Source organism: Rattus norvegicus, chromosome 1, assembly GCF_021556685.1.
Source record: "Rattus norvegicus strain SHRSP/BbbUtx chromosome 1, alternate assembly SHRSP_T2T, whole genome shotgun sequence".
Taxonomy (NCBI): domain Eukaryota; kingdom Metazoa; phylum Chordata; class Mammalia; order Rodentia; family Muridae; genus Rattus; species Rattus norvegicus.
Genome location: NC_141534.1, coordinates 222922526 through 223066704, shown reverse-complemented (window position 1 = coordinate 223066704; position 144179 = coordinate 222922526). Strand labels below are relative to the sequence as shown.

General features: G+C 37.7%; 4 protein-coding genes and 6 pseudogenes across 4 annotated transcripts; 3 read left to right on the top strand and 7 right to left on the bottom strand.

Moving 5' to 3' along the window:
• Nucleotides 1–8705: 8705 nt before the first annotated feature.
• On the bottom strand, nucleotides 8706–9652 carry Or5b123b (olfactory receptor family 5 subfamily B member 123B). The gene is given in 2 exon segments (NM_001000257.1): nucleotides 8706–9181; nucleotides 9184–9652. Coding segments are annotated over 2 exon segments (945 nt in total).
• Nucleotides 23456–23650, bottom strand: Olr356-ps (olfactory receptor pseudogene 356; annotated as a pseudogene).
• On the bottom strand, nucleotides 29492–30376 carry Or5b128-ps1 (olfactory receptor family 5 subfamily B member 128, pseudogene 1; annotated as a pseudogene).
• Or5b116b (olfactory receptor family 5 subfamily B member 116B) lies at nucleotides 34240–35193 on the bottom strand. Its single transcript, NM_001001045.1, is given in 1 exon segment — nucleotides 34240–35193. A coding segment is annotated over 1 exon segment (954 nt).
• Or5aa4-ps1 (olfactory receptor family 5 subfamily AA member 4, pseudogene 1) lies at nucleotides 42732–43016 on the top strand (annotated as a pseudogene).
• On the bottom strand, nucleotides 53398–54321 carry Or5b105 (olfactory receptor family 5 subfamily B member 105). Its single transcript, NM_001000256.1, is given in 1 exon segment — nucleotides 53398–54321. A coding segment is annotated over 1 exon segment (924 nt).
• Nucleotides 73247–74211, bottom strand: Or5b107b-ps1 (olfactory receptor family 5 subfamily B member 107B, pseudogene 1; annotated as a pseudogene).
• Or5b126-ps1 (olfactory receptor family 5 subfamily B member 126, pseudogene 1) lies at nucleotides 96078–97009 on the top strand (annotated as a pseudogene).
• On the bottom strand, nucleotides 118361–120229 carry Cct7-ps1 (chaperonin containing Tcp1, subunit 7 (eta), pseudogene 1; annotated as a pseudogene).
• Or5b104 (olfactory receptor family 5 subfamily B member 104) lies at nucleotides 130200–131123 on the top strand. The gene has a single exon (NM_001001019.1). The coding sequence runs from the start codon at nucleotides 130200–130202 to the stop codon at nucleotides 131121–131123; it is 924 nt and encodes a 307-aa protein (NP_001001019.1).
• Nucleotides 131124–144179: the final 13056 nt, after the last annotated feature.

Sequence of the window (144179 nt, the reverse complement as noted above, 5' to 3'; positions counted from 1 at the left end):
TCTGCCAAGTTTCTTTGCATTAAAGAACTTCTATAGGTGAATTTTGGCAATATTGTATAGTGGATTTTATGACTTCAATATTTTTCAACATTGAATGTTCTTTGAATTCCCTAAAAATGATTTGCTTCTACTTGATGTATGCACTGAATTGAAAAAAGAAACTCATACAAAGACATAGATTCCCTGTATCCAATATGAATTACATGTAAACCAAATGTGACATTCAAAATTGTTTTTTATAAACACTGATGTGAGAGTAATCTATGAATACTATATTAATCATGGAGACTTCAGTAGTTTCTTTTATAAATCATGGTCCTGGTTCTTACTAAATGCAAAAAAATATATAAGCAAACTTATTTGTTATGTCTTTATGTTAGACATATCTTTTCTTTGCAGGGAAATTAAAATAGATAAAAATGAAAAATGTGGAATGAAACCGTATGAAGTTGAAAGAGATCAATTGAGTTATGAATTAATAAACTCCAAAGTACACTTTAAAGCTAGTTTAATCCCATGCTTAGTGTTAGGGACTAGATGAAGCTTTTAAATCTGGATCCTTTGCAAAGTTTCTAAGGTTTAAGAATTATATTTTTGATTTACATTAAAGAATAGTACTACTCAACACACTGACACACAGACACACAGACACACAGACACACAGAAAGACAGAGACAGAGAATGAGACAAATGGGAGAGATTTATACACAAATTCTTCATTGTTAGTTGGATCCAATGCTAAAATTTGTTATGTGTGTTAAAATTGGCATCCTGATATTTTCACAAGCAAGAAGCAGTGGAGCTTGCTAAAGATTGGTAGCAGGAATGGTAATCAGATATCATAAAGACCCTAAGAGAACACAAATGCCAGGCCAGGTTACAGTATCCAGCAAAACTCTCAATTAACATAGATGGTGAAACCAAGATATTTCATGACAAAACCAAACTTACACAATACTTTCTACAAATCCAGCCCTACAAAGGATAATAAATGGTAAAGCCCAACATAAGGAGGCAATCTACACCCTAGAAAAAACAAGAAACTAATTGTCCTGTAACAAAACAAAGACAAGAAAGGCACACAAACATAATCTCACATCGAAATATGAATATAAAAGGAGGCAACAATCACTATTCCTTAATATCTCTCAAAATCAATGGACTCAATTCCCCAATAAGAAGACACAGATTAACAAACTGGATATGAAAGGACACTGCATTCTGCTGCCTAAAGGAAACACACCACAGAGACAAAGACAGACACTACCTCAGAGTGAGAGGCTGGAAAACAACTTTCCAAGCAAATGATCTGAAGAAGCAAGCTGGAATAGCCATTCTAATATCCAATAAAATCGATTTTCAACCAAAAGTCATCAAAAAAGATAAGGAAGGACACTTCATATTCATCAAAGGAAAATTCCACCTAGATGAACTCTCAATCCTAAATATCTATGCTCCAAAAACAAAGACACCTACATACATAAAAGAAACCTTACTCATGCTCAAAGCACACATTGTACTTCACACTATAATAGTAGACACTAAATAGACACAAAATAGGGACACAGTGAAAATAAAGGAAATTGTGAACCAAATGGATCTATCAGATATCTATAAACATTTCATCCTAAAACAAAACAATATATCTCCTTCTTAGTACCTCATGGTGCCTTCTCCAAAACTGACCATTAATTGTTCACAAAACAGCCCTCAACAGATACAAGAACACTGAAATATTCTATGCATTCTATCAGGTCACCATGGACTAAGGCTGTTCTTTAAGAGCAACAAAAACAGAAAGCACACATATAAATGGAAACTGAACAATGATCTCCTCCAAGGTAACTTGGTTAAGAAAGAAATAAGACAGAAATTAAAGACTTTTTAGAATTTAGTGAAAATGAAGGCACAGCATATACAAACCTATGAGATATGATGAAAGCAGAGCTAAGAGGAAAATCCATAGCTCTGAGTGCCTCCAAAAACAAAACAAAACAAAATGAAACAAACAAAATGTAGGAAAGCAAACACTAGCAGCTTGATACGACACCTGAAAACTCTAAAAGAAAAAGAAGCAAATACAACCTCGAAGAGCAAACATCAGAAAATAATCAAGTCCAGGGCTAAAATCAATCAAGTAGAAACAAAATGTATACAAAGAATCAAAAAAAAACGAGGAACTGGTTCTTTGAGAAATCAACAAGAATGAAAAGTCTTAGCCAGACTAAATAGAGGGCACAGTAACGGTTTCCAAAATAAAATGCTCAGAAATGAAACAGGAGACAGAACAACAGAAACTGAGGAAATTCAAAATATTATCAGTTCCTACTACAGTAGGCTACATTCAACAAAACTGGAAAATCTGGAGGAAATGGACAATTTTCTACACACATTCCTATCACCAAATAAAATCTGTATCAGATAAATCATCTACACAGTCCCATAACCCCAAAGAAATAAATAAAAGCAATCATTAAAAGTCCCCCAAGAAAAAAAAGAAAGGAAAAGGAAAAGAAAGAAGAAAAAAAAGCCCAGGACCAGATTGGACTGCTGCAGAATGCTACCATACCTTCAATGTAGACCTATTACAAATACTCTTCAAACTATTCCACAAAATCGAAAGAGAAAAAAAAAGCTGCCCAATTCATTCTATGAAGCCACAATTATGCTTATACCTAAATCACACAAAAATGCAACAAATAACTTCAGAACAATTACCCATGTAAATATCAAGTCCAAAATACTCAATAAATTCTTGCAAATCAAATTCAAGAACACTTCAAAATGATCATCAATCATGATTAAGTATACTTCATTTCGGTCATGCAGGGATGGTTCAGTGTGCAGAAACCCATCAACCTAATCAACTATATGAATACACTCAAAGACAAAAAAATCACATGATCATCTCAGTGCATCCTGAGATGCATTTGACAAAATACATACCACTTCATGGTAAACGTCTTGCAAAAATCAGATATTCAAGTACCATACCTAAACATAGTAAAAACAATATATAGCAAACCAGTAGCCAATTTCAAACTAAATGGAAAGAAACTTGAAGCAATCCCACTGAAATCAGAAACTAGTCAAAACTGCTCACTCTCTCACCACATATTCAGTACTGTACTCTAAGTCCTATCTAGAGCAATTAGACAACAAAAATAGGTACAGAGGAAAGAAATCAAAATGGAAGAAGTCAAAATATCACTGTTTGTAGATGATATTGTAGTATATTTAAGTAACCCCTAAAATTCCTCCAGAAAACTCCTAAACCTGATAAAAAAAACTTCTACAAAATTCTAATTTTATGTTGGACATAAAATTAACTGAAACAAATAGGTAGCCTTCCACTACTCAAAGGATAAACAGGCTGAGAAAGAAATTAGGGAAATGATACCTTTCACAATAGTCACAAATAATATAAAATACCTTGGACTTACTCTAACCAAGCAATTGAAAAATCTGTATGACAAGATCTTCAAGTCTCTGTGGAAATATATCAGAGAAGGTCTCAGAAAACGGAAAGATCTGTCATGCTCAAGGATTGGAAGTATTAATACAATAAAAATGGCTGTCTTGCCAAAGCAATCTCAAGATTCAATGCAATTCCCATCAAAATTCCAACTCAATTCTTCATATAATTAGAAAGAGCAATATACAAATTCATTTGGAATAAAAAAAAATAGAATAGGAAAACTATTCTTGAAGGTAAAAGAACTGTTTAGGAAATCATCATCCCTAACCTCAAGCTACAGAGCAAACTGTATGGTATTGGTACAGAGAGGCAGGTAGATCAATGTAAAAGAATTGAAGACCCAGAAATGAACCTCCACATCTGTGGTCACTAGATCTTTGACAAAGGAGCTAAAACCATTCAGTGGATAAAAGACGGCTTCTTCGAAAAATGGTGCTGATTCAACTGGTGATACACATGTTGAGGAGTGAAAATTGATCCATAGACTTTCCCACCTGGGGATCCATCCCACATAAAGTCACCACACCTAGACATTATTGTAGATGCCAAGAAGTGCATTCTGACAGAAGTCTGATATAACTGTCAACTGAGTGGTTCTGCTAGAGCCCGACAAATACAGAGGCAGTTGCTAGCAGCCAATCATTGGACTGATCATGGGGCTCCCAATGGAGGCGTTAGAGCAAGGACTGAGGTAGCTGAACAGGTTTTTGACCACATAGGAAGAACAACAAAATTAACCAACCAGATACCCAAGAGCTCCTAGGGACTAAACCACCAAGAAACGAATATACATGAAGTGACACAAGGCTCCAGCCTCATATATACCATAGGATGACTTTCTGGATCATCAATAGGAGGAGAGGCCCTTGGACCTGTGAAGGCGCGATGCCACAGTGTAGAGAAACACCAAGTTGTGGTGGATGGATGGAGTAGGTGGGTGAGTGGGAGAGGATCCTCATGGAAGCAGGAAGAGGGGGTTGGATTTGGGGTTTGCCTGAGGGGAGACTAGTACAGGAAATAACATTTGAACTGTAAATAAAGAAAATATCCAATAAAAGAAAAAAACTTAACTGCAAATATTGGTTACACCAATTTTAAGATGCAAATATTTTTAGATATATGCACATGGTATATTACCCAAATTTGAGGAGAAAATTGAGGTTTCTATGTATTATTTAGCACCTTGTTATAAAAAGTAAATAATAGAAATTCCATTCACAAAACTCATTATATCTCATAAATTTAGAAAGTCATCAAGTTAAAATAATGAACACAAACTCAACTGAGTTTTATTAACAAATTATAATCACATAAAAATAGGAAAATAGTGTTAAAATAATAATGTTTTGAATAAACTTAAATCAGGAAGTGAGTCATATGAAGAATTTAAATTAAAAACATGGCTGATGTTGTTCTTCCTATGAAGTTGCAAACCCATTCAGATCCTTCAGTCTTTCCCTTTGTTCCACCACAAGTGTCTCCATGCTCAGTCTTATTGTTGGCTACAAGCATCAGCATCTGTACTGATAAGGCTCCCACAAATCCTCTCAGTAGACAGCTATTCCAGGCTTCTGTCAACAATCACTCCTTGACATCAGCAATAGTGTCTGGTTTTGGTGTCTGCAGATGAGATGGATCCCTAGGTGGGACAATCATTGCATGCCCTTTCCTTCAGTCTCTGCTCTACTCTTTATCCATTCACTTATTTTAGACAAGAGCAATTCTGGGTTAAAATTTTTGAGATGGGTTGGAACCATCACTAAACCAGTGGCCATGACTAATCTCTGGATATGTTCTCTATAGGTTCTCTCCTCTTTCTTGGGTATTTTAACTAATGTCATCCCCTTTGTGTCTTGGGACCCTCTTGCTTTCCTAGCATCTGAGACTTCCTAGTGGCTACTTCCATTTCCCCATCCCCCACTGCTACACACATCGCTTCAATTCCCTAGCCCTCTGTATATTTCACATTTCTCCTTCCATATCTGATCCTGCCCACAATTTCCCTCCCCTTCTTCTCTCCCTCTGAGATTCCTCCCTAGCTCTACACCCCATGATTATTTTTCCCCTTCTATGTAGGACTGAAGCATCCACATTTTGGTATTTTTTTCTTCTTTAGTTCCATATGGTTGGTGGGTTTTATCACATGAATTCTAAGATATTTGTCTAAAAGCCACTTATCAGTGAGTGCATATCATGTGTCTTCTTTTATGACTTGATTGCCTCACTCATGATGATATTTTGCAACTCCATGGGAAGAAGAGCAATATAAACCACAGAGCAGTCATGAACTAAACCACCGACAAAGAATTATACATAGAGGGACCCAGGGCTCCAGCTGTATATGTAGCAGAGGATTGCATTATCTGACACCAATGGGAGGGGAGGTCCTTGGTCCTGTGAAGACTCGATGGCCCAGTATCTGGGAATGCTAGGGCAGTGAGGTAGGAGTGATGGGTGAGAGGGTTCAGGCTCACCTTCACAGAAGCAGTGTGGAGAGGAATGGGGCGAAGATTTTGTTAAGGGGATATAGGGAAGGGAAATAACATTCGAAATGTAAATAAATTAATTAATTTAAAAAAACAAGTAAATAAATAAAATTATACATTTTATAGGTAAAAAACTTAAACATAGCCAAACTGAGAAAGAAAAACACAGGAAAGTTGTATTATCTCAAGGGACTCAATCATATCAAGAATTATGATACAACTAGAAGATTGTGACAAACTCTTTGCAGACATGCTATATGAAATATAAAGAATCTGGAGCGTTTATTGCTCTATTATAAATCTTATTACAGTAAGGTAAAGCTGAATTATTGATTACTAGTGAGCTAAAATATTTCAGTTTCTATTATTACATTAAATAAAATTTACAAATGGAAATTGCAGATGAGAGAAGAATAAACTTTCTTATGAGAAAAGCCACCAAATAGATTATCTAATCTCAAAATGTCAGGCTTATACATACATAAATAGAGGGGATACAACTGGACACAATAGTTCATATACACATATGTGTGTGTATTATGTACATAATATACATATATGAGTAGAAGTTGTGGAATTGTTGCATGGAAGAAACTGAATATGTTAGGGTGTGTGATATAAAGACAGTACTTATGCATGAATTTTTCAAAGAAATAAGTTAAAAATAAAATGTACTGATATTTGAAAAAAATTATTAGCCATTTCAAAAAAACTCAAGACATGGAACAGAATCAGGTATACTACTTTGCTTTCTCTCTCCCTTTCTCTTCTACTCCACTGTCCCTAGTACAGCAGCTGATTGCCATGGCATGTCTCCTTTGTTCAATCTGTTGGCACTCTTTTGAAACCTACATAATAAACTTGTTTACAGTGAAGCTATAGCCACATGTGTCCTTCTATTTTTTCTCCTTTCTTTTTCCACTTCACTTGCTTAACCATATTCATCCTACAATCCTTGGGCTGCTCCTATATTTGAGGTGTAGTCTGAGGAGTCTTCTTGATAACAGAAAGAATATCCAAATACATGCCTAGCCTTAGTTTCTTATCTGTATGCCTATATGACTTGTAAGTCTCTGTAACCTCACCTACTCATGCCATCCCAGCCTCCAAACAACACAGCAACACAGCCGCAGATCAGACAGAGCCAAAAAGGCAAGTCAATAGGTTTAGATCTCCTAACAGTCCCGCCTCTCCCTCTCTCTCTCTCTCTCTCTCTCTCTCTCTCTCTCTCTCTCTCACACACACACACACACACACACACACACACACTTATATAATATGAAAGGCCAAAATTGTACATTTCCCCTGAAATACAACATCCTAAAAATTGCCTAGATGCCTAGAAAATGATCTGGGTTAACCCAGGTGAACACAGAACTTGAAATAATCATCATTAACTTTATCAAAAGATTAAAGATGTTTGCATGAAACAATATCAAGTAGCTCAGAAAACTTCAGTTGTATAGCAGTGAGTACCTGAGTGATGCACAAGAAAACACAAATATATGGTTGTGTAAAATGAAAAAAAGTGAACATGGAATTTGAAAACTGTTTCTATATAGAGATGGACCTTTTGAAGGTAAGTGAAATGAAGATAAAGGTTTGACTTAAAAACTCAATAACAGAACTAGAAACCTCAGATAGTGTTGCGCATATACTCTTGCCACTATTAATAAAGATATTACCATTTTATAGCTGATGGAAGAAAGTGAAGCTTTTTTGTTTCTTTATTGTTTAGTAGTTTAATGTTGTTGCTGTTGTTGTTCTTGTTGTTCTTTTCTAACACTGTAGCTACTATTAGGTTGCCCATACTACTATAGGAGGCTACACATCAAAGCTTATTTAGGGATCATAAATTTGATCTTAGTCAGATAAAAAAATTGCATAAAATAGATGGGTATAAATGAAGGGAAGGTTAATTGACAAGGGTGAATATGGCAAAAACATTGTACAGAACATTCAAGGAACCAATACAACTTGTAAAAACGAGTCTATAAATCTGGTATCTATTGATCTATTTATCTACCTAGTCATGGTTTGCTATAAAAGTAACTGTTTTGTGACTGAGATGTAAAGATATGTCCAGTCAATCTAGAGAATTTGCCAATGGCATACAGATTAGATAATTCTGTGAAAGTCTATCTTGCTGAAACAATAAGTTTAGTCATATTTATACTTAACATGAATACCAGTAAGGAGTTTCCTGCAGGAAAATGAATGTATCTAATAGAGATACATTGTTAGAAAGTCCAACCATAATGGGTGACCATTCAGGAAAAATATGAATTGCTATATCTCATTAAGCAACTTTCAGGAAGTTTGGTTTGAAATTCTTCTATCTCTAGCATTACTGTATTGTTATGGTTCTATAGATGAGCCTTAATGATTCATTAATTTATAAGCTCAGAAACCTGGTAAGTTTCATTGACATCCTGAAACTTAAATTTTGTGACACATCTGAGCTTTGTAATATTATTTACTTCCTGAGTCTTATAATCTCCCTAATCTCTCAAGTACTCAGTGTTTCAATTCAGAGGAAATAATTGCACAGCAGCAGTTATCCCATGAAAAGTGGTACAGTGTTGACTATTCTAACATCTAGGATTATAATCTAAATTTTTAAATTAAAGAAACTAATTTTATAATAATATCAAAAACGAATTGTATATTGTTAGAATCCAAAAGGGATGAACAGAAAATACTTATAAACAATATACCCTGAACTTCAAGATACTTAACAACTAATTGACTAATCCCAATGAAGACAAAGCTTTTCTAGCAACCTTCTTGAATGCATTCTTGACTTCTTTATTTCTCAGACTGTATACAATAGGATTCAGCATGGGGATGACCATAGTGTAGAACACAGATGCCATTTTGTCAGTGTCCATGGAGTGACTGGAGCTGGGCTGTAAGTACATGAAGATAATTGTGCCATAGAAAATGGAAACTGTGGTAAGGTGGGAAGAACAGGTGGAAATGGCCTTCTTCCGGCTCTCAGCAGAGTTCATTCTCAGAATTGCAACAAAAATGAGTAAGTAAGAAGTCAAGATAACCAACAGAGTAAAACCAACATCGAATGCTGCCAACATGAACATTACAATTTCATTTGTGTAAATACTGGAGCAAGAAAGAGATAATAGTGGGGGAATATCACAGAAAAAGTGATTTACCACATTGGAATGACAGAAGGAAAGATGGAAAGTGAAAGCAACATGATGGAAGATTGTAAGACTCCACTGACATATGATCCAGCAAGAAGCAGGGAATATATCATAGTTGTCATGGTGGTGGAATAATGCAAGGGTTTGCACACTGCTGCATGACGGTCATATGCCATTGAGGCCAGGAGAAAACTCTCAATAATAGCAAAGACTCCAAAGAAGAACATTTGAGCAGCACATGCATTGTAGGATATGATCTTATCTTCTGTGAGAAACCCTTCTATTACCTTGGGAGTGACAGCTGAGGCATAAACACAGTCTGCAAAGGAGAGGTTACTGAGGAAAAAGTACATGGGAGTGTGGAGTCGGGAGTCCAAGATAATCAACAAAATCATCCCAAGATTCCAAACCAATGTGGTCAAATAAATGAGAGTGAAGATAATAAATAAAGGAACTTGCAGAAATTGAACATCTGTTAACCCAACAAGAATAAATTCAGTCAGTTCTGAATTATTCTGCATCATATAGGAATTACAATATGCTCCTAAGGTGAAAAAATATATCTGAATATCACCAAGCAATTTTAAGTATGTTCACATGCTCTTATTAATATGTCAGCTTCATTTCCAGTGTTAAATGGTTTAATCTGAATTCTTGGTAGGAATGACTGAAATGAAGTTACTTACCTGGTAGTGCTCAAATGGAAACTGTCACTTCATTGCTGCCAATAGTGTTCCCTATTATAAACCTATGTCACATTTCAGTTTTCTCATAAATGAAAATATGTTTTCAGTAACATACATAGGACTGATTTGTTTTTTGCAAAATCTTATAAGCATATTTTCTGAGTAGTGCATCAGAATCTTACTTAAAACTAGAGCCAATATAGGAACATCCAATTATTCTTTCCTTTTTGCTAGTAACAAAACCTGTCTTATGCACTTCCCATCTCTAATACTTCCAATTACTGTAACACACTAGTTGGGGCTATGCTGTAATTTTAAGTGCTGCTTCATGAGTACTCAGTTTTATAACTAAGTTCCTAAGGTCTTTCTTAAATTATTTTTTCTTAACATTGGACTAGATGATAACTCCCTGATGTATAGGGCATGTTCATTGTGAAGTTTAGATATACCACAGTAATACTTTGCTTGAAAATATGAGGTCCTAGGTTTTCAAAAAGTAGAAATATTTTTAAATGCTTTCATTATATCTTATGGGTTTTATTTTATTTTACATATGCTGCTATTTTCACCACCACACAAGTTTGTTATATTTGTGTTTGAGGGAGAATAGGGTAGAAACTAATGAATATCTACCTTTTGTCTCTCTACATAATGTGTAACCTCAAATACAGTATATTACAATGTATATCTTGTACCATTACCATGATAGATTGCACGGCACTTAAAAATGCAGCTATGATTTCATATGAGTTTCCTTAACTAGGGAGCAACTTTCAACTTGAAAATCTTAGACATACTTATTTCTCTTCATTAATAACCTCTTATATTCAAGGCATAGATAATATAATTTATTTTTTAAATGACCAGTATTCAAATAATCCTTTCTCTTATGGGATATACCTGTACTAATATTAAAACGGATGTGTAAATTTTTGAAAGTATAAAGCATAATATTTTAAATCATGTAAGTCAGAGCCATTACCCTCCATACCTTGATTATATTTAACTGTTATCTTCTCAATGGCAGCTCATAATATTTATGTCTAAAAGTTGATATTCTCAGGAAACAGAAACTTGTAACTGATATATGTAAATGGATGTTGAAAGTTCTACAGCCTTATTAAATTAAAAGTGAGCTGAGATTGTCTGATCCTGTAGTACATTTTAATTAGAAAATTAGAACATGGTTTCCCTCTGGAATGAAACCAGAGGGATCTAAAAGTCTTTAGAGTGGAATTCTGACTGTTCTAATGCAGCATCTTTGTAATAAGAACAATGGGACAAGTGTGAGAAGATTACAAATTATCATGGATCTCTGGACCTGTTGTTTTAACATCTTAGATATTAATTTCACTTATTTCTTTGTTATCTATAAATCAGAATGAAATAGCTTGGGATTCATAGTTATGCCTATCTATATTTACATGTTTTTATTACTTATTTAATACTTACTGTGGTGCTAGAAACAGAAAAATAGGAGTAAAAAGGAAGGCTGTGTGATATTTCGTATCCAGTGCATTGACCTAACAGACATAACTAGGAAAGTATCTTGCTATTCTTCTTTACTGGTAGAGCTCTGTTGTCAAGTAGAATCTTGTCTTATAATATTTCCAATATAATAATAACTAGAAGCTATATCTAGAAGCTGAATCTCATGGGGAATAGTACAGGTAAGTGTGTGACTCTAGAGACTAATGAACTTATATTGGTTTTTAATCTTGATGTAGATTGCAGAATATAGTGTTTGCATTTTGTCTAACAGCATATATGAAGATATTGGATAATATACACTCAGATGAAAAAAAACCAGTTATAAAACAAAGGTTTCGACACCCAGGTTGAACAGAGAAATGGCAAACAAACAAGAAACCAACTTTAAAGTCCATTAATTGTTTTCCTCCTCCCACAATCCTTCCCCCATTCCCTCTCCACTACTCTACTGAGCAAGTGGGTATTCCCAAACCCTGATATTTCAAATCTATGTGAAGGTCAGTGCTTCCTCTCCCACCAAGGCCGGACAATGAAGCCGAGCTAGAAGAATATATCCCATATATAGAGAGCAGATGTTTGGATAACACCTGTTCCAGTTGTTCAATACCCACATGAAATCCAAGCAGTACATACTCTAAATATGTGCATGGAGGCCTTGGAATAGCCCACTAAGTTCTTTGGTTATTGGTTCAGACTCTGAGAACCCTGCAGGTTCAGGTTATTTGATTCTGTCCATCTTCCCATGGAGTAACTGTACTCTTATGAGCAGCAATTCTTCCTCCTATTCTTCCATAAGAACCCCCAATATCCTTGAGACTTTCTACATTCTTCTCCATTGACTTTCCTTAACATACCTGTTCACATCTTCTCCACAAATCCCCAAACCTAGTTTGAGTACCACCCACATAGGGTCCTAGCCTTGTGTGGCTATCATCCCTCAACATGAAGGATCCTCCTATACCATATCCAAATTCCTCCAAACCATATCAAACCCTATACTTCAAGCATAGACAAGAAGGCAAGTCAAGAGCACCAACTCAATTCCTTCTGTCCATGTAACTTTGTTCCACCTAATCCATTTCTAATCACTAGTCTCAAGCTGTTAGATTCATCCTGCCCATTTCCTCTACTATATTCTCTGAGCCTCAAAAAGAGTATATGAGAGTACTATGCAAGTTGCTTGTTCTGAAGTACTTAACTGTTGTCCTTTAAAGTGACAGGGTGGAGGAAAGGCTGCAAACATGGTTATGGACCTGTAAAGCTTACACATCAACAGCACCCACATTTAGGGAAGAATTTCCTTATGGAGTTAATTTTCTTTCATATCTGTGGAACTCTGCTGTGAAATGGAATCAAGTCTTGTGTTTTGCATCCTAAATTTTAAGATGACATGATTTGTAAATATCTCATTGGGAGCAATGCCATGATCTCTAGAGTTTCATGATTCTACACTTCTCATCCAAACTAGCACTTCAGAAGCCAGTAATACATTATCTGTGAAGATTTATGAGTATATTGGGGGAGAGAATCTCAGGTATTAAAGCCTGTATCAAATTACTGGGCTAGACACAAGTTCGGAAGAATATGAATATTAAAATTAATCAAAATCTCTTAATATATGGTAGCATAATTTTTGTAGTTTTTATTATTATATGTTTTTGTATATTTTTTTTCTTTTTTTTCCCTGTGGAGTAAAGTATTTTGTTCATCGTTCTTTTCATTTCCTGAGAATATATAGATTTTTTTTATCTTTATTAACTTGAGTATTCTTATTTACATTTCAGCTGTTATTCCCCTTCCTGGTTTCCGGGCCAACATCCCCCTAACCCCTCCCTCTCCTCTTCTAAATGGACTTCCCCTCCCCATCCTCTCCCCATTACCACCCTCCCCCAACAGTCACGTTCACTTGGGGTTCAGTCTTGGCAGGACCAAGAGCTTCCCCTTCCACTGGTGCTCTTATTAGGCTATTCATTGCTACCTATGAGATTGGAGCCCAGGGTCAGTCCATGTATAGTCTTTGGGTAGTGGCTTAGTTGTATAAATTTTTCAATTTTAAATATATTTGATAATATTCTTCCTCTCTGTCAGTATATAGCTGTCACACAAGAGCCTTTGTATGATCTTAGCATAAAATTTTCTTTCATCCTTTTTGTTCAAGAAAATATCCACTTTTCTTTTTACCACCAAAAATATAATCTGCTTTAATTTTTTCTTATCAATTTTAATATTTAAAAGAGCTATACATTATGAATAGAGGTAAAGCACATAATTTGTGAATATAATATAGATACATATAATGAAATGAACATTTAATGTATAATTTGCATATTTATTACCTTATATATCTATAATTTTGGCTTTGAGAACATCATAAATATGACTTTGCAGTTTTTAAATAATACAATAGATCATGTCATAATAATGTATAGATCCTTTATTTCTTTGAAAAATCAAGAGAACTGATTGTTTATCTGATCTCGTGTTGCACTGTGAAACTTTCAGTAACATTAAAGACACAGCTCCTTAACACATTGGAGTCTGCGTGGGGAGTTTATTTTCAGAGATCTGTACATAAGCAAAACATGGATTTATAAATTTAATAGGGAATTAGTTTCATGAAGAGAAAAATGATGCAAAGTTAGTTTTCTTAAAGAGAGAAGGGATAGTAGTCTAAGAACCCTGAGTTAAGAAGCAGAGGACAGGAACCAAAATGGAGGAGGTAGAGAAAAGACTGAATAAGTTGAAGCAGTTGGCAACCCCATAGGAAGAACAACAATATCAACCAACCTAATTCCCCCAGAGCTCCCAGGGAATAAACCACCCAACCAATGAGTACATGTGGAGGCACCCATGAAGCCAACCACGTATATAGCTGAGGATAGCATTATCTGGCATCAGTAAGAGGAGAAGCCCTTGGTTCTGTGAGGACATGTTTCCCCCGTGTTGGGGAATGATAGGTGATTGATGTGGGAGTGGGTGGGTGGGAGTGGCAGCATCTTCATAGAAGTAGAGGGAGAATGGATGGGGTAAGGCAGAGGGCTGAAAGGGGATGACATTTGAAATATAAATAAATACAATACCCACTAAAAATAAAATCAAAAAATGAAGCATGGCTTCCAGTTTCTGCCGGCCCCCATAGCTGACCTGGTCCCACAATTCTCTGTACATAGATCCTGTGAAGAACAAAGCAGGACCTTCAGAAGTGTGGACAATCCTGAGAGCTCTGGGGAAACCACCACTATTGCTCACATTCCTGGATGAAGAAGACCCTGAGTGCAGCCTTGTGGACATAGGAACAGAAGAGAAGTCTGGGCAAGAATAATAGAGGTTTCCCTCTGAGCCTGAAGTTGACCCTGTAACACAGTTCTTTGTACCCAGATCCTACTGGTAGAAAGTCAGTCTCCAGAAGTGCTGACACACAGCTTACAGGAGGGTCAAGGCACTGTCAGAGACTACAAGACCAGCTGACACTAGAGATAACCAGATGGCAAGAGGCAAGTGCAGGAACCTAAGTAACAGAAAACAAGATGACTTAGCAGCATCAGAAACCAGGTTTCCCACCAAATCAAACACTGGATATAAAAACACAGTAGAAAAGCAAGATTTGGATTTAAATTCACATATCATGCTGATGATAGAGCACTTTAAGAAGGCCATAACTCCCTTAAAGATATACAAGACAGTACAGGAAAACACGTGGAAGCCCTTGAAGAGGAAACACAAAGATACCTTAAAGAATTACAGGAAAACACAAAGAAAGAGGTGAATGAATTGAACAAAACCATCCAGGATCTAAAAATGGAAATAGAATAAAATAAATAATTCACAAAGGGAGAAAACCTTGTTGATAGAAATCCTAGAAAGAGATCAGGACTCACATATGCAAGCATGACCAACAGAATAGAATAGCTGAAGAAAGAATATCAGAGGCAAAAGATACCATAGAAAATATTGACACAACCATCAAAGAAAATTTAAAACACAAAAAGCTCCTAACCTGAAACATCCAGGAATTCCAGGAAACAATAAGAAAGTCAAAGCTAAGGATAATAGGTATGGAAGAGACTGAAAACTCTCATCTTAAAGGGCCACTAAGTATCTTCAACAAAATTATAGAAGAAACCTTCTCTAACCTAAAGAAACAGATACCTGTAGTCATAGAAGAATCCTACAGAACTCAAAATAGATTGGACTAAAAAAAATTCCTCTAGTCATATAATAGTCAAAACACCAAATGCACAAAACAAAGAAGGAATATTAAAAGCAGTAAGGGAACAAGGTCAAGTAACATGTAAAGGCAGACCTATGAGAATTACACCAGACTTCTCACCAGAGACTGTGAAAGCAAGAAGATTCTAGGCACATGTCATACAGAGCCTAAGCAAACACAAATGCCAGCCTAGGCTACTATATCCAGTAAAACTCAATTAACATAGATAGAGAAAACAAGATATCTCATGACAAAACCAAATTCTTACAATATCTTTCCACAAATCCATCCCTACAAAGGAGAGTTGATGGGATGGAAAATTCCAACACAAGGAGGGTAACTACACCCTAGGAAAAGCAAAAGCATAATCTTCTTGCAAGAAACCCCCAAAACACACAAACATAATTCTACCTCTAACAATGAAAATAACAGGAAACAAAAATCACTATTAATTAATATCTCTTACCATAAAAGATTTCAATTTCCCAAGAAAAAGACATAGACTAACACACTGGATATGTACAGAGAGCCCATCATTTTGCTACACACAGGAAACACACCTCAATTTAAAAGACAGAAACTACCTCACAGTAAATGGCTGGATAGCAATTTTATAAGCAAATGGTCCCAAGAAACTAGATAGAGTAACCATTCTAATATAGAATAAAATTGACTTTCAGCCAAAGTTATAAAAAAAATATAAGGAACGACACTTCATATTCATCAAAGGAAAAATCCACCAAGATGAGTTCTTAATCCTGAATACCAATGCTCCAAATGCAAAGGAACCTACAATCATAAAAGTAACATTTTTAAAGCTCAAAGTACACATTGTATCTCATGCAATAATAGTGGAAGATTTCACCACCACTCTCTCACCAATGGACAGATCATTGAAATAAAAACAAAGTGGATGTAACCGATATTTGTAAAACAAATCATCCTAAATCAAAAGCATATACATTTTCAGCAGTTCATGGTACCTTCTCCAAAATTGATCATATAACCAGTCACAAAACAGGGCTCAACAGATACAAGAAGATAGAAATAATCCCACGCATTCTATCATATCAGCACAGACTAAGTCTGGTCTTAAATAACAACCAAAATGACAGAAATCCCACATAAACATGGAAGGATCAACTCAAGGATCTTGAACATTTCCTTAGGTGCTTCTCCATCACTTGATATTCCTCACTTGAGCTTACTTTGTTTAACTTGGTACTCCATTTTTAATAGGATTATTTGGTTCTCTAGAGTCTCACTTCTTGAGTTCTTTTTATATATTGGATATTTGCTATCAGATGTAAGATTGGTAAGCATCTGTTACCAATCTGTTGTTTGCTGTTTTATCCTGGCAGTGTGCTGCCTTACAAAACCTTTGCAATTTTATGAGGTCCCATTTGTCACTTTTTGATCTTAGAGCATAAGCAATTGGTTTTCAGTTCAGAAAATTTTCCATGACTTTGTTTTCGAGGCTATTTACCACTTTCTCGTCTATTAGTTTCTGTGCATCTAGTTTTATGTAGAGGTTCGTGATCCACTTGGACTTGATCTTTGTACAAGGAGATAAGAATGGATTGATTTGAATTCTTCTACATGTGGACTGCAACTTACTCCAGCACTATTTGTTGAAAATGCTGTTATTTTCCCACTGGATGGTTTTAGTTCCTTTGTCAAAGATCAAGTGATCATAGGTGTGTGCATTTTTTTTTACAGTACTATAGCTTTTATTATGCTTTTTAATTTTTACATAATTTTCAGTATTTTATTTTTCTTGGAGATTTTATGTATTTACATTTCAAATATTATCCTCTTTATGCCCTCTCCCATTCTCCACCCTCCATCCTCCTCCTCTGAGGATGCTTTCATTCCCACCCACTCACTTCAACCTCACTGGCCTGGTGTTCACCTGCACTGGGGAAACAACTCTTCTTGATGCAGGACAATGTTGCTGTCACATATGTGACTGGAGTCATGGATCCCTCCATGTGTACCCATTGGTTGGTGGTTTAGTTTCTGGAAGCTCTGGTGAGATCTGTTTAGTTGATATTGTTGTTTTTCCTGTAGGATTTTAAACCCCTTCAGCTTCTTCCATCTTTTCTTTAACTTTTCCTCTGGGGTCCCTTGTTCAGCCCAATGGTTAGCTGCAAGTATCCTCATCTGTATCAGTAGGACTCTGGCAGATTCTCTCAGGAGACAACCAAATCTAGCTCCTGTCAGCAAGCACTCTTAATATCAGCAATAGTAACTAGGTTTGGTGGCTGCATATGGGGTGGATCCCCAGTTGGGGCAGGCTCTGGATGACCTTTCTTTCAGTCCCTGTTCCACTATTTGTCCCTGTATTTCCTTCTATGAGTATTTTGTTCTTCCATCTAAGAAGGAATCCAGCATCCTCGTTTTTGCATTCCTTCTTGATCTTCACATGATCTGTGAATTTTTTCTTAGGTATTACAAACTTTTGGGATAATATCCATTATCCGTGTGTACACACCATGTGTGTTCTTTTGTGACCAGTTTACCTCACTCAGGATGATATTTTCTTCTCTTTCAGTCTCTCTCATCACTCTCAGGTGAGAACCACGACCCCATCTCATAGGCCTCTATGATTACAAAAGGTGGTGACAGGCACACTGTCTCCCACACAAGAATTGTGTGCTTTCTCTTGCCATGGATTCTTGACAGGACCAAGGGCTTCTCCTTCCTTTGGTGCCCAACAAGGCCATTCTCTGCTACATATGCAGCTGAAGACATGGGTCAGCACATGTATAGCCTTTGGGTAGTGGTTTAGTCCTTGGTAGCTCTTGTTGGGTGGCATTATTCTTCTTATGGGGTTGCAAGCCCCTTCAGCTCTTTCAATCCTTTCTCTAATACCTCCAATGGGGATCCTGTTCTTAGTTCTGTGGTTTGCTGCTAGCATTCACCTCTGTATTTGACATGCTCTGGCTCTGCTTCTCAGGAGGCATCTATATTCAACTCCTCTCAGCATTTACTTCTTATCTTCACCAAGCTTATCTAGTTTGCATAGCTGCATATATATGGACCACATGTGGTTTTGTTCCATTCATCAACTTGCTTTCTTCTGTACTAATACCTTGCAGTTTTTATCATGATTGTTCTCTAATAAATCTTGACCTTAGGCAAGGTAATTTCCCCAGAATTTCTTTTATTTTTGAGAATTGTTTTCAAAATCCTGGGTTTTTGGTTCTTCCAAATGAATTTGAAAATTGGTATTTCTAACTCTATGAAGAATTGATTTGGAATTATGATCAGTATGGTAATCAATCTGTAGATTCCTTTCAGCAAGAAGACACTTTTTACTACATTATTCATGTCAACCCAGGAGCATGGGAGACTTTTAAATCTTCTGAGATTTCTCTCCCCAGAGACTTGAAATTTTTTGTCATATAGATCTTTTGCTTCCTTCTTTAGAGTCAAACCAAGGTATTTTATATTATTTGTGACTATTGTGAAGCATGTTATTTTCTTAATTTTTTTCTCAGCCTGTTTGATCTTTGAGTAGAGGACGGCTATGGATTTATTTGAATTAATTTTATATCCACACACTTTGCTGAGGTTGATGATCATGTTTAGGAGTCCTCTTGGATAATTTCTAGGGTTATTTAATGATAGTAACATATCATTTCAAAGAGTGATATTTTGACTTTTTCCTTTCTAATTTTATCCCTTTCACCTTCTTTTGTTTTCTAATTGCTCTGACTAGCTCCAATGAAATTGAACTCCACATCATGCAGTTAAGAGTTGGTAGGTGGGAAGGCCTCTTTTCGAGTCCGCGCTTTTCGTCGCCGCCATGTCAGGAGGTGGTGTAATTTGTGGCCCGGCAGGGAACAACGACTGCCGCATCTACGTGGGTAACCTACCTCCAGACATCCGAACCAAGGACACAGCCAGAATACAGCAAATACAGAGGCGAATGCCAGCAGCAAAGCACTGAACTGAGAATAGGACCCCCATTGAAGGAATCAGAGAAAGAACTGGAAGAGCTTGAAGGGGCTCGAGACCCCATATGTACAACAATGCCAAGCAACCAGAGCTTCCAGGGACTAAGCCACTACCTAAAGACTATACATGGACTGATCCTGGACTCTGACCTCATAGGTAGCAATGAATAGCCTAGTAAGAGCACCAGTGGAAGGGGAAGCCCTGGGTCCTGCTAAGACTGAACCCCCAGTGAACTAGACTGTTGGGGGGAGGGCGGGAATGGGCGGAGGTTTGGGAGGGGAACACCCATAAGGAAGGGGAGGGGGGAGGGGGATGTTTGCCCGGAAACCGGGAAAGGGAATAACACTCGAAATGTATATAAGAAATACTCAAGTTAATAAAAAAAAAAGAGTTGGTAGGTGGGTGGTTGTGCCTTCACATAGAAGCAGGGGAAGGAGGAGAGCAGAAACTAGAACAGGGGAATTTGAAATGTAAATAAATAAAAAATTCTATAAAAATCTATTAAAAATAAGAGAAGTCTGATGAGACAATAAAAAGCTTTTCAAAGTAGAGTTATATTAAAGTGTGTGTGTGTGTGTGTGTGTGTGTGTGTGTGTGTGTGATTCAAAGGTCTTCCTCACGCCCCTCTCTTTCTTTTTCTCAATGCCATATTAAAATGTGTCTTACTGCAAGTGCAAATGTTCAAAATATCATTTTAGTAAAGACAGTTGCAAGGTGGATTTGATGTGAATATTATTCAGAAGAGTGTGGTATAGAGAATTTTAGGTTATATATCATATTAATTCTATGTATGCTCATTATAGTTACTGCCTTTAGCAGTCTTGATTGAAGTGTCTCTGTGATTGTATCTTTTTTGATATAAGTAAGTACAATTTACTTAATATCTTAGACAAGATACCTTTTTATCTGAGAGTCAGTGGTCCTTGTTAGGGGCTCATAAAGTTCTTTGTCTTTTTTTCCACAGCAAAAGCATTTCAGATAATGAGGTCAGAGCCTTCTACCTCATTCACACTTTCTCTACAAAATGAGTGGTATTAGTCACTTTTCTGTTGGTGTGATAAAATATCATGACTAAAAAGAACTTATAGAGAAAAGCTTTTTTTTTGAGTTTATAGTTCTAAGAGATTATATTCCAAACTGGTTGGGCAAATGCTGCTTCTAAATGTAAGCATGCACTTACAATCATATGTGCATAGCAAATAAATAAAGCATAATTTGAAAAAAATAAAATCAGTTATTTTAAATATTTGTAATTGAAAAGGTAATTGACATGTGGGATTAGCACATGTTTTGAAAACAAAACTTCATACCAATTGTTACAATTACAGAATTGAATTTCTTTTTATTTCTATAAAACACAAAAAAATCTACTTTGTTGCTTTTATCAAAAGAATGCAATTATCATGTGGAAAGGAATAAAAAATATAGCAAGAAGTAATTTAGGAAATCTTATTATGAGACAATAATTATTTAATGAAATTTTTATTGTTTAGAGCCAATTTATTAATTAATTTTCTTAGCTAAATTTTGACTTTAATTTTCCCATAGCCTTATTGAATACACTCTTGATATCTTGTTCTTTAGGCTCTAGACAAGCTAATTCAAGGTTACTATGAAGTAGTTTTGTCTGTGTTCATGAGATAACTTGAGTTTGGCTTAAGTGCATGATGATGATAGTTCCAAAAGAGATAGACACAATAGTAAGGCAGGATGCATACGAGAAGTAAGCCTTCTCTGCTCCTCAGCTAAGTGCATACTCAGGTTAGTAATAAACCTAAGCTTTAAATAGTTCGAGGTAATGAACATAGTGAAAACAACATCCAATAAAGTCAATATAAAAAGTATAACCCCACATCAAACCATATACATTCAAATTACTAGAAGAAAAAGTGGGGAAGAGTCTTGAACACATGAGCACTGGGGAAAATTCTCTGAACAAAACACCCATGGCTCATGCTCTAAGATCAAGAATCAACAAACAGGACCTCATAAAACTGCAAAGTATCTGTAAGGCAAAAGACATTGTCATTAGGACAAAACAGGAACCAACAGATTGGGAAATGATCTTTACCAATTCTACATCTGATTGAGGGCTAATATCCAAAATATACAAAGAACTCAAGGAGTTAGACTCCAGAGAGCCAAATAACCCTGTTAAAATGGGGTAAAGATCTAAACAAAACCTTCTCAGCTGAGGATTACTGAATGGTCAAAAATCACCTAAAGAAATGTTCAACATCCTTAGTCATCAGGGAAATGCAAATCAAAACAACCCTGAGATTCCACCTCACACCAGTCATAATAGTTAAGATAAAAAACTCAGGTGACAGCAGATGCTGGCAAGCATGTAGAGAAAGAGAAACTCTCCTCCATTGTTGGTGGGATTGTAAACTGGTACAACCACTCTGGAAATCAGTCTGGAGATTCCTCAGAAAACTAGACAATCCACTACCTGTGGGCCCAGCTATAAAAATCTTGGGCACATACCCAAAATATACATACATATATACAAACAACAAAGACATACAACATACAACAAAGGCACATGCTTCACTATGTTCAAAGCAGCCTTATTTATAAGAGCCAAAAGCTAGAAAGAACCCAGATGTCCTTCAACAGAGGAATGGACTCAAAAAATGTGGTACATCTACACAATGGATTACTACTCAGCTTTCAAAACAATGACTTCATGAAATTCATAGGCAAATGGAATGAACTAGAACATATCATCCTGAGTAAGGTAACACAATCACAAAGAAAACCACACTTGGTATGCACTCATTGGTAAGTAGATGTTAGCCAAAAATCTCGAATTACCCAAGATGCAATGCATAGACAACATGAAGTTCAAGAAGGAGGATAACCACAATGAGGGTGCTCCCACTCCTTCTTAAAAGGGAAAAAATTATCCATAGAAGGGGGGTATATGGAAACAAAGTTTACAGCAGCGACTGAAGGGATGGCCATTCAGAACCTGCCCCACAGGATCCCCTTTTGGGGAAAAATATTGAAATAATTGAAGGAGATTTCAAACCTATAAAAGCAATAATGCCAACCAATCAGAGCTTCCAGGGACAAAACCACTACCAAAAGACTATACATGGACTTATCTTTATTTACAGTCTAGATTTTATCCCCCCCGTGGTCCACCTTCTGAATGTTCCACATCCTAAATCTCTCCCCGTCTCCATGAGGATATCTGCAACACACCACGCCCATCTGATCAGACCTCCCCACTCTCTGGGGCCTCCAATCTCTTGAGGTGCATCTTCCCTGACTGAGTCCAGACCCGGCAGTCTTCTGCTGTAAATGTGTTGGGAGCCTCATATAAGCTGGTATATGTTACTTGGTTACTGGTCTAGTGTCGGAGAGATCTCGAGGTTCCAGGTTAATGGAGATTGCTGGCTCTCCTTTAGGGCTGCCCTCATCCTATGCTTCTTCCAGCTCATCCCTAATTCAACAACAGGGGTCAGCAGCTTCTGTCCATTGATTGGATGTAAATATCTTCAGCTGACTCTTTCAATTGCTTGTTGGTTCTTCAGAGGGCAGTGATGATAGGCCCATTTTGTGAGCACACTATAACCTCAGTAATAATATCAAGTCCTCGTGTCTCCCCTTGAGCTGGGTCCCAATTTGGTCCTTTTGCTGGACTTCCTTTTTCTCAGGCTCTTCCCTGCTTTGGTCCCTTCAGTTTTTTCAGAACAATTGTGGGTCATAGTTTTTGACTGAAGAGTGTCAACCCTGTCCCTCACATAATGCCCTGTCTTTCTGCTGGAGGTGGGCTCTACAAGTTCCCTCTCTCACTGTAGGGCATTTCATCTAAGGTCCCTCCCTTTGAATCCAGAGAGTCTCTCACCTCCTAGATCTCGGATAAATTCTAGAATGTCCCTCCACCACCTACTTCCCAAGCTTACCTGTTTCAATTCTTTCTGCTGGCCCTCAGATCTTCAGTCCCTCCTCCCCAAATACCTGATCATAACAATAATAAATGTTATAAAGAAGAACAGGTAGGAACCATATGCTTTGTAGGATATAATGTCATTTCTTGTTAAAAGCCTGTCCATTACCTTGGGAGTGACTACTGAGGTTATTGAGAAAAAATATATGGGTTTATGAAGTTGGGAATCTAGTAGAACTGCCACAATCATCCCATGGTTCTCTAGCATGATCATATATAGTATATTAAAATGATTAAGGGACCTGAAGCTCAGGGCTATTTGATAACCCCAAAAGGTTTAACCCAACTGCTTCAAAAAGGGCTCTATCAATGTCATTTCAGAATTGCTGTGAAATGTAACTCTAATAAGACAAATAAAAGACAAACTAGTCAAGCCTTACCAGGTGACTTGAAGTTTGAGCCATATCTTGTACACAGATTTCAACTTTCTGTCTAATACAGAGTTGTATGTAGGAAGATGTTCTAGGTGAAGAGTAGGGACAGTCCATTTATTTTGGATGCTGCAGATCAAATTAAATTGCAGTAGCTCCTACAAGTGGTTCCTAGTGTTGGTGTAATGTTGAGTTCCATTTTCTGGCATAGGGTATTTTATACAACTCTAGTAGGTCATAATATTCATTATTATTACAATATTAATTACATTACTGATATTACAATGGTTAAAATCTGTAGTTTCTTCAAATTATCTATACACTTATAAAATAGCACTTACTTTTGTGCTAGGAAATAGAGTGACAAATATTAGTTAATGGAGACTTTTATTTCTATAGCACTGGCTTAAACAATTATCGCTTTCTATCTGGAGTAATATTCTACCATGATTTGTGGAGCTTTACTATGAAACAGAACTGTGTTTATGCTTTTACCCATTTTAAGGCAGTGGTAGAAACTTTGCATACATATAAAGAAAGGCAGTGTATATGAATGAATACATCTATTGCCCTTTTATTTCTAATTGGCTTTTTGCTTAAACTTTTTGGAAACAGAGAAGGATACTGTATCTGAATTTGGATGAAAAAAACTTAGGGGGCCATAGGTGGATAGGACTGTCAGAAGAAAGAGACCCTGTCATTTGACTGACAGTCAAGTTTGGCAACAAAAATAATTTTTTCACTAAAATCTCAAAATACACATCTTAGCTAAGAGTTTTGTATAAATACGTTTTTATGGGCCAGGACACAGTGTATATGTGAAAACTGACTAAGAAATGAGTCTGAGATGTGGTTCAAAGAACAGAATTTCCCTAGCATTTATCAAGCTCTGATATCTATTACTAGTGCAAACATATTATGGCAATGAAATGCTTTCTTTGTGATTAAAAATAAATCCTTTCTTTTCAAATTTATTTTGAAGCAAGGATTTTTAAGAAAAGTCTGTGTTGGGAGAAGCAAAAATATAACTGAAGGAGAGAGCAGTTAAAACAACACTAATGGTACCAAAGAATGTCATAATCAATCTCACTATTAACTGTGTAATTAAATAGCCTTGTAGAACATGTAAGTTATATGTACAAACATACACATCTAGCTTAATTATCATTTCTTCAGTCTAGACCAAGAATGTTCCCACCACATTCATTTTTATCTTACAAAGCCTCAACAAATGCAGAAGAGGCCCTCTTTTGAGTTTTTGATCAGGACTGTCCAAGAGGCTTTCCCAAAATTGTAGCTGTTGGTCATGTACTTTGCTTTGACCACAGATGTGAAAGATTAGCATGATTAATGAAGGTATCATGTACTTCAGACACAAGGCTCAAAGTCTCCCAAACTGGATTTAGCCTGAAAGGCACTTCCAGGAGGACTATCATAGTTTCAGTTCAAAAGAGTTTGCATCCAAAGGAGTGATACAAACAACAGGACAACCTAGCTATGACTATGAAACACAACAATGACCAGCATGGTACAATAACCTCAGAGTGCATCACTGACATGCATCCCTTGTTAGTAACGAACAGCTTGCAAATTGGAATTAAGGCTTTCTAAACAAGAGGGTAGGGATGCCTGGCACTGAAAACATGGCTCCATTTTTTCAGGTCTCTGGACCTTCACAGGTTCCTATGTTTAAATATGATTTTCCTCAGTTTTATATTTTTTACAAAAACAGTTTAGTTCTGGGATTAAAAACATGAAAGATATTTAAAGTACACTGTTTATTTGAGATTACCTTGGCAGATGATATTACAAATAATTTTCTATTAAAATGGACATTCAGATTATTTTCTCAAAAATGTTAATGAGGATATGTTCAGATTCAAATAAAAATATCATACATTGAAGTAGGGGACAAACTAAGTGATTGCTTTGTTTGGAAAGTATTCTATAAATATTTTAATTTCATTTAAGACTTTGAGGAATAATTAAACTTTTAGATTTCCTAGCTATATTGCTAAGATAGTTGTTAAAAGGATTTTTCTGTTTAAATATGGTTATAGTAAATAAACACACATTTTAAGCAAAAAGAAAATTATCTATTATTTTATGAGTTGTAATAATACAAAGGTCTAAATAAATATAGAAAGACATATTGTATGATAAATGCCCTGAAAAAATTGAACAGAAGATACAACAATGACAATTTATTGTAAATTGTTTACTAAGTGGGAAAAATAAAAGTATCTGTAATAAAATTTGGCATGATACTCATGTCTTTCATGCTTTCTGTCATTCTTAGATAAGCAATATTTTGTTTTTAAAAAAATACAAACATCATGCCACTATCTCTCAATTTAACTTTTTAAGCTTATTGTATATAGATTTTATAATAAAGTTTTAAAGTTTGTATATTTCCTTATTATCTCTTTCCATGATATATTTATTTTCTCTTGATGGTTTATTGCATTTCTTGATTAATTTTTTGTTTTATTTAATCTTTTTTAAAAAAATAAATTTCCTTCTAGTATAGAAGAGTTCACCACAAGTTAATGAGTAATGTCTAATACTTTTTATATAAATCATATCTAATAACTAATTTTGTGGTTTTTATGAATAGAGCTACTTATTCTAACAATGACTACAGTGAGATAGAAATTTTCTAGCAATGTTTCTGACCTGCTATTTTGCCTGATGAATGGCTCAATTTCCTTTTATTACTATAGGACCAGTGCTAGGTTATGAAGACACAATATAAATGCATTCAGTTATTTAATTTAGTCATTATTTGTGGCCTGGAATCATAAAAGCCAATATTTGTTCTTCATAATACTCCTTTTCCTATGGATGTCAGAGCTCAACTCTTTGATCTATTCCAAAAATTAGTGTAAAATGGAATCAGCTTTCATACATTGAATTTTTGGACTCTCAGAACTACAGATAAATGTGAATTTATATTCACTGAAATATTGGACCTTTAAAAAATACATGAGAATGACTTTTTCTATGCTTAGCTTAGGAAAAAAACGACTTCCTAGAACACTTTGTGTTTCTGTTTAAAACTTCTTGAAGAAAGAAACATCAGCTTTCAACTTTACAAATCTTCAATATTCTGAGTAGATAGAAGGAAGATGATGCTGTATATGAAGGCTTGTTGTCAAAGAAACCTAAGTGTTTTGGTTAAAAAATTATACAGAGAAATATGCTTGGCCCACAATAAAATCTCTTTAGTTGATTAAGAATGGACCTCTGTGTGAATTCTTCTAAATGACTGTCCAACAAGAAGATATATACAAAACGCTTTGCTAGACTTGCACCAACAGGCATGGACTAATTCTGTATTAATTTTACTAGAGGTGAAACAACTTTTATATATTATTTTCACACAGGATAGCAAATATTCTGCTTTATGCTACACATGAACTTCCATATTACATGTGAGGGCAACTTCACAAAGAAAATATTTCAATTGCTCCCTTCTTTTTGGCTAAATTTTGTTTGGTCTTATGTATTACATTAATATAGTTGAAACACAGTTAATAATGAAGAGTTAATGAAATAATGTTCTTATTACTATGAGGAATGAATTGATGTTTTCAACATATTCACCTTTCTACCACAGAGAAGGCATTTGATACTAATCTGTTTTTTTCCAAGAATGACAACATTATAGGTGAGATATTTTTGAAAAATAAAAAATAACTTTTTATCAGTTTATAGCACCATACTTGTTTCTTTTTTTTAAGACGGATGCCATTTCACATCACCTCTAATTACGTTCTGACCACCAGGCAGTGGAGATGGGAGAATGAGTTGTTTTTGTCTCCTATATTTTCATCAGTAGAGATTCTCCCATTAACAGTAAGCATCAGGATACTTAGTGTTTTGGTTTGACTTAAACTCACAATTTTTTATTAGTTTTCTTTTTTTTGCTTTTTCTATTAGGCTCAGCATATTTTTTAATGTATTGAATATGTTTTCTTTACCTTTCAAATGTTATTCCCTTTCCTGGTTTCCCATTCATAACTTTGCTATCCCTTCTCTCTCCCCATTCTTCTATGAGGGTATTCCTCCAACCATCCCTCCACCCCTTCCTGTCACCCTGCCCCAACATAGCTGTACACAAGGCGGTCGAGCCTTGTCAAGACCAAGGGCTTCTCTTCCATTGGTGCCCAAAAGGCCATCCAGTGCTACATATGCAGCTGGAGTCTTGGGTCTGTCTTTGTGTACTCTCTGGATGGTGATTTAGTCCCTGGGAGCTCCAGATGGTTAGTATTGATCTTTTGGGATTTCAAAATATTTTGGCTCATCAATCCTTTCTCTAACTCCTCCAATGGGCACCCTATTCTCAGTTCAGTGGTTGGCTGGAAGCATCCTCTTCTGTATTTGTCATGTCATGGCAGAGACTTTCAGGAAACAGCTGGATCCCCATGTGGGGCAGTCTCTGGATGGCTTTTTCTTCAGTCTCTGCTCCAAAATTTGTGTCCATATTTTCTCCTATTAATATATTTGTTCCCCACTGAAAGGACTGAAGCACCCAAACTGGGTCATCATTCTTCTTGAGCTTCATGTGGTTTGTGGACTGTAGGTTTTTGGGCAAATATCCAATTATCAATGAGTGCATAAGATGTGGTTTCTTTTGTTGTTGGTGTTGTTGTTCTGGGTTTTTTATTTTGTGATTTGGTTACCTCACTCAGGATATTTTCTAATTCTGTCCACTTCTCTATGAATTTCATAAAGAAGTTGTTGCTTTTAATAGCTGAATAGCAGTACATTGGGTAAATGTAACACATTTTGCATACCCATTCCTCTGTTCAAGGAATGTTCAAGCTCTCCGTTCTTTCCAGCTTCTAGCTATTATAAATAAGGCGGCTATCAACATAGTGGAGCATGTGTTCTTGTTATATGTTGGAGCATCTTTTGGGTATATGCCCAGGAGTGGTAAACCTGGGTCCTCAGGTAGTATTATGTCCAATTCTCTGAGGAACCTCCAGACTGACTTCCAGATTGGTTCTACCAGCTTCCAACCCCGCCAACAGTGAAGCTCACAATTCAAGACTTGTATATCACCCAAACTACATAACATAATATTATTTGGGATAGATGTTGGAACTCTGCATAACAAAATCTCAACATAATTATTTTATTAGTAATATTTAAAAACAGTTGATTTATATCAGATATATTAAACTTTAAAAATAAATGAAAAATGATTCTATAAAAAAGAGGGCAGGCAGAAGTATTTTCTATGATTCAGAGGAAAGAATTTGAAGAGAAATTTATATAATTTTATTTACAAAAAGACAGTAACTAATAATTATGACAATAAAATAATTGAAAGTATAACAATTATCATGCACACAAAGTTGGCTTGAAAACTTACTTCACAAAAAATTGTGAAAAAGACTGCTTATGAATTCTATAACATTATAATCTTGATTTAAATATTGAATTGACATCATAATCTAGTAAGATAAAATCAAAATTAACAATAAAATTATCATATTTTCAATGCATGAGGGAAGCATTCCTCCTTCATAAAGGAACAGTTAAAAGAAATCATAGACAAGAAATGATTACAAATAAACTATTCAAGAAAAATCGAAATCCAGTATTTTAAATAATTAAAAATAATTTGGAATTAATTGATTAAATCAAGTGAAGACATTAATTTTCCAATAACTTAATTAAATGCATTTTACCTCCTTGTTCTTTAAGCTGTATACTGCATGTTTCAGCAAAGGAATGACCATTGTTTAAAACACAGATGCAATTTAATCTGTGTCCATGGAGTGACTAGAGCTGGGCTGTAAATACGTGAATATAAGGGAAACAAAGAAGATGGACACAGTAATGAGATAGGATGCACAGGTAAAGGAGTCCTTCCTCTATGCTTCAGCTAAATGCATCCTCAGGATAGCAATGAAAATAAGCAGGTATGTGTTTAACATAACTAAGAGAGTAAAAACAACATCCATTGTAGCCTAAATAAGGAGTGAAATTTTATTTGTGTGGGTGTCAGAACAAGAAATCTTCCACATCGGGGAATGTCACAGAAAATGTGGTTAATGACATTAGAGTGAGAGGAGAATAGGTGAAATGCAAGAGCAACATGGATAGAGGATTGCAAGATTCCACATGTAGCACCAGGTGACAATTAGAATACAAGTGGTACTTGTCATGCTGGTAGTGTAGTTCAGGGGTTTGCCCACTGCTGAAAGATGCTATAGACCAATGAGGCAAGGATCAAACTTTGAAAAGCAATAAAGGCTAAAAATCAGAACATCTGGGCAGCACACCCATTGAAGGATATGGCCTTTTTCCTGTGAGAAACCTTTCCATCTTCTAGGGCTAATCACTGAGGCATAAACACAGTCCATCAAGGAGAGGTTATAGAGAAAAAAGTACATGGGAGTGTTGAGTCGGAACTCCAGAAGAATCATTATTATCATCCCAGGATTCCCAAACAGTATGATCAAGTAAATGAGAATGAAGATATAAAACAAATGGATCTGAAGCTCTGGAGGATCTGTAAATCCCAAAAGATTAAATTAAGTAATCTCTGCAATATTCTACTTCAAAGTTATTAGGGAATTATTACAACATATTCCTAAGGCAAATAATGAATTATGCTATTTAAATATCAACTAAACTTTAAGCATGGACTTTTACTCAATTCATTTTTATGGGATATTTTTTATTTAAATTTCAAATGTTATTCCTTTCCTGGTTTCATATGCAAAAGCCCCTATCCCATCCCCTTCCCCTTCTTCTATAGTAGTGTCCCCCCTCCCCAACCACCTCCCTTCCCACATCCCACCTTAAATTCCACTACCTTGACAGGACCAAAGGCTTCTCTTCCCTTTGGTGCCCAACAAGGCCATCCTTTGCTACATATGCAGCTACAGCCATGCGTCTCTCAATGCAATCAAACAGTTTAGCTCCTGGGAGCTCTGGTTGGTTGGTATCTCATGGGGTTGCAAGCCCCTTGAACTCCTCCAATCCTTTCTCAAATTCCTCCAACAGGGACACCATTCTCAGCTCAATGGTTTGCTACTAGATTTCACCTCTGTGTTTTTCATGCTCTGGTTGAGTCTCTCAGGAGACGGCTATATCAGGTTCCTGTCAGCATACACTTCTTGACTTCATCAATATAGTCTAGTTTTGGTGGCTGTATATGTGGACTGGATCCCCAAGTGGGGCAGGCTCTGAGTGGCCAGTCCTTCTGTCGCTGCTCCAAAGTTTGTCTCCATATCCGCAACTATGAATATTTTTGTACCCCATTTTAAGGACTGAAGTTACTGCACTTTGGTCACCTCCTTGAGCTTCATGTGGTCTGTGGATTTTATCTTGGTTAGTTCGAGATTTTTGGGCTAATACCCACTTATCAGTGAGTGCATACCATGTGTGCTTTTTGTGATTGAGTTACCTCACTCAGGATGATATTTTCTAGTTCTATCCATTTACCAATGAATTTCATGAAGTCATTGTTTTTGATAGCTGAGTAGTACTCCATTGTGTAGATGACACCGCATTTTCAGCATCCATTCCTCTGTTGAAGGGCATCTTGATTCTTTCAAGCTTCTGGCTATTACAAATAAGGTTGTTATGAACATAGTGGAACATGTGTCTTTGTTGTATGTTGGAGAATTATTTAGGTATATCCCCAGAGTGATACAGCTGGGTCCTAGGTAGTGCATTATCCAGTGAAAAACACTATATATAAGATTATGAAATGCATGCTGAGGAACTGAATTCTACTTGCTCATATGGAAGTGACACAGATGAACATTCAACTTATTTGATACCATGAATAAGCTAATCAATTAATATAATCATGGGCCACAATTCCATTAGTATTAAATAAGCATTTTGTACCACGTTAAATTCTATAATATTCAGTTACTATTTGTAATAATTACATATATGTTTCTATAGAACATATATTTTACAGAATATATTGGAATTTTAGTCAGGAACAATCACCGTGAGGAATATATGGATTTTATTTATCAGCATAAGATCTTGTCATATGAATTAAGTAATATCCACAGATGCTAACTTCAAGCCATTGACTTGAGTTCATATAGTTTGTTGGAAGGTGGTAACAGAACTGATAATGGAGTGAAAAGGAATTAAGGAATTAGAAGAATGAACATTCAGACTATCACTAAGGAATGGATTGTTATGGAAACACCTATGGCTTAGTCTTATTAGGAATCTCATAGCTAGTAGAAGGGTATAAAAGAAATGACTCCATGGAATGAACTAATAGTGACTAATGTGATGTTTGTAGTGATTGTTCTTCTTGAATTGCATTTTAAATAAATAGCAAATAAATTGTAAGTTTTCATTATTGAAATTCTCAGTAGCTCATATTTAGTTACTGGAATTCAAAAATTGAAATGGAAAGGAGAAAAAAAAGATACAATAGAAAAACTTCCATCTGAGAAACTTCTCTTTTCAATGGACAGGTGTATTCAATACAGATATGCATATCTGATCCAATTGCTGAATATAAGAGACCAATTGTTCATGCTGAAATGAAACATCTATATTAATCCTACCACCATTACCTAGACTCAGGGAACATTGCTGAAGAGAACATGTAAAAATATAAGAGCCAGAGGATGGTAAGGAAAGCTATGAAGTGATAACTTCTAGACATGACGTGGGTAATATAATCATCAACTCAGAAGCTTTTAGATGACTTTGTAGGAATCAAACACAACTAAGTAAACAGAGCACCCCACAAAAGTTTGTTATATGATTCTCCCTCTAACTTCTTATTCAGTAGATATTGGAAATTGGTATTTGCTGGAGAAGAGAGAAACTATTTTTTGATGATGTGACAACTATGTATTTTTTCATTTTCGAGTTCATAGCTCTAAAACCATGCTCATCTGATGCTGCTGACACATATATAAATGAGGTCTGCTTAGTCTGATCACACACTTAATCTTTGATAGGCCCCAGAAAAGGGGAAGGAGGCTTGAGGGGGCAACTGCTCAGAGGCAAGGGCAATGAAGAATGGCATGAGTAACTGTGGGAGGGAGGACCAAGGTAGGGAAATCATTGGAGTGTAAATAAAATAATTTTTAAAAAAAGGATACTCAAAGGAAAGATGAAAAAATAGACATATATGTATCATAGGAACCCTGAAAGATATCTTTAGATGTCAAAGCATGGGCATAACTGTAAGTCCCTTCTAAGAAGCTGGGCAACATAAGGACACAGATCAAAAAGTACCGTTGCTCTTGACTGGCAAATTCAAGGCACAGATTAATTCTCTATTCTTTTTATAATGGTAAAATACATTTTTACATTTATTCCCATGAGGTAGAACAAACTGTGCTTAATGCTTCAGAGAAACCATCCTATGCTAGGCAAATGCCACAAACTAAATACTTCTATTGCTCCCTCTCTTTATTTTACTATTGTTTTTGACTATTGTGTTAATAGAGTTGGAATTGACTTTATAGTGATGATTTAGTGAAAAAATGGCATGTATTATGACTATAAGACAACTATTGATATTATCTGGACATTTGTCTTTCCTGTGTGAATTTCTCAGAGAATCCATTTTTGTACTAATAATCTAATTCATGACTGACAAGTTCATATGGGAGGGTATTTCAAAAATATTCTCTTTATAGCTATTAGTACTCTACTTAAATTTCATAGAAAGATATCAGTTCACAGCACCTCTAGCTACATTCTGTCCATCAGGCAGTGGGGTATGTTGGATGTGCTGTATTCCTCTGCTACATTGTCACCAGTAGAGATTCTTTCATGACCAGCAAAGAGTTGGGTGTGAAGTGGTCTTATAGGGTTGATTCAATCTCATTCTTTTCCCCTAATTTTGTCAGAGTTCAACTTACAGGATATGCTGAGAGAAAAATTCTGGTTTTAATTCATGAAAAATAAAAAGCTTAAATTCAGTACTTTACAGGATGTCGAGATAGTGTTCACTAACCTCATAGTTATCCCTTTTTAAGCACATAACATAACCAGCCCCAGAGTCCTGTGATCACTCAGAATGAATACACTTTCTTCTCTAATCATTCACTCAGTCTGTTACACTTCCTTTCCCTCATCCATTGTCATTCTTTTTTATGATTATTTGCAAATTAAGTAATTAATTTGTTTCTTAATTTGATCTCTTCATAAATTTTGATTTAATGATTCCTACCAACAACAAGCTTGGTAGATGACAATAAAGTTGTACTCTTGAATTGAATGTTAAATTAAATTTTATTTCTGGTAAGATATACTTTATTTCACTGTACATTAATCAAATTACCAAAGAAGAAAGAGAAAATATGTTGTAATAAAATAACAGTTGAATGAAATCATTAAAAATGAATAATTATAAATAATCAATTCTTCAAATACAGATGTCTGAAATTTTACATCCCTGAAAAATACTTGAAAATTAATCAAATGAACAAAGTGAAGATAGTAATTTTCCAACAATCTTCTTAAATGCATTTTTGACCTCGTTGTTCCTCAGGCTGTAGACCACAGGGTTCAGCATAGGGATGACCATGGTATAAAACACTGAAGCAATTTTGTCTGTGTCCATGGAGTGACTAGATCTGGGCTGTAAGTACATGAATATAAGGGAACCAAAGAAGATGGACACAGTGATGAGATGGGATGCACATGTAGAGAAGGCCTTTCTCTGTGCTTCAGCTGAACGCATCCTCAGGATAGCAATGAAAATAAGCAGGTAAGTATTTAAAATAACCAAGAGAGTGAAAACAAGATCTAATGTAGCCAAGATAAGGAGTATAATCTCATTTGTGTGAGTTTCAGAACAAGAAATAGTCAGCAGTGGGAGAATGTCACAGAAAAAGTGATTAATCATATTGGAATGACAGAAGGAAAGACGAAATGCAAGAGCAACATGGATAGAGGATTGCAAGATTCCACACATGTAGCAGCAGGTGACACTTAGGATACAAGTGGTACTTGTCATGATGGTAGTGTAGTGTAGGGGTTTACACACTGCTGCATGTCGGTCATAAGCCATTGAGGCAAGGATCAAACTTTCACTAGCCCCAAAGGCTACAAAGAAGAACATTTGGGCAGCACATGCATTGAAGGATATGATCTTATTTCCTGTAAGAAACCCTTCCATCACCTTGGGAGTGATTGCTGAAGCATAAACACAGTCCACCAGGGAGAGATTACAGAGGAAAAAGTACATGGGAGTGTGAAGTCGGGAGTCCAGCAGAATCATCATGATCATCTCAAGATTCCCAAATAGTGCAATGAAATAAATGAGAGTAAAAATAATAAACAAAGGGATCTGAAGTGCTGGTGCATCTGTTAACCCCGCAAGAATAAAATCAGTAACCTCTGATGTATTCTCCATCAAAATCATTTGGGAACAAATATGACAAAGTTCTAGGACAAAGAAAGAAATACGTCATTTGAATATAAAGGGAAATTTAAAATATGACCAAGGACTTTTATTTTTCAGTTTTATTTTTTCTAGTGAAGGACACTGTATAGAAGATGACAAAATGCATGCTGGAGAAATGCTGCGGACAGTTTGCTTATATGGAAATGATACAGATGGACACTGAGCTTATGTGATAGCAGAGGAGGCAAAGATAACTGTGGGGCTTAATTCTATTTCATTAAGTAGGGTATTGTACATGACATTAAAACATATGATATTCATTATTATTATTTGTAATATGTTCATGCATGCTTTATAATATAAACATTGAAAGTTTAATCACCAACAAAATGTTTGAGGAATGTGTGCCTTTTGTATACTAGCATGAGACTGTAAAATGTATTTTATCTACATATAATCTCCAGTGTCTTAAAGATAATTCAGTGATCTGGAACTCTGATCATGGCACAGTTTCTCTCTAAATCAGGAGAGATATTAGCTGTCCATTTTAAATATTACTACTGAGAGGAAACTGGATGATATCTTTATATATTTTAGCAGATTTTTTGTAAGGGAGCAACTTTTCCAAATTTATGAGAAAATCTATACCTGCTTTCTCTCCATGTCAATCATTCACCTAGACTAAAATAGTCCTTCACCTCCCATAAACTTATCCTTATGATTTGGGTTTGGGAGACCAGAGAGGAAACTAGAAAATTATTCTTATTCTTCCTTAGTGATTGGTCCCTTTAAGCAAGACACATTGCATTGCAAATCTGATTCACTCACCTGCACAGTGGCTAATATGGTAGATTATTACTACTGGTTACAGTGTGAAAAGCCTCAAGAACACTGCATCCATGAACACTGATGACTCTGTAATGATGACACATATTCTAAAATCTAAATATCATTCCTATTCAAGGAGGGATGAAATGAGTAAAGAGAACCAAGTAGATTGTGACTTTCTGTTCTACCTTACAGGTTCTTCCTGTAGGTTCCTTTGAGTACAGTCACCATCTTAAAAATTTGTAAAGGTAATGTGCTGATACTGAGCATCAAAATATGAATGATGTAAAATAGTGTGATGATGGGAAAGAACAATAAACAAAATGGAGAAGATTACTCAGTGTATTTGTAGAATGACTATTCAAAATTTATTGCCATTATTTTCTATTTGGTTCTTTCTTGGAAAACAAAAAGAAAATGTCTCGATTTATAATTCTTCCTATTACTATATATTCTAGTACTTACCATTGTTCTAGAAAAAGACAAGTGCACAAAAGAATTGGAGTGTGAAAATGGCATCCACAGCCTGTTGGTCTGCCATCCACATCTAGGAAAGCATTGTGAGGAAAGCTCTCCTTTTCCTCCTTCACAAGTTCTGCTGTACAAAAGAATCTGGAATGCATGTTCTTTTGTCAGTATCAAGGCAGATGATGCAAGCTCCTCAAATGCCTCAAGGGAATCAGGGTGAATAGTAAATATATCTGGAGGCTTGTGATTATTTGGCTGGCCATTCATTCTGACTTTAATGAAGTCATCAAAAGGTTGAGAATTTTGGTAGAGAGTCTTTATGAGGACATGAAGGAACAGATTTTTGGAGGAAAATTGGTCTAATTATTTTGCCATCTGGATCATAGTAAATTAAAAAGGAAAAATAAAAAATTTCCTGAACAAAACACCAATGGCTTGTGCTCTAAGATCAAGAATCGACAAATGGGATCTCATAAAACTGCAAAGCTTCTGTAAGGCAAAGGACACTGTGGTTAGGACAAAACGGCAACCAAGAGATTGGGAAAAGATCTTTACCAATCCTACAACAGATAGAGGCCTTATATCCAAAATATACAAAGAACTCAAGAAGTTAGACCGCAGGGAAACAAATAACCCTATTAAAAAATGGGGTTCACCCACACCCGCGGATCCCGGCCCGCAGCAGCTCTCTGCTCCCAGACCCGGTGAGAGAGAGACCCAACCGCCTGGTCAGGTGGGCACTCCTGAGGCTGCAGAGCGGAAGAGACCACCAACACTGCTCACCCCTGCCCACATCCCTGGCCCAAGAGGAAACTGTATAAGGCCTCTGGGCTCCCGTGGGGGAGGGCCCAGGAGCGGCAGGACCCCTGCCAGAGACACCGCCGGACCCTGAAGGAAACAGACCGGATAAACAGTTCTCTGCACCCAAATCCCGTGGGAGGGAGAGCTAAACCTTCAGAGAGGCAGACAAGCCTGGGAAACCAGAAGAGACTGCTCTCTGCACACACATCTCGGACGCCAGAGGAAAAAGCCAAAGACCATCTGGAACCCTGGTGCACTGAAGCTCCCGGAAGGGGCGGCACAGGTCTTCCTGGTTGCTGCTGCTGCAGAGAGCCCCTGGACAGCACCCCACGAGCAAACCTGAGCCTCGGGACCACAGGTAAGACCAAATTTTCTGCTGCAAGAAAGCTGCCTGGTGAACTCAAGACACAGGCCCACAGGAACAGCTGAAGACCTGTAGAGAGGAAAAACTACACGCCCGAAAGCAGAACACGCTGTCCCCATAACTGACTGAAAGAGAGGAAAACAGGTCTACAGCACTCCTGACACACAGGCTTATAGGACAGTCTAGCCACTGTCAGAAATAGCAGAACAAAGTAACACTAGAGATAATCTGATGGCGAGAGGCAAGCGCAGGAACCCAAGCAACAGAAACCAAGACTACATGCCATCATCGGAGCCCAATTCTCCCACCAAAACAAACATGGAATATCCAAACACACCAGAAAAGCAAGATCTATTTTCAAAATCATATTTAATCATGATGCTGGAGGACTTCAGGAAAGACCTGAACACACTTAGGGAAGCACAGGAAAACATTAATAAACAAGTAAAAGCCTACAGAGAGGAATCGCAAAAATCCCTGAAAGAATTCCAGGAAAACACAATCAAACAGTTGAAGGAATTAAAAATGGAAATAGAAGCAATCAAGAAAGAACACATGGAAACAACCCTGGATATAGAAAACCAAAAGAAGAGACAAGGAGCTGGAGATACAAGCTTCACCAACAGAATACAAGAGATGGAAGAGAGAATCTCAGGAGCAGAAGATTCCATAGAAATCATTGACTCAACTGTCAAAGATAATGTAAAGCGGAAAAAGCTACTGGTCCAAAACATACAGGAAATCCAGGACTCAATGAGAAGATCAAACCTAAGGATAATAGGTATAGAAGAGAGTGAAGACTCCCAGCTCAAAGGACCAGTAAATATCTTCAACAAAATCATAGAAGAAAACTTCCCTAACCTAAAAAAAGAGATACCCATAGACATACAGGAAGCCTACAGAACTCCAAATAGATTGGACCAGAAAAGAAACACCTCCCGTCACATAATTGTCAAAACACCAAACGCACAAAATAAAGAAAGAATATTAAAAGCAGTAAGGGAAAAAGGTCAAGTAACATATAAAGGGAGACCTATCAGAATCACACCAGACTTCTCGCCAGAAACTATGAAGGCCAGAAGATCCTGGACTGATGTTATACAGACCCTAAGAGAACACAAATGCCAGCCCAGATTACTGTATCCAGCAAAACTCTCAATTAACATTGATGGAGAAACCAAGATATTCCATGACAAAACCAAATTTACACAATATCTTTCTACAAATCCAGCACTACAAAGGATAATAAATGCTAAAGCCCAACATAAGGAGGCAAGCTATACCCTAGAAGAAGCAAGAAACTAATCGTCTTGGCAACAAAACAAAGAGAATGAAAGCACACAAACATAACCTCACATCAAATATGAATATAACGGGAAGCAATAATCACTATTCCTTAATATCTCTCAATATCAATGGCCTCAACTCCCCAATAAAAAGACATAGATTAACAACCTGGATACGCAACGAGGACCCTGCATTCTGCTGCCTACAGGAAACACACCTCAGAGACAAAGACAGACACTACCTCAGAATGAAAGGCTGGAAAACAACTTTCCAAGCAAATGGTCAGAAGAAGCAAGCTGGAGTAGCCATTCTAATATCAAATAAAATCAATTTCCAACTAAAAGTCATCAAAAAAGATAAGGAAGGACACTTCATATTCATCAAAGGAAAAATCAACCAAGATGAACTCTCAATCCTAAATATCTATGCCCCAAATACAAGGGCACCTACATACGTAAAAGAAACCTTACTAAAGCTCAAAACACACATTGCACCTCACACAATAATAGTGGGAGATTTCAACACCCCACTCTCATCAATGGACAGATCATGGAAACAGAAATTAAACAGTGATGTAGACAGACTAAGAGAAGTCATGAGCCAAATGGACTTAACGGATATCTATAGAACATTCTATCCTAAAGCAAAAGGATATACCTTCTTCTCAGCTCCTCATGGTACTTTCTCCAAAATTGACCATATAATTGGTCAAAAAATGGGCCTCAACAGGTACAGAAAGATAGAAATAATACCATGCGTGCTATCGGACCACCACGGCCTAAAACTGGTCTTCAATAACAATAAGGGAAGAATGCCCACATATACGTGGAAATTGAACAATGCTCTACTCAATGATAACCTGGTCAAGGAAGAAATAAAGCTTTGAAATTTTATGAAGTTCCATTTGTTGATTCTTGATCTTAGAGCATAAGCCATTGGTGTTCTGTTCAGCAAATTTTCCCAGTATTCATGTGTTCATGGCTCTTCCCCAGTATGTTCTCGATTAGTTTCAGTGTATGTGGTTTTAGGTGGAGGTCCTTGATCCAACTGGACTTGAACTTTGTATAAGTTGAGAAGAATGGATCAATTTGCATACTTATGCATGCTGACCATCAGTTGTACCAGCACAATTTGTTGAAAAATGCAGTCTTTTTTCCACTAGATTGTTTAGATCCTTAGTCAACAATCAACTGGCCACAGGTGTGTACGTTCATTTCTCGGTCTTCAATTCTATTCCATTGATCTACCTTCCTGTTTCTGTACCAATACCATACAGGTTTTTTATCACTGCTACTATATAATAAAGCAGATTAGGGATAGTGATTCCCCCAGAAGTTCTTTTATTGTTGAGAATAGTTTTTGCTATCCTCTGTTTTTGTTATTCCCAATGAATTTTCAAATTGTGCTTTATAACTCTATGAAGAATTGAATTGGGATTTTGATGGAGATTTCACTAAATCTGTAGATTACTTTTGGCAAGATGGCCATTTTACAGTATTAGTCCATCCAATCTTTGAGCATGGGAGATCTTTATATCTTCTAAGACCTTCTTCAATTGCTTTCTTCAGAACTTGAAATTCTTGTCATACAGATTTTAACTTGCTTGGTCAGAGTCACACCAAAGTATTTTATATTACTTATGGCTATCGCGAAGGGTGTTGATTCTCTAATTTCTTTCTCAACCTGACTAACCTTTGAGTAGTGGAAGCCTACTGATTTGTTTGAGTTAATGATATATTCAGCCACTTTTCCTGAAGTTTCTTATCTGGTTTAAAAGTTCTCTTGTGGAATATCTGGGATCACTTAATTATCCTATCATATCATCTTCATATAGTCATATTTTGACTTCTTACTTTCCAATTTGTATCCTAAGACTCTCGTTTATTGTTCAATTGCACAAGCTTGGATTTTGAGAGAGTGGGTCACCTTGACTAGTTCCTGACATTAGTGAGATAGCTTCAAGTTTCTCTCTATATAGTTTGATGTTGCCTGCTGGTTTGCTGTATATTGCTTTTACTATGTTTATGTATGAACCCTGAACTCCTGATCTTTCCAAGTCTTTTGACATGAAGGTTTGTTGAATTTTGTCAAGTACTTTCTCAGCATCAAATGAAATGATATTTTTTTTCTTTTAGCTTGTTTATATAGTGGATTATGTTGGTAGATTTCCACATATTGAACCATCACTGCTTCCCTTGGATGAAGCCTACTTGATCCTGATGGATGATTGCTTTAATGCATTCTGGGATTCTGTTTGTGAGAATTTTATTGAGTATTTTTGCTTCAATAATCTGAAGGGGAAATTTGTCTGAGGCTTTCTTTCTTTGTTGGGTCTTTGTGTGGTTTAGGCATAAGTGTAATTGTGGCTTCATAGAACAAATTGTGTAGTGTTCTTTCTGTTTCTATTTTTTGGAATAGTTTGTAGAGTTTTGGGATTTTAAATTTTCAAATTAAAAATTATTAGTTTAATAAGCATAAATATATTTATCTTAATTTACAAGTATATAAGTCATAGAATTTTAATTGCTTTTGTTCTGAGTAATCAGAGTGAGAATAATTCACTGCCTTTAGAAGGAGACTGTTCCCTGAGAGAGTTCCACATTTCCACAAATTTCACCTAGCTCCACAAAGTAGCCAATGACATATTTTTATAGTCTCATGTGATCAGAGACAATTCTCTGATCAGATTGACATTGTTTTCCACTTTTCCAGATAAATTCCAATACATTTAGGACAAACAATGATCATTCCCAGATTTTTGTATCTATGTGTGTGATCAGTCTGAAATTTAAGCAGGCACAACATATCCAATTCTCTGAAATAATAGTAAAGTTAGTTGTACTATTTTTCTCAGAGATAAAGAAATTTATCTCAGAGGTAAATAATTTTAAAATGCAAAAAATAATCATGATATGTATATGACCTGAATCCTTTCTTCCTAGATTTCTGATACTGATTTTGCCTCCATGTCACAATAACTCAGCCAACTTAGAATTTTCACAAAAAGCACAGAAGAAATTATCTTTCTATATTTTAAATGTATCTTTTTATTAATTTATTTTCACATATATTGCACAACTAACACTATTTACTCTCCCTTCTCTCCTGTAAGTCTGTTCCCCTCAGGTCCACTCTCCCTATCCATCCTCTTATTTTTCTTTAAGAAAAAGGCATGGGGTTGGGGATTTAGCTCAGTGGTAGAGCACTTGCCTAGCAAATGCAAGGCCCTGGGTTTGGTCCCCAGCTCTGGAAAAAAAAAGAAAAAAGAAAAAAGAAAAAGGCAGGCTTCCCAGGGATATCAACCAAAAGTTGCATATCAAGTTTCAATAAGACTAGGCACCTCTCTTTCTATTAAGGCTGTATATGACAACCCAGTAGAACAATGGTCCCAGAATCCTATGTAAAAGTATTAAAACCAACATTTGTTCACTCTATAAGGAATCCCATAAAGACTTCAAGCTACACAACTATAACATATATGTAGAGGACCTAGATTAGACCCATGCAGGCTTCCTTATTGTGGTTTCTGTCTCAGTGAGTTCACTAAGGGTCCAATTTTCTGATTTCTGTGAGATTTCTTGTGTACCCTTGCCAATACTGGTACTGACAACCCTTTCTTATTCTTTTCTTAGATTCACTGAGTTCCACAGAATTTGTGGCTGTGGGTCTCTGCATCTATTTCAATCAATTGCTCAGTAGAGCCCCTATGATTGTGATTATACCAAGCTCCTCTCTATGAGTATTATTAGGAATCATTTTTTAGGAGCAGGTACAGGGGGTATGTTTGGCTCAATCCTAGGTCCAGTGAGATTTTTCTTTTTCTTATTTCAGGCTTCAATGTTATATTTGCACTATTCCTTATTTAGATCTCCCTTTGTAATTTATCACCATTTTGAAAACATGTTCTGGTGACGGACATTGGAGAGCACAATCTACCTCTACTTCTCATCTCACTGCTGCCATTCTCTTCATTGGGAGAGTCATCATCATGTATGTGTAACCTATCTCCGTTCACAATATGGAAGCAGATAATATTGTATCTTTTGTCTACAATGTAGTTATCCTCTTAATGCATTCTGTGGTCTCTATCTAGTCTGAGGGACATGAAGGTCAAAAGCACATGTGTAAAGGTTATTCAGAAGGCAAATTTTCTTAAGAATTATTCATCAGCTGACATAAAATGCACTAAAATGATATTTACTTATTTTTATAATTATTCTATGTAATGATGCAATGTTAAACATTATTTGTATGTAAAATAAATTCAGTTTCATATTATCAATTTCTTTAGCTGAAAAGTATGCATGTAGATCGAAAATAATACAGTGTTTAAAATATCTAATTTGTTAAATTATATACAGGTACAAATAGCATTTCTACTTTATAATAAGAAGTTCAGTATTTGTTATTTGTCTTAGTACAGCATGTATATCCATTTCCAAAAGGTAATTATTTAGATTAGAATGTAAAAATAGAGGTGTATTAAGAACTTTTCCTGAAGAATTATGATAACAACGGATATCCCATTTATATTTTTCTTTTTTCTCTCATTTTTTATTCAATATTTCATTTATTTCCATTTAAATTTTATCTCCTTTGCAGGATTCCCATCTGAAAACTGCTCTATCCCATCCTCTGCCCCTGATTCCATGGGGGTGCTCTCCCATCCACCCAACTACTCCTTCCTCACCTCCCTAGCATCTTCCTATACTGCGGCACAAGCATTCACAGGACCAGTACCCACTCCTACCATGGATGCCTAATAAGGCACCCTCTGTTACATATGAGGCTGGAGCCATATGCCCCTCCATGCATACCCTTTGGTTGGTGGTTTTGTCCCTGGGAGCTCTGGACGGCGGCTGGGTCATTGGTTGATATTGTTGCCCTTCAGCTCCTTCAGTACTTCCCCTAACTCCTCGATTAGGGTCCTGTTCAGTCAAATGGTTTGCTTCTAGCATCGGCATCTGTATTGGTCAGTCTCTGAAAGAGCCTCTCAGGAAACAGTTATATCAGGCTTTTGTCAGCAAACACCTCTTGGCCTCAGCAATAGTGTCAGGATTTGGTGTCTGCCTACAGGATGGAACCCCAGGTGGGGCAATTCTGGATCGCATTTCCTTCAATCTCTGCTCTACTATTTGTCTCTCTATTCCTTTTAGATGGGAGCAATTCTGGGTTAAAATTATTGAAGAAAAGTGGGTGGCCCCATCCCTTTATCAGGAGCATTATCTAACCTCTGGATATGGTCACAACAGACCCCCCCACACACACACAGCTTAGGTATTTAAGGTAATATCATCACCGTTGAATCCTGGAAGCCTCTTGCTTTCGTGGCATATGGACATTCTTTTGGCTAAACCAGTTCCCCTATTGCTACACACCTCTCTTCAGTTTCCTGAACCTCTGTACATATCCCTCATTTAAGCCCTGAGATTACTTTATTCCCCTTCAAAATAGAACTAAAGCAATAAGACCACACTTTGGTCTTATTTCTTCTTGAGCTTCATAGGGTCTATGAGTTGTATCTTGTGTATTTCAAACTTTTGCCCTAATATTCATGTGTCAGTGAACAAATACCATGTATATTGTTTTGTAAATGGATTAACTACCTTGGGATATTTTCTAGTTCCATCCATTTGCCTGTGAATTTCATGAAGTAATTTTTAATTAGAGATTAGTACTCCACTGTGTAATTAGAGAGTAATATTCTGCATCATTCCTATGTTGAGGGACATTTGGGTTATTTCCAACTTCTGGCTATTACAAAAAAGTCTGTAAAGAACTTAATAGAGAAAATACGTTAGTTACATGCTGGAGAATCTTTGGGATATATTCCCAGAAGTGGTTTAGCTGGGCCCTCAGTGTACTAAATCCAAATATCTCAGGAACCAACAGATTGATTTCCAGAGTACTTGTACCAGCTCGCAATGCCAGCATAAATTGAGGAGCTTTCCTCTTTCTCCACATCCTCACCAGCATCTACTCTCACCCGAATTTTTGATCTTAGCCATTCTGCCTTGTGTGAGGTGGAATCTCAGGGTTGTTTTGATTTGCATTTCCCTAATGACTAAGGATGTTGTCCATTTCTTTAGGTGCTCCTCAGCATATCTATAGTCCTCATCAATAATTCTTTGTTTAACTCTGTACCCACACTTTAATAGGAATATTAGATTCACTTGAGTCTACTTTCTTGAGTTCTTTGTATATATTGAATATTAGCCCTCTATAGGAGATAGAGTTGGTAAAGATCTTTTCCCAATCAGTTACTTGCTGTTTTGTCCTAAGGACACTGTCCTTTGCTTTGCAGTTTTATGAATTCCCATTTGTCAATTCTTGATCTTAGAGCATGAACCATTGGTGTTCTGTTCAGGACATTTTCCCCAGTGCCCATGTGTTCGAGGCTCTTCCTCAATTTCTTTTCTATTAGATTCAGAGTATGTGGTTTTAGGTGGAGGTCCTTGATCCAACTGGACTTGATCTTTGTACAAGGAAATAAGTATAAAGAAATTGCATTCTTCTATATGCCTACCTTCAGTTGAACCACCACCATTGGTTGAAAATGCTGTCGTTTTTTTCTCTGGATCATTTTAATTTTTTTGTCAATGATCGAGTGATTATAAGTGTGTGGGATCATTTCTGGGTCCTAAATTCTATCATCCTGATCTACCTGCCTTTCTCTGGAACAATAAGATGCAGTTTTTATTACAATAGCTTTGTAGTAGAACTTGACATCATAGAAGAAGCTCTTTTATTGTTGAGAACACTTTTCAATATCTTGGGTTTTGGGTTATAGCAAATGAATTGGAAAGTTGGTATTTATAAATCTATGCTGAATTGAATTGGAGTTTTGATCAGGTTTGCATTTAATCTTTAGATTGCTTTTGGCAAGAGGGCCATTTTTAAAATATTAATCCTTCCAATCCTTAAGCATGGGAGATCTTTCTAACTTCTGAGCTCTTCTTCAAATGCTTTCTTCAGAGACTTGAAGTTCTTGTCATACAGATCTTTCTCTTGCTTGGTTAGAGTCACACCAAGGTCTATTATATTATTTAACTATTGTGAAGGATCTCATTTCCCTAATTTCTTTCTCACTCTGTTTATTCTTTGAGGAGAGGAAAGTTACTAATTTGTTTGAGTTAATATTTTATCCAGCCATTTTGCTAAAGTTGTTTATCAGGTTTTGGAGTTCTCTCTTGGAAATTTTGGGCCACTTAAGTATACTATCATATCATATCCAAATAGTGATATTTTGACTTTATTTCCAATTTCTATCCCTTTGACCTCCTTTTGTTTTCTAATTCTCTGGCTAGAACTTTGAATACTATGTTGAAAAGACAGGGAGAGAGTGGGAAGCCTTGTACAGTCCCTGCTTTTAATGGGATTGATTGCTTCATGTTTCTCTCCATTTAGTTTGATGTTCGCTACTGGTTAACTTTATATTGCTTGGTTTATTGGATTTTTTATTTACATTTCAAATGTTATTCCCTTTTCCAGTTTCCCATCCATAAACACCGAAACCCGTCACCCTTTTCTTCCATGAGGGTATTTACCCACCCAGCCAGCCACCACTTCCAGCCTCCATTCACTGACATTCCGCTAAACTGGGGGTATCCAGTCTTGGCAGGAACAAGGGCTTCTCCTCCAATTGATACTCAACAAGGCCATACTCTGCTAGTGGGATTGCTTAAAGTTTCTATCCATTTAGTTTGATGTTGGCTACTGTTTTGCTGTATATATATTTCCTTGAATTCCTGGTCTTTCCAAGACTCTCGACAATTAGGTTTGTTGAATGTTGTCAAGTTCTTTTTTTCTAGCATCTAATGAGAATATCATGTACTTTTTCTTTGAGTTGTTCATGTAGAAGTTTACTTGATGGATTTCCATATATTGATCCATTACTCCAACCCTAGGAGGAAGCCTTCGTGATCATAATGAATGATCATTCTGATGTATTCTTAGATTAATTTTGTGAGAATTTCACTGAATATTTTTGTACTGATACTCATGAGGGAAATTGGTCTGAAGTTCGCTTTCATTTTTGGGTCTTTGTGTGGTTTAGATATAAACATAACTGTACTTTCATAGAAAGAATTGGGTGGTGTTCCTTCTGTTTCTATTTTGTGGATTATTTTGAAGAGTATTGGTGTCAGGTCTTCTTTGAAGAACTGATGGAAATCTGTGCTAAATCCATTACGTCCTGGGCTCTTTTGGTTGGAAGAATTTTAATGGCTGTTTCTATTCCTTTACGGGTTATGGGATTGTTTAGATGGTTTCTTCATCCCCATTTAACTTTTGGGACCTGGTATCTCTCTAGAAAATTATCCAATTCATCCAGATTTCCCACTTTTGTTGAGTATAGGCTTTTGTAGTAGGATCTGATAATTTTTTGAATTTCCTCAGTTTCTGATGTTACATATCCCTTTTCATTTCTGATTCTGTTAATTTGGATACTGTTTAGGTACCCTCTGATTAGTATGGCTAAAAGTTTATCTTATTGATTTTCTCAAATAATCAGCTCAGGGCTATGTTGATTCTTTGTATAGTACTCTTTGCTTCTACTTGGTTGATTTCTTCTTCAAGTTTGATTATTTTGTTCTCTCTTCTACTCTTTCATATATTTGATTCTTTTCGTTCTAAAGCTTTTAGATGTGCTATTAAGCTCCTAGTTTATGCTTTTTCCTGATTCTTTTTGGAAACAACCAGAGCTGAATTTTCCTCTTAACACTGCTTTCATTTTGTCATATAAAATGTCCTTAATTTCATTCTTTTTGCATACCTGGACAACTTATCACTGAGTGGAGAGTTGTTCAGCATCTATGTGTATGTGGGCTTTTTCTTGTTTTTCTTGTTATTGAAGTCCAGCCTCTATGAGGGTGCTCTGCTATCCACCCACCCATTCCTGTCTCAATGGCCCAGTGTTCCCCTATCCTCGGTCATCAAGCATCCACAGGGATGGACCAAGGGATTCCCCTCCCAGTGACAACAGATAAGAAAATTCTCTGCTACATATCCAGATGCAGCCAAAGGTATCCCTTGTGTAATCTTTGGATGGTGGTTTAGTCCCTGAGAGCTTTGGGGGGGGGGTTGTCTGGTTACGTGATATTGTTGTTCTTCCTATGAGGTTGCAAACCCATTCAGCTCCAACAGTCCTTGCCCTAAGTTCTTCATTGGGTTTCCCATGCTCATTCAAATGTTTGGCTGTGTACTTCCACATCTGTATTGGTCAAGCTCTGGCAAGGCCTCTCAGGAGATAGCTATACCAGGCATCTTCTGAGGTCTTCTTCAATTTCTTTCTTCAGAGTCTTGAAGTTCTTATTGTACAAATCTCTTACTTGCTTGGTTAAAGTCACACCGAGGTACTTTATATTATTTGTGTCTATTATGAAGGTTGTCGTTTCCCTAATTTCTTTCTCAGCTTGTTTCTCTTTTGTGTAGAGGAAGGCTACTGATTTACTTGAGTTAATTTTATACCCAGCCACTTTGCTGAAGTTGTTTATCAGCTTTAGTAGTTCTCTGGTGGAACTTTTGGGATCACTTGAATATACTATCATATCATCTGCAAATAGTGATATTTTTTGACTTCTTCTTTTCCGATCTGTATCCCCTTGACCTTCTTTTGTTGTCTGATTGCTCTGGCTAGAACTTCAAGAACTATATTGAATAAGTAGGGAGAGAGTGGGCAGCCTTGTCTAGTCCCTGATTTTAGTGGGATTGCTTCAAGTTTCTCTCCATTTAGTTTAATGTTAGCAACTGGTTAAGTAAGCAGAAGGCATTTATGTACTCCAAATGATTAACAGTCACCTGGTTAATGATGAGCACGGAGTCTTGTCCTTTGGGATAGCCTTTCAATAAACTCTGTGATCAGAGTCATATTGGGATTTAAAGGCCAGAGCCAGTGGACTTTGAGATAATTATACAGACTTGGCAAATTTTCATTCAGGTTTCTTAGATAAGAGGCAATTAACCTGCCTTCAGGAATCAAAGGTGTTGCTACATGTTTAAAAACTAAAGTGTTTTACTGATAAGTGAAATTTTCTAAATTAGTGAGGAATCATGAGATTTTTTTTTACTTTTCATAACTTTTATTAAGTTCACTCCTTGACAATCTCACTGTAGCATGTTGTACCTTTTGTTACTCTAACCACATCCTAGCTTTTCTGCATTTTACCTGACCTCCACCAATGATGTTGGGGATTTAAAACCAGGACTACATATATGGCCTGAGGTTTTCAACTATTCCTTATTATCTGATGAACTCACTAGCATGTACACAACTGAAGGATATGATTGTGTCTCAACCATAATCTGCCAATGGCTAATAGTTCAAGGATGTGTAGAGCTCGGTAAGCTCCTTCTCTTGGCATTTGAGAGGCCTAGTTTAGTACAAACAAGTCCAAAGAAGCAGAAGTTTCTGAAAAATCATAATTTCAATGGCTGTGCCATTCTCTCAGCATTTTAGGAGCCTTAAGTGTCTGTATTCATCACCATTGACACCAAAAAGGAAAGTCTCTGAATAAGGCTAAGAGTAAAATTTTTCTACGGTTAAAGCTGAAGTATAGAGTTTATCAATTTATGTAACATAAATATTCAGAAAGTAGTTTGGCACCATGTCAATTTAGCTAAAATCATTAGTTATAGGTGTACCTACCTGGCCATATCTCAGGATATCAGATTTCTTCAATCATAATTCCTTTTTTTAACTGGTAGTACTGACTTTAACTTCCATCTTGTAGACTAGGCCTCAAATCGAGAGGACTGCTAGTTGCTCTCATAATGAGTCAATATTGCCTGTGAAGTTAGTATTATAGTTCAGAATAAGTTACACATTTCATAGAAGGATCACAGCTGGGTAACATCATTGAAAACTTTTTTTTCTCACAGCAGCATTTCTAACACCTCTGGAACTGCGAAAGTTCAGATAAATGATAGGTTCTTTATACTTTGCAATAAATTTTAAGACTATCTTCAACTATAAAAATTATCAACTATTTATACTAGGTAAAAGAAGAATGACCAAAAACTGTGTTGTATTAATTGCCTCCACAGACTCACCAACAACTCATAAGACAACATTCCAAAAATCAGTAAATAACTCAACAGCTTTTAGTATTTTACTATTTAGTAACACAGGATATCTACGATCTTATGCATCTTACTTTTGCATTATGTGTTCTCACTGGCTTATGAACAAATAGGTTTGGGTGTAAGAACAATTTTTATACTGTTAGGAATTATGTTTAGTAAATTCAAAGTTTTAGGTTCACTTCCAATAGCCATAAATTAATAAGCAGTAAATAGTTATATATTTTTTCAGTACCAGGATCTGACAGAAGATACTTTCCATTGGTTTGGCTGGAGAGCTTGGGAATACCTCATCTACATGTGGAAAGTGTAGATCAGGATCTGATAGTAGGTATTTCCTATTGGCTTCATCCGAGAACTTGAGGATACCTTATCTACATGCCGAAAAGCATTATTCTGCTTCTACATGATTGATAGCCACAAGCCTCTCTACAGGAAGGTGTGGAGGGCCTGTACCTATGTGAGAGTGCCTCCTGGGAGTTTAGGGAAACACCTACTGTCCCTTTGTGTTACTGGTGTTTCAACCTTATCTCAACTGGGAACCAGGATACCTTTCATAGCCCGCGGCCCCACACAGTTCCAATAGATAAATACACAAAATTTTCTTGCCCATTGGCCTCAGAATACATTGCTGAAGAGAAATATGAAATCACTGTAAGAGCCAGAGGATCAGGGAGTTTGCTATGAGACTCTGTCTCTTAGTAAAATCAGAAACTATACCCATAAAGTCCTATCAACATGACTGGCCAATGGATATGCCAAAGTGAAGAAGGAAAAACCCATAAAGGCCTCAAGGCTACATAAAGTCCTATAGGCAACTGAGAAAAGCTGGAAGAGAAGTAGATTTTCCAAGAAGAAAACATAACAATTAGAAGCTCTGGTTATATTTAGGAAGATATATGCATATAGATGTACATGTATACTAGAATAACAATTAGTGATAAAGCAGGCTATAAATTAGATACAGTGTGGAAAGGTATATTCGAGAGTTTAGATGGAGGAAAACTGAGGGGTAAATGTTTCAATTATATTATACTATCTAAAAGACAAACCTCAAAAAATGCAAAAATTGTATACATTTTCAAGTGACTTTTTAAAAAGTATTTTATTTTTTACATTCCAATCATCACCCCACCCTGTCCCCCCACTTCTACAGTTACTCATCCAATTCCTCCTCCACTGGCCTTCTACAGGATGCTCTTCTGCACTTCACCACCAAGCATCCCCCTTTCCTGGGTCCACAAGGATTAGACACACCTTCTCTGACTAAGGACAGACCAGACTGCTCTCTGCGGTGTATGTTGTGGGACCCTGGACCAGTCTGCATTTGCTTTTTTGTTGGTGGCTCAGTCTCTGGAAGCTCCCAGTGGTCCAGATTTTTTGAGACTGCTGGTCTTCCTCCAGGGTTGCGTCCCCATTCAGTTTCTTCAGTTCCTTCTCTATTTCAATTATAGAGGTCCAGATTTTCAGTCCAATGATTGGGTGTCAATATCTGCATCTGTCTTAGTCAGCTGCTGTTAGGGCCTCTCAGCATACTCTCTGATCATGGTAGATAGCCATGTTTAGGTTACTATCTGTAAGCACATCATAGCAGCAGTAACAGTCTCAGGATTTGGTGTGTTCTCCCCTACCCCTGACAAAATGGATTCCAAGTTGGAGGAGGGGTCACTGGACACATTTTTCACTGCAGTTCTTTTTTACAAGAACGATGGGTCAGAAATCTTGACTGTGTGTTGGTAACCCTGTTCCTCCACTTGAGTCCTTGTCTACCACCTGGAGGTAGACTCTTCGATTTCCCTATCTCCATTGCTGGGCATTTTGGATAAGGTCACCCACATTGTGTCAAGTCCTGAGAGTTTATCACCTAATAAGACACTGGTACTTTCTAGAGGGTCCCCCTGCCGCTGATCCCACAAGGCTGCATATATATATATATATATATTCTTTCTTTCTTCTGGTCCTCTGGGCTTCTCTCCTGGTTAGCTAATACTTCTCTGTTCTATTTTTCCCTATCCCTAATTAAACCTCAATTATCTCTAGTATACTATTGTTGCTATAATAGATTTTGTATGGATCATTAGTGTATGTTACATGTGGTATTTGAATACTCTACACTCTCTGTTATGCGATCAGGGAGAACACTTAGGTTTTCATTGAAGTCCCTGTATATTGCTGATATCACTGCAGGGACTGTGTGGTGCCATGGTTTGTTGCTCTTCTTTTCAAACTGATTTCATTTCTTTTGAATTTTTGCATAACATTGTGGTTTGGGGTGCTCTCTGTAAGTATTCAGAGTACTTATATTAATCTATATTTATGCCATAAATATGCAACAGGTACCAATCGTAATCTCTTTGATAGACTAGTTTCTGGGTTAAGGTGACAGTCACTTGTGGGAGAAACTGTAAGAGTGCCAGGATAATAGACACAGGACACTGTACCTAGATTTCAGAAATGTTCTAGGGCTCTAACTCATGAACTTATGTTCGTATAGCAAGCCATTAACCCACTGAATCATCTCTGAAGTGTTTCAGATTTATTTTTAAAAGAAATTCTTGAGATTAGAGAAGATAAAAGTCTTGTATTGAATCATTTTTTAAATTAAGAGCCAAGAAGGGTAGCTGAATGATTCCACATGAGCTCAAATACCTGATAATGTTGAAGGGAAAGTATAATTAGTGTATGTCTGAGACACTGAGAAAAGGAGAGTGTAAGGGAGAAGGAAGTTGGTGATAAATCTCACTCAATAAACTTATTTCAAGAAGGAGGTAGCTCTTTTTTTCCAGGATTTTTGGCTCTATCAAGGTGAGCCTTAATAAATAAGAGGGTGCTAAGTATTGACATTGCTTAATTAAGTCCACTTGTTTCAAGAATCAGTTTTAAATATAACCTCATATTCTGGTTATTAAATAAACACAAAATGTTTGCTATCTACATCTGTAAAATGAGCACAATTAACTGAATAAACTTAGATACATAACAAATCCATGCTGTAATTTACTGCAAACGTTCTGACATATATTCATATAAGTCTTCACAAGAAAATTATTAGTATCTTTTTTAAATGGGCTTTTCATGTACCTGATTACATAAATTTGTATTGATATTACAGAAAAATATTATATGCAAAATTATTTAATCTGATAATATAGTCAGTTGGGTCTTTTTTCACAAGCTGACATAAAATTATTATAATCAATTTTATGCATGCCTTATTCTTCCGTACAATTTCTTACCTTTTTGATAGTCAACACACTATTGTAAAGGTGAAGACATCACTTTAATTTCTTGTATTCAGTGTAGGGTAGGAAAATGCAATTCAGTATAAAGTTAAGGTGAAAGGAATGAATCCATGTGTTTTGCATCTTCAAACGAGAAAATGAAAGCTTTAAACATTATTTTGACCTCAATACAATCTTTGTAAATGCATTCTTCACTTCTTTGTTCCTTACACTGTAGACCAGAGGGTTCAACATGGGGATGACCATTGCGTAGAACACAGATGCAATTTTGTCAGTGTCCATAGAATGACTGGAGCTTGGCTGCAAGTACATGAATGTTAGTGTCCCATAGAAAATTGAGACAGCTATGAAGTGTGAGGTACAAGTGGAGAGAGCTTTCCGATATCCGGCAGCTGAACGCAGCTTTAGTATATTAGTAAAAATTAACATATAGGATATTAAGATGAGTATAAGAGCAAAAAAGATATTGAAGCTGGCTACTGAAATAAGAACCAGGTCATTAACATGCCGATCAGAATAAGCTACTATCATAATTGCTGGAATGTCACAGAAAAAATGATGGACCACATTTAATTTGTAAAAGGAGAGACTTAATGCATTCACAGTATAGATGGAAGCATTCAGGAAGCCACAGATATAACAGACAATAACTAGACCCACACACACACCTGTTGTCATAGTGGTGGCATAACGTAGAGGCTTACACACTGCTGCATAGCGATCATAGGCCATTGAGACCAAAAGGTAGCTTTCCACATTGGCAAAGGTTGCAAAAAAGAATATCTGAGAGGCACAAGCATTGTAAGACATGATTTTGTCTCCTGTAAGAAATCCAGCCATGACCTTTGGAGTGACTGTTGAAGAGTAACAGAAATCCACTAAGGACAGGTTACTTAGAAAAATGTACATGGGGGTGTGGAGCCGAGAGTCGAGGAGAATCAGCAGGATCATTCCCAGGTTCCCCATCAGAGTGATGATGTAGATGAGGAAGAAGGTGATGAAGAGAGGAAGCTGGAGTTTTGGGTCATCGTTGAGTCCCAGAAGGACAAACCATGTCATTTCTGTCACATTCTCCATCGATGATATGAATTAAACAACAGATGCCCTTAATTTTTTCATAAATAAAAAAATAATTTAAGGAGTTAGAGAGACTGTTTGATGGCAATATACCCTGGCTCTCTATTGCAAATGAGTCAGCACCTATATGGCAGCTCACAACTGTCTGTAGTCCGGAATCAGGGGATCTGTTGGCCTGCCAGGCAGGAAGCATACATTGTGCAAAGGCATACATGTAGACAAAGACATATAAATGGAGAATTAATTTAAACCGCAGATAGATAGGGCCCCCAGTAGACAGATGGAATCACCCACCTACCTTCAATTTTTTTGACCCAGAATTGTTCCTGTATAAAAGAAATGTAAGCCCCAAAATGGAGCAGATACTGAAGAAATGGGCAACCACTGACAGGCCTAACTTGGTATCCATCTCATGTGCATTCACCAAACCCTGACACTGTTACTGATGCCAAGTTGGGTTTACAGAAAGGAGGCTAGCATGGCTATACTCTGAAAAGCTGTACCAACACCTGACTGAGCCGATGTAAACACTTACAGCCAACCATTGGACAATGATCAGGGTCCCCTTTGCTTCCATTAACAATCTGGACCTCTCAGAGTTCCCAGAGATTAAGAAACTAACCACAGATCATGCATCAACTATTTTGTGGCCTACAGCACAAATATATCAGAGGTCTGCTTTGTGTGGCCTCAGAGGGAAAGAATGTGCCTAATGCTGTAAAGTTTGAAGCCCCAGGGAAGGTGAATTCTGGGGGTGTTACCTGGCTGTCGATGTCAGGGTGAACACCCTCTCAGAGATGAAGTGAAGGGGGATGTGGTAAAGAACTCTGGGTAGGTAAACAAGAAATGGGGGGTAACATTTGGAATGTAATAGTTTAATTGAAAATAATTTAATGGGGGTTGGGGATTTAGCTCAGTGGTAGAGCGCTTGCCTAGGAAGCGCAAAGCCCTGGGTTCGGTCCCCAGCTCCGAAAAAAAGAACCAAATAATAATAATAATAATAATAATAATAATAATAATAATAATAATAATAATTTAATGTTAAAAAAGAAAGAAAAACAAAGGATGGAATAATAAAGGAATAGGCATCTTTGTAATTTTAACTGACTTTCTACCAAACAATGAAATGGAAATTATATATACATGTATTTGTTAGCTACATATAGACAAGTTAGTACCTGTAAAAATTGTATATTTTAATGTGTCTAAGTATGTGCTCACTTTTCCTGGGCTGTGTAAAACAAACACTACTGTACTGTACTTACATTTCAAAAGATAGTATAGAGAGAGACTTCTTGTTTTAAAATTCCATTGATAAGAGTATTACATTCAAGTAAATTGTCAACCACAATAGATATAAATTTTCTGTACTTTTAATAAAATAATTGCCAGTTTCTATTGTGGATTCTGGTAAATCTTTCACCAATTACAAGCTAACATTCCAAAGTAATTATAATTATAAAGAATAATTGTTTTATTTTGTTTAACCACAATGAACTGAATGGCACACTGTTTGGTAATTTGGACAGTATAATGCTGATCTCATTAAATATAAATCAAGAAATTCATTCCTATTTTAAATGTGAAGTATTTCTTCCAAATACTAGAAGGTAATGAATAAAGTAATGAGCTCTGAATTGCATTTTAACTTTTTTCCCACACACATTCTCATGTTTTGGGATAATATGCATAAGGATGTATCCATAAGCATGAAGGTATGATTAGCTCACAGGAGGCTTTATCATAAATCAGTATTGTTCTACTTTGTAATTACTAGTATTACTGAACTTATAGGTTGGGATTATGTTCAACCTCAGAACTAGTTTAGACTGAAGACATGTCATTAACTAAAATACAGAGAGTTCAAGTTCTTGGAATAGATATATGCCAGATATATCCACTAACTACCTAGAAAGCATCTAACTACTCTAAACACCATATTGGCACCAGAAAAATGAAGACAGTTAGGGGAGCTAGTTTGGAACTTTATTGTAAAAGCAAATAATGTATCACAGGCAATGAAATGCTGGCTTTTAAACACGATTCAGTGAGTATAACTCATTGTGTCATTAATACTATGTGATAGTAGCCTAGAAGCTTTAATTCTGGGTAAGTTTAAGTTAGTCTTGGAAATATTCTCTGCAAATTGTCCTTTGTGTATTTGGTGTTGCCTGTACCTTCCCATGATTCTCGGTTTGTTTTCATTCTAACAGTATGAGTGCTGGTCATGGAGTCCTTCATAGACAAATCTTTTCAAAAATGTTATTACTATAATCCTTATTTTTAGATAAAGCATTCTGTATTTCTTAATTTTTTACTTTTATTTTTCTCAGGATATTTTCCCACAGTAAGAACAGAGATCAAGGTAAAGAAGTTTCAAAGCTGTATGGTTTGTTTATCTCAAACATACATGATTTTTATAGTCAAATGATAGTTAAACTTTCTTGTTTGGTTTGGCATATTTGGAAGGATATCCACTCTAAATAATTATTATTTCCTCTTATCATTCCTTGAAACCACTTTAATTATCTGTCTATACTTTAAAACATTTAAGTGCTCCAACTTATCTCATAAGGTAACTTTCATCGTCTTCTACATTAGTTACAAATGAAGTTGCCAGATAATGTAGAAACAATCAAGTATCATTCTCTACTCTATTTGTAGGAAAACTCAAGATGTAAGAAGTTACATGATAATTTATATTTTGTAAATAATAGGAAAAACACTGAAGTTGGAAGAGTTACAGATTCCATTCAACAATAAGCCTGACCTCAATACATAAGGTTTATAATGTGTTTGAGAGTGTATTGATTTATATCTAACCCTTCATCAGTATATGTAATGATTACTTCATCTTCTCGGTTTGTGTCTTTTCCTATGTGTTTTATCTCCAATTAAAGTGAACATACAGTGATCACAATAAAGTTACACCAAACAAATTACATTTTATATTCTTTCTGAGAAGAATAAAGTATTATATGAATCATCAAATTTATTCAGTGTTTTGACATTTATACCTCAACTTGACATGTCAAAACAATCTTTCAGAACAATAGTCTTTTGTCTTTACAGTATTTTAACCCTCAAAACTATTGTTAAATAACAGTTTTCAAGTACCTCATAGTAGGTATACACATCCCATTTATTTTATGTGAATTATACTTCACAGTAATATGCTTTTGAGAGGTAAGTAGCCAATTTTCAATAAGGGAAATATTTTATGCCGAATTGTCGCTCCAATATCTTAAAAACTTTCTATGTGATATTTCACAAATCCTCTTCCAGCATCCTTGTTTTAAGAAATGGACAATGTTTAGAGTTTAACCAAGGGGAGGTATGTTTGGGGGAAATAAAACCTCTACGCAAACCAAATTCTGAACTCACCATGCATTGTTCCTTTTTTCTTAGAAGAATAACCTATCCTTATAAGGAATACATAATGTAGGAAAATAAAACAAGACCACTTCTCCACTACAGTTCACAGGTGTGTCTACATCCAAACTACAGGAGTCTATAAAGATTACCCTGAAGAGTTTGCTAAATAAAAGTGATTCAGTGTGATTTTGTCTTTGAGCATTTTTTCTCACCTTTCTTGAAGACTCATAGATAATCTTCAGGTTAGTACAAGGCCCTGAATGTGTTAATAATGACTGCCATCCTTAAAGTAAATAGTTTCTAATACAGAATGGAATACAGTGGGTCCCTCCTGTATTATGTTGGGTTTCAGAGACTAGTGAATGTGGTATAAGGAGAATTATAGACACTCAGAGCTTCGTAGAGTTCCCCAGAGTATTGTGTTCATAGGGAAAAGGTAATTAAATGACCTTGGGGAGCAAACTTGTTTCTGTACCTCTAGAAGTTAAAGTTCCTGTCTAATGGGTAAACAAAAATGTAAAAGTCATATTAATGAGGTACCAGGCAATGTTTTTATACATAATGTGCATTGTAAAATATTCATATTTGTTTGTGAATGTCTGACTTCCCAAGCACTATTTATATATTATAAAAAAACTTTCAAAATCCTTCCTTCTAGCCTTTATTTTTATTTTAAAAGTCTTTCAAAAACCATAATACATTATTTCTATCTATAGTAGCCCTTTTAGCAATAGAACATCTCAGCTTCTGTTCTTAGCTAACTTTAACTTTCTAAAATATCTAATAATCATTGATCATTTTTATGAGCTGTACCTTACAATACTGTCTACAAAATATTCATGCCACTCTTTCAGAAATGTCTACTTATTTCTACTGACCCCAATTGTTTTTTAAGTTTTTATTATACCCATGTGTTATTTTTGTAATCATTTACTTACTTGTGGTGTTAGTGTGTAGAAGTCTGCAAATAACTTACAGAAATCAGTTTCCTCCTTCCTTCATACATGTCCCCATGTTTGACCACAGATTATGAAACTTGGAAACCAGTTCTTTTACCCACTGAGCCATCTCACCACTTATTAATTTTTACTATTGAGTTTTGGAGTTGCTTTTATATTCTAGCAACTAAAACCATTTTAGAGGAAAAATTTGTCTACATTTACTGTAGTGTAAATCTACTTTTTATTCTATATACTATTTTTTTGCCTGGAATTTTCTTTCTACCTTTAGGAAAATCAAGGTTTTTGTGATTTTTGTTTATGTTTTATGTGGAGTCTTTTGTGACAGGGGCCTGAAGCCGAGGAACAGGCAAAACACTTACTATCCCTTTCAACCAAGGTTTCAAGCCTCAGTTCGACTGGGAAAGAGAGGTGTCATCAGAAAAACTGTCTCCTATATTGGGAACAGTTTGATACTTAACCAAGACATGATTGGTAGTGATCTTTGCAATAACCATCTGCAGGTTTAGAAACTAATGAGAAGGGGTGCCAAGAGAAGCAAGGCTCCAATGACTAGGATGGGGCCAAAGAAAGGAAGAATCCAAGCTAACAAAGTGTTAGGAGTACCAAGCAGATGGAGTGTTGGGGGTAGAATATGCCTGGAGGTTCCTCCAGAGTTTGTGCATTTGCATATCTTGTTCTACCAGTCTAGATTCATTGACATAGAAGCAACAGTCTTCTACTAGCAAAATGCAAGTTCCTCCCTATTCAGCAGTCAGTAAGTCCAGGAGTCTCTGGTTTTGGAAAGCAACTCCTGCTTAGGATGTTATCTGGCATTGAAAAGACTTGAGGATGTCTTTAGTGGAAGCTATTGCTTGGTCAAACTTGTCTTGGAACTCCCTGGTCAGATGTTATGTTTGTACAAGGGTTGCTCCAGTGGTTCCTGTCACACACTGTGAGACAACAAGTCCAATGAGCAGAGGGATGAAAATCTCTCTTCTTTCGGCTTTCTCCCATGGGCAAAGTGAATTCTTCAGGTTCATTATAAATCTAAAACTGGCACTACCAATGTGGGACAAACTCACCTTAGGATACCACAGCAGATGACCCACAGAGACCCACATCAGAACTCAAAGACATGAGTAACCCCTGACCTACTTCAAAAGACTAGGCCTTCCTCTGATTTCTTTATCTCTCTCTTTCTCGGTCTCTGTCTCTCTGTTTCTCTTTTTCTCTCCCCTCTCCCTCTCCCTCTCCCTCTCCCTCTCCCTCTTCCTCTCCCTCTCCCTCTCCCTCTCCCTCTTCCTCTCCCTCTCCCTCTCCCTCTCCCTCTCTCCCTCTCCATAACTTGCTCTATCATGGTGCTGACTAGCCTTCCACTCTCTGCTCCTCCCCCAGCCCCACAGGACTCCTGAGGCATGCTGAGATCCACATAGGACAGACTCAGACTTGGTAGTTTGCAGCTACAGATGAACTCTCTTGCCAAAGTCAAGTGACTACTAAACTTTGGGAAAGTGACATGATAGTAAGGAAAACAGGATGTCTAGCTAGACTAACCAAATGTTTAAAACCAGTGGTAATATCCTCAAACTGTACGACTCATAGAATATTTGCTTGGTTAGATAATCCTTTGCTTTATTTGAGGTAATTTTATATCCAGCTACTTTGATGAAGTTGTTTTTCAGGTTTAGCAGTTCTCTGGTAGATTTTTTGAGATCACTTAAATATACTATCATATCATCTGCAAACGGTATTTTGACTTCTTTTTATAATTTGTATCCCTTTGATCTCTGCACAAGACATAATTCACAAACCATATAAAGGTCAAGAGAAAGGAAGAACAAAATGTGGATGCTTCAGTACTTCTTAGAAGGGGAAACAAAATACTCAAGAGAGGAAATACATGGACAAAGAGTGGAACAGAGACTGAAGGAAAGGGCATTCAGACACTGCTCCACCTAGGGACCCATCCCATATGCAGCCAGCAAACACAGTCACTATTGCTGGAGCCAAAAAGTGCTTGCTGATAGGAGCCTGATATGGATGTCTTTTGAGAGGCTCTACCAGAACCTTACTGATACAGATGAGGATGCTTGCATATAACCATCAGACTGAGCATTGGGACCCCAATGGGGGAGGTAGAGAAAGGACTCAAGGAGCTTAAGGGGTTAGCAACCCCATAGGAAGAACAATATCTACCACCCAGAACCCCCAGTGATCCCAGGACCTAAATCATCAACCAAAGAGTACACTTGGAAGAATCCATGGCTCCAGCCTCATATGTAGCAAAGGATGGCATAGTCTGACATCAGTAAGAAGTAAAGTCCTTAGTTCGAAGTCTCCTTTCTCAAGTCTAGGGGAATGCCAGGGTACTGAGGTGATAATGGGTATGTGGGAGGAGGAGCAACCTCATAGAAGAAGGGGGTGGGAGACAAGTGAAGTTGGAAAAGGGATAATACTTGAAATGTAAATGCATTAACTGTCCAATAAAAAATAATAAGGCTGATATGAACATAGTGGGGCATGTGTCCTTGCTATGTATTGGAGCATCTTCTGGGTGGAAGTCTAAGAATAATTTGCAGATATCATTTCTCTCCCTATTGTGGACCCTTTTCCATGGTTGTTCTTTAATTACTATTGTGTTTTGTAATTATCTTTATAGTCTGACTATAAACCAATTTTCAGGGGCAAAATTTTGGCATTTCTTCCTATTCTGTATTCTTTTTCTTTACACTATACACCATTTACTTTGACAAGCAGATTCTTTCTAACTTGAGATGGTCATATTTTTATGTTGTATTTAACTTGTTTATGTTTTCTGTGTGATCTCTGCAAAACAAATAAAGTGGAAAAAACACTGCACCCATTGCAATGAAATGTCTTCTTATGCCTTCCTTATATTTTCCCCGGTATGTTCCCAGTTTGTATCTTTCAATGGAGTCCTTTCTTCATGTTGAAGTTTCTCCTATATCTGTCAGGATATGGTATGTACTTCTTTCTTCACGTAGATATGTTTGGGGAAATGCAAATCAAAACTAATTTGACATTTCATCTTACACTGGTTAGAATGGCTAAGGACAGTAACACAAGTAACAGCCTATGTTGATGAGGCTGGAAAGAGGAACACTCATCCATTTATGCTGGGCATACAAATTAGAGCCATTATAGAAATCAATGTGGCAGTCACTAAAAGCGATGGGAGACAATCTTTGTCAAGATCCAGTCACACCACTTTTTGGATTATAGTCAAATGTTTCTTCATTCTACTGCAAAGACACTTGCTCAACTGTGTTCATTGGTGCTCTGTTAATAATAGCCAGAAATTGGAAACTTATATGTCTCTCAAAAAAGGACTGGATAAAGAAAGTTTGGCACACTTACCAAATGGAATATTACTCAGCTGTTAACAAAAATGACATCCTGAAGTTTGCAGACAAATGGATGGAACTAGGAAAAATCACCTTGAGTGGAAATAAGCCAGATCCAGAAAGATGGCTAAGATATGTATCATTTACTTGTGCATAGTAGACAGTAAATAAATGAGAACCAAGCTATGAACACTAGACACAGAGAGGTTAAATAGAGAGGATCTTTAATGGCAGAGGGGTTTAATGAGGAGTACTTACCAGTCAATAAGTGACAAATCAAATGTATAGAAATTATTCCATCCATTCAATTGACTATAGATGCCAAACATACCCACTATGATTTCTTTGAAGGATGGTAAACATAAAATGGGTGTTAGGTTAAGGCATAGATCAAAGACCTAAGAGAGGAAAAGGGTGAGGGAAGAGATCAAGGGCTCAAGATCCAGAATTTTCAGTATCTAAATATAGCAGAACTTAAGTATTTCAGTGAAGTAAGACAGGGAAAGGAAGGGAAGAGGGAGCAGGGAAGGAGAGACAGAGAGAGACATATAGAGACAGAGAGACAGAGAGACAGACAAAAAAGACAGAAGTTTTACTTCATTTTTTTTCTAGTTGAGTCCTTTGGTAATGGATGATGGGCACACACATGGATTAAGACAAAATTTTGCCCATGTCTTCCAGATACACATATTATATATTTATATGTACAACCATATATTCTGCCCAGAAGAGTTTAACTTACATTATTTTTCAAGAACTCTCTACACGAAATACTTTGTTATTAATCTTTCTGTGTGTAATAGTAGTAAATCATCTATGGTATGGCTTTGGTATTAGAATCTGTTGATTTTTTGAATTTCCTCAGTTTCTGTTGTTATGTCCCTTTTCATTTCCGATTTTGTTAATTTGGATTCTCTCTCTGTGCCCTCTAGTTAGGCTAGCTAAGGCTTTAGCGATCTTGTTGATTTTCTCAAAGAACCAGATCCTAGTTTTTTGGGTTTTTTTTTTTTTTTTGATTCTTTGTATAGTGCTACTTGGTTGATTTCAGTCCTGAGTTTGATTATATCCTGCATTCTACTCCTCTTGGATATATTTGGTTCTTTTTGTTCTAGAGCTTTTATGTGTGCTCTCAAGCTGCCAAAGTATGTTCTCTCCAGTTTCTTTCTGGAGGCACTCAGAGCTATGAGTTTTCCTCTTAATGCTACTTTCATTGTGTACCACAAGTTTGGGTATGTTGTTCCTTCATTTTCATTAAATTCTAAAATGTCTTTAATTTATTTCTTTATTTCTTCCTTAACCCAGTTAGCAGTGAGTAGAGTGTTGTTCAGCTTCCATGTGTACGTGGGCTTTTGTTGTTTATGATTTTATTGAAGACAAGGCTTAATTAGTGGTGATCTCATAGGATGTATCCGATTATTTCAATCTTCTTGTATCTGTTAAGCCCTGTTCTGTGACTGCTTATATGGTCACCTTTGGAGAAGGTACCATGAGGTGCTGAGAAGACAGTAAATTGTTTTTAGTATGACATGTTCTACAAATATCTGTTAAATCCAATTGTTCGATTAATTTCTCTGTGTCTGTTTATTTGCTGCTTTCATGATTTGTCCATTGATGAGAGTGAGGTGATGAAGTCTCACATTATTGTTGTGTGAGGTGCAATGTGTGATTTGAGCTTTAGTAAAATTTATTTTTTTGAATATACCTGCTATTGCATTTGGAGCATAGATACTCAGGATTGAGAGTTTATCTTGGTGGATTTTTCCTCTGATGAATATGAAGTGTCCTTCTTATCTTTTTTGATAACTTTTGGTAAAAAGTCTATTTTATTCAGTATTAGAATGATAACTCCAGCTTATTTCTTGGGACCATTTGCTTGGAAATTTTTCTCCTTTTAATCTGAGGTAATGTCTGTCTTTGGCACTGAGGTATATTTCCTGTATGCATCAAAATGCTGTGTCCTCTTTATGTTCAGGCTGTTAATCTATGTCTTATTACTGGGGACTTGAGTCCATTGATGTTGAGAGATATGAGGGATCAGTTATTGTTGTTTCTATTATTTTTGTTGTTACTGGTGGGATTATGTTTGTGTGGTTATCTTTTTTGGGTTAGTTAAACTTAGATTAACTTCTTGCTTTTTCAAAAGTGTAGTTTTCCTCCTTGTGTTGGAGTTTTCTATCTGTTATCCATTGTAGGGCTGGAATTGTGAAAAGATATTATGTAAATTTGACTTTGTTATTGAATATCTTAGTTTCTCCATCTATGTTAATTGAGAATTTTGCTGGATATTGTGGCCTGGGCAGGCATTTATGTTGTCCTAGGGTATATATAACATCTGCCCAGGATCTTCTGGCTTTCATAGTCTCTGGTGAGAAGTCTGGTGTAAATTTAGTAAGTCTGCATTTATGTGTTACTTGACCTTTTTACCTTACTGCTTTGAATATTTTTACTTTGTTTTGTGCTTTTGGTATTAATCATATTAGTCCCAAAATGTTTATGACTTGAGAAATTTTAATAAGATTTTAACCAGAGATAAGAATATATTGTATGATTGATATATCATATCATTTATAATGTCCTATATAATATATAACACATAATTTAGAGCATGTGATGTGTAATATATAACATACATTTCTTTTTATTAGATATATTTTTCTCTTTTTTGTTGTCAATTCTTTTTTCCATCTTTATTAAATTGGGTATTCTTATTTACATTTCAAATATTATTCTATCTTCCAGTTTCCAAGTCAACATCCTCCTAAACACTCCTACTCCCCTTCTATATGAGTATTCCCTCACTATCCACACCCAATTACTGCTCTACCCACAGCAATCACATTCACTGGGGATCCAGCCTTGGCAGAACCAAGGGCTTCCCCATCCACCGGTGCCCCTACTAGGGTATTCATTGCTACCTATGAATTTGGAGCCCAGTGTCAGTCCAGTCAGGACTTTTTTTTTATTTTTTTTAGATATATTTCTTTACATATATTTTAATTATTATTCCCTTTCCAGGATTCCTGTCCATAAGGCCCCATCCCTTCCCTCTCCCACATGCAGGTACTACCCCCATATATCACGCTTAATGCCCCCCATGCTCCCCTGGAATGGGGGTTCAACCTTGGCAGGACCAAGGGATTTCCCTTCCACTGGTGACCCCAAAAAGCTATTCTCTGCAACATATGCAGAAAGAACCCCAGGTCAATCCATGTATAGTCTTTCAGTAGTTGTTAAGTACCTGGAAGCTCTGGTTGGTTGGCATTGTTGTTCTTTTTTTTTTTAGTTTTCTTTATTAACTTGAGTATTTCTTATTTACATTTCGATTGTTATTCCCTTTCCTGGTCTCCGGGCCAACATCCCCCTAACCCCTACCTTTCTCCTTCTCTATGGGTGTTCCATTCCCCACCCTCCCCGCATTACCACCCTCCTCTCAACAATCACATTCACTGGGAGCTCAGTCTTGGCAGGACCAAGGACTTCCCATTCCCCTGGTGCTCTTACTAGGCTATTCATTGCTACCTATGAGTTTGGAGCCCAGCGTCAGTGCATGTATAGTCTTTGGGTAGTGGCTTAGTCCCTGGAAGCTCTGGTTGGTTGGCATTGTTGTTCATATGGGGTCCCAAGCCCCTTCAAGCTCTTCCAGTCCTTTCTCTGATTTCTTCAACGGGGTCCCATTCTAAGTTCAGTGGTAATATATTCACCGCTGTATTTGCTGTATTCTGGTTGTGTCTCTCAGAAAAGATCTACATCTGGTTCCTGTCGGCCTGCACTTCTTTGCTTCATCCATCTTGTCTAAATGGGTGGCTGTATATGTATGGGCCACATGTGGGGCAGGCTCTGCATGGGTATTCCATCTACCTCTGTTTTAAACTTTGCCTCCCTATTCCCTGCCAAGGGTATTCTTGTTCCCCTTTTAAAGAAGGAGTGAAGCATTCACATTTTGATCATCCGTCTTGAGTTTCATGTATTCTGTGCATCTAGGGCAATTCAAACATTTGGGCTAATAGTCACTTATCAATGAGTACATACCATGTGTGTTTTTCTGTGATTGGGTTACCTGACTCAGGATGATATTTTCCAGTTCCATCCATTTGCCTATGAATTTCGTAAAGTCATTGTTTTTGATAGCTGAGTAATATTCCATTGTGTATTGTACCACATTTTCTGTATTCATTTCTCTGTTGGAGGGCATCTGGGTTCTTTCCAGCTTCTGGCTATTATAAATAAGGCTGCTATGAACATAGTGGAGCATGTGTCTTTGTTATAGGTTGGGGCATCTTTTGGGTATATGCCCAAGAGAGGTATAGCTGGGTCCTCAGGTAGTTCAATGTCCAATTTTCTGCCAAACCTCCAGACTGACTTGCAGAATGGTTGTACCAGTCTGCAGTCCCACCAACAATGGAGGAGTGTTCCTGTTTCTCCACATCCTAGCCAGCATTTGCTGTCACCTGAGTTTTTGATCTTAGCCATTCTCACTGGTGTGAGGTGAAATCTCAGGGTTGTTTGTCATTATATTAAAATGGTACACAAAAAAAAAGAAGTGAAAGCATTCACATTTTGGACATCCTTCTTATGTGGATTGCATCTTTGAGGTTTTGGGCTAATATCCATTTATCAATGAGTGCATACCAAGTGTTTTTTTTTTTGTGATTGGGTTACCTTACTCAGGATGATATTGTCTAGTTCATTCCATTTGCCTATGAATTCCATGATGTCATTGTTTTTAATAGCTGAGTTGTACTCCATTGTATAGATGTATCACATTTTTTTTTAAATCCATTCCTCTGTTGAAGGGCATCTGGGTTCTTTCCAGCTTCTGGTTATTATAAATAAGTCTGCTATGAACTTAGTGGAGCATGTGTCTTTGTTGTATGTTGGAGCATCTTTTGGATATATGCCCTGGAGAGTTATAGCTGGGTCCTCGGGTAGTGCAATATCCAATTTTCTGAGGAACTTCCAGACTGATTTCCAGAGTGGTTGTACCAGTCTGCAATCCTACCAACAATGGAGGAGTGTTCCTCTTTCTCCATATCTGCTACAACATCTACTGTTACCTGAGTTTTTTATCTTAGTCATTCTGATTAGCGTAAGGTGGAATCTCAGGGTTGTTTTGATTTGCATTTCCATGATGCCTAAGAATGTTGAACATTTCTTTTGGTGCTTTTTGTCCATTCGATAATCCTCAGCTAAGATTGTTTTGTTTAGCTCTCTACCCCATTTTAATAGGGCTATTTGGCTCTCTGCAGTTCTTTGTATATTTTGGATATTAGCCCTCTATCAGATGTAGGATTGGTAAAGATCTTTTCCCAATCATTTGCTTGCCGTTTTGTCCTAATTACACTGTCTTTTGCCTTACAGAAGCTTTGCAGATTTCTGAGTTCCCATTTGTCGATTCTTGATCTTAGAGCATAAGCCATTGGTGTTTTGTTAAGGAAGTTTTCACCAATGGCTGTGTGTTCGAGACTCTTGCCCTTCTTTTATTCTATTAGTTTGAGTGTATCTGGTTTGATGTGGAGGTCCTTGATCCACTTGGACTTAAGCTTTGCACAAACTTAAGAATGGATCAATCTGCATTCTTCTACATGCTGACCTCCAGTTGTACCAGTACCATTTGTTGAAAATGTTATCTTTCTTCCATTGGATGGTTTTAGCTCCATTGGCAAAGATCAAATGACTTTAGGTGTGTGGGTTCACTTCTGGGTCTTCAATTCTGTTCCACTGATCTATCTGCCTGTCTCTGTACCAATATCACACAGTTTTTATGACTATTGCTCTGTTATCCTGATTGAAATCAGGGATGGTGATTCCCCCAGAATTTCTCTTATTGTTGAATATAGGTTTTGCTATCCTGGGTTTCTTGTTATTCCAAATGAATAATAAGTAATTATGTGTTGATAAATTTTATATAATGTATAATACCTGATATAAAATATATAACATATTATTTGTCATGTGTAATTTGTAATATTTCTTACCTATTGTATGATATGTAATCTGTAATATGATATACAGCTTGTAATGTACATATGACATATAATATAGTACATGATGTGTGATGTGCAACTTGTAATGTATGATGTATAATATATTGTATATAATGTGTGATATGTTTTGTAATGTAATTTATGATGAATAATATGTAATATATCACCTATAATATAAAATACGTGATATATAGGGCAATGTATGTAAAAGGGAGAAAAAGAGAAAGAGCACATGCTTAAAATACTATGCACTAAGTGGAATGAATGTGTTTATCCAATTCCTCAGAGCTCAGAAAATACTATCAAGAAGAAACTGATAGAGTGGAATAGAGTATAAGAGCTAATGAGATTGGATAACCCCAGGAAAACAGGCCTTCTAATTCAATATGAGAAAAGCTTAGCTTAACTCACAGAGACTGAAGTAGCATGAACAGGGAGAGCATGGTTATATAACAGCTACTGTGACTTACATTATGGCTCTCAGTTTATTGTTTTAATGATATTGTTAAGTGTGAAATTGAGTGGATCTCTAATTCAAGTGCCTTCCATTGGGTTCTTTCATTTGTTCTATCCAAGTTTGATGTGAAGGCTTTTTTTTTAATCTTATTATATTTCTGTTATATTTTTAAACAGTGAATTAATGGCTGAAGCCCTATCCAATAATGTAAATCTCACCAGCTGAACTGTTATCTACCTCTTTCCAGAGAGGAAAGTAAGTTTTCCTGAATGGAGTAATACTGGGCTTATCAACCATTCCAAATAAGGAGTAGCTGACTTCCCAATTTTTGGAATATAAAAGTTTGGGGCATTGATTGTGTGCATGTGTGTGTGTGTGTGTGTGTGTGTGTGTGTGTGTGTGTGTGTGTGTGTGTTTGTGTGTGTGTGTGTATTGTGTGTGTGTGTGTGTGTGTGTGTATACATATATTTGTTTGCAGTTTGATGGGATTCATTTTCCTGTTTGGGTGTACTTTTATTTTTTCCAGGGAAATTTCTTTTTATATCAGGTTGTTGAGGGTAGTTTTTCTCTTAGAAAGAGGGTATGGAAATTGGAAAAGGATAAAGAATAATGTGGAGCAGGAGAAGGATATGATCAAAATATATTTAAATTGTTTCAAGTAATAAAAATTTAAATTAAACAGAAAACACAAAAGGCTAATGTTCAAAAATAATATGATTTACCAAGAAAAATATAAAATAAATTTTATTATAACTGTTTTTAAGAAATATAAGCAACATATTTCAATGTTCAGTCATAAATCTATGACCTTAAATATAATCAGCAATTAAGAGTAAATTGTCAGGAGAATTGAATGAAAGTAATCAAATGAATCAAGTTCCAAAAGTTACTAATGCAGTTTGTAGCACAGGAAAAATGAGATTCTTTGAAAGAAGTCCCTGATTGTTTAATGCTAGGGAACTGAGGCATCAGTGGGTGGACAAGGAGGGGTGTACCCTCATAGAGGCAGGGGAGGGGGAGGTGATAGAAGGCTTGTGGAGGGAGAAACAGGAAAGTGGAATAACATTTGAAATGTAAATAAATAAAATAACCAATAAAAATGAAAAAAATAAATCTGGGAATTACCTGCAATAATGGCAAATATCAGTGTTAAATAACAACCTAAAGAGTATAAAACTGAAACTGGCCAATATTGTTAAATCAGTTCAATGAAAAACATTTTGCAAAAAAATTTCAGCTTATGGAAACATAAATATTTATAGTAGTAATTTGGTTGCCTGAAGTGTGTCCCTTAAGGGGTTCTGAAATTTGTATACTTGAATCCTTAAAAATATTTTGGCTTTAAAAAGCTGTTCCAGTTCTTGAGAAAATGGAATAATAGATGAACTAGATTACCCTAAGCCAACAATCTGCCATGATATCGTGTAATAGGATATATCTATATCACAATTCTAGAAAGAGATGCTTTGAAGAGGAATCCAAAGAGGTTAGGTAAAGAGTAAGAAAGACTATGGATGAGGCATGACTTCCTATAGGAAGGAGAAATAGAACAAAAATGTATGGGTGATTGGAAAGTGCACAGACTGGCACAGAAGGATAAAAGAAGGAGGGGACAGGAACAGGGGGCAAAGTAGAGAATTCAGGGAGAGACAACTAAAACTATTTAAGGTCTTCTACAGACATTTAATACAGTAGAAGTTTCATATATATGGCTCTTGTTTTGTGTTTGCTTATTTTGTCTTATTCTGAACTGTTTGTGTTGCAACATTTTTGCCCTTATTTATTTATATCCCAAATGCTGCCTCCTTTTGGTTCCCCCTCAATTTTGCCTCTGACAGGGTGCTCTATTGGTCCCCCACCTTGATGCATCAAGTCTCTGCATGATTAGTTGTATCATCTCCCAGTGAAGCCAGGCAAAGCAGACCTCTTCTATACACATGCCAAGGACCTTGGATCAACTCCTGTGTGTTCTTTGGTTGGTAGCTCAGCCTCTAGGAACTCCGAGCAGCCTAGATTAGTTGACACTGTTGGTTTTCCTGTGGGGATGCAATCCCCTCCAGGGCTTTTAATCCTTCCCCTAACTCTTCTACAGGGTTCATCCATTCTGTCCAGTGTTTGTCTGTGCATATTAAGAACTGTCTCAGTCAAATGTTGGGTACAGCCTCTCAGAGGACAACTATTCTAGGTACCTGTCTGTAAGCATAAAAGAGTATCCTTTATAGTGTCAGAGATTGGTGCCTGCCCATGTGATATGTCTCTCAAATTGGGCCAGTTATTAGGCTGGCCATTACATCACTCACTGTTCCATATTTTGTCCTTGCAAATTTTTAGGCAAAAATTTTTGTTTGAAAGATTTATGGGTAGGATGATGTTTTCCATTGACTGGGAGTCCTGCCTGGCTATAGAAGGTGGCCTGTTCAGGTTCCGTACCCTCACTCTTAGGAATCTCACTTAAGGACACCCACATTGACTCCTGGAAGACCCCACCCCAGTTCAGTTCTCTGTGACTTCTTAGAGTTGCCCCCCCCAAACCCTCAAACCCTGGCAGCTATATATTTCCATTCATTCACCTGGACCTCTGGGCCCCTCTCTTATCTCTCCCTATACCTTATACCGTCTCTTTGTTCTCCTCTCCCTCCTCTCTCCCACATAAATATCTGTTTCCTTCTGCCTCCAATGACTATGTTTGTTCCCCCTTCTAAGTGGGATTTAAAAATCCTCCTTAGGGCCTTCCTTCTTATTATTATTCCTTGAAGACACAGAGTGTGGAGTTGGATGGAAGGGGAGTTGAGAAGAGACTGGGAAGAGTTGAGGGTATAAAATATATTGTATAAATATTTTAAGTAAAAGAAAAATTATAAACTCTGTGATTATACTTCTTTGATATTCAAGATATGATTGATAATTGAAGACACCCAAGAGAGAAAAGTAAAACTTTTAAAATTGAACCACTTTTACCATGACAGATATCAGATAAAGAACTTCACTCTAAATGAGAGAATGAGTGAAATTTCCATAATGGACAGATTATTCAAGACAGTAGTTAGAATAATGTGTTTGGTATGTGAATTACTATAACATTGACAAGCTGACCACGAAGTCCCTGGAACTAAAGCAGAAAGAAGTCTTACTATGCAGATATATTCATAGCAAATATTTTTCACATATTTTTCAATGAATACTAAGTGAAATTATTTTGATTTCTCCTGAAAATGCCCCCACAGTGTTCTGGCTACTGGAAATGTCACCACTAGGATTGGATTAGCATATCTCAGAGAACTTAAGACTTTCCTGTGTATGAAATTTAATATATGTCTTCTAACTACATCAAGAATATTTTGTTAAATGAACTTAGTGAGAAAGATATAGAAACTTTACTAGACTTACAAGGAGAGCTTAATAGTACAGCTTATCAGAAGCCAAATCAAGTTAAATCAAATAGTTTCTATCTCAATGAATGCTGTAGGAATGAAATAGTATGGGACATGTTGACATAGCTCTTCTAAGATAAAGGACAAATATTTTTACTGGGCCTTAATTATAAAACAAAAAGATTCATAATACATATGTGTCCTCTTAGGGTTGTGGAGGTAATATATTCCTCATTTAGTTTTATTATCTGACATCATTTATCAAGTGATCTGAAATTTATAATTCTGAATAGAGGCCAAAATTGTGGTTGTCCCTCTATATAACAGAATATTCTACACAGCCTGCATGGAAGCCTGTTAGAAAAGAGCAAAGAAATATGAATTACTGAACTGAGAATGGGACCTGCCTTTAAGGAATCAGAGAAAGGACTGAAAGAGCTGAAGGGGCTTGAGACCCCATATGAACAACAATGCCAAGCAACCAGAGCTTCCAGGGACTAAGCCACTGCCCAAAGACTATATATGGACTGACCCTGGGCTCCAACCGCATAGGTAGCAATGAATAGCCTAATAAGGGCATCAGTGGAAGGGGAAGCCCTTGGTCCTGCCAAGGCTGGACCCCCAGTGAATGTGATTGTTGTGGGGAGGGCGGTAATGGGGAGTGGATAGTGAGGGAATACCCATATAGAAGGGGAGTAGGGGTGTTTAGTGGGATGTTGACTTGAAAACCCGGATTCTTGGGGAGAGGGCGGTAATGGGGGAAGGATGGGGAGGGGAACAACCATATAGAAGGGGAAGGTGAGGGGTTAGGGGAATGTTGGCCTGGAAACTGGGAAAGGGAATAACATTTGAAATGTAAATAAGAAATACCCAATCTAATAAAGATGGAAAAAAGAAAGAAATATAAATTACTGAATATATGCATACTGACAAAACTAACTTCAGAAAAAGAGAAAATATAGAAATTAGGAGGGTAGCGATGAAAAGGCAAATAAACATAATTCTATGGATATACTATGTTAATGATAAATTCTCCCAATACATAGTCCATAGAAATATCTAAGCATAAAGGAAAAAGTAACATAATTAAAAACAATAGAATCTTAAGGCTGCTGAAACAAAGCACAGCAAATATAGAAGTATCAAAGTGGAAATCCACAGAAGCGTACTTCAGTGTTACCTAAAAAATCAGGTCATGCTTACAAGGGTGATTAACTATAACAAGGTACCAGAAAGGGAAAGTTAAAAGAAATTAATTTAATGTATCAATAATAGTAAAACAATGAAAAATCAAACACAAAAACTTATTATGATTTTAAATATAATGTTTCTACATTTCTAGAACAAAATGACAAACAAATGCAAGAATAAGAACTCAGATCTTGAGAAAAAATATAATCTATTATATACAGATGTCATAAGAATTTTAATATTACATCACAAAATAGTTAAAGTTCTTATCATTGTGATTTTTTTTCAGAACCACTTTCATGAATGCATTCTTGACTTCTTTGTTTCTCAAACTGTAGACTAAAGGGTTCAGCATGGGATGACCATGGTGTAGAAGACAGATACCATTTTGTCAGCGTCCATTGCATGTCTAGAGCTTGGCTGCAAGTACATGAAGATTGTAGTTCCATAGAAAATAAAAACAACAGTTAAGTGAGAGACACAGGTAGAAAGAGCCTTCTGAAATCCTGCTCCTGAGTGCATCTTTGAGATTGTTATAAAAATTATAATGTAGGACACTAATATCATTATGAAAGCAATGAAGATATTGAAGCTGGCTAGATAAATAAGTACTAGCTCATTCACATGTCTATCAGAGCAGGAGAGAGCCATAATTGCTGGCATATCACAGAAAAAATGATGGACCACATTAGACTTACAGAAAGAGAGACTGAATGTATCTCCAAGGTAAACTGAGGCATTCAAGAAACTAAAAATATAGCACCCCATAATTAGATACATACACAAATTTGGAGTCATGATGGTGGTATAGTGTAGGGGTTTACACACTGCTGCATAGCGATCATAGGCCATTGAGGCCAATAGGTAATTTTCCACAGTAGCAAAGGCAGCAAACATGAACATCTGAGCAGCACAGTCATTGTAAGATATGATCTTGTCTCCTATTAGGAGCCCAGTTATGACTTTAGGAGTGACAGCTGAAGAGTAGCAAAAGTCCACCAGGGACAAGTTACCAAGGAAAAAGTACATGGGGAAATGGAGCCGAGAGTCTAAGAAAATGAGCAGGATCATCCCCAGGTTCCCTACCAGGGTGATGATGTAGATGAGGAGAAAGATGATGAGGAGAGGAAGCTTCAGGCTTGGATCATCAGTGAGTCCCAGCAGAATGAACCATGTCACATCTGCCCAGTTCTTCACTAGTGTCATTTTTCCCAAAAATGTGATGTCCTGTAGCAATGATGAATAAATAAGTCTTATAATAATGACCTAGATATAAAGATGTATAATCACCCCATATAGACAATCATTGCAGTAACAACTTGTTTAGAAAAAGTCTCTACAATAGCCTGAACTTTGATGCAAATTTTATGTTTGCTCAATATAGTTTCACATGCTAATAAATTTGAAATATTTGATAAGTGATATATTCAAATTAAAGATGATGTCCATTAGTGTGTAGAGAGTGGGAGACTTTGGAGTACCTTGCCTTAAATGTAATGCATTTCTCTAATGCTATCCTACAAGTTTCAGAGCACTGTGTAGAAAAAAACAATGTGGAAATTTTTCAAAAGAAAGATTACTGGAGAGAGCTAAGGATGAGGGCAACCCTGTAGGAGGACCCGCAGTCTCGTTAACCTGGACCCCTGAGATCTCTTAGATACTGGATCACCTTAGGCAGAATACACCAGCCAAGATGAGGTCTCCAACAAATATACAGCAAAGGACTCGCAGGTCCAGGTTCAGTCAGAGAAGATGAACCTAATCCTCAAGAGACTGGAGGCCCCAGGAAGTGTAGAGGTCTGGTTAGGTGGGGACATTCTTGTGGAGATGGGGTGGGAAGAATGTGGGGGTGGGAGGTATGGGATGTGGAACCCTCTTGGGGTGAACTGGAAGGGGGATAAAATCTGGAGTGTAAAGATAAATGAATGAATAAATAAATAAATAGTAAATAAATAAATAAGTAAATAAATTAGAAAGAAGGGTGGAAGACTCCAAGGAAACAGTGTCTTCCAGGTAAAACAGGACTGATGTGAGTATGAACTTATAGAGACTATAGCAATATGTCATTCACCAAGCTATGTGGGACCCCAACATTGAGAGAGGAAATGGGCACAGGCTCTTACCCTTAAACAAGAAACTATCTACAATCAATATAGTCTAAGAAAGAAAAAACACTTTTCTCCAATGGAGTCTCACTGGATATATCAAACACACTGCAGAGCAGGCCCCAGATCCAGGAATAATTTCCTACACAAAATCAGCTCCATGGTTTTGGTGGATCTTTTGCTTTGTTTGGGAATTAGGAAAGGGTTTTGTCTTACTAGTTTTTTGGTTGGTTGGTTGTCTGTGTGTGTGTGTGTGTGTGTGTGTGTGTGTGTGTGTGTGTGTGTGTGTGTATGCAATGGAGAGGGAGAACACATAAATTTCAGTAGGTTGAAATATTATAGGAAGCATTAGGGGGAGGGAGAAAATATGATCAAAATATATTATATGAAATTTTAAAAAAAAAGAAAAACAAGTTCTTGTTCATGTCTTAACCAAGTCTTAAGGAATTTAATAATTGGACAATGGTATCTCACAAAAGTACATCTGCCATCTTATTTCTGAATCAGTGAAGTTTGACCTTTTATATCTGTTACCTATCCAGAACTAATTTAAACAAATTGCATTTATTGCCTTTTCTTATGTAAGTTACAGAAAAGAACAAAGCAAAGTCTCAATATGTTAATTTACTTAGTATAATTTTATAATTTAAAAATAATTACCCTTTCTTTTCAATTAGCATATTTTATGTTGACTATTTTTACCTTCTATGATAAATGAACAAGCTTTAAATATATAATGTCAACTAATATATTCTGCCTAGTTCTTATTTGTACTTTTCCATATCACATAAGAACAATCATAAATTAACGATGGTGAAAATGTCTGTTTACAACTCCTTCAGAACATAGATTTCAGAAACTACTAAAAAATATTTTCATTTTCCAATAATTCAAGTGGATATATCTTCACCTCCTTGTGATGAACTACATTTCTTACTGTATAGTCACTCTTAGCAGTCGGCTTGAAGCAAAAGTGTAAGTCTCTCGAGTCAGTCATTCAGTCTGATGTTACAACAGCAATGGAATGTGGCCTAAGTGTGATTACAGATACACACACTCTCAAGTTGTATTCAAATGATTCTAAGATCTGTGTGCAGAGAAAAGAAAAAAAGAACATTGGCATGGAACAGTGTCCAAGTTGACAATAATTTCTTTTTTATAAGTAATGTCATATCTCCCGAATATTTTTCAGAGTCCAGGGGTGAAGACTGAATAAGAGACATTACTGAAAATCTCAAAAAGTTAACAATTTTAAGGTATAACAGTGTAATGTTTATCTTTGAATATTTTCACTCACCATGTTTTAGGTTCTTAGATAATCCGCTGATCAGAATGCCTTGTGGTTAATTAATATCTCTGAACTACAAACATTGGTGAATGAAGCATAACATGAAGTTTTATTCTTCAAAGCTGATATTATAAAGTTGTGTTTGAGTTTCAGAGTCTACTGTGTGCAGATCTGCAGCAAATTATATGGACCTGGAAAGCTCTAGAGACTTCCCCCAGCAGTCTACCTACAGCTTCTTTTTTTTTTTTATTAACTTGAGTATTTCTTACATACATTGCGAGTGTTATTCCCTTTACCGGTTTCCGGGCAAACATCCCCCTCCCCCTCCCCTTCCTTATGGGTGTTCCCCTCCCAACCCTCCTCCCATTGCCACCCTCCCCCCACCAGTCTAGTTCACTGGGGGTTCAGTCTTAGCAGGACCCAGGGCTTCCCCTTCCACTGGTGCTCTTACTAGGATATTCATTGCTACCTATGAGGTCAGAGTCCAGGGTCAGTCCATGTATAGTCTTTAGGTAGTGGCTTAGTCCCTGGAAGCTCTGGATGCTTGGCATTGTTGTACATATGGGGTCTCGAGCCCCTTCAAGCTCTTCCAGTTCTTTCTCTGATTCCTTCAACGGGGGTCCTATTCTCAGTTCAGTGGTTTGCTGCTGGCATTCGCCTCTGTATTTGCTGTATTCTGGCTGTGTCTCTCAGGAGCGATCTACATCAGGCTCTTGTCGTTCTGCACTTCTTGCTTCATCCATCTTGTCTAATTGGGTGGCTGTATATGTATGGGCCACATGTGGGGCAGGCTCTGAATGGGTGTTCCTTCAGTCTCTGTTTTAATCTTTGCCTCTCTCTTCCCTGCCAAGGGTATTCTTGATCCCCTTTTAAAGAAGGAGTGAAGCATTCACATTTTGATCATCCGTCTTCAGTTTCATGTGTTCTATGCATCTAGGGTAATTCAAGCATTTGGGCTAATAGCCATTTATCAATGAGTGCATACCATGTATGTCTTTCTGGGATTGGGTTAGCTCACTCAGGATGATATTTTCCAGTTCCAACCATTTGCCTACGAATTTCATAAAGTCGTTGTTTTTGATAGCTGAGTAATATTCCATTGTGTAGATGTACCACATTTTCTGTATCCATTCCTCTGTTGAAGGGCATCTGGGTTCTTTCCAGCTTCTGGCTATTATAAATAAGGCTGCAATGAACATAGTGGAGCACGTGTCTTTTTTATATGTTGGGGCATCTTTTGGGTATATGCCCAAGAGAGGTATAGCTGGATCCTCAGGCAGTTCAATGTCCAATTTTCTGAGGAACCTCCAGACTGATTTCCAGAATGGTTTTACCAGTCTGCAATCCCACCAACAATGGAGGAGTGTTCCTCTTTCTCCACATCCTCGCCAGCATCTGCTGTCACCTGAGTTTTTGATCTTAGCCATTCTCACTGGTGTGAGGTGAAATCTCAAGGTTGTTTTGATTTGCATTTCCCTTATGACTAAAGATGTTGAACATTTCTTTAGGTGTTTCTCAGCCATTCGGCATTCCTCAGCTGTGAATTCTTTGTTTAGCTCTGAACCCCATTTTTTAATAGGGTTATTTGTTTCCCTGCGGTCTAACTTCTTGAGTTCTTTGTATATTTTGCATATAAGGCCTCTATCTGTTGTAGGACTGGTAAAGATCTTTTCCCAATCTCTTGGTTGCCGTTTTGTCCTAACCACAGTGTCCTTTGCCTTACAGAAGCTTTGCAGTTTTATGAGATCCCATTTGTCGATTCTTGATCTTAGAGCGTAAGCCATTGGTGTTTTGTTTAGGAAATTTTTTCCAGTGCCCATGTGTTCCAGATGCTTCCCTAGTTTTTCTTCTATTGGTTTGAGTGTGGTTTGATGTGGAGGTCCTTGATCCACTTGGACTTAAGCTTTGTACAGGGTGATAAGCATGGATCGATCTGCATTCTTCTACATTTTGACCTCCAGTTGAACCAGCACCATTTGCTGAAAATGCTATCTTTTTTCTATTTGATGGTTTTGGCTCCTTTGTCAAAAATCAAGTGACCATAGGTGTGTGGGTTCATTTCTGGGTCTTCAGTTCTATTCCATTGGTCTATCTGTCTGTCCCTGTACCAATACCATGCAGTTTTTATCACTATTGCTCTGTAATACTGCTTGAGTTCAGGGATAGTGATTCCCCCTGAAGTCCTTTTATTGTTGAGGATAGCTTTAGCTATCCTGGGTTTTTTGTTATTGCAGATGAATTTGCAAATTGTTCTGTCTAACTCTTTGAAGAATTGGATTGGTATTTTGATGGGGATTGCATTTAATCTGTAGATTGCTTTTGGTAAAATGGCCATTTTTACTATATTAATCCTGCCAATCCATGAGCATGGGAGATCTTTCCATCTTCTGAGGTCTTCTTCAATTTCTTTCCTCAGTGTCTTGAAGTTCTTATTGTACAGATCTTTTACTTGCTTGGTTAAAGTCACACCGAGGTACTTTATATTATTTGGGTCTATTATGAAGGGTGTCGTTTCCCTAGTTTCTTTCTCGGCTTGTTTCTCTTTTGTATAGAGGAAGGCAACTGATTTATTTGAGTTAATTTTATACCCAGCCACTTTGCTGAAGTTGTTTATCAGCTTTAGTAGTTCTCTGGTGGAACTTTTTGGATCACTTGAATATACTATCATGTCATCTGCAAATAGTGATATTTTGACCTCTTCTTTTCCGATCTGTATCCCCTTGATCTCCTTTTGTTGTCTGATTGCTCTGGCTAGAACTTCAAGAACTATATTGAATAAGTAGGGAGAGAGTGGGCAGCCTTGTCTAGTCCCTGATTTTAGTGGGATTGCTTCAAGATTCTCTCCATTTAGTTTAATGTTAGCAACTGGTTTGCTATATATGGCTTTTACTATGTTTAGGTATGGGCCTTGAATTCCTATTCTTTCCAGGACTTTTATCATGAAGGGGTGTTGAATTTTGTCAAATGCTTTTTCAGCATCTAATGAAATGATCATTGGTTCTGTTCTTTCAGTTTGTTTATATAATGGATCACGTTGATGGTTTTCCGTATATTAAACTATCCCTGCATGCCTGGGATGAAGCCTACTTGATCATGGTGGATGATTGTTTTGATGTGCTCTTGAATTCGGTTTGCCAGAATTTTATTGAGTATTTTTGCGTCGATATTCATAAGGGAAATTGGTCTGAAGTTCTCTTTCTTTGTTGTGTCTTTGTGTGGTTTAGGTATAAGAGTAATTGTGGCTTCGTAGAAGGAATTCGGTAGGGCTCCATCTGTTTAAATTTTGTGGAATAGTTTGGATAATATTGGTATGAGGTCTTCTATGAAGGTTTGATAGAATTCTGCACTAAACCCGTCTGGACCTGGGCTCTTTTTGGTTGGGAGACCTTTAATGACTGCTTCTATTTCCTTAGGAGTTATGGGGTTGTTTAACTGGTTTATCTGTTCCTGATTTAACTTCGATACCTGGTATCTGTCTAGGAAATTGTCCAATTCCTGAAGATTTTCAAGTTTTGTTGAATATAGGTTTTTATAGTAAGATCTGATGATTTTTTGAATTTCCTCTGAATCTGTAGTTATGTCTCCCTTTTCATTTCTGATTTTGTTAATTTGGACGCACTCTCTGTGTCCTCTCGTTAGTCTGGCTAAGGGTTTATCTATCTTGTTGATTTTCTCACAGAATTGACTTTTGGTTCTGTTGATTCTTTCTATGGTCATTTTTGTTTCTACGTGGTTGATTTCAGCTCTGAGTTTGATTATTTCCTGCCTTCTACTCCTCCTGGGTGTATTTGCTTCTTTTTGTTCTAGAGCTTTTAGGTGTGCTGTCAAGCTGCTGACATATGCTCTTTCCTGTTTCTTTCTGCAGGCACTCAGCGCTATGAGTTTTCCTCTTAGCACAGCTTTCATTGTGTCCCATAAGTTTGGGTATGTTGTACCTTCATTTTCATTAAATTCTAAAAAGTTTTTGAATTCTTTCTTTATTTCTTCCTTGACCAGGTTATCATTGAGTAGAGCATTGTTCAATTTCCACGTATATGTGGGCATTCTTCCCTTATTGTTATTGAAGACCAGTTTTAGGCCGTGGTGGTCCGATAGCACGCATGGGATTATTTCTATCTTTCTGTACCTGTTGAGGCCCGTTTTTTGGCCAATTATATGGTCAATTTTGGAGAAAGTACCATGAGGAGCTGAGAAGAAGGTATATCCTTTTGCTTTAGGATAGAATGTTTTATAAATATCCGTTAAGTCCATTTGGCTCATGACTTCTCTTAGTCTGTCGACATTACTGTTTAATTTCTGTTTCCATGATCTGTCCATTGATGAGAGTGGGGTGTTGAAATCTCCCACTATTATTGTGTGAGGTGCAATATGTGTTTTGAGCTTTAGTAAGGTTTCTTTTACGTATGTAGGTGCCCTTGTATTTGGGGAATAGATATTTAGGATTGAGAGTTCATCTTGGTGGATTTTTCCTTTAATGAATATGAAGTGTCCTTCCTTACTTTTTTTGATAACTTTTAGTTGGAAATTGATTTTATTTGATATTAGAATGGCTACTCCAGCTTGCTTCTTCTGACCATTTGCTTGGAAAGTTGTTTTCCAGCCTTTCACTCTGAGGTAGTGTCTGTCTTTGTCTCTGAGGTGTGTTTCCTGTAGGCAGCAAAATGCAGGGTCCTCGTTGCGTATCCAGTTTGTTAATCTATGTTTTTATTGGGGAGTTGAGGCCATTGATATTGAGAGATATTAAGGAATAGTGATTATTGCTTCCCGTTATATTCATATTTGGATGTGAGGTTATGTTTGTGTGCTTTCATTCTCTTTGTTTTGTTGCCAAGACGATTAGTTTCTTGCTTCTTCTAGGGTATAGCTTGCCTCCTTATGTTGGGCTTTAGCATTTATTATCCTTTGTAGTGCTGGATTTGTAGAAAGATATTGTGTAAATTTGGTTTTGTCATGGAATATCTTGGTTTCTCCATCAATGTTAATTGAGAGTTTTGCTGGATACAGTAACCTGGGCTGGCATTTGTGTTCTCTTAGGGTCTGTATAACATCAGTCCAGGATCTTCTGGCCTTCATAGTTTCTGGCGAGAAGTCTGGTGTGATTCTGATAGGTCTCCCTTTATATGTTACTTGACCTTTTTCCCTTACTGCTTTTAATATTCTTTCTTTATTTTGTGCATTTGGTGTTTTGACAATTATGTGACGGGAGGTGTTTCTTTTCTGGTCCAATCTATTTGGAGTTCTGTAGGCTTCTTTTATGTCTATGGGTATCTCTTTTTTTAGGTTAGGGAAGTTTTCTTCTATGATTTTGTTGAAGATATTTACTGGTCCCTTGAGCTGGGAGTCTTCACTCTCTTCTATACCTATTATTCTTAGGTTTGATCTTCTCATTGAGTCCTGGATTTCCTGTATGTTTTGGACCAGTAGCTTTTTCCGCTTTACATTATCTTTGACAGTTGAGTCAATGATTTCTATGGAATCTTCTGCTCCTGAGATTCTCTCTTCCATCTCTTGTATTCTGTTGGTGAAGCTTGTATCTCCAGCTCCTTGTCTCTTCTTTTGGTTTTCTATATCCAGGGTTGTTTCCATGTGTTCTTTCTTGATTGCTTCTATTTCCATTTTTAATTCCTTCAACTGTTTGATTTTGTTTTCCTGGAATTCTTTCAGGGATTTTTGTGTCTCCTCTCTATGGGCTTCTTCTTGTTTATTTATGTTTTCCTGGAATTCTTTCAGGGATTTTTGTGTCTCCTCTCTATGGGCTTCTACTTGTTTATTTATGTTTTCCTGGAATTCTTTCAGGCATTTTTGCGATTTCTCTCTGTAGGCTTCTACTTGTTCTCTAAGGGAGTTCTTCACGTCTTTCTTGAAGTCCTCCAGCATCATGATCAAAAATGATTTTGAAACTAGGTCTTGCTTTTCTGGTGTGTTTGGATATTCCATGTTTGTTTTGATGGGAGAATTGGGCTCCGATGGTGCCATGTAGTCTTGGTTTCTGTTGCTTGGGTTCCTGTGCTTGCCTCTCGCCATCAGATTATCTCTAGTGTTACTTTGTTCTGCTATTTCTGACAGTGGCTAGACTGTCCTATAAGCCTGTGTGTCAGGAGTGCTGTAGACCTGTTTTCCTCTCTTTCAGTCAGTTATGGGGACAGAGTGTTCTGCTTTCGGGCATGTAGTTTTTCCTCTCTACAGGTCTTCAGCTGTTCCTGTGGGCCTGTGTCTTGAGTTCACCAGGCAGCTTTCTTGCAGCAGAAAATTTGGTCTTACCTGTGGTCCCGAGGCTCAAGTTCGCTCGTGGGGTGCTGCCCACGGGCTCTCTGCAGCGGCAGCAACCAGGAAGACCTTTGCCGCCCCTCCGGGAGCTTCAGTGCACTAGGGTTCCAGATGGTCTTTGGCTTTTTCCTCTGGCGTCCGAGATGTGTGTGCAGAGAGCAGTCTCTTCTGGTTTCCCAGGCTTGTCTGCCTCTCTGAAGGTTTAGCTCTCCCTCCCACGGGATTTGGGTGCAGAGAACTGTTTATCTGGTCTGTTTCTTTCAGGTTCCGGCGGTGTCTCAGGCAGGGGTCCTGCCGCTCCTGGGCCCTCCCCCACGGGAGCCCAGAGGCCTTATACAGTTTCCTCTTGGGCCAGGGATGTGGGCAGGGGTGAGCAGTGTTGGTGGTCTCTTCCGCTCTGCAGCCTCAGGAGTGCCCACCTGACCAGGCGGTTGGGTCTCTCTCTCACGGGGTCTGGGAGCAGAGAGCTGCTGCGGGCTGGGATCCGCGGGTGTGGGACTTCCGGTAAACACAGTATGTGCCCAGTCCTAGAGGAATTCTGCTTCTGTGTGTCCCAAGCTCACCAGGCAGCTTTCTTGCAGCAGAAAAGTTGGTCTTACCTGTGGTCCCGAGGTTCATGTTCGCTCGTGGGGTGCTGCCCATGGGCTCTCTGCCTACATTGAGTTTTTAAATGAATTTTTGAGATCACAATTATGTAATTCTCCTTTCCTTCTCTCCCTTTAAATACTTTCAGGAATAACTTGTTACTCTTACAAATCCATTAAATTTTTAAAGAATCTTCTCTCATATTTTCTCCTAACAATCCTTTTGTATTCCCTCTTCACTCATTTTTACAAAGAGGAAGTTATTAAATGACTTCTTGCTAGAGTTACAATTTCTAATAATACATATTGATCTTTAAGATTTCAATTTTATTTTTGGTTGTGAGCCCAGCCTTTAACGTCTGAGCCATATCTTCAGCCCTCAATTTTATTTTTATAAGATTATATCAGCTTGTATTTCTACATTTATGCAGAGTCTATATAGAAATTTTTAAAATTCAACTGTCTCTCATGGCAATGTCTTTTACAGAAAAAAAAAAGATGTTTACCTATAATTTCATTTACTCTGTTTCTATACTTCAGGTTAGTTATAAATGCTAACCTGAAGTTAATTGAGTTTTATGTGTGTATGTCTGTGAGGGTTGGTGTGATTTTATTCTACTTGATAGTATGTATTATATCTAAGGAAATCATAGTCAAAAGTCTTCAGTATCCTGGGCATTGATGCTCTATAATGAGTAGTTGAGAACTGGATTGTCTCCTAGAAGAGAAGAGTTAGTAAGTTTCATTGGTGCAGTTAGATATAGTACACGTTTTTGATAATAAGTTATAGAATGGAAAACCTCATTAGTTGATTTCCAAATGACTTCATTTCATTTCTTAAAAATAGACACTACTTCTGTGACTTTATACAATATCCTTCAATTACTTAATTGTATTCTAATGCAGTTAAATAAATACAAGTTTTTAATTGTATTCTAATGATTATAATTGAAATGATTGAAAAGTAATATATGCCATTCAGAATTCTCTGACATAAAGTTTCCCATGTGTGTCCCTGCTCATTTTATGTTCTTATATCCAGTAATGCAGAAATCAATAGTTGGATATTGAAATGGCTAAGTGGAAGCACAAAACAGATATAAGATAGAAAGCACAAATGAATATGTGCAGTGATTACATTTAAATCACACACACACACACACACACACTACTGAATTCTTTAGGTTTAGGTAAAAGAAATAATTGAACAATCCAAAGGAAGAAAAACCATTTAACCTTTGTAGCTTGATCGCATAGAACATAATATTGTTTACTGTCATTGTTTTGAAAGCTGTTATAACCCAAATGAATATTGTAGAAAGGAGAGATTCATTAGAATGTTAGTGAAGTCATTCTAGCATTTCTGAAATCATGTAACATTTATAAGCAAATCTTCACACGGCTTCTGAGTCAGGAAGGACATACATGGAACGTGCTCATTGATAAGCGAATACTAGCCAAAAAGTTTACAATATACATGATACAACTCACAAACCATATGAAGCTTAAAAAGATGGAAAGCCCAAGTGTGGATATGCCAATCCCATTTAGAATGAGGAACAAAATAACCATGGGAGGAAGAGGGAGAAAAGGAACTTGGTGGGAGACGGGAGGGGAGGAAAAAGGGGACAGGATCAGGTATAGTGGTAGACAGGAGAGAAGCCCAGAGTACCATGAGAATGAATAGAAATAAGCAGCTTTGGGTGTGGGGGCATGAGGAACATTTAGAAAGTCGCATACATCAAAGATATGAGATGATCCTAAGACCCAATGGAAATGCCCAAAAGCAAGGAGATATACCCTATGGAAAGTGACCTTCTCCAATAGATAGACATGCCCACAATTTAAGGTCTTCAAATTTTTTGATCCAGAATTGTTCCTGTCTAAGTAATTGTAGAAACAAGAAAAGGAGCAAAGACTGAAGAAAAGGCCACCAAGAGACTAGCACAATTTGGTATCCATCCCTAATGCAGGCACCAAACACCCACACTGTTACTGATCCTGTGATGTGTTTACAGGCAAGAGACTAGCATGACTGTCCTCTGAGATGTTCTATCAGCAGCTTACTGAGGCAGATGCAGACACTTACAGCCAACCATGGGGCTGAGGTCAGGAGTCCCTTCGAAAGAGTTAGTGGAAGGAGCTGAATGGGTATTGAAACCCCATTCTAAGAACAACAATATCAGCTAGCCTGGATCCCTCAAAACTCTCAGAGACTAAACCACCAACCAAAGAGCATGCATTGGGCAATCTTTGGCCCATGGTACATATGTAGAAGAGGATGGCATTATCTGGCCTCAGTGGGAAAGGATATGCTCAATCTTATAGAAAATTGGAAGTGGCATGCAAGAAGAATAAGGTGGGATTGGGTGGCTAGGTGAAGGACCACCATCTCAAAAGCAATTAGGAAGGGGAATGAATGAAAACCTCATAGAGGAGAGACCAGGAAGGGTTTATGTAAATTATAAAACATTTAAAATATAAATAAAAAATTAATTAAGAGAAAAAGAAAACACAAATGATGAATAAAGGAATAAATAAATAAATAAATAAATAAATAAATAAAATTTTAATTTGTTGCAAAATATAACAATCTTGGCCAGAATGGGAGCTTTCATATTTCCAGAAGGTAGCATAAATGCTGTAAGAGAAAAAATGTTTTCAATTATCTTCTGCATCTGTGAAACATGTGAACTAAACTACTTACCTCTAAGGTAATACAGATTCATCAGTGCAACAAAAGATTGGCTGTTATGTGGGCAGCTAACTATCCTCCTGATTGGAGATCTAGTATTTAAGAGGTAATTTCTGTTTCTTGTTACCAGTAAAAAGGAATAAAACATAAGTGGGCACATCTATTCCTGCTGTTTATCTAAATGGACATGCTATGAAACTACTTTCTAAATATTTATGTTCACATCATCGAAAAATAAAACAAAAAGCAAAATAAAAGCAAACATAAAGACACAGGGCTCTCCTACCTTGACCATAGAAAAATACTTTCAGCCTTATTTAGAACAGTTTCTAACTTCCTGTGAATACTGATGTCTACAGTTACCCATCTCATGGTTGCTCAAGTTACTGAGAAAAAGTGATATTGATTTTTCAGCTCCAGAGGCAATTTAGACTACCCACTCGATAGCTAATAGAAGATCACAGATGATTAGACATAAAATGCATGAGTGCCAGAAAATATAAAGAAGGGCTGCAAAATGGTGCCATCAGAGTATGAAGCAGCCATCATGATTATGAACTTACAAAAGCTTATGATTCCTGGATTTCCTTATATTGAACTTGGCCACTCGAAGTCACTTATAAATAGAGGTACGGCTCATGGGCCTCTAAACATCTCTGGCCATTGCTGGAATGTGAGTGAGAAACAATCAGTTCCTTCAATTCTGTATATGATAGTGAGTATCACATTATTAAGAGGTAGTTGCAAATCTCTAGTCACATACATACTCCATGAGTCCCCAAATTCAGGATAAAATGCAGGAAGAAGAGAGACAAGATATAATGGAGTAATAAGAATAACAGAAGGCATAATGTGCCAATTATCAGGGATCAAATGGAATAAAATTATTAAAAAACAGAAAAACAGTATTTATCACCAATTTGCATGATTTCAGATATCAGTAAAACACTTTAATTGTATAAAATGTAATAATGCTTTAGGTCCCTGCAGGAAGGCGAACTGCTTCTTCCCTAGGAATATTGGATGGCAACTCTTTAAGTATTTTCATGGGGGAAACCTCCAGAACTTGTCCAATCTGTATAATTCTCTCAAGATATCCTTGAACTGGCCTTTAAATCCCAATTTGACTGTGTTCATATGTTTTAAACAATATCCTTCAGGGCATGGTTCAGTGAACATCATTACCCATGTGAGTGATAATCATTATAAGTACAAAAATCCTATACTTGCCTAAAGACTTTCTGTGAATTAGTAGCCAGCATCAAAGAGATTTCCACATAGAAGACATACAGGATGCACTTATCTACTATCAGTGTATTAATTGTGCAGAAAAGGGAGTTTCATTCAAATGTTTTCTACATGTAGATAATGTATGATGCTCAAAGTTCCTGCCAATTGATTGACTTTGAATTATTGCTTATTTATAAGATAGCTAAGTGTATTCCCTTCTTTACAGAAATGACATGTAAGTTTTATCACAAAGTATTACTGTACATTTATTTTACCTATGAAGAGGAGTTAAGTGATTCCTCCCAGGACAAAAATTCCACAGACTTCATGTTCATTGGAAATTTGATCCATTTGTGTGTTCCTCCTGTTTGGTCTCTTTGCATTAAAAAGCTCCTATAATACAATTTTGGCAATATTTTTTGTGTATATTATGAATTCAATATTTTTCAACATTGCATTGCATGTTCTTTGGATTCCTTCAAAATGATTTGCTTCTACATGACATATGCCCTTAATAGAGAAGATAAACTCATACAAGGACATAGGTGCCCTCTATCTGATATGAATTACATATAAACCAAATGAGATACCAAAAGTAATTTATTGTATAAAACCTGAAGTGAGATTGGCCCCTTAATACTATAACAGTCGTGGAGACTTCATTTGTTTATTTCATAAATCATGGACCTAGGTATTACTAAATACTGATAAATACAAGCAAACTGATTTGTGTCTTTATGTTAGATATATCGTTTATGTTCAGGGGAATTAAAACAGGTAAAAATGCAAAAAGTGGAAAGAGACCATACCAAGTTGAAAGAGGTCATATTGAATTATGAATTAATAAACTCCAAACTTCATTTTAATTTTATTCTTAGTCTTGGGAAGTAGTTTCAGCTTTTAAATCCAGATTCTTTGCTAAAGTTCCTGTGTAATGTTTAAAATCACATATTTCCTTTATAATAAGAAATAGTACTACTCAGCACACTGAAACACTCACACATAGAAAAAGAGAAACAGGGAAAGAGAAAAATGTGGGAGACACTTATACACAACTCTTTCATTATTAGTTGGATCAAATGTTAAAATTTGCCATGTGTGTTAAAATTGGCAATCTGATATTTTCAAAAGCAAAAAGCAGTTGAACTTGCTAAATATTGATGGCAGGGATGGTAATCAAAAGTGTTTAATTAGGGGAGGATGTCCTACCAAAGTTTTCAAAGGAGAAAGTAGTTTTGAAATAGTATTACTGCTGTACAAGACCAGAGACAAAGAAAATTTAAATGTTATGAAACTTGGAAAGAGATCTATGTTTAAGATTGTTTGCCATTAATGTGTGACTAGCCTGTATTACAATATTCTTAAGGCAAAGAATGGGTTTTAAGAATGTATAGCTTCGACTGGAGCTGCAGGACCCCTTCGCTCCAGCCACCGCTGGGACCTGGAGGGACCAGATCAAGAGTTCTCTACACCCAAATCCCATGGGAGGGAGAGCTAAACCTTCAAAGAGACAGACACACTTGGGAAGCCAGAAGAGACTATACTCTGCCCACATTTCTAACTCCAGAGGAAAACACCTGACGCCATCTGGGACCCCAGTGCACGGGAGTAGACGGAAAAGTTGGCGCGGGCCCTCCTGGTGGCCATCTTCACTGAGAGCTCAAAAGTAACACCCCACAAGCAAACTTAAGACGGAGGACCACAGGTAAGACCAACATTTCTGCTCCAAGTGACCTGCATGAGGAACTCAAGACACAGGCCCACAGGAACAGCTGAAGACGAGTAGACATGATAGACTGCACGACCAAAAGTAGAACACTCTGTTCCCATAACTGGCTGAAAGAAAACAGGAAAACAGGTCTACAGAACTCCTGACACACAGGCCTATAGGACAGTCTAGCCACTGTCAGAAATCGCAGAAAAAAGTAACACTAGAGATAATCCGATGGCAAGAGGCAAGAGCAGGAACCCAAGCAAGAGAAACCAAGACTACATGGCGTCATCAGAGCCCAATTCTCCCACCAAACCAAACACTGAATATCCAAACATCCCAGAAAATCAATATCTAGTTTCAAAATCATATTTGATCATGATGCTGGAGGACTTCAAGAAAGACATGAAGAACACCCTTAGAGAAATGCAGGAAAAAATAAATAAAAAAGTAGAAGCCTCTAGAGAGGAATCACAAAAATCCCTGAAAGAATTCCAGGAAAACACAATCAAACAGTTGAAGGAATTAAAAATGGGAATAGAAGCAATGAAGAAATAACATAGGGAAACAACCCTGGATATAGAAAACAAAAGGAAGAAACAAGTAGCCGTAGTTACAAGCATCACCACCAGAATACAAGAGATAGAAGAGAGAATCTCAGGGGCAGAAGATTCCATAGAAATCATTGATACAACTGTCAAAGATAATGAAAAGTGGAAAAAGCTACTGGTCCAAAACATACTGGAAATCCAGGACTCAATGAGAAGATCAAACCTAAGAATAATAGGTATAGAACACAGTGAAGACACCCAGCTCAAAGGACCAGTAAATATCTTCAACAAAATCATAGAAGAAAACTTCCCTAACCTAAAGAAAGAGATACCCATAAGCATACAAGAAGCCTACAAAACTCCAAATAGATTGGACCAGAAAAGAAACTCCTCCCGTCACATAATAGTCAAAACACCAAATGCACAAAACAAAGAAAGAATATTAAAAGCAGTAAGGGGAAAAGGTCAAGTAACATATAAAGGCAGACCTATCAGAATCACACAAGACTTTTTGCCAGAGACTATGAAAGCCAGAAGATCTTAGACAGATGTCATACAGACCCTAAGAGAACACAAATGCCAGCCCAGGTTACTGTATGCAGGAAAACTTTCAATTACCATAGATGGAGAAACCAAGATATTCCATGACAAAACCAAATTTACACAATATCTTTCCACAAATCCAGCCCTACAGAGGATAATAAATGGTAAAGCCCAACATAAGGAGGCAAGGTACACCCTACAAATAGCAAGAAAATAATCGTCTTGGCAATAAAACAAAGAGAAGAAAAGCACTCAAACATAATTTCACATCCAAATATGAATATAGCAGGAAGCAATAAGCACTATTCCTTAATATCTCTCAACATCAATGGTCTCAACTCCTCAATAAAAAGACATAGATTAACAAACTGGATACAAAATGAGGACCATGCATTCTGCTGCCTACAGGAAACACACCTCAGAGACAAAGACAGACACTACCTCAGAGTGAAATGCTGGAAAACAAATTTCCAAGCAAATGGTCGTAAGAAGCAAGGTGGAATAGCCATTGAAATATCGAATAAAATCGATTGTCAAACAAAAGCCAACAAAAAGATAAGGAAGCACACTTCATATTCATGAAAGGAAAAATCCAACAAGATTAACTCTCAATCCTAAATATCTATGCTCCAAATAAAAGGGAACATACACACATAAAAGAAACCTTACTAAAGTTCAAAGCACACATTGCACATCACACAATCATAGTAGGAGATTTCAACACCCCACTCTCATCAATGGACAGATCATGGAAACAGAAATTAAACAGAGACATAGACAGACTAAGAGAAGTCATGAACCAAATGGATTTAACAGATATTTATAGAACATTTTATCCTAAAGCAAAAGTATATACATTCTTTTGGTCATAAAATAATATAATTGGTCATAAAACGGGCCTCAACATATAAGGAAAGATAGAAATAATCCCATGCGTCCTATCACACCATCATGGGCTAATGCAGGTGTTCAATAACAATAATAAGGGAAGAATGCCCACACATACATGGAAGTTGAACAATAATCTACTCAATGATAACCTGGTCAAGGAAGAAATAAAGTAAGAAATTAAAGACTTCTTAGAAATTAATGAAAATGAAGGTAAAACATACCCAAACTTATGGGACACAATGAAAGCTCTGCTAAGAGGAAAACTCATAGCTCTGAGTGCCTGCAGAAAGAAACAGGAGAGAGCATATATCAGCAGCTTGACAGCACACCTAAAACCTCTAGAACAAAAAGAAGCAAATACACTCAGGAGGAGTAGAAGGCAAGAAATAATCAAACTCAGAGCTGAAATCAAGCAAGTAGAAACAAAAAGGGCCATAGAAAGAGTCAACAGAACCAAAAGTTGGTTATTTGAATAAAATCAACAAGATAGATAAACCCTTAGCCAGACTAATGAGAGGACACAGAGAGTGTGTCCAAATTAACAAAATCAGAAATTAAAAGGGATATATAACTACAGAATCAGGGGAAATTCAAAAAATCATCAGATCTTACTACAAAAGCCTAAATTCAACAAAACTTGAAAATCTGCAAGAAATAGACAATTTCCTAGATAGATACCAGGTTCTGAAGTTAAATCAGGAACAGATAAACCAATTAAACAACCCCATAACTGCTAAGGAAATAGAAGCAGTTACTAAAGTTCTCCCAAACAAAAAGAGCCCAGGTCCAGACGGGTTTAGTGCAAAATTCTATCAGACTTTCATAGAAGACCTCATACCAATACTATCCAAACTATTCCACAAAATTGAAACAGATGGAGCACTACAGAATTCCTTCTATGAAGACACAATTACTCTTATACCTAAAACACACAAAGACCCAACACAGAAAGAGAACTTCAGACCAATTTCCCTTATGAATATTGACACAAAAATACTCAATAAAATTCTGGCAAATCAAATCCAAGAGGACATCAAAACAATCATCCACCATGATCAAGTAGGTTTCGTCCCAGGCATGCATGGATGGTTTAATATACAAAAAACCATCAATGTGATCCGTTATGTAAATAAACTGAAAGAACAAAAACACATGATCATTTCATTAGATGCTGAGAAAGCATTTGACAAAATTCAACACCCCTTCATGATAAAAGTCCTGGAAAGAATAGGAATTCAAGGCCCATACCTGAACATAATAAAAGCCATATACAGCAAACCAGTAGCAAACATTAAAATAAATGGCAAGAAACTTGAAGCAATCCCACTAAAATCAGGGACTACACAAGGCTGCCCACTCTCTCCCTACTTATTCAATATAGTTCTTGAAGTTCTAGCAGGAGCAATCAGACAACAAAAGGAGATCAAGGGGATACAGATTGGAAAAGAAGAAGTCAAAATATCACTATTTGCAGATGATATGATAGTATATTTAAGTGATCCCAAAAGTTCCACCAGAGAACTACTAAACCTGATAAACAACTTCAGCAAAGTGACTGGGTATGAAATTAACCCAAATAAATGAGTAGCCTCCCTCTACACAAAAGAGAAACAAGCCGAGAAAGAAATTAGGGAAACGACACACTTCATAATAGTCCCAAATAATATAAAATACCTCGGTGTGACTTTAACCAAGCAAGTTAAAGATCTGTACAAAAAGAACTTCAAGACAATGAAGAAGGAAATTGAAGAAGACCTCAGAAGATGGAAAGATCTCCCATGCTCATGGATTGGCAGGATTAAGATAGTAAAAATGGCCACTTAACTAAAAGCGATCTACAAATTCAATGCAATCCCCATCAAAATACCAATCCAATTCTTCAAAGAGTTAGACAGAACAATTTGCAAATTCATCTGGAATAACAAAAAACCCAGGATAGCTAAAACTATCCTCAACAATAAAAGTACTTCTGGAGGAATCACTATCCCTGAACTCAAGCAGTATTACAGAGCAATAGTGATAAAAACTGCATGGTATTGGTACAGAGACAGACAGATAGACGAATGAAAAAGAACTGTACACCCAGAAATGAACCCACACACTTATGATCACTTCATTTTTGACAAAGGAGCCAAAACCATCCAATTGAAAAAAGATAGCATTTTCAGTAAATGTTACTAGTTCAACTGGAGGTCAACATGTAGAAGAATGCAGATTGATCCATGCTTATCACCCTGTACAAGCTTAAGTCCAAGTGGATCAAGGACCTCTGCATCAAACCAGATACACTCAAACTAATAGAAGAAAAAGTGGGGAAGCATCTCGAACACATGGGCACTGGAAAAAATTTCCTGAACAAAACAACAATGGCTAATGCTCTAAGATCAAGAATCATCAAGTGGGATCTCATAAAACTGCAAAGCTTCTGTAAGGCAAAGGACACTGGTTAGGACAAAACTGCAACCAACAGATTGGGAAAAGATCTTTACCAATCCTACAACTGATAGAGGGCTTATATCCAAAATATACAAAAAATCTCAAGAAGTTAGATCGCAGGGAGACAAATATCCCTATTTAAAAAATGGAGTTCAGAGCTAAACAAAGAATTCACAGCTGAGGAATGCCGTATGGTTGAGAAACACCTAAAGAAATGTTCAACATCCTTAGTCATAAGGGAAATGCAAATCAAAACAACCCTGAGATTTCACCTCACATCAATGAGAATGGCTAAGATCAAAAACTCAGGTGACAGCAAATGCTGGCGAGGATGTGGAGAAAGAGGCACACTCCTCCATTGTTGGTGGGATTGCAGACTGGTACAACCATTCTGGAAATTAGTGAGTATGCTCCTCAGAAAATTGGACATTGAACTACCTGAGGACCCAGATATACCTCTCTTGGGCATATATCAACAATTTGCCCCAACATGTAACAAAGACAAATGTAGCAGCCTTATTTATAATAGTCAGAAGCTAGAAAGAACCCAAATGCCCTTCAACACAGGATACAGAAAATGTGGTATTTCTACACAATGGAATATTACTCAGCTATCAAAAACAATAACTTTATGAAATTCATTGGCAAATGGATGGAACTGGAAAATATCATCCTGAGTGAGGTAACCCAATCACAGAAAAACACACATGGTATGCACTCATTGATAAGTGGCTATTAGCCCAAATGCTTGAATTGCCCTAGATGCACAGAACACATGAATCTTAAGACAGATGATCAAAATACGGATGCTTCACTCCTTCTTTAAAAGGGGAAAAATAATACCGTTGGGAGGGCATAGGGAGGCAAAGTTTTGAACAGAGGCAGAAGGAACATCCATTCAGAGCCTTCCCCACATGTGGCCCATACATATACAACCACCAAACTAGATAAGATGGATGAAGCAAAGAAGTGCAGGCCGACAGGAGCCGGATGTAGATCTCTCCTGAGAGACACACCCCGAATACAGCAAATACATAGGTGAATGCCAGCAGCAAACCTCTGAACTGAGAACGGGACCCCCGTTGAAAGAATCAGAGAAAGGATTGGAAGAGCTTGAAGGGGCTCGAGACCCCATATGAACAACAATGCCAAGCAACCAGAGCTTCCAGGGACTAAGCCACTACCCAAAGACTATACATGGACTGACCCTGGGCTCCAACCTCATAGGTAGCAATGAATAGCCTAATAAGATCACCAGGGGAAGGGGAAGCCCTTGGTCCTGCTAAGACTGAACCCCCAGTGAACGTGATTGTTGGGGGGAGGGCGGTAATTGGGGGAGGATGAGGAGGGGAACACCCATACAGAAGGGGAGGGGGTGGGGTTAGGGGGATGTTGGCCTGGACACCGGGAAAGGGAATAACAATCGAAATGTAAATAAGAAATACTCGAATTAATAAAGAAAAAAAGATAAGAATTTCAGAATACTATAATGTAGCTGTACCTAAATCACCCTGATGAAAAGGAAGGAAATGTCAAATTTATTTAAAAATAATTTTGTTGAGATTCACTACACAGAAGTATGTTCTCGAATTGGCTGGCTTGATTCAGATTCATAGATATTTTTCACTGCTACTTAAGTTTAGCAGTGAAATCCCAGCTTTGTTTGAAAGAGAAAATACATTTAATAAAATTAAGAGCACTTCAGCTTCTAACTGAAGAGAGGGTTCTAACACTGCACATAACTGGCTTTGGGTTCTCTATGTATGGTGTTGATGCAGAAATAGAACAGTGTTTGCTTTTGATGTGTGTATGAGTATAAAATCCAAGGAAAGGTCTGAATTCTATTCATAAGGTGAATAAATGTGATATCAATCTTGTCTTTTGAAAAAAGAATGTATATCTTCTTTTTATTTTCATTTTTTATTTATTTTCTTATGTTCCTCTCATTGCCCCTCCTCCCAGCCACACCCTATGACAAACAATTCCCCCCCATTTCCTTTCCTATTGTCTTAAATTCCAAGCCATGGAACCGGTACATATTTTAGAGGGCATCAATTTCTACGCCCTTGTTATCCAAGAAAAAAAGTTTAAATAAGGAACTTGTGCTTAAAAAACAGAAACAGAAATCTAGATTCTAGTGATGCTGTGTTCTTGCCAAAGCACACATGTAAATATATTTTATATTATCTTCAGTTTATCTAAAATTATGTTTGGACACTGATACTTAGGAATCAGCATGGGTAAAATAATATCAATGACCATAAGCAAAGACTGGTATTTTATATTTGAAAATATAAACAATCATTCTTTGTGTGCCATAACTAAAGTAAAAACAATCAAAATTTTAATATAATTAAGATGATACAAGGAATGGACATTAAAATTTCCACTATACAGAAGTCCTTGGAAATCAAACAACAGAGAAGGTGCATTTTAACTGGGCTTAGAACTGAATTGGAAATCATTAACACATCACTTTTATCACACTATTAAATAATCTCAGTTTCTGTGCTTGAACTACAAAAAAATTAAAGTTAGAAAAAGAATCCATTAATAATATGTTAATTATTACACATATAACCCTCTATATAACTAATATATCAAATTTGATTTGGGAAAATTCTATTTTCTACACAATTTCCAAGTACTGATCACTGCTCGACCCATTATATACCCACACTTATGTATTTCTATTTTAATTCAACTTTGTTATCCTTGTGTTTTTCTTTTCCAATAGATGTGAACATTCTAATGATTTAAAGGTAGAAAAGATGGAGAATAATACAGAAGTGACAGAGTTTCTCCTGTTGGGTCTCACCAGTGACCCAGTATTACAGCTTCCCCTATTCATATTTCTTCTCATCTATACCATCACACTGGTGGGAAATCCGGAGATAATCCTGGTGATTTTACTCAACTTTTGTCTCCACAGTACCATGTACTTTTTTCTAGATAATCTGTCTTTGGTTGATTTTTGTTACTCCTCAGCTGTCATCCCAAACTCATGACTAGGCTCCTTATAAGAAACGAGGACATTTCCTATAATGACTGTGCTGCTCAGATGTTCTATTTTGTAGCCTTTACTAGTGTGGAAAATTACCTGTTGGCCTCAATGGCCTACGATCGCTATGCAGCAGTATATAAGCACTTGCACTATGCTACCACCATGACTTCAAGTGTGTCTGTCTTTCTATAGGTTCCTATGTATGTGATTTCCTGAATGCATTCATTCACATTGGAGATACTTTCAGTTTTTCCTTCTGTAGATCTAATATTGTCCATCATTTCTTCTGTTCCAGCAGTCATAGTTCTCTCTTGCTTTGACAGACACAACAGTGAGTTGGTTCTTGTTTATGTAGGAAGCTTCAATATATTTTTTGCCCCCTTAGTTATTTGTATATCCTACACATTCATTTTTATTACAATCTTTAAAATGCACTCAAGTGCTGAATATGGAAAGGCTGTATCCACTTATGCCTCACACTTCACTGCAGTGTCTATTTTCTATGGGACAGTCATATTCATGTACTTGCTGCCTAGCTCCAGTCACTCCATGGACACTGACCCAATCGCATCAGTATTCTACACCATGATCATCCCTATGCTGAACCCTCTAGTCTACAGTCTGCAGAACAAAGAAGTCAAAAGTGCATTCACAACAATTTTTCAGGTGGCAAAATGGCCTGTAGTGCTTTATTTTTAATGTTGAAGGATAAATAATATTTATTATTTTCTGCTACATGCAATTAATTTCCAGAATGGATTCTCATATTTCTGTAGTTCTAAGGTGTAGAGGTATAGAAAAATGAACTATATTGATCTCAGAAGCTTATGAGGATTTTTTTTCCTTTTTGACAATAACCCTGTGATGGATATTTATATACTCTTTTAATTAGTGACTGCTTAGGTGTAATCCTAATATTAATAACATATAGATGATACTTTCAAATTCAATAATAAACATGCATTAATATATTCGATGGTAATTGACAGCACAAGAAGAAAATTTTCATGTACATTTTCTTGCTGACACATGTTGAACCTTTGCTTTGGGTTTCAGTAACATTTTTGCCTCTTGTTTTATAATTGGTCAGTGAAGATTTGCATAGATTATTTAACATGGATAAGCAAGAGCCACGTCTTACTACTGAAGTAAGAATTCATAGCACATGGCATAGAAGCATACAATAATAACATTATTTGCTTAAATGAATGATTAGATCACAGTGAATCAATGTGCATCTTATGCATTGAAACTAGGTACTTTTACATAAATACTTTATGTATAGAATGAGTTTTCTACAAAGTGACAGGCAGTTCTAAATCTTGAAATAAAAGAATTCTAAATATATGTCTTGTTTCAATACTACTGAAATTAGATGACTTTTTAGTAGTTCTGTGAAATATAGTCTCTAGGCATTATCTGAATAAGACTTTCAAAGCTCTACATTGAGATTCAAAAAATTACCTGTAGTTTCCAGAAGGAAATTTGTCATTCCTTTGGGGAGGAAATTTATAGTAGTCTTAATACCATTTGTGAACTAGAAACTAATATAATAATGATGCAACATTATGCTTTCATATATTCATGCACATAAGAGTGTGGTCCCTGGCTCACATTGAATTTGCTAAGCTTATAACTGCTAATATTGAAAGTCCCTGATAAGTCCTTCAGTTTAACAACCCATGAAAAATTTCAAATAAACAAGTCCCCAATACATTCACGATAAATTATGTGGTAGGAACAGTATTAGAAATGATTACAAAAAGCCTAGGATGTGACATATTAAACATCATTTACTTACATTGGCATTTAAAATGAATTTTTAAGATTTAAATTATTTAATTCACCTTTTGTTTTCTTCCTTCAAATGCTTTCAGTAATCTCTCCTAATTCTTTCAAATCCATTTTTCCTTAGCATGTATGGATCCTTATTTATTCATTTGTGTGTTTGTTTATTTATTTATTATTTCATTTATTTTATACTCCAGATTTCATTTCCCTCCTGATCTACTCCCCCACCTGACAGTTCCACATTTCATACCTCATCCTTTCCCTATCCACAATGTCTCCACAAGGATGTCCCCAACCCACCCACCCCACCAGACCTCTAAATTCTCTGGGCCTCCAGTCTCTTGAGGGTTAGGTGCATCTCTGACTGAACCCAGACCCGGGAGTCCTCTGGTCTATATGTGTTGGAGGCCTCATCTCAGCTGGCATATGCTGCCTGGTTGGAATCCAGTGTCTGAGAGATATCAGGGGTCTAGGTTAATTGAAAATGCTGGTCCTCCTTCAGAGTTGCCCTCCTCCTTAGCTTCCTCTAGCTTTTCCCTAATTCAATCAGAGGGGTCAGTAGATTCTGTTCATTGATTGGGTGCGCATATCTGCATCTGACTCTTTCAGTTGCTTGTTAACTTTTTTCATTTCTTTAATTGTTAATTTTTTCTTTTTTATTGGATTTTTAAAATTATATTTCATATGATATCCTCTGTCCTGATTTCCCATCCATTAACTGCCTACCCAATTTCCTCCCATTTCTTCTATGAGGGTGTTCCCCACCTATCAAACCACCACTTCCCACCTCCCCACCCTGACATTCCCCTACACTGGGAACTCGAGCCTTGGCAGGACGAATGGCTTCCCCTCCCATTGGTGCGCAACAAAGCCATCCTCTGCTACATCTACAGCTGGAGCCATGGGTCTATCCATATGTACTCTTTGGATGTTGGTTTAATCCCTGGGAGCTCCGGTGGTTCGTATTGTTGTTCTTTGGGACTGCAGACTCTTTAGCTCCTTCAAACCTTTCTCTAACTCTTACAATTAGAACCCCAACCTTAGTAAAATGGTTGCCTGCTAGCATCCACCTCTGTATTTCTCATGCTCTGGCACAGCCGCCGTAGAGAAAACTATATCAGGCTCATCCCAGCATGCACTTCTTGGCATCAGCCAAGAACATTGTATGGGTTTGGTGGCTGTATGCATATGGACTGGATCCACAGGTAGGGCAGGGTCAGAATGGCCATTCGTTCAGTCCCTGCTCCAAAACATTGTCTCCATATCTCTTCCTGTGAATATTTTCCCCCTTCTAAGAAGGACTGAAGCAGCTGCACTTTATCCATCCTTTTTCTAGAGGTTCATGTGGTCTTTGGATTATACCTTGGATAATCCAAGATTTTGGGCTAAATCCACTTATTAGTGTGTGCATACCATGTGTGTTTTTCAGTGATTGTGATACTACACTCAGGATATTTTCTAGTTCCATCCATTTGCCTATGAATTTCATGAACTCATTCTTTTTGAATAGCTGAGTATTATTCCATTGTGTAAATGTACAACATTTTCAGTATCCATTCCTCTGTTGAAGCACATTTGTGTTCTTTCCAGCTTCTGGCTATTATAAATAAGACTTCTATGAACATAGTGGAACATGTGTCCTTGTTATAGGTTGGAGCATCTTTTTGGTATATGCCCAGGGATATTATAGCTGGGTCCTCATGAGTAATCTTTCCAATTTTCTCAGAAACCACCAGACTGATTTCCATAGTGGTTGTACTGGCTTACAATTCGACCAACAATGAAGGAGTGTTCCTCTTTCTTCACATCCTCAACATCATCTGTTGTCACCTAACTTTTTTATCTTAGCCATTCTGACTGATATGAGGTGGAAAATCATTGTTGTTTTGATTTGCATTTCCCTGATGACGAAGGATATTGAACATTTCTTTAGGTGCTTCTCAATCATTCGATATTCCTCAATTGAGGAATTCTTTGTTTAATTCTGTACCTAATTTTTAATGAGGTTATTTAATTATCTGGAGTCTATCTTCTTGAGTTCTTTGTATATATTGGATATTAGACCTCTATCAGATGTAGAATTGGATGCTTTCCCAAGCTGTTTGTTGTAGTTTTTCCTAATGACAGGACCCTTTGCAGATTCTTTACAATTTTATAAAGTCCTATTTGTTGATTCTTGATCTTAGAGTATAAGAAATTGGTGTTCTATTCAGGAAATTTTTCCCAGTTCACATGTGCTTGAGCCTCTTCCCCACTTTTTCTTTTATTGGTTTGAGTGTATCTTGTTTTATGTGGAGGTCCTTGATCCACTTGGACTTGAGCTTTGTGCATGGGACTAAAAGTGGGTCTATTGGCATTCTTCTACATGCTGACTGCCAGTTGAACTAGCACCATTTGTGGGAAATGCTGTCTTTTTCTACTGGATTGTTTTAGTTCCATTATCAAAGATCAAGTTATTGTCATATGGATCTTTCACTTGCTTGGTTAGAGTCACACCAAGATACATTATTTCTTATTATTGTGAATGATGTCATTTCCCTAATTTCTTTCTCAGTCTGTCTGTCATTTGAGTAGGGAAAGGCTACTGATTTGTTTGAGTTAATTTTATATCCAGCCACATTGCTGAAGTTGTTTATCAGGTTTAGGTGTTCTCTAGTGGAATATTGGGGGTCACTTAAGTGTACTATCATATCTTCTGTAAAGAGTGATATTTTGACTTCTTCCTTTCCAGTTTCTATCCCTTTTACTTCCTTTTGTTGTCTGATCTCTCTGGCTAGGACTTAGATAACTATATTGAATTGGTAGGGAGAGAGTAGGCCTCCTTGTCTAGTCTCTGATTTTAGTGGTATTCCTTGTTAATTTTTAAAAGTTTCTTCTCAAATACTCCTTCCGTTAAACAGGTTTTTTCCTATTTCTTTTTCCCATGGTTGTAAAAAGTGAAAGATTTATTTTACATTTTTATTTTTCTATTATCTTTAATCTCTTTTTTTTACAGTCCAGCCATTATGCCCCTCCTGATATATACTCCCATATTTCCTCATCTCATTACTCCTCCCTGTCCCCAAGAAGATGTCCCCACCATTTCATTCGTACCAGACCTCTCCACACTTGGACCTCAAGTCTTTGGAGGGTTAAGTGCATCTTCTCTCACTGAGGCTAGAAGAAGCAGTCCTCTGCTATATAGGTGTCAGAGGCCTCATAGTATCTAGTGTATGCTACCTGGCTGACGGCTCAGTGTTTGAGAAATCTCAGGGGTCCAGGTTAATTGAGACTGCTGGTCTTCCTATGAGGTTGCCCTCCTCCTCCTCAGCTTCTTCCAGCTTTCCCCTAATAGAACCACACAGGTCTTAAGTTTCTATCTACTGGTTGTGTGAAAGTATCTGCACCTGACACATTTAGCTGCTTGTTGGTCCTCTTCAAGGGCAACCAAGCTAGCCTCTTGTCTGTAAGCATACCATAGCATCAGTAATAGTGTCACACCTTAGAGTCTCCCATTATGATGGATTCCAATTTGGGTCAGTCACTGGACCTACTTATCTCCAGTCTCTTCTCTATTTTTGTCCCTGTAGTTCTTTTAGACAAGAACAGTTCTGGGTCAGAGTTTTTGACTGTGGGGTGACAATCCATCCCTCCACTTGATGCCCTATCTTTCTACTGGAGGTAGACTCTACAAGTTCCCTCACCCTACTGTTTGGCATTTCATGTAAGGTCTCTCCCTTTGATTCCTGAGGTTCTGTCACCTCACAGGCCACAGGTACATTCTAGACGGTCCCAACACCTCCTACCTCTTGAGGTTACCTGCTTCCATTCTTTCTGCTGGCCCTCATGGCTTCATTCCTGTCATTTCCAATACCTGATCGAATTCCTCTTTTCCCCTCCCCAAACCCTTTCCAATGCAGGTCACTCCCTCCATATGCCTCCTCTCCCCCTCACCGTGACATGATTGTTTTCTTCTCCCTCCCAAGTAGGATTGTAGCATCCTCACTTGGGTCCTTCAGCTTGTTAACCTTCTTGAGTCCTGTGGATTGTAATCTGGGTATCTGTAATTTTTTATTAATATCTACTTATTAGTGAGTATATATCAATCATGTCCCTTGGGCCTCAGTTACCTCACTCAGGATGATATTTTTTTTTGTTCCATCCATTCTTAATAGCTGAGTGGTATTCCATTCTGTAAATGAACTAAATTTTTTTGTAATTATTTTACTATCATAGTTAGAGGTAAATCCTCAAACAGCCTCCAAGTCAGAAGAAAACACAGAATGTACTCACTAATAGTGGTTATTAATCAAAAAATTCATAATACATATGTTACAATTCACAGACCACATGAAGCTTAACAAGAAGGAAGGCCCACATGTGGATATTTCAATCCCATTTAGAAGAGGAAACAAATTAATCATGGGAAGCAGAGGGAGGGAGCGCTCCTGTTAGGAGAGAGGAGGAAAAAAGGGGGCAGGGTCGGGTAAGGGGAGAAAATCATTGGGCTAGGAGAATGAATAGAAATATCCAGCAGTGTGGGATGGGGGCCAGGGAGAATGTTAAGAAAATCACAGACACCAGAGATGTGAGAGGCATCCAGGACCCAATGTGAATAACCTTAGCTCAAATGCCCAACAGCGAGGAGATACCCACTTTTAGTAGATAGACATGCCAACATGCCATCCCCCATTTGAGGCTTGGGGCCACTCAACCATTTTCAAAATTTTTGACCCAGAATTGTTCCTGTCTAAGTGAATTGCAGGAACAAAAGTGAAGCAGAGACTGAAGGAAAGACAATCCAGAGAGCAGTCCAATTTGGTATAAATCCTATGTTGAGGCACCAAATCCTAACACTATTACTGATCCTGTGTTGTTCTTGGAGACAGGTGGTTATAATAGCTGTCCTCTGAGAGGTTGTACCAGCCAGTGACTGATACAGATGCAGAGACTTACAGCTAGTCATTGGACTGAGGAGAGGGACACCTATGGAAGAGTCAGAAGAAGGATAGAAGTAACTGAAGGGGATTGCAACTCCATAAGAAGAATAAAAATATCAACTAAACAGAACCCCTGAGAGCTCTCAGAGAGAGACACCTACCAAAGAGCATACGTAGACTGGTCTTTAGTCCATGTTATATATGTAGCAGAAGCCTGCATTGTCTGGCCTCAGTTGGAAAAAGATGTGCTCAATTCTGTAGAAACTTGACGCCCCATGGAAGTGGCATGCAAAAGTGGTGAGGTGAAGAAGGTTGGTTAGATGGAGGAGCACCCTCTCAGAAGCTAAAAGGAGGTGTTATAAGTGAAGAACTTGTGCAGGAAAGACCAGAAAAGGAAACATTTGGATTGTAAATAAATAAAATAATTAAGGAAAAAGAAAAGAAAAACTAACTAAATAAATAAACACATTTTATTTTCTTTAATATTTATTTACATTCTACTCCTTATCCCCATCCCATTCTGACCTCTAAGAGTTTCTCATCCCCCCCATTCTACAAGAAAATGTCCTCACATCCCCACTGCACCCAACACCCCAGCCTGCCTACCCATTCCATGGGGCCTCACGTTTCTCAAGGGTTAGGTGCATCTTCTCTCACTGAGACTAAAACAAGAAGTCCTCTGCTGTATTGGTGTCTGGAGCATCGGTCCAACTATTGTATGCTGCATGGTTGGTGGCTCAATGTCTGAGAGATCTCATGGATCCAAGTTAGTTGAGACTGTTGGTCTTCCAATGGGCTCACCCTCCTCCTTAGCTAGCTTCTTCAAGGATTTTCCTACTTAAACCACAGGGTTACACAGCTTCTGTCCATTGGTCTGATGAAAGTATTCTGTCTTAATCAGCTACTTGTTGGACCTCTCAGAGAGCAGCCACACTAGGCTCTGTAAGTTCATCATAGCATCAGTAATAGTGTCAGGCCTTGGAGTCTCCCCTTGAGATGGGTCCCAATTTGGGCTGGTCACAGGACATTTTTACCCTCCATCTCTTCTCCATTTTTGTCTTTACAGTTCTTTTAGACAGGGAAATTCTGAGTCAGGGTTTTTGACTGTGGAATGACAACTCCATCCCTCCACATGATTCCCTATATTTTTACTTGAGGTGGATTCTACGAGTTCCCTCTCCCCACTATTGGGCATTTCATCTAGGGCTGGCCCTTTGAATCATGATTTATATACCTATCTGCTGTATTACATAGCAATAGTGATAAACAATATATGGTATTGGTACAGAGACACACAGATCAGTGGAAAAGAACTGAGGACCCAGAAATGAACGCACACACCCATGGTCACTTGATCTTTGACAAAGAAGTTAAATCCATCCAATGGAATAAAGATAGCATTTCCAACAAATGGTGCTTGTTCAACTGGAGGTCAGCATGCAGAAGAATGCAAATCAATACATTCTAATCACCCTGTGCAAAGTTCAAGTCCAAATCGTTCAAGGACCTGCACATAAAACCAGATGCACTCAAACTAATAGAAGAAAAAGTGGGGAAGAGTCTTGATCACAGAGGCACTGTGGAAAATTTCCTAAACACAACACCAATGGATTATGCTCTAAGATCAAGAAGCAACAAATGTGACCTCATAAAGCTGCAAAGCTTCTGTAAGGCAAAGGACACTGTCATTATGACAAAGTGGCAACCAACAGATTAGGAAAAGATCTTTACCAATTCTACATCTGACAGAGGGCTAATATACAAAATATACAAAGAACTCAGGAAGTTAGACTACAGAGAGCCAAATAACCCTGTTAAAAAAACACAGAGCTAAACACAGAATTTTCAGCTGAGGAATAACAAATGGCTGAGAAGTACCTAAAGAAAGGCTCAACATCCTTAGTCATCAGGGAAATGCAAATTAAAACAACCCAGAGATTCTGCCTCACCCAAGTCAGAGTGGCTAAAATATAAAACTCAGGTGACAACAGATGCTGGCAAGGATGTGGAGAAAGAGTAACACTCTTCCATTGTTGGTGGGATTGCAAAATGTTACAAACACTGTGGAAATAATTCTGGAGGTTCTTCAGAAAATTGGACAGAGTACTACTTGAGTAACCATCTATACAATTCCTGGTATATACCCAAAAGATGCCCCAACATACAATAAAAGCACATGTTCCACTATGTTCATAGCAGCCTTAATTATAATAGGCAGAAGCTATAAATAAATCAGATGCCCTTCAATCAGAGGAATGGATACAGAAATTGTGGTGCATCTACACAATGTATTACTTTTCAGCTATCAAAAACAATGACTTCATGAAATTCATAGGCAAATGGATTGAACTTGGTTGAGGTAGAATCTCAGGAATATCATCCTGTGTGAGATAATCCAATCTCAGAAAACACAGATGGTATAAATTCACTCATATGTAGATATTAGTCCAAAAGCTCGTATTAGCCAAGACACTATCAACAGACCACATGAAGCTCAAGAAGGATGACCAAAGTGTGGATGCTTCACTCCTTCTTAAAAGGGACAAAAATATTTATAGGAGGGGAGTATGGAGGCAAAGTTTATAGTAGAGACTGAAGGAATGGCCATTTAGAACCTGCCCCACATGTGGCTCAGATATATATGTCTCCTAGAGGTACAAGCAGAGCATGTCAAATGAGAATCGAGTACTGGCAGTAAACCATTGAACTGTAACAGGATCCCAGTTGGAGGAATTAGAGAAAGGACTGAAAGAGCTGAATAGTCTTGCAACCCCATAAGAACAACAGTACCAACCTACCAGAGCCCTCAGGTATGAAACCACTACACAAAGACTATACATGTACTGACCCATGACTCTAGCTGCCAATGTAGCAAAGGATGACCTTGTTGGGCACCAAAGGGAGGAGAAACCCTTGGACCTGCCAAGTTTGGACCCCCCAATATAGGTGAATGTTGGGCTACAGTAAGATGGGGTAGATTGGGAGGGGACACCCTTATAGAAGAAGGGAAGGCAAAAGGTACAGGGGGTCTTTTGGACAGTAAACCTGGAAAAATAATAACATTTGAAATATAAATAAAAATATCCAATAAAAAACATAGAAGAGAGAATCTCAGGGCCATGAGAAGATATGATAGAAAACACTGATATGACAGTCAAAGAAAATATACATCACAAAAAGCTCTAAACCCAAAATGTCCAAGAAATCCAGGACACAAAGAGAATTTCAAACCTAAGGATAATAGGCATAGAAGAAAGCAAAGACTCCCAAGTTAAAGGGCCAGTATCTTCAACAAAATAATAGAAGAAAACTTCACTAACCAAAGGAACGAAATGTCCATAAACATTTAAGAAGCCTACAAAACTCCAAATAGATTGGACCACAAAAGAAATTCCTCCTGTCACATAATAGCCAAAATATCAAATGCCCAAAATAAAGAAAGAATACTAAAAGCAATAGGGAAAAAGAGCAAAGAAACATATAAAGGCAGACCTATCAGAATTACACCAGACTTCTTACCGGAGACTATGAAAGTCAAAAGATCCTGGGAAGATGTCATATAGATCGTAAGAGAACACAACTGCCAGCCTAGGCTACTATATCCAACAAAGTTCTCGATTAACATAGAGGGAGAATCCAAGATATTCTATGACAAAAACAAATTAACATAATACCTTTCCAAAAATTTAGCCATACAAAGGAAAATTCATGGAAAATACCAACACAAGGAGGGAAACTATAACCTAGAAAAAGCAAGAAATTAATCTCCTTGCAATGTAACCAAAAGAAGAGGGACACATAAACATAATTCCACCTCTAAATAAAAAATAACAGGAAGCAACAGTCACTATTGCTTAACATCTCTCACCATTAATGGACTCAATTACCCAACAAAAAGACATAGACTAACAGATAGGTTACTTAAAGAGGACCCATTATTTTGCTGCAAACAGGAAACACACCTCACAAACAAAGGCAGACACTATCTCAGAGTAAAAAGATGGAAAACAAATTTCCAATCAAATGATGTGGAGAAACAAGCTGGAGTAGCCACACTAATATTGAATAAAATCTACTTTCAATCAAAAGTCATCAAAAAAAGATAAGGAAGGACACTTCGTATTCATGAAAGGAAAAATACAGCAAGATTAACTCTCAATCTTAAATATCTATGTTCCAAATACAAGGGCACCTACATTCATAAAAGAAATCTTACTAAAACACAAATCACACATTGCACCTTACACAATAATAGTACAAGATATCCACTACATCAACTGAAAGAACATGGAAACAGAAATTAAACAGAGACATACAGAAACTAACAGAAGTTATAAACTGAATGGACTTAACAGATATTTACAGAACATTTCATCCTAAAACAAAGGGATATAGATTCTTCTCATCACCTCCTGATACCTTCTCCAAAATTGACCATATACTCAGTCACAAAACAGGCCTCAACAGATACAGAAAGATAAAAATCATCCTATACATCCTATCAGATCACCACAGACTACGGTTGGTCTTCAATAACAACAATAACAACAGAATTCACACATATACATGGAAGGTGAACAACACTCTACTCAATGATAACTTTGTCAGGGAAGAAATAAAGAAATTAAAGACTTCTTAGAATTTAATGAAAATGAAGGTACAACATACCCAAATTTATAGGACAGAATGAAAGCAGTGCTAAGAGAAAAATTCATAGCTCAGAATGCCTACAAAAAAGAAACAGGAGAGAGCATAAATCAGCAGCTTGACAGCACACCTAAAAGCTCTAGAACAGAAAGAAGCAAAACACCAAAGAGGAGTAGAAGGCAGGAAGTGATCAAACTTAGGGCTGAAATCAACCAAGTAGAAACAAAAAGAACTACATAACGAATCAACAAAACCAGTAGCTGATTCTTTGAGAAAATCAACAAGATAGATAAACACTTAGACAGACTAACCAGAGGGCACAGTGAGTGTGTCCAATTTAACAAAATCAGAAATGAAAAGAGAGTCATAACAACAGAATCTGAGGTAATTCAAAGAAATCATCATATCCTACTACAAAAGCCAATAAAACTGGAAGATCTTGAGGAAATGGAAAATTATCTAGACAAATACCAAGTACCAAAATGAAATCAGGAGCAGAAAAACCATATTAACAACCCAATAACTACTAAGAAATAGAAGCAGTTATTAAAAGACTGCCAACCAAAATGACCCCAGTACCAGATGAGTTTAGTGCAGAATTCTGTAAGACCTTCATAGAAGAACTCATAGCAATACTGTCCAAACTATTCCACAAAATAGAAACACACAGAGCACTACCAAATTCCGTCTATGAAGCCACAATTACTCTTATACCTAAACCACACAAAGACCCAAAAAAGAAAAAGAACTTCAGGCCAATTTCCCTTAAAATATCAATGCAAAAATACTCAATAAAATTCTCGAAAACTGAATCCAAGAATACATCAAAATGATCATTCATCATGATAAAGTGGTGTTTTGACTATTATGTGAGGTGAGGAATTTCTTTTCTTCTCCAATCTATTTGGAGTTCTGTAGGCTTCTTGTATGTTTATGGGCATCTCTTTCTTTAAGTTAGGGAAGTTCTTCTATAATTTTTACTGGTCCTTTAAGTTTGGAGTCTTCACTCTTTTATATACCTATTATCCTTAGATTTGTTCTTCTCATTTTGTCCTGAATTTTCTGGATGTTTTAGACTAGGACCATTTTGCATTTTACATTACTTCTGACAGTGTGTCTATGTTTTCTATGGTATCTCTGCCACTTAGATTCTTTCTTCTATCTCTTGTATTCTGTTGTTGATGCCTGCATCTATAACTCCTGATCTCTTCCTTAGGTTTTCTATATCCAGAATTCTCCTCCTCTGTGCTTTCTTTGTTGTTTGTGTTTCCATTTTTAAATCCTGGATGTTTTTGTCCAATTCCTTCCCCTGTTTGGTTGTATTTTTCTGTAACGCTTTAAGGGATTTTTCTGTTTCCTCTTTAAGGGCTTCTATTTGTTTCCTCATTTTTCCTGTATTTCTTTAAGGGAGTTATTTATGTCCTTCTTCAAGTCCTCCATAATCATCATAAGATGTGATTTTAAAGCCAAATCTTGCTTTTACGATGTGTTTGAATATCCAATATTTGCTTTGGTATTTTTGGTGGTGTCAAGTAGTCTTTGTTTCTGTTGCTTAACTTTCTGTGTGTGTCTTTCACCATCAGGTTGTCTCTGGTGTTAGTTTGTCTTGCTATCTCTTACAGTGACTTGACCCTCCTGTAGGCCCGTTTGCCAGTACTCCTGTAGACATGTTTTCTTTCATCTGGATCTGGGAACAGAGAGCTTCTCTGTTGTACCAAGAACTGGGAGTAGGCCTGACAGGTGTAACAAAAAGACACATACTCGGGTCATTCATGTATGGGAATGCCAAAGCTTTACTGAGGTTCATAGAATATATACACCTAGTTCACGGGGTAGAGAATTCCAGGAAGCATAATGGAAAAACAAGTTTATGCCCTCAAGAGAAAAACTAGAACAAAAACCAAGAACTGACTTAAGAGTGTTACTGCTCAGATGGCTCACCCCACCAGCTCCCAGCAGTACTGGCCTCCACCACTGTCAACTCTGAACTCAGCCGGCTTTCATTCAGGCCTCCCTGCCCTCCTGATGGGCAGATGCAGCCATATGAGTTCACAAACACTTGAGTAGCGAGTGGTGCTGTGTCACCAGTCACAGGACCTTCGCAGGCACACCACTGTCGAGTGTTTTCTAAAACCTTTTTTAGCTCGGGGAAAACAATTAATTTGTGTAGGAACATCTGAAAATATTTTAGTCTGCTGTCACAGTTTTTGCCTATTGTGACTGTAAATGAATTGGCTTTTGAACCATACCTCTGGCATATGTCAGAGGGGTGCAGCCAATGGTATTCAGAAACTACCAAATGTAAGTTTGCATATGGAAAAATATACAGGTTCTAAATAATAAATTAGATCACAAGTTTTGTGAATTTTTAATTAGTACTGCAGGTTATATCATGTGGTTTTTCTACAGGTATTAACTCTATTACAAGTTTTTTCTTACCAATGAATAATTTGAATATCATTGGTCTCCTTGACTTATAGAGCATCCTCTTTCTCAGAAAATCACCCACAGTGGGTTACCTCAGTTTTGTTGTGTGTCTTTTCATTTCCTTTCTATTGTGGCTGTGAGTGTTCCTCCAGTGAACAGGGACGTTTTGTATGTGAGGCTTCAGTTGACAGGAGTTGCCCCCTGACCGTGCAGGTTGATGGACAGCCATCAGGGAGCAGCCAGAGCTCCATCCAGCAGTCTGCACAGTGAAGCTGCAGCTCGCGGTACTCCACGTGGAATGTAGCAGCACAGACTGACAGCTGAGATAGTGCAGTCCTATGGTGACCACAGAGGCCTTCAGAGACAAGAACTCTTCACTTAGAGTGACATCTGGGAACACCTTTCCAAGTTAGGACCTTGATAGATTTAGGAAACAATGTGGAAAAGACAAAGACCTGATTTCAGGCAGGCACAGAGAGACAGGAAGTTAGCATTGGATGTTGCCTTTGATGGGTTAGGCCTTAATGTATATTAAAAGATGCTCTGTGTGCTTCCCCAGCACACGCCTGTCTTGAGCGGTAGATACTGTAGCGAGGCTAGCTCAGACGTATTCCTCTTGTATCATGCCACTGTTTTTAAGTTGTATGTTCGTACTGTCTGCTGTGGTATTTTTAAGACCGGGGAGAAGGCTGCCAGCTGTGTCGAGTCACGGCCATCAGTATTCACTCAGTATTGCTGCTCCACATTTTCCCAGTGCGCCTTCCATGCCAGGATGTGGCTGCGTCAGTCGCGGGAGCGCCTTCCCATTCATTTTATATATTTTTAGAAACCAAATGATGGCAGATGGCTATGTAGTATATTGTTAAACCAGCAGAACTCTAAAGGCAATAAACACATGCATATATATATAGGGTAGGGGAAGGAGTGGATATACAGGTTTACAGCCAGATATGGTGATAGCCCTTTAGTGTATTTCTCTGTCTTAACTGACCTCGAAGGATTTGAGTTGCTGCAACTTTAGACAAAATGTCCACGTTTGCTGATTGTGGGCCATAAATATGCTTTTAGCACTGCTTTGCTGATGTATAAATAAGAAAACTGTAATATGTACCATATGTAATTATTTTCTTTTGACCTTATTTCAAAATGTATATTTTCTGATTATTATCATGAGCTATAAAGCAAAAAGATCAATATCTGATATTCTCCCAAAAAATAAATTTTCAAGATTCATTGGGGCAAAAAAAAAAAAAAAGAGTGTTACTGCTCAGGTGTACTGCCCAGGCCAAGCAGAAAGGTCAGCATGTTTCTTTGTTAGGAACAAAAGGTTTCCACTTACATCAGCAAGGCTCAGCTGGGGTCAAACTCTGACAGTGCCTAGGAGGGTCAAACACTTCTTCTGCGTTTCTGTGACCTGAAGCCTCCAGGCATGTTGCCTTGCACAGAAGAGTCAGTCTTACCTCTGCTCTTAGGTGTGTAGGTGTTCCTGACGACTGGCTTTTCACCTGTGCAGGCAGAAACTGGAAAGGTCCCATCCCAGGCTGCTCCTAACTTGCCATGCCCACACAGAGGGCACTAGGCAATTTTCTCTTGGATCAGGAATGGGTGCTGAAAGTAGTTTTCTCATCTGATTTCTCAGGATTGTCCATACTTTTGAGGGTCCAGCTCTCTCTCCCCCGGGATTTAGGTGCAGGGTGTTGTCAGACCAGTTCAGTTAAGTTCTCGACACAGGCAGAAACCAGCAGGTTCCTGCGGCTGACTGCTCGCTCCTTTATTCCAGTATCCAGAGACCACTATGTAGCTTCCTCTTGTTCCAGGAATGTGAACAGAAGTGGGCAGAAGTAGCAGTCTCCCATGAGGTCTCAGGATTGTCTGCAGTCTTGGGAGTTTAACTCTTTCTCTTATGGACTTTGGGTCCCTGTATTTCTTTAAGGAAGTTATTTATGTCCTTCTTAAAGTCCTCTAGCATCATCATGAGATATGATTTTTATATCCAAATATTGCTTTTCTGGAGTGTTGGGATATCCAGTATTTGCTTTTGTGGGATTACGAGGTTCTCATGATGCCTGCTTAGTTTCCAGTGTTTGTCTCTTGTCATCTGATTATCGCTGGTGTTAGCTGGTCTTGCTGTCTTTGACAGTGGTTTGATCCTCCTGTAAGCATATGTGTCAGCACTCCTGGACACTGACTTTCTTCCAGCATAATCCAGATAGAGAGATCTGTGTCACAGGGTCAGCTCTGGGCACAGGTGTAAAGCAGAAAGATCCTGTCCCAGACTGCTCCTCAGTCCCTGTGTCCAGAAGGCTCCATGCAGGATCCTCTTGGACCAGGAATGTGAGCAGGACCAGTGGTCTCACCTTTGCTCTCACAACTATCCACACATCCGAGAGTCCAGCTCTCTCCTCACTTGATCTGGGTACAGAGGGCTGTGGCACTGGTCAGCTCTGGGTGCAGTGTAATTGTAATGATCCTGTCACAGACTGCTCCTGGGATCCTGTGTCCTGAGGGCTCCAGAAAGGTCTCTCAGAGCAGAAAAGGTGTTTTTCCATAGGACTGGGTCAGCTCTGGGCACAGACCAACAAACACATTAATACCAGAGAAGAAAATACTTCTTTTGATTTTTGAGCGTGGATGTCCAAAAGACTCCCCAGATAAGCAGCTTATTGCTATTGCTCTCCACAGCTCCCCAGAGATGGAAGGTAAGTCACAATTGCTGAAGACACTATGCACTTCAAAAGCATGACCTATGAACCCCTGTTCTGAAACTGACTTAAATGCCCCCTTCCTCAGGGATAGATTTCATGATAACAGAAATACTATGCTAACTTTGAAAACATGGAGACAACTGCATATTCTAATCAGGTATGATTCCTAAGAATCACATTAACCACCAACACTGTATAATAACACCAAGAGTACAACAGTGGTAAGACCACATTGACAGTGGTAAGACCACATTGCTCCAGTGATTTAAGACCCACTCAACAAAAGGAATACCATGCCTAGTACTCCAAACTTTAATAATCAATTAGTGCTAGTTAACTTATGGTCTGTATATTCTTTTGTTTTAGGATGAAATGTTCTATAAGTATCTGTTTAATCCATTTGGTTCATAACTTCTGTTAGTTTCTCTATGTCTCTGTTTAGTTTCTGTTTCCATGATCTGTCCATTGATAAGAGTGGGGTGTTGAAATCTCCCACAGTTATTGTGTGAGGTGCAATGTGTGTTTTGAGCTTTACTACGGTTACTTTTATAAATGTAGTTGCCCTAGCATTTGGAGAATAGATATTCAGGACTGAAAAATAATCTTGGTGGATTTTTTCTTTGACGAAAACGAAGTGTCCTTCCAAATCTTTTTTGATAACTTTTAGTTGATTATCAATTTTATTCAATATTTTAATAGCTACTCCAACTTGTTTCTTTGGCCCATTTGCTTAGAAAATTGTTTTCCAGGCTTTTACTCTGGGGCAGTATTTGTCTTTGTCACTGAGGTGTGTTTTCTGTATGCAGCAAAATGCTTGGTCCTCTTTACATACCCACTTTCTTAGTCTATATCTTTTTATTGGGCAATTAAGTCCACAGATGGTAAGAGATAGTAAGGAATACTGATTGTTATTTCCTGTTATTTTTGCTGGCAGACGTGGAATTATGGTTTTTTGGCTCTCTTCTTTTGGGTTCCATGCAAGATTTCTTTCTTGATTTTTCTAGGGTATAATTTCCCTTCTTGTGTTGGAGAGTTCCATCTACCATTCTCTGTAGGGCTGTATTTGTGGAAAGATATTGTGTAAATTTGGCTTTGTCATGGAATATCTTGGTTTCTCCACCTTTGTTAATTGAGAGTGTTACTGAATATATTGCCTGGACTGGCATTTATGTTCTCTTATTGTCTATATGACATCTGCTCATGATCTTCTGGTTTTCATAGTCTCTGGTGAGAAGTCTGGTATAATTCTGATAGGTCTGCCTTTATGTGTTACTTGACCATTTCCCATTACAGCTTTTAATATTCTTTCTTTGTTCTGTGCATTTGGTGTTTTGACTATTATGTGATGGGAGAAATTTCTTCTGGTCCAATCTACTTGGAGTTCTGTTGGCTTCTTTTAGGTTTATAGGCATCTCTTTCTTTAGGATAGGGAAGTTTTCTTTGATAATGTTGGTGAAGATATTTACTGACCCTTTAAGTTGGGAGTCTGTGCTCTCTTTATACCTATTATCCTTAGGATTGGTCTTCCTATTTGTGACCTGGATTTCCTGGATATTTTGGGTTAAGAGCTTTTTGTATTTTACAATATCTTTGACCTTTGTGTCAATATTTTCTATGGCATCTTCTGGCCTGAGATTCTTGCTTCCATCTTCTATTCTGCTGGTGATACTTGCATCTATGACTCCTGATCTCTTTGCTAGGATTTCCATCACCAATGTTGTCTCACTTTGTGATTTTGTTATTGTTTCTATTTCCATTTTTAAATCCTGGATGGTTTTGTTCAATTCCTTTACCTGTTTGGTTGGGCTGTGTTTTCCTGTAATTCTTTAAAGGACTTTTCTGTTTCATCTTTAAGGACTTCTAATTGTTTACCTGTGTTGTTCTGTATTTCTTTAAGGGTTACTTATGTGTTTCTTAAAGTCCTCTATCATTTTCATGAGATGTGATGTTGAGTTCAAATCTTGCTTTTCCAGTGTATTTGGATATCCAGTATTTGCTTTGTTGGGAGAACTGGGTTCTGATGATGCCATGTAGTCTTGCTTTCTGTTGCTTAGGTTCCTGTGCTTGCCTCTCACCATCAGGTTGTCTCTGGTGTTAGTTTGTCTTGATGCCTCTAACAGTGGCTTGACCCTCCTGCAAACCTATATGTCAACACTCCTGTATACCTGTTTTCTTTCAGCTGGATCTGAGTACAAGAGCAGGGTCAGCTCTGGACATAGGCAGAAACCAGAAGGGTCCTGTCCTTGACTGCTCTTGGGTCTGTGTGAGGCCCCCTGACGATCTCTCGCAAAAGAAGAGTTTGTCTTACCTCTGCTCTCAGGTGTGTCAGATCTCCTGGTGGCTGACTTTCAGCTCTAGGCAGAAACCAGAAGAGTCCTGTCCCTAATTGCTCCTATGTTCCTGTTCCCAAAAGGCACAGAGGGCACTAAGCAGGTTCCTCTTGGGCCAGGAATGTGAGTAGAAGTAGTTGTCTCCTCTGAGCTCTCAGGATTGTCTGTAATTCTGAGAATCCAGCTCTCTGCCCCATGGGATTCTGTACAGGGAGTTGTGGGAGTGGTCATATATGCCACTCACAAATTTGTGACATGAACTCTCTTGTGTCAGTCCCTTCTTATTTTATGTCCTTATCACTAGTAATACAGAGTGGTTGTATGATAGAAATGAATGGATGCTGAAATGACTAAGTGGAAACACTAAGCAGATATAAGATAGAAAGCACAGAGGAATATGTGGAATGATCAAATGGAAATCACAAATAATACTGAATTTTTCAGGTTTTCATAAAACAAATAATTGAACAATAAAAGAGAATAAAAACCATTTAACCTTTGTAGTTCGATCACATAGAGCATACCATTCATTATTTATTGTCATTGTTTTGAAAAGCTGTTATAAGACAAGTGAATGTTGTAGAAAGAAGAGATTCACTTGGATGTAAGTGAAAGAAGGTCTTGTGTTTCTGTAATTATTTAACAGCATATTTATAAGTAAATCTTCACACAACTTCCAAGTCAGAAAGGAAATACATGGTATGTGCTCACTGATAAGTGGTTGTTAGCCAAAAAGTTCACAATATACATGATGCCACGCACAGACAATATGAAGCTTAAAAAGTAGGAAGGCCCAAGTGTAGATACTTCAGTCCCACTTAGAATGAGAAACAATATAATCATTGGAGGTAGAGTGATGGAGGAACATGGGTGTGAGAGGAGAGTGGAGATAAAAAGGGACAGGATCAGGTATAGGGGAAGAGAGAAGCCAAGCCCAGAGTATCACGAGAGTGAATAGAAATATGCAGCAGTGGGGAGTGGAAGAAGGAGGAAAATCTTGAAAGTCACATACACCAGGGACATGAGAGGATCACACGACCCAGTGAAAATGTCCAGCCTCAAAGAGATAGAACCTAAAGAGAGTGACCCTGTCCATAGGAAAAATATGCCCACAATTTGAAGCCTTCAAAATTTTTGAACTAAAACTGCTCCTATGTAAAGAAATGCAAAACAAAAATGGAGCAAAGACTCAAGAAAAGGCCACTCAGAGAGCAGCACAACATGGTATCCATCCCATAAGTAAACACCAAACATTTACACTATTACAGTTAATTGAGTTTTATGTATGTATGTCTGTGAGGGTGGGTGTGATGTCATTCTACTCAGTAGTATGTACTATATCTAAGGAAATCAGAAGCAAAAGTATTCAGTATCTTGAGCACTGATGCTTTATAATGAGTAGTTAAGAACTGAATTATCTCCTAGAAGAGAAAAATTAGTAAGTTTCATTGGTGGAATTAGATATAGTAAATGTTTCTGATAATAAGTTATACAATGGCAAACCTCACTAGTTAATTTCCAAATGAGTTGCTTTCATTTCTCAAAAACAAACTCTACTTCTGTGAATTCATGCAATTTCTTTCAATTACTTAATTGTATTCTAATGCTGTTAAATAAATACAGTTTTAATTGAATTCTAGTTAATGAGTTATGATTGAAAACTCCTATATGCCACTCACAAAATTATAACATGATGTCTCTCATGTGAGTCCCTGCTCATTTAATGTCCTTATCACCAGTAATACAAAGTGGTTATATGACAGAAACAAGTAGGTGGATGTTGAAATGGCTAAGTGGAAGCACAAAAGTAGACATAAGATAGAAAGCACAAAGGAATATGTGGAATGACTAACTGTAAATCACACACACTACTGAATTATTTTAATAAAACAAATAATTAAACAATACAAAGGAAGAAAAACCATTTAACCTTTGTCGCTTGATCACATAGAACATAACATTGTTTATTGTCATTGTTTTGTAAGCTGTTATAACCTAAATGAATATTGAAGAAAGATGAGATTCACTCGGATGTAAGTGAGAGAAGTTCTAGCATTTCTGAAATCATTTAACACAATATTTGTGCAAATCTTCACACAGGTTCCAAGTCAGAAAGGATATACATGGTATGTACTCAGTGGTAACTGGATATTAGCCAAAAAGTTCACAATATGCATGATACAACCCACAAACCGTATGAAGCTTAAAAATAAGGAAAGTTCAAATGTGGATACTTCAGTCCTGCTGAGAGTGGGGAACAAAATGAACATGGGAGGCAGAGGGAGAAAGGAATCTGGGTGGGAGAGGGAAGGGGAGGAAAGGGGGCAGGATTAGGTATAGGAGTAGAAAGGATGGAAGACCAGAGTACCATGAGAATGAATAGAAATATGTAGCAGTGGGAGTAGGAGCAAGAGGAACATTTAGAAAGTAGCATACACCAATGAATTGAGACTAACCTAGGACCCAATGGAAATGCCCAACAGCAGGGAGATAGACCTTATGGAGAGTGACCACCTCCAATATATAGACATGACCACAATTTGAGGCCTTCAAAATTTTTGACCCAGAATTATTCCTGTCTAAGGAATTGCAGAAAGAAAACTGGAGCAAAGGCTGAAAAAAAGGCCACCTAGAGACTAGCACAAATTAGTATCCATCCCATATGGAGACACCAAACACCTACACTATTACTGATCTTGTGATGAGTTTGCAGGCAGAAGCCTAGCATGGCTATCCTCTGAGAGGCTCTATAAGCAGCTGACTGAAACAGATGTGGATACTTACAGCCATCCATGGGACTGTGGTCCGAGGTCACTGTGAAAGAGTTAGTGAAGGGATTGAAGGAGCAAAATGTAGATTGAAACCCCATACTAAGAACAAGATTATCAACGAGCCTTGAACCCTCAAAACTCTTAGAGACTAGACCATCAACCAAAGAGCATCATGGGCTAATCCTTGGCCCATTCTACATATGTAGCAGAAGATGGCATTATCTGGCCTCAATGGGAAAGTATATGCTCAATCTTATAGAAACCTGGTGTCCAATGGAAGGGGCATGCCAGAAGAGTAAGGTGGGATTGGGTGGCTAGGTGACCACCCTCTCAGAAGCAATTGGGAGGAGGAATGGATGAAGAACTCACCGAGGGGAGACCAAAAAGGGTTTATGTACATTTCAAAACATTTAGAATGTAAACAAATAAAATAAGAAAGAAGGAAAACACAAATAAATAAATGAATAAATAAATAATTTTTTGTTTGACCAAGTAACCTTAGTTTTTATTTAAATAACCTCCAGTGAGAGCACAGTTAAGACTAACCATTTTTCTCACCCCCCAATACACCTCACAAGGAGGTATGCAGACTGCCTCTCAATGGAAGCGGCCCTGGCCTCTGCCCCGGCCAGCTGCTGGAGCTGGAGCATCCACAGTGGAGCGGGGGTTCTTGATAGTCTCATCCACAGACACAATCAGGCACGCAGCCTCAGAAGCTGCTGTCAGAGTGTTGATGCACATCATGGCTGGCTCCCACACAAATGCCTGGAAGTTGTCAGCAATGTCCTCCTTGTTGATGTCCACCCCATACCACATACCCTCCTGTGCATGTCGAGCCCGCAGTTTATTAAGGATGTTTGTGGCATCAAAGCCAGCGTTGTCACACAGCTGTCGTGGAATAATCTCCAGGGCCTTGGCATATGCCCCAATCAACAGCTGCTGTTTCCCTGGAATGGTCCTTGAGTAATCCCACAGGTATTTGGAAAGCTCCATCTCAGTGGCTCTACCACCAGCCACCACAGAGTCGTTCTTGATGGCCTTCCTCACAATCATGATGGCATCATGTAGGGACCTCTCTGTCTCCTCCATAAACTGCTCAGCACCACCATGGAGAATGATCGTACATGTCTTGGCCTTAGGGCAGCCAGTGAAGAAATTGTACCTCTCTCCTCCAATTTGGGTCTCTTCAAACACCTGGCAACGGCCCAGCACATCTGGAATCAGAGCATTCACACTGGTTTGGATTGAGCCTCCACAAGCCATCATAGTCCTCTTCAGATCCTCCTCAGGCACACGGCCAGCACAGAACATGTCCCTATCAGCAAAGTACTGGGTGGCCACATCCCCAATAGGGAGTTTAGACAAGATGACTTTGGCTCCAGACTGATGAATCTTCTCTAACTTGTCATAGAGAATGTTCCACTCGGAATCAACAATTGCCTGGTAATCCTCCACTGTGTGGACCCTGATTTCAGCATTATCTTTCTCTGCTTTCAGTTTAAGCTCAACATTTAAGAGGGCAATCTTGGGGTTCTTATACTTCTTGGGCTGCATTTCAAACCCAGCATAAGAGAACGTCTTCTTGAACGCAACACCAGCCATCAGTCGAGACTCCTCCAGGGCTCCGCCCTGCACCTTCTTGATGCCAATCATTTTAAGCTACAGCAACTTGTCAAGCATCATCACAGCATCAACCACCATCTTGGCAAAGAAGACCTTCTGCTGGAAGATCAGCTTGGAGCTCAGAGCAGTCATCGCACACTTCTCTAGCATCTTCCTCTGTTCTACTTTATCTTGCTTCTTCACAGTCACAGCTATCTCTTTGATTTTATTAACAGCCAACTGGGTGGCTGTGAGTAAGGCTCTGATGATGATCTGAGGGTGTAAACCTTCCTCCACGTAGGGCTTCACCTGCTTCAGAAACTCCGCAGCCAGCAGGGTCACTGAGGTGGTGCCATCACCAACCTCAGCGTCTTGGGATTTGGCAATATCCATTAATGTCTTTGCTGCAGGATGGACAACATCAAGGAGTTTCAGAATTGTGGCCTCATCATTAGAAATTGTTGCTTTGCCTCGGCCATCCACAATAAGTTTGTCCATGCCATGGGGACCCAGAGTGGTTCTTACAGCCTCAGCAATCACTTCGCAGGCACTCATGTTACTCACAAGCTGAGGGATGCCTTGGGAGCTATCAGTACCCTCTTTCAACAGGATAACAGGTGTGGGCATCATCTTGGAAGTGGTTTCAGGTACCCGCAATTCGTCTGTTCTCCGCCTAGGGGCCACCCACCCAAGCCCACAATGCTCCGTGCCGGAGAAGTCCCCAGAAATTCTAATAAAATTTTTTAAATTGTTGCACAATATACAATATAAAGAAATTGGTTAGGATGAGAGCTTTCATAGTTCCAGAAGGTGGCACAAATGCAGTAAGGGAAAAAAAGTTTTCAATTGTTTTCTGCATCTATGAACCATGTGAACTAAAATACTAACCTCAAAGGTAATACAGATTCATCAGTGCAACAGAAGATTGACTGTTATGTGGGTAACTAACAATCCTCTTGATTGGAGGTCTAGTATTTAAGAGGGAATTTAAGTCTGTTATTATCAGGGGTTCCCTTGGGTAAGGGCACAGGAGCAGGAAATCTGCTGCATCTGACACACCGCCAGAACCTGAAGGGACCGACCAGATAAACAGTTCTCTGAACCCAAATCCAGTGGGAGGGAGAGCTAAACCTTCAGAGAGGCATACATGCCTGGGAAACCAGAAGAGTCTACACTCGGCCCACATCTCTGACTCCAGAGGAAAACACCAAACGACATCTAGAACCCTGGTACACGAAAGCTCCCGGAAAGGGCGGCGCAGATCTTCCTGGTTGCTGCCGCAAAGAGAGCTCATAAGCAATACCCCACGAGGAAACTTGAGCCTTGGGACCACAGGTAAGACAAACCTTCCAGCTCCAAGTGACCTGCCTGGTGAACTCAAGACACAGGCCCACAGGAACAGCTGAAGACCTGTAGATAGGAAAAACTACAGGCCCAAAAGAAAAAAAAAACTCTGTCCCCATAATTGGGGACAGAGTTTCCTGAAAGAAAACAAGAAAACAGGTCTACAGTACTCCTGACACACAGGCTTATAGGACAGTCTAGCCACTGTCAGAAATAGCAGAACAAAGTTAACACTAGAGGTAATCTGATGGTGAGAGGCAAGCGCAGGAACCCAAGCAACAGAAACCAAGACTACATGGCATCATCAGAGCCCAATTCTCCCACCAAAGCAAACACAGAATATCCAAACACACCAGAAAAGCAAGTTCTAGTGTCAAAATCATATTTGATCATGATGCTGGAAGACTTCAAGAAAGACATGAAGAACTCACTTAGAGAAACACAGGAAAACATAAATAAAGAAGTAGAAGCCTTCAGAGAGGAATCACAAAAGTCCCTGAAAGAATTCCAGGAAAACATAAACAAGTAGAAGCCTATAGAGAGGAATCACAAAAATCCCTGAAAGTATTCCAGGAAAACACAATCAAACAAATGAAGGAATTAAAAATGGAAATAGAAACATACAAGAAAGAACACATGGAAACAACCCTGGATATAGAAAACCAAAGGAAGAGACAAGGAGCCATAGATACAAGCATCACCAACAGAACACAAGAGATAGAAGAGAGAATATCAGGAGCAGAAGATTCCATAGACATCGACTCAACAGTCAAAGATAATGTAAAGCGGAAAAAGATACTGGTCCAAAACATACAGGAAATCCAGGACTCAATGAGAAGATCAAACCTAAGAATAATAGGTATAGAAGAGAGTGAAGACTCCCAGCTCAAAGGACCAGTAAATATCTTCAAAAAATCATAGAAGAAAACTTCCCTAACCTAAAAAAAGAGATACCCACAGGCATACAAGAAGCCTACAGAACTCCAAATAGATTGGACCAGAAAAGAAACAACTCCTGACACATAATAGTCAAAACACCAAATGCACAAAACAAAGAAAGAATATTAAAAGCAGTAAGGGAAAAAGGTCAAGTAACATATAAAGGCAGACCTATCAGAATCACACCAGACTTTTCGCCAGAGACTATGGAAGCCAGAAGAACCTGTACAGATGTCATACAGACCCTAAGAGAATACAAATGCCAGCCCAGGTTACTGTATCCTGCAAAACTCTCAATTAACATAGATGGAGAAACCAGGATATTCCATGACAAAACCAAATTTACACAATATCTTTCTACAAATCCAGCACTACAAAGGATAATAAATGGTAAAGCCCAACATAAGGAGGCAAGCTACACCCTAGAAAAAGCAAGAAACTAATCATCTTGGCAACAAAACAAAGAGAAGAAAAGCACACAAACATAACCGCACATCCAAATATGAATAAAACAGGAAGCAATAACCACTGTTCCTTAATGTCTCTCAACTTCAATGGCCTCAACTACCCAAAATAAAGACATAGATTAACAAACTGGATACGCAACGAGGACCCTGCATTCTGCTGCCTACAGGAAACACACCTCAGAGACAAAGACAGACACCACCTCAGAGTGAAAGGCTGGAAAAGAACTTTCCAAGCAAATGGTCGGAAGAAGCAAGCTGGAGAAGCCACTCTAATATCAAATAAAATCAATTTTCAACTAAAAGTCATCAAAAAAGATAAGGAAGGACACTTCATATTCATAAAGGAAAAATCCACCAAGATGAACTCTCCATCCTAAATATCTATGCCCCAAATACAAGGGCACCTACATACGTAAAGGAAACCTTACTAAAGCACAAAGCACACATTGGACCTCACACAATAATAGTAGGAGACTTCAACACCCCACTCTCATCAATGTACAGATCATGGAAAGAGAAATTAAACAGAGACGTAGACAGACTAAGAGAAGTCATGAACCAAATGGACTTAACAGATATTTTTAGAACATTCTATCCTAAAGCAAAAGGATATACCTTCTTCTCAGCTCCTCATGGAACTTTCTCCAAAATTGACCATATAATTGGTCAAAAAACGGGCCTCAACAGGTACAGAAAGATAGAAATAATCCCATGCGTGCTATCAGACCACCACGGCCTAAAGCTGGTCTTCTATAACAATAAGGGAAGAATGCCCACATAGACGTGGAAGTTGAATAATGCTCTACTCAACGATATCCTGGTCAAGGAAGAAATAAAGAAAGAAATTAAAGACCTCTTAGAATTTAATGAAAATGAAGGTACAAAATACCCAAACTTATGGGACACAATGAAAGCTGTCCTAAGAGGAAAACTCATAGCTCTGAGTGCCTGCAGAAAGAAACAGGAGAGAGCATGTGTCAGCAGCTTGACAGCACACCTAAAAGCTCTAGAACAAAAAGAAGCAAATACACCCTGGAGGAGTAGAAGCCAGGAACTAATCAAACTCAGAGCTGGAATCAGCCAGGTAGAAACAAAAAGGACCATAGAAAGAATCAACATAACCAAAAGTTGGTTTTTGAGAAAATCAACAAGATAGATAAACCCTTAGCCAGACTAATGAGAGGACACAGAGAGTGTTTCCAAATTAACAAAATCAGAAATGAAAAGGGAGACATAATTACAGATTCAGAGGAAATTCAAAAAATCATCAGATCTTACTATAAAAGCCTATATTCAACAAAACTTGAAAATCTGCAGGAAATGGACGACTTCCTAGAGAGATACCAGGTACCGAAGTTACATCAGGAACAGATAAACCAAGTAAACAACCCCATAACTCCTAAGGAAATAGAAGCAGTCATTAAAGGTCGCCCAACCAAAAAGGGCCCAGGTACAGACGGGTTTAGTGCAGAATTCTATCAGACCTTCATAGACGACCTCATACCAATACTATCCAAACTACTCCACAAAATTGAAACAGATGGAGCACTACCAAACTCCTTCTATGAAGCCACAATTACTCTTATACCTAAAGCACACAAAGACCCAACACAGAAAGAGAACTTTAGAACAATTTCCCTTATGAATATTGACGCAAAAATACTCAATAAAATTCTGGCAAACCGAATCCAACAGCACATCAAAACAATCATCCACCATGATCAAGTAGGCTTCATCCCAGGCATGCAGGGATGGTTTAATATATGGAAAACCATCAACTTGATCCATTATATAAACAAACTGAAAGAACAAAAACACATGATCATTTCATTAGATGCTGAGAAAGCATTTGACAAAATTCAACACCCCTTCATGGTAAAAGTCCTGGAAAGAATAGGAATTCAAGGCCCATACCTAAACATAGTAAACGCCATATACAGAAAACCAGTTGCTAACATTAAACTAAATGGAGAGAAACTTGAAGCAATACCACTAAAATCAGGGACTAAACAAGGCTCCCTACTCTCTCCCTACTTATTCAATATAGTTCTTGAATTTCTAGCCAGAGCAATCAGACAACAAAAGGAAATCAAGGGGATACAGATCGGAAAAGAAGAAGTCAAAATATCACTATTTGCAGATGATATGATAGTATATTTAAGTGACCCCAAAAGTTCCACCAGAGAACTACTAAAGCTGATAAACAACTTCAGCAAAGTGACTGGGTATAAAATTAACTCAAATAAATCAGTAGACTTCCTCTACACAAAAGAGAAACAAGCCGAGTAAGAAATTAGGGAAACGACACCCTTCATAATAGACCCAAACAATATAAAGTACCTCGGTGTGACTTTAACCAAGCAAGTAAAAGATCTGTACAATAAGAACTTCAAGACTCTGAAGAAAGAAATTGAAGAAGACCTCAGAAGATGGAAAGATCTACCATGCTCATTTATAGGCAGCATTAACATAGTAAAAATCGCCATTTTTCTAAAAGCGATCTACAGATTCAATGCAATCCCCATCAAAATACCATTCCAATTCTTCAAAGAGTTAGACAGAACAATTTGCAAATTCATCTGGAATAACAAAAAACCCAGGATAGCTAAAACTATTCTCAACAATAAAAGGACTTCAGCGGGAATCACTATCCCTGAACTCAAGCAATATTACAGAGCAATAGTGAGAAAAGCTACATGGTATTGGTACAGAGACAGACAGATAGACCAATGGAACAGAATTGAAGACCCAGAAATGAACCCACACACCTATGGGTACCTGATTTTTGACAAAGGAGCCAAAACCATCAAATGGAAAAAGATAGCATTTTCAGTAAATGGTGCTGGTTCAACTGGAGGTCAACATGTAGAAGAATGCAAATCGATCCATGCTTATCACCCTGTACAAAGCTTAAGTCCAAGTGGATCAAGGACCTCCACATCAAACCAGATACACTCAAACTAATAGAAGAAAAATTGGGGAAGCATTTCGAACACATGGGCACTGGAAAAACTTTCCTGAACAAAACACCAATGGCTTATGCTCTCAGATCAAGAATCATCAAGTGGGATCTCATAAAACTGCAAAGCTTCGGTAAGGCAAAGGACACTGTGGCTAGGACAAAACGGCAATGAACAGATTGGGAAAAGATCTTTACCAATCCTACAACAGATAGAGGGCTCATATCCAAAATATACAGAGAACTCAAGAAGTTAGACCGCAGGGAGTCAAATAACCCTATTAAAAAATGGGGTTCAGAACTAAACAAAGAATTCACAGCTGAGGAATCACGAATGGCTGAGAAACACCTAAAGAAATGTTCAACATCTTTAGTCATAAGGGAAATGCAAATCAAAACAACCCTGAGATTTCACCTCACACCTGTGATAATGGCTAAGATCAAAAACTCAGGTAACAACAAATGCTGGTGAGGATGTGGAGAAAGAGGAACACTCCTCCATTGTTGGTGGGATGCAGACTGGTAAAACCATTCTGGAAATTAGTGAGTATGTTCCTCAGAAAATTGGACATTGAACTACCTGAGGATCCAGCTATACCTCTCTTGGGCATATACTCACAAGGTGCCCCAACATATAAAAAAGACACGTGCTCCACTATGTACATAGCAGCCTTATTTATAATAGCCAGAAGCTGGAAAGAACCCAGATGCCCTTCAACAGAGGAATGGATACAGAAAATGTGGTACATCTACACAATGGAATATTACTCAGCTATCAAAAACAATGCCTTTATGAAATTCATAGGCAAATGGTTGAAACTGGAAAATATCATCCTGAGTGACGTAACCCAATCACAGAAAAACACACATGGTATGCACTCATTGATAAGTGGCTATTAGCCCAAATGCTTGAATTACCCTAGATGCATAGGACACATGAAACTCAAGACAGATGATCAAAACGTGAATGCTTCACTCCTTCTTAAAAGGGGGAACAAGAATACACTTGGCAGGGAATAGAGAAGCAAAGATTAAAACAGAGACAGAAGGAACACCCATTCAGAGATGCCCCACATGTGGCCCATACATATACAGCCACCCAATTAGACAAGATGGATGAAGCAAAGAAGTGCAGGCCGACAAGAGCTGGATGTAGATCTCTCCTGAGAGACACACACAGAATACAGCAAATACAGAGGCGAATGCCAGCAACAAAGCACTGAACTGAGAATAGGATTCCCGTTGAAGGAATCAGAGAAAGAACAGCTTGAAGGGGCTGAGACCCCTTATGAACAACAATGCCAAGCAACTAGAGCTTCCAGGGACTAAGCCACTACCTAAAGACTATACATGGACTGACCCTGGACTCTGACCTCATAGGTAGCAATGAATATCCTAGTAAGATCACCAGTGTAAGTGAAAGGCCTTGGTCCTGCTAAGACTGAACCCCCAGTGAACGTGATTGTTGGGGGGAGGGCGGAAATGGGGGGAAGGTGGGAAGGGGAACACCCATAAAGTAGGGGAGGGGCGGGATCAGGGGGATGTTTGCCCGGAAATCGGGAAAGGGAATAACATTCGAAATGTAAATATGAAATACTCAAGTAAAAAAAAGTCTGTTATTATCAGTAAAAGAAATAAAACTTAAGTGGGCACACCTAGTACAGCTCTTTATCTAAATGGACTTGGTATGAAACTGCTTTCTAAATATTTAAGTTAACATCATCAAAAAACAAAAGGTATTAACTAAAACAAACAAACAAAAAACACAAGACACTTACTTCAGCCTTGACCATAGAAAAATACTACTTTCAGCCTTATTCAGAGCCGTTGCTAACTTCCTGTGAATAGTAGCCTATACACATCCATCTCATGGCTGCTGAAGGTGCTGAGATTAAGTGATATTAATTTTTCTGCTCCAGAGGCAATTTAGGCTACCCACTCTATAGCTGAAAGAAGATCTCAGAGGGTTAGACATAAAATGTGTGAGTGCCAGAAAATCTGAAAAGGGCTACAAAATGTTGCCTTCAGAGAATGAAAGAGCCATCACAATTATGACCTCACAACAACTTATGATTTCTGAACTTCTTTATACTGAACTAGGCCAGTCAAAGTCACTTATAGGTAGAGGTGGGGTTCATGGAGCTCTAAATATCCCTGAGCAGTTTCCACTACTGGAATGTGAATGAGAAAAAAATCAGATTCTTCAATTCTGTGTGTGATAGTATCACCGTATTAAGAGGTAGTTGCAAAAATCAAGCCATATACACAGTCCTCTTTAAATACCATGACTCCCCAAAGTCAGGAGTGAAGTCAGGAGGGAGACAATCTAGAATGGAAGAGTGAGGATAATAAAGGCATAATGTACCAATTTTCAAGGATCAAATTTATAAAGTTATAAAAGCACAGGAAAACATTATCACCAATTTGCACGATTTTATGTTTCAGTAAAACACTTTAATTTTATAAAATGTAATGATGCTTTAGATCCCTGCAGGCAAGTGAATTGCTTCTTCCCTAGGACAATTGGATGGCATCTCTTCAAGTATTCTCATGGGGGAAACTTCCAGATCGTGCCCAGTCTGTATAACTCTCTCAAGAGATCCTTATTCTGGCCTCTAAATCCCTATTTGACTGTGCTAAAATTTGAACAACATCCTTCAGGGCATGGCTCAGTGAATATCATTAACCATGTGAGTGATAACAATTGTAAGTACAAAAATCCTCTATTCAACTGAAGATTTGCGGTGAATCAAAGAGATTTCTACATAGAAGATACACAGGATGCACTTGTCTGCTATCAGTATATACTAATTGCACAGAAGAGTGTGATCCATTAAAATGTTTTCTACATGTACATAATGAATGATGCTCAACATCACTGCAAATTGATTTTAAATTATTGCTTCTTTATGATGTAGCTAACTGCTCTCTGTTTTTCACAGAAATTGCATATAAGTTGCATAAGAAAGGATTACAGCACATTTACTTTACCTATGAAGAGGAAGTAAGTTATTCTTCTAAGGACAAAGAATTCCATAGACTTCATGTTCACTAGACATTTGATCCATTCATGTGTACTTTCTGCCAGGTTTCTTTGCATTAGAGGGCTCCTATAATACAATTTGGGCACTATTTTATAGTAAATTTTATGAATTCAATATTTTTCAACATTGCATGTTCTTTAGATTCCCTAAAAATGACTTGCTTCTACATGATGTATGCACTGAATTGAGAAGGGAAACTCATACAAAGGCATAAATTCCCTGTATCTGATATGAATTACATGTAAACCAAATGCAATACTCAAAAGTATTTTTTATAAACACTGTGGTAAGAGTGGTACATGAATACTATATTAATCGTGGAGACTTCATTAGTTTATTTTATAAATCATGGTCCTAGGTCTAACTAAATACAGAAAAATACAAGCAAACTTATTTGGGTTTTTATGTTAGACATATTTTTTCTTCTCAGGGGAGTTAAAACAGATAAAAATGCAAAATGTGGAATTGAAACCATACCAAGTTGAAAGAGATCATATTGAATTAAGAATTAATAAACTTCAAACTTCATTTTTTCCAAACTTCATTTTGAGGCTATTTTAATCTCATGCTTTGTCTTAGGGAGTAGATAAAGCTTTTACATCTGGGTCCTTTGCTAAAGTTCCTGTGTAATGTTTAAAATCATATTTTTGATTTACAGTAAAGAATAGTACTATTCAACACACTGACACACAGACACACAGAAAGACAGAGACAGAAAATGAGACAAAGTGAGAGAGACTTATAAACAACTCCTTAATTATTAGTTGGATCAAATGCTAAAATTTGTTATGTGTGTTAAAATTGGCATTCGGTCATTTTCAAAAGCAGGAAACAGTTGAACTTGCTTTGGTAGCAGAATTGGTAATCAGAAGTGTTTAACTAGGGGAGGATATCCCATCAAGGATTTCAAAAGAGAAAGTAACTTTGAAATAGTACTGCTGCTGTACAAGACCAAAGTCAAATAAAATTTAAATGTTATGAAACTTGGAAGGAGATCTCTGTTTAAGACAATTTGCCACTAATATGTGAGTAGCCTATATTGCAATATTCTTAAGGCAAGGGATGGATTTTAAGAAGGAATAGCTTCTTTTATTTTTATTTCTTAATTTATTTACTTATATCCCTCTCACTGCCCATACTCCCAGCCACACACTATGACAAACAATGCCCCCATTTCCTTTCCTATTGTTTTAAATTCTAAGCCATGGTACTGGTAGTACTTTAGAAGTCACCCTTTTCTAGGCCCTTGGTTTCCAGGACAAAAGTTTGAGTAAAGAACATGTGCTTAGACATAGAAACAGAAATCTAGATTCTAGTGATGCTGTGGTCTTGCCAAAGCACACATGAAATTATATTTTATCTTACCTTCAATTTATATAAAATTACTTTTGGATACTGATACTTGGGAATCCGCATGGGTTAAACATTTTCAAGAATAAAAGCAAAGACTGGTATTTTATATTTGAAAATATAAATAAATTACTCAATCTTTGTGCTCCATAACTGAAATAAAAACAATCACAATTCTATTACAGTGAAAAATAAACAGAATGGACATCAAAATTTCGACTCTAGAAGAGTCCTTGGAAATCAAATAACAGAGAAAGGGAGTTTTAACTGAGCTTAGAACTGAGTTGGAAATCACTGACACATAACTTTTATCACATTATTAATCTCAATTTCTGAACTACAAAAAAAGTAAAGTTAGATAGGGAATCTATTAATAATCTGCTAATTCTGAAACATATAATGCTCTATATAACTAATACATCAATTTCGATTTGAGGAAAAGTCTATTTTCTACAAAATTTCAAAGTACCAATTATTGCTTGATCGAATCATATGTCCACACTTAACACATTTCTATTGTAGTTCGAGTTCTTTACGTTCATGTTTCTCTTTTTCAATAGCTGTGATCATCCAAGTGATTTAACGGTGACACAAATGGAGAATAATACAAAAGTGACAGAGTTTCTCCTGCTGGGACTCACTAATGATCCAGGATTACAGCTTCCCCTCTTCATGATATTTCTTCTCATCTACACCATCACCATGATAGGAAATCTGGGGCTGATCCTGCTCATTTTTCTAGACTTTCGTCTCCACACTCCCATGTACTTTTTTCTAGGTAATCTGTCTTTGGTTGATTTTTGTTACTCCTCAGCTGTCACCCCCAAAGTCATGACTGGGCTCCTAATAGGAAACAAGGTCATTTCCTATAATGACTGTGCTGCGCAGATGTTCTTTTTTGTAGCCTTTGCTAGTGTGGAAAATTATCTGTTGGCCTCAATGGCCTATGATCGCTATGCAGCAGTGTGTAAGCCCTTGCACTATGCTACCACCATGACAACAAGTATGTGTGCCTGTCTTTCTATAGGTTCCTATGTATGTGGTTTCCTGAATGCTTCCATCCATACTGGGGACACTTTTAGTCTTTCCTTCTGTAGATCTAATATTGTCCATCATTTCTTCTGTGAGATTCCAGCAGTTATGGTTCTCTCGTGTTCTGACAGACATGTCAGTGAGCTGGTTCTTTTTTATGTAGTTAGCTTCAATATATTTCTTGCCCTCTTAGTTATTTCTATATCCTACATATTAATTTTTATCACAATCTTTAAAATGCACTCAAGTGCTGGATATGGAAAGGCTGTATCCACTTGTGCCTCACACTTCACTGCAGTGTCTATTTTCTATGGGACAGTCATATTCATGTACTTGCTGCCTAGCTCCAGTCACTCCATGGATACTGACCCCATTGCATCTGTGTTCTACACCATGATCATCCCTATGCTGAACCCTCTGGTCTACAGTCTACGGAACAAAGAAGTCAAGAGTGCATTCACAAAAATTTTTCAGGTGGCAAAATAGCCTGTAATGATTTATATTTAATGTTGAAGGATAAATAGCATTTATCATTTTTCTGCTACATGCAATTAAATTCCAGAATAGATTCTCATATTTCTGTAGCGCTTAGGTATAGGTTTGTAAAAAATGAATCTTCTTGAACTCAGAAGCTTATGAGGATTTTTTTTGACCTTTTTGACACTAACCCTGTGATGGATATTTGTATACTCTTTTAATTAGTTACTGCTTAATTGCAATCCTAATGTCAATAACATGTTGACAGTATGTTCAAACTCAATAATGAACATACATTTATATATTTAATGGTAGTCGACAGCACAAGAAGAAACTTTTCATACATATTTTTTGCTGACACATTTTGAACCTTTGATTTATGTTTCAATAACTTTTGACTCATGTTTTTTTTTATTTGTCAGTGAAGATTTTATAGACTTTTTAACACAAAAGAGGAAAAGCCACATATAACTATTGAAGTAAAAATTCATAGCACATGTCACAAAGCATACTATAATTACACGAGTTGTTTGAATGAATGATTACTTCACAGGGACTCAATGTGCGTCTTATGAATTAAAGCTACTGTTACATAAATTTTTACTGTGTATACAGAATGAGGTTTTTAGAAAGTGGCAGGCAGTTCTAAAACTTGAGATAAAAATGATAAATATATATCTTGCTATAATAATGTTGATATTAGATGACTTTTTAGTATTTCTGTGAAATATAGTCTCTAGACATTATCTGTCCTTGTTATATGTTGGAGCATCTTTTAAGTATATGCCGAGGAATGGTATAGCTGGGCCTTCAGTAGAACTATGTCCAGTTCTCTGAGGAAACTCCAGACTGATTTCCAGAGTGGTGGTACCAGCTTGCAATCCCACCAACAGTGGAGGAGTGTTCCTCTTTCTCCACATCCTTGATAGAATCTGTTGTCATCTGAGATTTTGATCTTAGCCATTCTGACTGGTGTGAGGTGGAATCTCAAGGTTGTTTTGAATTGCATTTCCCTGGTGACTAAGCATATTGAACATTTCTTTAGGTGCTTCTCAGCCATTCAATATTCCTCAGTTGAGAATTCTTTGTTTAGCTCTGTACCCATTTTATAATAAGGTTATTTGATTATCTGAAGTCTATCTTCTTGAGTTCTTTGTATATATTGGATATTAGCCCTCTATCAGACACAGGATTAGCAAAGATATTTTCCCAATCTGTTGGTTGCAGTTTTGTCCTTATAACAGTGCGCTTTGTCTTACAGAAGCTTTTAAGCTTTTAAGATGTCCCATTTGTGGATTCTTGGAGTATAAGCCATTGGTGTTCTGTTCAAGAAAGTTTTCCCAGTTCCCAAGTGTTCGAGGCTCTTCCCTACTTTTTCTTCTATAGTTTGAGAGTAATGGGAATTATGTGGAGGTCCTAGATGCACTTGGACTTGAGCTTTGTACACGGGAATAACAATGGATTAATTTGGGTTCTTCTACATGCTGACTGCCAGTAGAACAAGCACCATTTGTTGAAAATGCTGTTCTTTTTCCACTGGTTGGCTTTTGCTCCTTTGTCAAAGATGAAATTCTTATCACAATAATCTTTCACTTGCTTTGTTAGAGTCACATCAATGTAATTTATATTTGTAACTATTGTGAAGGTTGTCATTTTCCTAATTTCTTTCTCAGCCTGTTTATCCTTTGAGTAAAGGAAGGCTACTGATTTGTTTGAGTTAATTTTATATCCAACCAGTTTGCTCAAGTTGTTTAGCCGGTTTATGAGTTCTCTGGTGGAATTTTGGGGCACACTTAAGTGTACTATCATATCTTCTGCAAATAGAGAGATGTTGACTTCTTCCTTTCTGATTTGTATCCCTTTCACCTTGTTTTATTTTCTGATTGCTCTGGATAGGACTTAGAGCACTATATTGACTAGGTGGGGAGAGAGTGGAGCAGTCTTTTCTAGTTTCTGATTTTAGTGGTATTGTTTGTTAACTTTTAGAAGTTTCTTCTCAAATATTCTTTCCTTTTAGCAATCTTTTCCTATTTCTTCTTTACTCAATTTTAAAAGTGAAAGCTTTCTTTTACATTTTTATTTTTTATTATCTTTAATCTTTTTTTATAGTCCACTCATGATCCCACTCCTGGTACACACCCTCATAATTCCTCATCTCATTACTCCTCCCTGTCTCCAAGAGCATGTTCCCACCACCCCAACACTAGCAGACCTCTCAACTCTTGGAACTCAAGTCTCTTGAGGTGAATACTCTCTCTCTCTCCGAGGTCAGGCAGTCCTCTGCTGTATATGTGTCAGAGGCCTCATATCATCTAGTGTATACTGCCTGGCTTATGGCTCAGTGTATGAGAAATCTCAGGGGTCCAGGTTGGTTGAGACTGCTGGTCTTCCTATGGGGTTGCCCTCCTCCTCCTCAGCCTCTTCTGGCCTTTCCCTAATTCAACCAAACAGATCTTCAGCTCTGTCACTGGTTGTATGTACGTATCTGCACCTGGAACATTTAGCTGCTTTTTAGGCCTCTTGGAGGGCAACCAAGCTAACCTGCTCTCTGTAAGCATATCATGGCATCAGTAATAGGCTCAGGCCTTGGAACCTCACTTTAAGATGGATCCCAATTTGGGTCAGTCACTGGACCTACTTATTTTCTGTCTCTTCTCCATTTTGTCCCTGCAGTTATTTTAGACAGAATGGTTCTGGATCAGAATTTTTGACTGTGGGGTAACAACTCCATCCCTCCACTTGATGCTCTATCTTTCTACTGGAGGTAGACTCTTCAAGTTCCCTCACCCTTTTGAGCATTTCATCTAAGGTCTCTCCCTTTGAGTCCTGAGCAACTCTCACTCCCAGGTCTGTGGTATATTCTAGACAGTCCCTGTACCCCTACCTCCTGACGTTGCCTGTTTTCACTCTTTCTGCTGGCCCTCCAGGCTTTACTCCTCTCCTCCCCAATACCTGATCCAGTTCCCATTTTCCCCTCCCCCACCCTTTTTAACCCTGTGTCTCTTCCTCCATATCTCCCTCCCCCCAATCCCGCATGACAGTTTTCTTCTCCCTCTCAAGTAGAATTGAAGCACACCCACTTGGGCACTTTAGCTTGTTAATCTTCTTGAGTCCTGTCAATTGTGTCCTGGGTATCTGTAATTTTTTGACTAATATCCACTTAGTGAGTATATGCTAAGCATGGCTCTTTGGGACTCAGTTACCTCACTCAGGGTGGTATTTTCCAGTTCCATCCACTCTTAATAGCTGAGTGGTATTCCATTGTGTAAGTGAACCACATTTTCTCTAATTATTGAATACCATGTTTATAAGTATATCCTCACACAGCCTCCAATCAGAAAGAACATACCTGGTATGCACTCACTGATAAGTGACTATTAGTCAAAAAGTTCACAATACACATGATACAACTCACAGACCACACGAAGCTTAACAAGAAGGAAGGGTCAAGTGTGACTACTTCAATGCCACTTAGAAGAGGAAACAAATTAATCATGGGAGGTAGAGGGAAGAAGAGATCTTGGTGGGAGTGGGGAAGAAGAAAAGGACAGGATCAGATATGGTGAGAGACAGGAGAAAAACTCAGAGGGCCAGGAGAATGAATAGAAATATGCAGCAGTGTGGAATGGGGACCATGGTAATGTCTAGAAAGCTGCAGACACCAGAGATGTGAGAGGCTCCCAGGACCCAATGGAGATGACCTTAGACCAAATGCCCAACATGAGGAAATAGAAACTAAAGAGTCCACCTTCCGTAGATAGACATGCCAACATGCAACTCTACCCCCCATTTGAGGCAGGGAGCCACACAAACATTTTCGAAATTTTTGACCCAGAATTGTTCCTGTCTAAATAAAATGCAGGGGCAGAAATTAGCAGATACTGAAGGAAAGACCATCTAGAGATCAGTCTAACTTGGTTTCAATCCCATGTGGAGGCACCAAATCCTGAAACTGTTACCAATCCTGTGTTGAGCTTGCAGACACGAGGCTAGCATAGCTGTCCTTGGAGAGCCTGTACTAGCAAGTGACTGAGACAGATGTAGATAGTTACAGCTAATCATTGGAATGAGGACAGGAACCCCTGTGGAAAAGGTAGGGGAAGGACAGAAGTAGTTGAAGGGGATTGCAATTCCATAAGAAGACTAACAGTATCTACTAACCAGAACCCCTCAGTGCTCTCAGAGAGAGCCAACCCACCAAAGAGCATACGTAGACTGGTCCTTGGCCATGCTACATACATAGCAGAAGACTGCATTGTCTGGACTCAGTTAGAAAAGATGTGCTCAAATCTGTAGAAACTTGATGCCCCATGGAAGGGGCATGATGAAGAGGTGAGGAGAGGGAGGGTGGTTAGGTGGAGGAGTACCACCTCTCAGAAGCAAAGAGGAGGGGAAATGAGTAAAGAACGCATGCACTAAGGACCAGGAAAGGGGGCAATATTTGAATTGTAAATAAATAAAACAATTAATAAAAAATAAAAGAAAGATAAATAAATAAATAAATAAATAAATAAATAAATAAACTTCATTATCTGTAGGGAGCGGCACATATAGATAAAAAGATGGCACTGACATCCGGTGGTCGTTTGTGGTAAACAACCTTACAGCGCCTGTGTTGGCATACCTCCGCCATCTACAAGGCCGGGGTGATATTCATGCTAATGAGGTATTTCATGCTCCACCGATCCCTAGAGGACAAATATACAGCCATAGCCTGTTTTGTATATAAGGCTAGTGCCTTTGTTGCTTGGAGTCCCCGTATCAACAATGAGGTGTTCCTGCAATAAAGGCTGTTGAGAAGAATCCGACAGTGTTCTGTCTTCCTTGCTGGCTGAGGTGGGCGTGGCAATTCTCTTTAATCTTTATTTACAGTCAAATTCCTATCCTCCACCCATTCTGACCTCTGACAGTTCCTCATCCCATTTCTCCTCCCTTGTCTACAAGAGGATGTCCTCACATCCCCAACACACCCAAAACATCCCAGCTAGCCTCCCTATTCCCTGGAATCTCAAGTTTCTCCAGGGTTAGTTGCATCTTCTCTCACTGAGACAAAACCAGGTAATATTCTGCTATATTTGTGTCTGGGGCCTTGGACCAACTATTGTATGCTGCCTTGTTGTGACTCAGTGTCTGAGAGATCTCAGGGGTCCAAGTTAATTGAGACTGCTGGTCTGCCAATAGAGTCACCCTCCCCCTTAGCTCTTTCAAGGCCTTTTCTAATTAAAACACAGGATTACCCAGCTTCTGTTCATTGGTCCGGTGAAAGAATCAGCTTTTGTCTTATCCAGCTTCTTGTTGGACCTTTCAGAGAGCAGCCATGCTAGGCTCTGTAAGTACATCATAGTATCAGCAATAGTGTCAGGCCTTGGAGCCTCCCCTTGAGATAGGTCCTAATTTGGGCTGGTCACGGGACCTCTTTCCCGTCAGTCTCTTCTCCATTTTTTGTCTCTGCAGTTCTTTTAGACAGGGAAATTCTGAGTCAGAGTTTTTGACTGTGGGGTGACAACTCCATCTTGATGCCCTATCTTTCTACTAGAGGTGAATTCTACAAGTTCCCTTTCTCCACCATTGGGCGCTTCATCTAATGTTTTCCCTTTGATTAATGAAATTCTCCCACTGTCTGGGTCTCTGGTACATTCTAGAGGGTCCTCCATATCCCACCTGTTAAGATTGTGTATTTCTATTTATTCTGCTGGCCCTTGAGACCTCACACCTAGTCCCTCCCCAATACCTGACCATATTCCCCTTTTCTCTGCCCCTGCCCTCACCCACTGAGTACCCGCCCTCCTGCTGCCCTCTGGTTTCTTCTAGTTCTCTAGTGGTACTGAAGCATCCGTACTAGAGACCTATGGCTTGTTAAAATTTTTGAGTTCTGTAGATTGTATACTAGCTATTCAGTAATTTACATCATTTCAATTAACAGGAGAAAACACTTTAATTTTTAAAAATGTGATAATGTTATGTGGATTCCTTCTACCCTTGGAAAACTGGATGGCAACTCTTCAAGAATTCTCATGTGAGAAACTTCCAGAGGTCACCCAGTGTGGATAATTCTCTCAAGATCACCTTGCACCGGCCTCTAGTTACCAATTTGACTGTGGTAACAGTGGTTTGAACAACAACCTAGAGTGCATGTCTCAGTGGACATCGTGAATCATGTGACTGATAATCAGTGTAAGTACAAAAATGCTTCTAATTGTCTGAACATTTGCTGTGAAAGTTTAACCAGCATGAAAGAGAGTTCCATATAGAATACTCACAGGATACACTTGTCTACTATAGTGTATTAATTGTGCAAAGGAGTGACTTTCATTACAGTATTTTCTACATGTACATAATGCATGATGCACATGCTCATAGCCACCGCTAATTGATTGACTTTGAATTATTGCTTCTTTTTTTAAAACAAAAGTATGTTTTATAACCATAGATACATTTGGATAATTGGGCTCTAACTAATGCTATCACTTAGTACCATATTTTATGTGTGAGGTTTTCTTTAATTAGGAAATTAGGGAACTGTTAAAGCATAATGATATCTATAACTGTAAGTAGTCCATAAAAGCCAAAAACCTCTTTGACATTTTCTTCTTTACTCTGCCCCATAGTACTTTCGCCTATTTCAAAGTCTCATTTCTAAAATCTGTTGAATGCTTTTGGAAAGATGGCCATTATAACTATGTTAATTCTGCCCATTCATGAGCATGGGTGATCTCTTCACTTTCTGGGACCTTCTTCGATTTCTTTCTTGAGACAAAGTGACAGGTAGTTCTAAAGTTTGAGATAAAAGGATGCTAAAGATATGTTTTACTTCAGTAATGTTGATATTAGATGACTTTATAAAAATTATTTTAATAGTTTTGTGAAATATATTCTCTAGACATTATCTGAACTAGAGTTAAAAGCTCTAAAATGTACTAATATCCACTTATCAGTGAGTGCATGCCATGTGTGTTTGTTTGTGATTGGGTTACCTCACTCAGAATGATGTTTTCTAGTTCCATCCATTTGCCTTTGAATATCATGAAGTCATTGTTTTTAAGAGCCGAGTAGTACTCCACTGTGTAGAGGTGTAACATTTTCTGTATGCACTCTCTGTGGAAGGGCATCTGGGTTCTTTCCAGCTTCTGGCTATTATAGATAAGACTGCTGTGAACATAATGAGGTATGTACCTTTGTTGAATGTTGGAGCATAATTTGGGGATATGCCCAGGAGTGGTATAGCTGCATCCTCAGGTAATACAATGTCCAATGCTCTGAGGAACCTCCAGACTGAACTTTCAGAGTGGTTGTACCAGCTTGAAATCCCACCAAAAATCGAGGAGTGTTGCTCTTTCTACACATCCTCACCAACATCTGTGGTCAGCTGAGTTTTTTATCTTAGCCATTCTGACTGTTGTGCGGTGGAATCTCATGGTTGTTTTGATTTGAAATTCCCTGATGACTAAGGATGTTGAACATTTCTTTAGGTGCTTCTCAGCCATTCAATATTCCTCAGTTGAGAATTCTTTGTATGGCTCTGTACCCCATTTCAATAATGTTATTTGGCTCTCTGGATTCTAACTTCTTGAGGTGGGAGGGAGTGGGTGGGTGAGGGAGCACACTCATAGAAGCAGTGGGAAGGGGGTTGGGACAGCAGGTTTCTAGAGGGTAAACTGGGAAGGGGGATAACATTTAAAAGGTAAATTTAAAAAAGTCAGATAAAAGAAAAAAGTTTAAAAAATAAAGAAGCAATAATTCAAAGTTAATTAATTAGCAGTGACTATAAGCAATATATTATGCAGAAAATGTCTTAATAAAACTCATCATTCTGCACAATTAATATAGTAGACAAATGCATCACATGAGTCTTCTTTGTGGAACTCACTTTGATGCGTTCTAAACTTTCACAGCAAATCTTCAGGTAAGTAAAATGCATAATAAAATAGAAAGCATAGATTATTACTCACATGGCTAATGACTTCCACCAACTCATGCCCTGCAGGAGGTCCATTCAAAACCACTGTGATCAGCATCTGTTTGGGATTTAGAAGCCAAACAAAGAGATATTGAGAGAATCATACAGACTGAGTGAGCTCTGGATATTTCTCCAATGAGAATACTTGAAAAGTTTTCATTTAGTTTTCCTAAAGAAGAGGTGATTGACATGCATTAAGGGACCAGAAGTCTTGTAAAATTCTTAAAAATAGAGGCAGTATTCTAATTAACCAAATCAGAAATGAAAAGGAAGAGATAACAACAGAAACAGAGGAAATTCAACAAAACTGGAAAATCTAGATGAAATGGATGGTTTTCTAAGCAGATACCTACCACATATCAAAGTTAAAGCAAAACCAGGTAAACTTTCTAAACAGTCCCATATCCTACAAGGAAATGGAGTCATTAAAATCTTAACAGAAAAAGCCCGGGGACAGATAGATTTAGTTCAGAATTCTACCAGACCTTCATAGAAGACCTGATACCAAAATTTCTCAAACTATTGGATGAAATAGAAACAGAAGAAATGACTAAATAATTCATTCTATGTAGCCACAATTATTCTGATACCTAAACCACAAAAGGATCCTACCAAAAAAGAAAACTTCAGACTAATCACACTTATGAATATCAATGCAAAAATATTCAATAAAGTTAATGCAAACAAAGTCTAAGAACACATCAAAAGCATCATTCACCATGATCAAGTAGGCTTCATCCCAGGGATGCAAGGTTGGTTCAATATACAAAACCGTAATTCACCATATAAACAAAATCAAAGAAAAAAACACATGACCATCTCCTTAGATGCAGAAAAAGCATGTGACAAAGTACAGCACACCTTCAAAAGTATTGGAGAGATCAGGAATTCAAGGCCCATACCTAAACATAATAATAGCAATTTACTGCAAACCAACAGCCAATATCAAACTAAATGGAGAGATACTTGAAGTAATTTCACTAAAATCTGGGACAAGACAAAGATGCCCATTCTCCCCATATCTATTAAATATAGTATTCAAACTGCTAATTAGAACAAGAAGACAAGAAAGAGCTCAGGGGATACAAATTGGCAAAGAAAAATTAAAGTATCACTATTTGCAGATGATATTTGATAGTATACATAAGCAACACCAAAAATTCTTCCAAGAACTTCTCCAGCTGATAAACAACTTCATCAAAGTGGCTGGATATAAAATTAACTCAAATAAATCAGTAGCCTTGCTTTATAAAAATAATGAGCATGTTAAGAAATAAATTAGAAAAACAAATCCCTTCACAATAGCCACAGGTAATGTAAAATATCTTGGGGTAACTCTAACCAAAAAGGTGAAAAATTTGTATGATAAGAACTTAAAGTCTCTCAAGAAAGAAATGGAAGATCTCAGAAAAGGGAGAGATTCCCTGTGCTCATGTATTGGCAGAATTCACATAGTAAAAGTGGCCATCCTAACCATAGACAATGTGCAAATTCAATGCAATCTCCACCAATATCCTAAAACAATTCTTCAAAGACATCAAAAGAGAAAATTTCAAAATCATCTAGAAAGACAAAAGAAAAAAGAATAACAAAAACAATTCTTAACAATAAAAGAATGGCTGGGAAAATCACCATCCCTGACCTCAAGCACTACTACAGAGCAATTGTGATAAAATCTGCATGGTATTTGTACAGAGACAGACAAGTTGATAAATGGAATAGAATTGAAGACCCAGATATAAAACCACACACCTAAGTACACTTGATCTTTGACAATGAAGACAAAAATATACAATGGAAAAAAGAAAGCATCTTCAATAAAGGTGCTGGTCTAACTGGCTATCTGAATGTAGAAAAATGGCACCATGCACAAAGCTCAAGTACAAGTAGAACAAGGACCTCAACATAAAATCAGATATACTGAATTTTTTAAAGGTTTATTCATTTATTATATATAAGTACACTGTAGCTGTCTTCAGATACACCAGAAGAGGGCATTGGATCTCTTTACAGATGGTTGTGAGCCACCATGTGGTTACTGGGAATTGAACTCAGGACCTCAGGAAGAGTAGTCGGGTACTCTTAACCGCTGAGCCATCTCTCCAGCCCCTATGCTGAATTTAATAGAAGAGAAATTGGGAAAGAGCCTTGACCTCATTGGCACAGGGGTAAATTTCCTAAACAGAACTCCAATGGATCATGCTCTAAGATCAAGAATTGATGAATGGGACCTCATGAAACTGGAAATCTTCTGTAAGGCAAAGAACATAGTTAATAAGACAAATCAGAAAACCTACAGATTGGGACAATATACTCAGTAATCCCATACCTGATAGAGGGCTAATATCCAAAATAAATAGAGAACTCAAGAAGCTAACCACCAAAAAAAACCAAACAACCCAATCAAAAATGAAGCATCAAACTAAATCAATAATTCACAACAGAGAATATCAAATGGGTGAGAAGAACCTAAAGAAATGTTCAAAATCCTTAGTGATCAGAGAAAGGCAAATCAAAACAACCTTGAGATTCTACCTTACACCAGACATAATGGCTAAAATCAAAAGCTCAGGTGCCAACACATGTTGGCAAGGATGTAGAGAAAGAGGAAGACTCTGCCATTGCTGGTGAAACTGCAAACTGGTACAACCAGTCTGGGAATCAATTTGGAGGTTCCTCTGAAAATTGGAAATAGACCTACCTAAAGACCCACAAATATCACCCTTAGGAATATACCCAAAAGATACCCTACCATCCTGCGGGGCCCTGTGTTCCACTATGTTCAGAATGGCCTTATTTGTGATAGCCAATGAAACAATAAAGATTTTAGACTAGCCCCCACTGATCCTGCTGTGAGGACAAATGCACCTCACAACAAAGAATAACATAACATGTTTTGGGGATGTAGCCTGGCTGTAGCCACCACAAACCATCTGGCCTCGATACGGCCTGACTCAACAGTCCTGAGAAAAATAAGAACTAGGGTCAGCTTGCGCCAGAAGCAGGGTGGCCTAGGGTTGAACTGAGCCCAAGTTACAAACCAATGAAATTGCGTTTTGTAACTGTTGCCAACTACCTATGTAATTTTCCCTATAAATACCCTCCCCTAATTGGGATCAGGGTCAACTCCTCTGTCTCCTGTGTGAGATATGTGTCGTCCCCAGAACTCTGCTTCCACAAATACACCTCTTGTTTATTACATCAAGACAGGTTTCTTGTGAGTTCTTGGTGTTTGCGTCATCTCGAGATTTGAGTGGGGGTCTTCCCCACCCCAGTGGTCTTTCAGCAGAACCTAGAATGATAGATATCCAATGACAGAAGAATGGATACAGCAAATGTGATTCACTTACATGATGGAATACTACTCACCTATTAAGAACGAGGACAACCAGAGTTTTGCAGGCAAACGGATGGAACTAGAAAATATCATTCTAAGTGAGGTGACTCAGACCCAAAAGGACATGAACAGTATGTTCTAACTAATAAGTGGATATTAGCCCCAAAATATTACAGAATACTCAAGATATAGTCCAGAGACCTCATAAAGACTGACAAGGTGAAGGGTCCAAGTGAGGACAACTCAGTCCCACTTGGAAGGGAGAAGAAAGCAACCACAACTGGGGAAGGAGGAAGTTATATGGGAGGAGAAATGGAAGAAGTGGAGGGAGAGGGGAATATGATCTGATATTGGGGGAGGGAAGGACTGAAGCCCTGGGGGCCAGCAGAAAGAATGGAAACAGGAAGCAAACTTGGGAGGAAGGAGATTGAGAGGGCCCTCCAAAATGTACCAAAGACCTGGGAGGTGAGAGACTCAGGACTCAGGAAGTGGACCCTAGATGAAATACTCTACAGTGGGGAGAGGTAACTTGTTGAGCCTACCTCCAGCAGAAAGACAGGGTGTCAAGTGAAGGATGGGGTTGCTGTCCCACAGTCAAAATTCTGACTCCTAGTTCTTCCTGTCTGAAAGAAAGAAAGGGATAGAAATGAAGGTTAGCTTGAGGAAAAGAAGGTGCAGTGACAGGCCCAAAGTGAGATCCAGCTCAAGGTGATGCCCCAAGAGCTGACACCATTACTGAATCCTCAGGGGACACTCACAAAAAGGGTCCTATCATGACTGCCTTCCAAAAGACCAAACAAGCTGAAAGAGTTAGATGATGCAGATAGGTGCACCCAACAAATGATCAAAATCTACTGACCCTTCTTGTTGAATTTGTGAAAAGCTAGGGGAAGATGAAGAGGAGGGGCAATCCTGTAGGAGTATCAGCAGTCTCAATGAACCTGAACTCTAGAGATCTCCCAGACACTAGATCACCAACCAGGCAGCATACACCAGCTGAGATGAGGCCCTGAACACATATACAGCAGACGGCTCTCTGGGTTTGGGTTCAGTCAGAGAGGATGCACCTAACCCTTAAGAGACTGGAGGTCCCAGGAAATTTAGAGATCTAGTGGGGTGGGCAGGGTGGTGACATGCTCATGGAGATGTGAGTTGGGTGGGCAGGGAGGAGGTATAGAATGTAGAATAATTGGAGAGTGAAACAGGATAAAAATAAAATCTGGAGTGTGTTTATATAAATTAATTAATTAAGAAAAATTGTTTTACTGGTAAGTGCAATTATATAAATTTATGAGGGAACATGAGATTCTTTTCTCCTTTTTATAACTTTTATTAAATTTGCTTTTAAAAATCTTACTCTGGTATATTATTTGTTTTACTACTCTCACCCCATCCTACCTTGTCTCCCTTCTACCTTCTGCCTCCCCCTCCCACTAATAAGTCCCTTTCTCAAACTCATGACTTTGGAACTCATTGAGTTTAATCATGACTATGTATGTGTCCAGAGGTTTCCAACTATCTTTTGTTACCTGGTGGACTCACCAGCATGTAGATAACTGAAGAATAGTGTCTCTCCTATCCAGCAAGCAGAAAACAGAAGAATATGATAGTGTCTACCCTACATTCCTGCAATGGCCAAGAGTTCATGGATGTGTAGAGTCCTGTGAGTCCCTCCCCTAGCTGTAACTGACTTTGACTGGTCCAGTTCATTACAAGCAAGGCCAAGCAGTAGAACCTGCTATAAGATTATCATTGCAATGTCTGTGGCATA

Bases quoted from the DNA above. Each gene is read 5' to 3' on its own strand.
- Or5b104 (NM_001001019.1), top strand. From the start codon at position 130,200: ATGGAGAATAATACAAAAGTGACAGAGTTTCTCCTGCTGGGACTCACT.